This window comes from Cajanus cajan, chromosome 10 (assembly GCF_000230855.2).
Source record: "Cajanus cajan strain Asha chromosome 10, NIPB_CcT2T_4, whole genome shotgun sequence".
Taxonomy (NCBI): domain Eukaryota; kingdom Viridiplantae; phylum Streptophyta; class Magnoliopsida; order Fabales; family Fabaceae; genus Cajanus; species Cajanus cajan.
Genome location: NC_138526.1, coordinates 38,391,190 through 38,535,368, shown reverse-complemented (window position 1 = coordinate 38,535,368; position 144,179 = coordinate 38,391,190). Strand labels below are relative to the sequence as shown.

Sequence of the window (144,179 nt, the reverse complement as noted above, 5' to 3'; positions counted from 1 at the left end):
ATTTTGTAAACTATTAGTAAATGATATGAGTTGCTGTTGTTGCCTGTACGTGTTTTGTAGCCACTTCTTCACTTCCCTCCAAATTTGTGCTCCCCTGAACCAGTTTTTTCCTCTTCCATGATTCCTACAATCAAAGAAAAAGAAAATTAGTTACTAGCTTGCTCCAATGTTGGTATATCCACGCCTATATATATTGTTGTTAAGTTTACTCTAGCCCATATACTAATGTTAGGACATTAATATATATATATATATATATATATATATATATATATATATATATAAAAGGTGACATGACATTATAACAAAACCCCTTTAAAAGAATTTTGTTTGGAAAATGTTCTGAGTGTTTCCAGTGAAAGTGAAACAATTTTGAGGTACATGATGCACTGTGTTTTTGGTGAATGTCTGTGGTAGTGGAAATAAGCCTATTAGAACCCCATGTTAAGAGTAGATTAAATTATGTTGACACACGTATAATAAAAACAGAACCTAGTATATAGAATTAATTGGTGGGCTTATGAGGAATGGAACATTGATCAATTATTGATAACGATAATTTATGAATCTGGGGCCCAATATTTTACAATTGTGGTGGTTGGTATATGAATGAAGATAACTAAACAACACAAAGAGAGCTAATTAAAATGGAGTGAGTGATAGGGATTACGATAACTAAAATAGGTACCTCTCCTGCATAATACTTGAGCTTTTGGTAGTACTGCTTCATGCTTCCAGTGGTGACACACCTGATATAACGAATGTTTGGCCACAATCTATACACAATTCCGCCCCAGTTCGTAGTCTCACAGACTAACCTTACTCTATTTGCCAATTTTGGTTGAGGGCCACCAAGTGTCTTGGTTATAGCTTCCCTTATTGGCACCACTGAGATTTCATCACTTGGCCTTTTTTGAATGTCGTTGTGCTTCTATCTAATGTGCAATGTATTTTTTTATTTCTGTGTTTTATGCCTATGGTCATTGGTCTGGAATTTTCTTTTGTTTCTTTCCTGCCATGACTGAATGGTACCTTGTATATATATGTGCTTTGTGTATAATGGATTTATTTAACTGATTCAAATTTCAAATTCCTTGCATTTCTATACAGCCCTGTGTTCAATGGGAATGTAGTTCACTTTATTTGGTATCCATGGTAGCTGACAATTTGCATATCCCAAGTAGTAGGGGTTGAAGATGTTTAGATGATGTTGGACCAATCCTTTGAACATTTGTATTATTATATTAGCATCCAACTATCAATAACAACTTTCTAGGTTGTTTCAGCTGAGCAGTGAGCTTTCCACTGTTTATGAGAATATAGTTTTACAGACACAGTATGATTTATTTAATTTCTTGAGGTTAGTTTTAGTTGTGAGAAGGAAACTGCCTCTATAATATTGAATAAGATAAACTTGGAGAAATCAGAGGTTTTTGCAAAGTTTTAATTTATATAAAACTTGTAATTAGCATTTTACTAAAAAGTATTTGGGTCTTTGATTGATGTTTTTAAAATCTGGCGCCAATCTCTCCCTTCCTTGTGTCAAATCCCTGGATTAGGAATAGTTCCAAGTACAAAATATTTATATCACTTCAATTTACATAGCTTAGAACATTAACTCTTAAAAGACTTTCTATAAAGTTCATCAATAAACAAAGATAATATGGTATTGTATGATAAAAGACATACAATCAAATGAAAAATAGTGCTGCAACAATAGTAAAAACACAGCTACTGTTTGCTGTACTACAATGAATAGAGCTAGGACATTTCCTTAGTATGTATTTTACCTCTTTTACAACCTCAAGCCTAAAAAGGAAAGAATAACATGAGCTTTCTTGATTTGAAAGAAATGTAGCATAGATTACCTTCATTAAACAATTGTTCTCGTTTCATTTTCATTATTAATTTGATTTTGGTTTTAGGCATGGCGGCATCCCAAGTGGAAACAAGTGCTAAGACAAAATCTGAAAAGGTAAATATAGTGTCGTGTTCTCTCTCGATTCTGTCAATTCTAATAGGCTAACATAATATAATATTTCCTTGTTTTCATATCTTTTGTCTTGTTTGTAGGGTTAGGTTCGGGTAAGACATGCCTTGCATTGGGGCAGGGTGAGTGCACTGAATAATGAGTTGTCGGAACGACAGCTCCATAAATTGGAAACTACCCCATTCAATTTGATGTTGTCTAGGATGGGCACAAAAAACTATCCGTGTCAGCAATTTATTGTTACTGGAGCTTGTGAGCCGGTAAAAATTTCTTTCGAATATATATATATAAATTTTGATTGTGTTGAATTAATTTTTTTTTTTTTTTGCCTTTTTTTACTGTAGTTGGAAACCAGAATGTCGGTCATTTCTAATTCTAGATAGATTGATCAAATTTTCTGTTGAAAAAATCACACTTATACTTGCCAAGTATAGGTGTTGACATAAATCTTCAAGAGAAAAGTAATGGCTCTATTGTACATCATTTGTGTGATGGAAAATTGTCATATGAAAATTTTTTGTCGGTTATAGAAAGAACAAAAAATGATGATGATGTCGACAACTTCTGTCGGCGGTATATTGTTGCTTCCTTTTTAGAGTTTTATTTCCCGAAATCTGGCATATTTTTGGATTTTCACTTAAAATATCTAGATGATTTTAATCATTTAGAAAATTTTAACCGGGCAAAAGTTGTCCATGAAAAACTGGTTTCTTCCCTTAATTATGTATAAAAATACTCACCCATTGCCCTACAAAAATTGATTTGAATGGACGCGTTGCCGTTTTAAATGTATGGACATTCGAGCATTTATGCGCATCCAATAGGCCAGAGACAATGAAATTCCCCCGCGTGTTGCAATGGTTGGAAAAAACCTACTTCACAGACAAGGACTTGAAGTCAAAATTTAATGAATCTTAGGTTTATTGTCTTTTATTATTAAAATTTATTAAAATATACTACGCAGCATTTTTCATTTTTTTTAATGGTAGCTTGTTTTTCTTAGCTTGTTGAAACATTTTGCCCCTTTGCCCATGAGTGGCAAATTAGTGTTGTCTGTGAGGCATTTGCTTCACAGTCTGATCTTGATGGAGAGCTTGGTGACAGTGTATCAACTATCCAAAGCAGAATTGGGGAATTAAATTTGGTGGCTTTTTAAGGTTTTCAGGTGCTTTCATACTTTTTTATTATCCTTTTTTCATATTTAACTTTGTTGCCCTTGGTTGATTTGCTTTGGTATTGTGAACTGTAGCCTGTTGAAAATTTGGAGTAGTAGCAGCACCTAGAGGAAGTAGAGCAGCAGCCGACTGTTATATATCCATGACTTGGAGATCAATCCTTGAAAGCATCTTATCCAAGAATATATCTTAACTCTCAACAAAGACAACAAACAATTGGTGATATAGGTGTATGGGAGAGTGATTCTTGGAGATGAAATTTTTCTTGGTGAGAATGGTTCAAGTGGGAAAGAGAACAATTTAATCACTTCCTTTATCATTTGGAAGACCTTATGCCTTGCAAGGAGACTCAAGATTCTTAAGTTTGGCTAGAAGAGACATCTAACCTATACTCAGTGAGATTGATATTATAGTTAATGATGGAAATTTATCATGCTTTCTGTGAAAGACAAGAGGATTCTTTGATCCATATTTTGTTTGAGTAATATTGTGACACCCTTCTACCTCAACATTAATACACAATAAATGTAAACAAAATATTCTTTTTCTTTTTCTTTTTTTGAGTAAATAAAATCTTTTGTAGTTGACAAATGTCTCAAATATCACAAGGTAGAAGATTCACATTCATAACTCATAAATCATCACTCCAATGTAAAAATTATAAAAGAAAAGAAGTTAAGATTTTCAATACAATTTAGTGAAAAACAAGAAATCAAATATATATACAAATAATAATAAAGGAAATATAAATTAACTCCAGTAAAGGTAGCAGTGCCTCCTGGTTAGGGATTAATTTATAACTTCCAAATCATGTAATAAAAATATAACAAAGATGCACATTTGGGTCTTTTATCAAAAACGTTCAAATTATAATTCTTAACATACATTTTCCTTGGATTATAAACTTTATCTACGTTATCTCTTCGTTAGAAATTACAAAAGAAGAGAAACTAAAGTTATTAAAACATTAACATATTAAACTAAGCTAGCTATGCCCCGATGTCACATTCTATCAGAGCATGCCCAACTGAAGCCTTAAGCCTCATCAACCACATCCTCATGATGCTAATCATCTGCAACATAATTTAAACATATACAAAAACAACACGGGAGTGAGAAACATCTCACTCAGTTTCAGGTGCAGAAATAAAGGTTAGATAGCACCCACACACACACCCAACAAATATAAGTCACATGTAAACAATACACATACATCATTAATATCACATATACACTCATTTATCATGCAATGATATCATGGACTCGACTCATAAATGCATGCATGTGGCGCCATACAGAAGTTTCACATATCATCACTGGTGACCCTAAGGTACACCTGGTTACATCACTGGTGACGCTAAGGTACACCTTGTTAGCATGTTACATCGTTGGTGACCCTAAGGTACACCTTGTTAGCATGTTACATCGTTGGTGACCCTAAGGTACACCTTGTTAGCATGTTACATCGTGGGTGACCATAAGGTACACCTTATTAGCATGTTACATCGTGGGTATGCGGCCTCAGCGGCACACCTGGAGTAATATATGCATATGATGCATGTCATACATTCATAATCTCATTGACTCAACATTTAACTTATTACAAAATTTTATTTAGTACATCATGTCATCATTTTTCATATCCTTATAATCTCAGCTTGTCTCAATAGTTCATTCTTAGGTCTCACGTCATTTGTCCATATTTCACATGGTCATGTCATAAATACTCCTCATAAGGTCCACATAGGTATCCATAGAGAACATTATCATTCATATTAAAACTTATTTATTTTAGCATTAATTCCATATTCATTTATTACTTTCAAGGAACAAAGTAACAAGGAACAAAGTAGAGCAAACAGAAAAGCAGAACAACAGGCAAGGGATTGGGGTTACATAATCATTTATTATTTCCAACAAGGAACAGAGCAGAGCAAATATAAAATAAAACAGAACAACGACAAGGGATTGGGGGTCAATCCGACAAACAAACTATCCAACAATTATCCCCACACCCCCGAGCGAGGTTTCTCACTCCCCCCCTTACCTGGATAAGCGAAGCTGAAACTTGGGCAGGACCTCCTCCTCTGGATTTTCTCTTTCTTTCCCTCTCTTTCTCTTTCTTTCTTTCTCTCTCTTTCTCTCTCTCTCTCTTTCTCTCTCTCTCTTCTCTCTCTTTCTCTCTCTAAGATTTTCACTTCTCACTCAGTTATAAAATTTTCACCCCCCCTGCCCCTATTTATAGGCAACCTGGTGTACCCGAAACGGCCCGTACTGATTTCGGAACGACCCGTTCCAGATCCTTCGAATCTGTGCAAAATTTTCAACTGGAACGGCCCGTTTCCAAAAAGCAGAACGGCCCGTTCTAAAATTAGAACGACCCGTTCTGGGTTTCACGTTTACACTCATTGACCATAGTTGGAACGCCCAGTTTCTAACAAAACTTTTTAGGCATTTTTTAAAATCTCGGAACGGCCCGTTTCCCTTTGGGAACGGCCCGTTCTGGTAAAACAAAAATAGGTCTTTTTACAATTTTGGAATGGCCCATTCCACTTTTGGAACAGCCCGTTCTGATACCTCAAAAACAGTTTGTCTTCATTGTTTGGAACGGCCGTTCCACTTTTTGGAACAGCCCGTTCTGGGCCTAAAACAGAATTTTATATAAAATTTTCATAAATAATTTAAATTATTAAAAACCTTTACAATATTCTATTAAACTCTTTAACTAACTAAAATAACTATAAGAAAAATAATCTTCATAAATATAAAAATAAATAATAATTAACATTATATTAGTAGAAAATTCGGGGTGTTACAAATATTATTTCACGGATTTGGGATTCACTATTTTCAATTCTTGGTATCCCGTTTGTTTCCCCTACATTTGCAAAGGCACATTTGTTTTGCAACATATTATGCCAAGAAAAAATAATACTACAAACATTAGGTGGAGATTTGTTTGATGTTCCGAAATTTGGACTATATGTAATAGAAGAAATGAATGTGTCTTCCAAAACAAGGATGTGAATCTAGAGGAAATTACACAGGAGATTTTTTTACACTGTTGGTCGTGGTTGAAAGTATATGACCTTACCTTTTGTTACTCGTTCAATCAATCGAATGCAAATACAAATACGTGTATTGTGGATGAACAAATCACATAATGGGAAAGATTAGGACAGAGAATGTGCCTGGGTCACTGTTGAATGCCAATAACAATAAAGTTAATCACTTAGATACTGTTAGTGTAAAGTTTTTTTATATTAATAATTAATTATATTTTTTAATTATGTCATGTTACTATAAACACATTTATTTTTAATAATGACATGACACAATTAAAAGATATAATTAGTTATCAGTATAAAATAAATAAATTTACACTATATAAGTGATTAATTCATAACAATATGTTATAACTTTTTTGAGTGAGAGTCAACATTTAATATGATGTATTGGGGTAGCAGGTATCTTTATAATCTTTTGAGTAAATGCAATTACTTAATATTTTCATTAACTTCGGATAAATATAAAATAATTGCAAGGAGAACCCATAGGGGACTGTTTTGTCCGTTACTTATTGCTCAAAAACCTGCTAAAGGGTATGTCATATGTATAGATGTAATATGATTTTATACTTATAAAAAAAATTTGTTGATAAAAAAAAATTCGACTTATATGTAAAAAGTAATTATTTATGTAAAAAAGATTGAAGTTGGTGAACTTTTATTAAGATGTTTATTTGATTTCCAAGGTTATGATAATCAACTGGAACAAATTTGTTTTATGCATATTTTTAAAAAATATGTTATAAAACAAATTTTTGGAAATTATTTTTTAAATATTAAAAATATATTTATAAAAAATATTTTTCGAAATACTATGTTTAATATTCTAAGAAATATTTATCAAAAAAATACTAAATATACTATTTTTGAAAATACTTACTAAAATATATTTATAACATATTTATTTATAGTATTTCTGAATAAATAAAGAAAAAGAATAAAAAGAACTATACTACTAATGGGAGGAATGTCTTTACCAAAAAATAATGGAAGGAAATGTATTTCAAAAACTTCATTGTATTGTATATCTGAAGTAGATTAACAAATTCTCTACGAAAGTATCATATCGTGTCAAGATTTTCGTTCATTGTATTGTTTATTTGAAATAGCTTAACCACTACAAAAGTAGCATATTGTGTCAAGATTCTAATAAACTAAACATTTAAGATTTGTTTGGTAGGAAAAAAAGAGAGTGAGAAATAAAGTTAATATATCATTAACAGCTTTGCTTAAATTGCTTTTTAAGGTTATTTCCAATCAATTTGTTTGTTGATAAGGGTTAGTTTTGTTACGTGCAGGAAAGGTACTGCTGTAAGAGGATAGAAGTTTATATATATATATATATATATATATATATATATATCTTTTTTAATTCTTTTAACTATTTATGTAAATCAGATTTTATTTTTCTTAATTATATTTATGTATTAAATTTTAATATTTTTGAAATAAATTATAGATAAATAAAAATAATTTTATATTATAATATAAATTATTTATTATAAATTTAAAATATAATTTATATGTTTAAAAATATCTATTTATACAAGTTTTATATATAATTTATATATTTGAACATAGTATTTTTTATATTGATTTATTATAAATTTTATTTATATATAAGGTTAAATTACATTTTTAATCCTTTTATTTTTGTCGGTTCATGATTTTTCTTTTTTTATTTTAAAATAGAAATATTTAATTAATTTATTTTAAAAATATGAAATTTTGGTATTACTATCGATGAATTTTTTACAACGAAAATAATTTTAAAAAGAAAAAATCCTCAAATGAACCCCCTCTGTCTTTATTTACATAGATAGACCGCTTTACTGTTTCCTGACAGAATTTGGTCTCGGAGCCGAATTCCGAGCAGGGAATTTACATTTTTTTTTGTTTTTTGTTTTTTAACATATACAAGTTTTGTTTAATATTTAAACATATATATATATATATATATATATATATTTAAATTAAATATTTAAAAAGTATAAAAATGTATTATCTATATGTGTGTCATAAATTTTAATAAATATAATAATTTATAATATTGATAACTTATATTTATAATAAATAACTTAAAAATATATTTAAAAGAAGTAAGTTAGTTTTTAAATTAAATAACTTAAAAATTTTATAAGTTATAATGTTAATTTAAATCTAAATATAAATATAAATGGGATTAAAAATTTAATAATATATATTTAAAATAAATATTATAAAAAGTGTAAAAATTAATCATAAATATATATGTGTATAAAATATTAATAATTAGGATAATTAATAAATGAAAATATTAATAATGTTAATATTAAAATTTTAATATATATATATATATATGTGTGTGTTTTAATTTTTATAATAATATATAATGTTAATAATTTATAATAATTATAATTTATAATTTAATAATTTATAATATTAATAACTTAAATATTACATTGATAAAGAGACAGAGTGCATTAAAAGTAAAAATTCATAACATTAAGATAGAGTGTATTATATAAGGTTTTTAATCTCCGTAATGGTGTCCAGTTTCACAAAGAGGGCGACATTTGTTGTGACTTGGGTTACGTCGTGGAGGTTGTTGCTCAGCAAGATTTGGATTATCATTAAGCACTAGTTGTTGGAATGCAGCTGAAGAACTACCAAGTTCATTAGCGAATTCTGGTCGGTAAAGAGATTGCATATATGACTGTGCTGAAGATGAAATTCTAAAATCTACTCCAAATAAATTTGTAAAAAAGTCCTATGAAGTTCTTGCAAACGAATGTCTTCTATTAATTATGTTTTCTTGTGGTGTGATGTTGTGTGGAGAATTTGATACATATGCTGATAAGTCTCTTCATACGACGACATGGAAGTCGCACCATTTTCAAATGTTGTGGAAGTCCTTCGTTGTTGATGGGTCCTTGGATCTTGTAGTAATCGTGTCACAGATAGAAAATAGATGGAATTGGCCACATACCATTCCATGTATTCTCGTGTGTGAAACAATAGGCCTTGCATTGGATGACCCATTAATGTATGCTCATGTTTATTGTTCCACATGTCGATCCATTGAGCATGTCTTGTAACCCAATTTTCATCTTGTATTCCCCTCATGTCAATTTTGTGTAGGTTATTCAAATTATTGGGTGGAGAAGGGACATCTTGGAAGAGACGAAATTGCAATTTCACTATCCGATTGGTGTCATTCAACAATTGTAAAACAAATGATAGGGGTACATGAAGTCCATAGTTGGACATCTCTATATGCTTGCATGAGTATTAATGTTTGCAAGACTTGATATGGAGCCCATAAAAACTACAAATAATTAAACTTTGTTAGTTAAGATAATATGCTAAACAAAAGAAAATAAGAAACAAATAAAACTTTGTTATGAAGAGTTACCTGATTAGCCTAAATGTGATCAAACCTTGATCTGTATCCGGCAACATCATTATGAGGTACACTTTGAAAGTTTAGTACTCTACCCCCGTTCCATTTGCAGACCAAAGGGATTGTTGGTGGTACTCTAGAAATTGGCGCAATATATGATATGTGATGTCATGCCCAGGATTGTAACAATGATGCACAACCACCCATTGTTCTACTCGTAACATCTGTGACTTTACACATTTCCTTGTATAACATAACTAAACAAGCTGACCCTCAACTACATCGTCTTATAAAATTTGTGGGTATTGTTGATAATATTTTTAAAAAAATATTTTGAAATTATATTAAATAACATCATTTTAGTACAACATCCTTCATATCTGACCTTTTAGCAGTTCCACCCCACAACACTTCACACAACTCCTCGTTGGTCAAAACCTTTCACCAATCAGAACCCTCTATGGGTAACCACCCCACAAACCCCACAAATCAACACAAAACTTTTCAGCGTGCCTTGTCGTCACTTGCGCATTTTTCTGGAAAACTTTCCAGAAGGTCTCTCATTCCTAAATTACTCCATGTCAATTGTGAAGTTCTTAAGGAATAAGCTAGTAAAGAGTAGATGCATAACACCCCGAATTTTTCTACTAATACTACGAATAATTATTATTTATTTTTATATTTATGAAGATTATTTCCTTATAATTATTTTGATTAATTAAATGGGTTTGATTGATTTTTTAAAGGTTTTTATTAATAATCATTTATGAAAATTATTTTGTATAATATTATTAATTATGATATTTTGTTATAATTATTATTTGAAGAAAATTATATATGTTTTAAATTGTATTGATATTTTATTTTAATTTGATATATATATATATATATATATATATATATATTATTTATTTATTTATTAACTATTAATTCTGGATTTCCATAGCTGCGGAACGGGCCGTTCCAGTTTGGCAACGGGTCGTTCCAACTCAAGCATTCATGAGTAAAATTTTAACCCAGAACGGGCCGTTCCAATTTGGGAATGGGCCGTTCCGGATGTGATTTAAAAGAACGAAGTATTGACTCAGAACGGGTCGTTCCACCTTGAAACGGGCCGTTCCGAAAACCCCAGAACGGGCCGTTCTGGTTTTGGAACGGGCCGTTCTTGGAGAGGCTTTTGTACGTGTTCTACGGGCTCAGAACGGGCCGTTCCAGATTCGGAACAGGCTGTTCTGGCCGTGGCCTGATGCCTATAAATAGAGCGTTTTGCACTCTCTAAAACTCATTTTTCATTTTCTAATCTTTTTCCTCCTTTCTCTCTGAAGACGAAGGGGAACCTAGAGAGGGCGACCAACAAGATTCAGCTCCTGCTTATAGAGGTAAGGGGGGAGTGAGAAATCTTGCTCTGGGTGTGGGAATATATGTTGGGTAGTGGGATTGGCCCTCAATCCTGTGTATTGCTGTATTTTTGTATGCTCATGTATGAGGAGTTTCTCCCAATTGTATCTGTTTTGCTTATTATTTTTCTTATATGCAATTAATTATATGATTTGAGATTTCAATGGGTTCCTATGGGAAACCCTATGAGAAATAGGCAAAATATGAATATTTTCTGTTTTGATTTCTGATTGCTCTATTGTATTCCTTGTTAAATGTAATGTGTAAGTATGTGATTAATTTTGAAAATAAATATGTTTTGATATGATTTAGAGTGCTCTATGGGTTCCTGCGGGAAACCCTATGAGAAATAGACAAAATATAAATATTTTCTGTTTTAATTTTTGATTATTCTATTATATTCCTTGTTTGATGATATGTAAAAATATGTATTTAATTTTATAAATAAACGAGTTTTGATACAAATTAAAGTGCTCTGTAGAGGCTTTGTGAATATGATGAGATAATGTGAAATGTGATTGAGATATGAGATATGAAATGTGATAATGAAATATGATGACGAGATGTGATGATGTAAAATGACCATGGGAAATGATAATGTGATATGAGAATGCATAGAGTCTTGATTGACATGCATCATTTGCATAAGTGTTTTAAGGGTACGATATGGAATACACCGCCAGAGAAGGCCCCCTAGTGTAAAAGCTTTGGGGATTAGTCCTTGGGGATAGCTCGGTTTGGAAGTCTCAGTCTCGCCCATTGTGTGCATGGGATGTATCTTGCGCGGCTTAGCTATCCCGACGAGACTCTAGTAGTATATCCTTCTAGTGAGAGTGCGCAGAGGGTGTGACCCGGCATGTACTCCTAGACTACTCTTCGTGTATTGCTAGCGACAATATGCCATGTGATGTTTTACTGGCGCCACATGCATGATAATGTGAAGTCCGTGTCCATGCATGTGCATCCTTATTATTAAATGATGATAAATTACTATTTGTATGACTTGGATGATTGAATAAACTATTGTTGCTGATTGATCTATGAGGAAACTGTATTGTTTGTGTTTGGCTATCCGGTGTGCGTTCCTACACCGTGAGCCAGAGTGAGATGTTTCTCACTCCCTTCTTTTGTGTTGTTTCTCTTGTTTGATATACAGGTGATCATCAGCGTGAGGCTGAAGATGTTGGTGATGAAGCTTAGGCTTCTATGTTGGGTTTTGCTCTGATAGGACATGTGACATCGGGACATAGATATGATTAGTTTAAAATGTTCTTATTAAATTATTTTGAAAAATTCAGTTTTATTTCTTTGTAATTTTACTGGCATGTTATTTGGATTAAGTTTATGAATGTGAACTCTTTACCCTTACGTGGTTGGAAATTTGATTTTTATTGATGAAAAATTCTATTTTTTTATAATTACTGTATATGTATGTTGGGGTTGAGGGTGTCACATTAAGTGGTATCAGAGCTGGTCGATCCAATCAATTGTGTGTGTTATGTGCTTATCATGACTCTGTTGTGTACTCTGACTATGTTTTGTTTGTTGTATACTATGATGATGTTTTGCTTTGATGATGATGATGTTCTTCTTGTGTTGATATTGTTGAGTTTGATATTGTTAAGTTATTTCGTAATTAGAAGAATGATAATCATGATAGTGTTAGCTAATACCATTATGATCGCTCTTCTTCATTCTTATGATTGCTTATTTGTTTGATACTTCTTGCTTATGTAAGAAGTAGTGGTTGAGTGATATCACTTGTGTTGCAAGCATATGTGCGAGTAGTGGTAGACGAGATATTGTGCTAATATTGTAGGAACTATTGAGGCCTTAGATTTGGGTAAGACATTGATTTTTTTTAGTGTATTAAGAGTTTACGATTGGTGGAATTTTTGAAAGCTATAGTTGTAGCAATTGAATCCAAGGATGATGTATGTTGAGAATTGGAGTTTTGGTATTCTTAAGGAGAGATTGAAGTGTTGATGATTTCTAGAGTTTGATGGTTGCATGTTGACCGTTTATGGTTTAGATAGCATGTGAATTTTATTTTCTAAGCCTTTTGTACTGAATATGTGAGTTGTTTTGGTGTAGGATTGTAGTGGAAAACTTGAATATGAAGTTGAGGTGTGAGTTTGGAAGGGTTGAGGTATTTTTGTGGGCTTAGATATATTGATATACTATTGCTGTTTGGTGTAGAGGATATTTTCGCTGCATTTTTGTTGTGCCAGTATGAGTACCATATTGACAGATTTAGATTTTATGGTCTTCACAAAAGTTGTAGCCTTGGACGTTATCTTTCCAATGGAACTGGAATCAGGTAAAAAGGAGGTCTAGAACTCTAGTTATAGCTACTTTGGTGATCAAAGGTCTAGCTGTAAGCGCTGAGTATATCTGCTGCGGTTTTTGTAATTTTTATCTAAGAATATGATCTTTTTAGAATCTTATGTCTTCATAGGAGTTGTAGCTTATTCTCTTAGCTTTCGTTTTAGATATGTTTGAGATTATTTGGATGAGTAGAACTCTCTGTGTGTTATTTTCTTTGATAGTTGTTGAAAGGAGAAGTAGGCTGTAATAATGTTTTCGGGTTAGTAGGCAATGCAAGGATAAGAATTGATTTTGTTAAGATGTTTTGGGGTGTTTTCATGTGGATTGAGAGGTTGTTTAAGGTTGTATGATGCTATGTGGTAAAGGTTGTTCATGTACATACTTATGGATGATATATATGAAGGTTTAAAGTAGGTATTCTAATATGATTTAATATGCATGTATGTTGATATGTGGATAGATGACCTTAGGGATCAATTGATGAATGTCGTGTGGTTAGTGATATTGATCTTAGGGTGTGATATGATCATATTGTAGTTGAGGGTGGAGATAAATCCAAGACGGTTGTATGTTAAGTTATCTAAGTATTACTATTTTATTTTATTTTATCTTATCTTATTTTATTTATTGATTTATTTATTTATTTATTTTGATTGTATGAGATAAGTTTTCTAGTTCCTGTAAATTCCAGTTGAGGTAAACATGGATCTGTCTCAGGTAGAAGTTGTGTTTAAGTGGGGAGATATCTAAGCCAGTTAGTGAGATAAGAGTTTTGTGAGGTTAGCTTATTATTATTGGAGATTTATTGAAGAAATTTCTAAGATAACATTGTCCTTAATTGCATTCACTAGGAGAGGAGTATTGTCATTATGTGGGATAGTAAGTATGAGTGTAGTTTCAACTCTTAAGGCAAGATTGACTAGTGTTAATATTATTGAATTTTAGTAAGCCTTTTGTGGTATATAGTAGTACTTATAAGATGAATTTGGATGCATTGTTGATGCAAGAAGGAAAGGTAGTAGCTTGTGTTTCTAGGCAATTGAAAATTCATGAGAGGAACTACCTTATCTATGAGTTAGTGGTTATGATATTACATTAAGATTTGGAGACACTACCTATATGATTCTAAGCTTGAGGTATTTAGTGATTGTTAGAGTCATAAATATCTTTTGACCAAAGGAGATAGTTGGAATTTCTTAAGGACTAGGATTTTAATCTCAGTTGCTATCTAGGTAAAGGCAATGTGGTGACAGATGCCTTGAGTAGGATGACCCTTCATCTATCGTTTTGATGATTTAAAGGTTAAATTTGATTGAAGAGTTTAGAGATTTAAGCTTGATTTGTGAGCTTACCCTTAAAAGCATTGAATTGAGTATGTCGAAGGTGACTAGTGAATTAATGGATGAGATTAGAGAAGCCTAAGAGTTAGATCCTTTCTTAGTGAACCAAGTGGAGAGGATTGGTAAGGGTATAGATAGCCCTTTTCGAGTGGAAGTTGATGGTGTTTTGTGGTTTCAGGATAGAATCTATGTGCCTAATAATCCAAAATTAAGGAAGATGATCTTAGAAGAAGGCAATAAGAGTACTCTTAGTATTCACTTAGGAGCTATTAAGATGGATTAAGACCTTAGGAGGATGTATCAGAGTGGCGTAGCGGAAGCGTGGTAGTCTAAGATGAAGAGAGGAGTAGAGGAAGTTGTGGACTTGTGTGTAGTATTCCAAAAGTCTAAAGTGGAACATTAGAAAGTCTAAGGTGGAACATTAGAAAGTCTAAGGCAGGAGACATATCCATTTTTATTTGCTTTAGATAATTTCGGGGACGAAATTTTTAAAAGGAGGGGAGAATTGTAACACCCCGAATTTTTTTACTAATATTATGAATAATTATTATTTATTTTTGTATTTATAAAAATTATTTCCTTATAATTATTTTGATTAATTAAATGTGTTTGATTGAATTTTTAAAGGTTTTTAATAATAATCATTTATGAAAATTATTTTGTATAATATTATTAATTATGATATTTTGTTATAATTATTATTTAAAGAAAATCATGTTTTAAATTGTATTGATGTTTTATTTTGATATATATATATATATATATATATATATATATATATATATATATATATATATATATATATATATATATATATATATATCTATAGAGGAGGGTTCAAACGACACCGGTGTAACTTTTACTAAGTGTTACACCGCTCAATAACTTTATATTAAATGTGAATTTTGTAAATCCAACCGTTAGATGGAAAGTTCATATCTCTTAGATCATATATGTCAAATTTTGTTAAAATTGAACAACAACTTGAAGGTAATCAAAGTGTTCATATTTTAGTATATTTTGAAATGTATATATTACGTCAATTTTGTTTTATGAGAATGAAGTATCAAATCATCTTAGATTAATATAAAATTTGATATATATGATCTAAGAGATATGAACTTTCAATCTAACGGTTGGATTTACAAAATTCACATTTAATATAAAGTTATTAAGCGGTGTAACACTTAGTAAAAGTTACACCGGTGTCGTTTGAACCCTCCTCATATATATATATATATATATATATATATATATATATATATATGTTATTTATTTATTTATTAATTAGCAAACTTGGATTTTCATAGTTCTGGAACGGGCCGTTCCCAACCTAGCATGTGTGGGTAAAATTTTAACCCAGAACGGGCCGTTCCACTTTGGGAACGGGTCGTTCTGGATGTCGTTTTTAAGAACATGTTATTAACTCAGAACGGGCCGTTCCACCTTGGAACGAGCTGTTCCACCTTGGAACGGGCCGTTCCGAAAACCCCAGAACGGGCTGTTCTGGTTTTGGAACGGGCCGTTCTGGGAGAGGCTTTTGTACATATTCTATGTGCCCAGAACGGGCCGTTTCGGATTCGGAACGGGCCGTTCTGGCCGCGGCCTGATGCCTATAAATAAAGCGTTTTGCACTCTCTAAAACTCATTTTTTCATTTTCTTATCTTTTTCCTCCTTTCTCTCTGAAGACGAAGGGGAACCTAGAGGGGGTGACCAACAAGATTCAGCTCTACTTATCGAGGTAAGGGGGGAGTGAGAAACCTCGCTCTGGGTGTGAGATTGTATGCTGGGTAGTGGGATTGGCCCCCAATCCTGTGTTTGTTGTATGTCATATTTGTCTTGTATGTTCTAATTACTTAATTAATATGCGTGTATGAATAAAAACTTGTTTAGACTATAATTGTGGAATTTGGTACTTCTATGGGTTCCTACGGGAAACCCTAAGGGAGTGCATTGATGCTTGTATGAGTAAATTAATTGTGATAATAATTATATACGTGAATTGTCTTATTTTAAATGTTTATTGCATAAATTGGAACGCTCTATGGGTTCTTGAGAGAACCCTATGTGCAGCAGGCAAAATAGGAATGTTTTCTGTTTTGTTATCTGATTGCTCTATTGTATTTCTTGTTGAATGTAATGTATAAATATGTGTTTAATTTATTAAATAAACAAGTTTTGATATGAATTAGAGTGCTCTATGGGTTTCTACGGGAAACCCTATGAGAAAACAGGCAAAATATAAATGTTTTCTGTTTTACCTTCTGAGTTTTCTGTTGTATTTCTTGATATTTGCTGACCGTAAATATGTGTCTAATTTATTAAATAAACAAGTTTTGATATGAATTAGAGTGCTCTGTGGGTTCCTGTAGGAACCCTATGAGAAACAGACATATTTCTAATAGTTTCTGTTTTAGCTTCTGGTTATTCTGTTGTATTCATTGTTGTATGAGATGTATGAATATATGTTTACTTTTGCAAATAGATGAGTTTTGATATGAATAAAAGTGCTCTGTGAAAATTGTGAATATAATGTGATAATGCGAATGTGATGATGAAATGTAATGATGAGATGTGATGATGAAATATAATGAGGAGATGTGATGATGAGATATGTTGAGACATGATAATGTGATATGGGAATGAGACATGAAAATGTGATATGTGTTAATGCATAGAGTCTTGTTTGACATGCATCATTTGCATAAATGTTTTAAGGGTACGATATGGAATACACCGCCAGAGAAGGCCCCCTAGTGTAAAAGCTTTGGGGATTAGTCCTTGGGGATAGTTCGGTTTGGAAGTCCTAGTCTCGCCCATTGTGTGCATGGGATGTATCTTGCGCGGCTTAGCTATCCCGACGAGACTCTGGTAGTATATCCTTCTAGTGAGAGTGCGCAGAGGGTGTGACCCGGCATGTACTCCTAGACTACTCTTTGTGTATTGCTAGCGGAAATATGCCATGTGATGTTTTACTGGCGCCACATGCATGATAATGTGAAGCCCGTGTCCATGCATGTGCATCCTTATTATTAAATGATGATAAATTACTATTTGTATGACTTGGATGATTGAATAAACTATTGTTGTTGATTGATCTATGAGGAAACTGTATTGTTTGTGTTTGGCTATCCGGTGTGCGTTCCTACACCGTGAGCCAGAGTGAGATGTTTCTCACTCCCTTCTTTTGTGTTGTTTCTCTTGTTTGATATACAGGTGATCATCAGCGTGAGGTTGAGGATGTTGGTGATGAAGCTTAGGCTTCTATGTTGGGTTTTGCTCTGATAGGACATGTGACATCGGGACATAGATAGGATTAGTTTAAAATGTTCTTATTAAATTATTTTGGAAAACTCAGTTTTATTTCTTTGTAATTTTACTGGCATGTTATTTGGATTAAGTTTATGAATGTGAACTCTTTACCCTTACGTGGTTGGAAATTTGATTTTTATTGATGAAAAATTCTATTTTTTTATAATTACTGTATATGTATGTTGGGGTAGAGGGTGTCACAATCAGCGTGAGGCTGAGGATGTTGGTGATGAAGCTTAGGCTTCTATGTTGGGTTTTGCTCTGATAGGACATGTGACATCGGGACATAGATATGATTAGTTTAAGATGTTCTTATTAAATTATTTTGAAAAATTCAGTTTTATTTCTTTGTAATGTTACTGGCATGTTATTTGGATTAAGTTTATGAATGTGAACTCTTTACCCTTACGTGGTTGGAAATTTTATTTTTATTGATTTTTTTTATAACTACTGTATATGTATGTTGGGGTAGAGGGTGTAACAGTATAAATAGTACAAATTAATTCATTTAACTCATCTTCAACTATACAATCTCATACTTGTACAATCTTTGGATCCTCTCATTCTAGTATATTTCAATAATTACAATATAATATAATACTATAATTTTTATCTAAATTAAAAAATATTAATATTTTAGTTTGTGTGTATTTCACAAGTTACATTTTTATTATATATAATTAAAATTTACAATAAATTATATATAAAAATAAATATTATAGTTAAATCAATATATCATATTTAAAATTTGTATAAACATATATTAAATGAAAAATAGTAACTAATCAAAGAATAATTAATTTCTATATATAAAGCACAAATGTCTTTCTTGTGCCATAACGTTTTTAAAGACTTTTTTTTTAACTAGAAGAATTTTATATATTTTTAAATTTTTTTTATCTAATTTAGTTTTATTTATCATTATTACTTGTAAATTAATTTTTCATTTTTAACATAAATTATTAATAAAAACTAATTACCCACGGATTTATCCGTCAGTAATTACCCACAGATAATTTCATGGGTAATTTACCCACCGATACATCCATGAGTAATTCCGTGGGTAATTATCTAATTTAAATTTTATTTATCACAAACACTTATAAATTAATTTTATTATTTTTAACATAAATTATTAATAAAAAATAATTACCCACAGATACTTCTGTGAGTAATTATCTAATTTAATTTTTATTTATCATAATTATTTATAAATTAATTTTATGATTTTTAACAAATTATTAATAAAAAATAATTATTCACGGATATATCAATCGGTAATTACTCACGGATACATCCGTGGATAATTATATAATTTAATTTTTATTTATTATAATTACTTATAAATTAATTTTATTATTTTTAAAATAAATTATTAATAAAAAATAATTATCCACGACTACATCCGTCGATAATAACATTGGTAATTTCATGAGTATTGTTAATAATATTTTTAAAAAATCATTTTAAATTATATTAAATAATAATCTTATTTTATTAAAAAAAATATAGTTTAAAATTGGTAAAATTATTATAAATGTTAAGAAATTATCTTTTAATTTTAGACTATCATGCATCAATATCATCTCACTAATTATATATTTCTCAATTTAAATAAAATTAACTATATAATATTAAAATATATTAATAGTAAATTATTATTTTATACTATCATTTATTTATAAATTATATATATAATAGTTGGTATGGTAAATTAATTATTATTTTATACTATCATTTTATTATTTTATAAATTATTATTTAAGAATTTAATTTGTTCATCTTTTATCATTAAATTTTTTGAAGTTACCGACGAATTTTTTTTCATTTTCTACTAACAATGTTTTAGACCGATAATCCGTGGGAAATATCTTTCTGAAATATCATAATTTTCCCATGGAAAAAATTCGTGGGTAACATCCATATGAAATTTTAGACGGAAAAAAAACTGTGGATAATATCCGTCGGAATCATTTATGTTTCAGACGGACACATATCCATCAGAAAAATCTGTTGGTAATGTCATTTTTTAGATGGATATTTATCCGTGAAAAAAAGTCCATCGGTAATAAGTATTTTTTTTTAGTGTAACAAAGGTTAAAATTCTATACTTTTAAAATTAGATGATTAAATATTTTATTTTAAAATAGAATATCAAAATTACGAATTAAAAAAAACCAAAAATATATAATTTAACCTATATATAATAAATATTTAACTAGTTGATCACAAAAATTAAAATTTTAAATTTGAAAAGGGCTAATCGAAAGATTGTATGGTTTTATTTGAATTTTTTTAAGGTTAAATCTATAGCCGTTTATATTTTTATTAAGTTTCAAATTAAATTTATATAGTTAAAATATTTTTTAAAAGTCTTTTTAATTTTAAAATGATCATTATAAAATATTTACATACTAATACTATTATAACTCTATTAAATTAAATATAAAAACTCAACGATGAGAATTGAACCGTTATCCTTGAAGTGAACCCTCACTCTATAATTGAGACACACACACACACACATATATATATATATATATATATATATATATATATATATATATATATATTTTTTTTTTAACTTAACATAATTTAAACTTTTTTAATGGGTTATTTGATAATAAACATTTAAATATTTTTTTAAATATTATATTATAAGTTAAAATTAAGTATTATAATAAACGACTAAACAATTATGAACTTCTACGAAATTTTATTTGCACAATTCAATTAATAAGATTAATAAATAGAATAGTTGAATTGAAATTTTTCGTTATAAAAAATTTATTGAAAGTACATGTCTTTATAAATTGAATTGGATTGATTTTATAGAGAAAAATTATTTGATCCAATCACTTCTGTTTTTTTTTATTTATCATTCAAAAATTTAAATTCATGATCCATTCCAATCAAAAGGAATTTGGATTAAATTGATTTTTATTTTAGTATTGTTTTTAATTTTTAGAAAAATTATTAAATAAATCATAATATATATATATATAATCTATTTATTTCATTTTGTTCTAAATGAACAAATACTGATGTTATACGAAGCTTTAATTTTAGAATAGTCATTCATTGGATGCAATTAAATTTAGTGGTCCTAATTGTAATTAATTGCGAATTAAATCGTTCCTATTAATATCATTTATTATAAAAATTAAGCCCATCCTAATTTTGATAATCACAATAATATTAAATATTATATTATTATCCTTTTTTTTAAAGTAGTCACTTTAAAATATTTTTCACAAACAATAATAATTAAAAGTATTAATGGTTTAAAATATGTAGTTAAATTTAAAATGAATATATTTGTTTAAATATATTTTTAATTTCTATAAAATAATCAATTTTTAATTTTGTTCCTTGCAAAAAAAATTCTTTTATTTTTCATTCATTAAAATTTGAAGTAAATACTTTTGGTCTTTTAAAAATGAGCGAATAATCACTATAGTTTGCTCTTAATAATTATTTTAAAATAAATAAATAATATTTATTTTAAAAATATTCTTTTAAGAATGAGAATCATATTATAGTAAGGGTTAATAAATTTATATTTTAAGAGATTAAAGTCAAATTATTTTTTATATATAAATTAGATTGAACCAATGCCGGTCATTAATGGATACTTAAATTTGACAATAGCACTTGATCAGATCCAACCAATTTGAGATCAATTATATTCAATAAAATTAATTATATTAATGGAATATATAATTGTTAACCTAATTAGATTTCATATTAATTATATTAATATTATACTATTCATGTATATAAGACCTTTTTCATTTTTTTTTCTTATATCTTTGATAAGAACTCTGTTTTAATTATTAGTTGCATGAATTATGTTTTTTTAAAATATTTTTATTTAATTAACAATTCTTTTAGATAAAAGGTAATAAATACTTGAAAATAACTAGGTAAAATGTGACACCCTTACTACCCCAACACATATATAATATAATTTAATTAAGAAGAATAAACTTTCAAAGGGTTCGTAAAAGGGTTCACATAAAACTTCAAAATTGTTCTTTCTTCAATATAAGAAAATGACTGAAAATTAAAACTTGAAAGGTAAAATTTAAGAGTTTACAATTTTAAAATCATTTATTACAATACCAAATCCATATAAATATTCTGTCCTAGAAATTCTCTGCCCTGATGTCACACTATCAGAGCATTCCCATAATTTAACTGTTGGCATTCTAGATGTCACTCGTAGTCGGATCTTCTTCACCTAAAATATCCACAGTTTATACGGTGAGAAAAGAAAATATCTATATGCAAGGTACATACAACACATCACAATATAATCTCATCATAATTCATTATTTGATAAAATATATATAGATACATATATATATATATATATATATATATATATATATATATATCAATCATTCATCATCTTCACATCTCAATTCACATTTAACATATCTCATTTCACATACATATCTCAATCCATCATAATCCACACCAATTATACAATTTACAACATCATTTCCATATCCATAATTCATGTCAATCTTACAATTAACAATATCATATCCACATTCATAATTCACACCAATCTTACAATTAACATTATGCTAAGACCTCGCCACATCTGACACAAGTGATACGGGTTAATTGCCTCCCACACCAAACCAGGGTCACGCCCTCCCTGTAGCATCACTTACCCAGGGGCCGTGCCATCCCTAGTCATTAAGGAGTACGCTCGTCCCTGAAGCATCACCTACCCAGGGTTCGTATCATCCCTGATCATCCGGGAGTACGCTCGTCCCTGAAGCATCAACTACCCAGGGTTCGTATCATCCCTGATCATCCAGGAGTACGCTCGTCCCTGAAGCATCAACTACCAGGGTTCGTGTCATCCTTGATCCTCTAGTGTGAGGAACCACAATCACATTACAATCCACACAATCTCTTGCAATTAACCCTATGTCAGGGCTGCCATAATTGACATAAGTGGTGTGTGTTAACTGTCTTACTCATCTCACACCATGCTAGGGTCACGCCCTCCCTATAGCACCACTTACCCAGGGGCCGTGTCATCCCTAGTCATTAGTGTGAGGAAACACATCGCAATCACATTCTTAATCATGTCCATACAAAATCTCATCTCATATCACGATTTCGTATCACATACACAATTTCATATCACATAATCAACAGATAAGTCTAACAAAATAAGCGTTTACACATCCCTCATGCAATTCACCATGAATACTCCTTATAACAATAATATCACAATAATATAAAACTCAATTAATTCCCTAGTTTAATACAATATTAAATCAACAGAATTACCAATTTAATATAACATTCATAAATGTAATAATAATCAATGGAATTATCAACATAAACAATAAAACCCCTAATTATTCCAAAACCTAGCTCACATGCACTTTTCTACAGTTTCGTTCTCCCTCTCAGATCATCATTCTTACAAATTAAATATGTATTTCTAATCCTCAACACATACAGAATCTAATGGGATCATTAATTCCTCAAACAGAAATAATCTAATTTTTCCCAAAACCTAACTTACAAGCACTTTTCTATAATTTCGTTCTCTCTTTCAGAGCATCATTTTTACAAACAAATCATATATTCGTAGTCCTAAATATATACAGAATCACATAAGATAATTAATTCTCCAAACAGAAATAATTATAAAATTACTCATAACCCTAAGGGTTCTTCCTCTACCCAATTCCCTCATGTAACTCTACATATAAATAATTTCCCTTTTCCCCCGTACCTGGATAAACAGCAGTTGAAACTACAACAGGGATCTCTTGATCTCCTCCTCTAAGTGCCCCATGGTCTTCAGAGAAAAGAAGAGGGGAAGAAGAAAGAATAGAAGAGAATAGGAAGAGAGAATGAGAGATGTGAGAAAATGAGAGGTAAGGCCTCCTATTTATAAGAATCTGCCTCAGCTAACCCGGAACGGCCCATTCCAAAAGTGGAACGGCCGTTCTGGACCCTCCAGAACCAAGCAAAAATCTCAACTGGAACGGCCCGTTCCAAAACCGGAACGGCCCATTCTCAATCCCAGCAGAACGGCCCGTTCTACTTTCAGAACTGTCCGTTCTCCAAACCAGAACGGCCCGTTCTCAACTACATTTTTTAGGCAATTTCTTTATTCCAAAACGACCCATTTCACCTTCGAAACGGCCCGTTCTGGGTAATGAATTGGGCCCACAGCCCTGTGAAAATTGGGCTGTTACATAAAAACTTAAACCACTAAGATTAGCCTAGTGGTTGGATGGGAAGAGGTTAGCATAATTAGAAGAATGAAAACTTAGGTTCAATCCTTAAGTGAGAAATAATAAAGTGGAAAGAAAGAAAATTAATTTTAAAAAAGTAGTTTAAATTATTAATAAATTTAATACTTTTAACTAAATTAAATAATATTTATATATTAATAAATTTACTAAATTGCAGTCAACAATGCATACAATTTCATATTAATGTTATAATTTACAATTTAAAAGTAATTATGTATTTCAATAATTAAATATAATATATGTTAACACTATACAGTCATACTTCTTTAATTATGGAGAAAATATTAAACAAGGTTAAAATATTTGTTTTTGTTCCTATAATTTTACTTACTATATCTTTTAATTCATATAGTTTAAAATATACATTTTTAGTCCCTATAGTTATCTTTTTTAATCCTTATAGTTTAAAATAGATTTTTTTTATTTCCTATATTTTTAGTTTTGTATTTCTTTTAGTTTTCATCATTAATTTTTTTTAATGTTGCTTGTTTTGTGTTGACATTATAGAGATCTTCAATTTTATGAGGGTAAAAAAATTATGTCTTAAGAGTGTCATAAGTAGGGATGAGAATAAGCTAGGTCAGGACAAACTTTGAATATATAGGTTAAATTTTTTCTATAAAATTAAAGCTTAAGTTTGACCTATTATCTATCATAATTTTTTTTTATAGGTTTGACCTAGTCTCTTAACTTATTTAAAAGTATATTTAAATTAATAATGTTAATTAGGTCAGTAAACTTAATTTTTAAAAAATGAAAAAATTTAATTTTAAAATATAGTTTACACAATATTATTAAAATTAAAATTTTAAAAAAATATAGAAGAAAAATTGAATCATTTTCTGTTAAAGAGACAATTCATGTGTAGATATATATATTGATGTACATTCATATACAAGTTGTAAACTTATAAATCTATAGTGAAAAGAATTATTGTATAAAAGAATATTTTAAATATTGATAATGAGGAGGGATCCTTTTATCCTAGGAGTAAGTCTACCTACTTACTCCGTTCAATAACTCATGTTCTACATCAAATTTCAACGATTCAACCGTTCAATTTAAAGTTCTTAATGCATAGATCAAATCTGCAGATTTTTAGAAAATTTGAAAATCATTTGATACTTCATTTCATTAATTCAAATTGACGAATAATCATAAAATTATTTTATATATTGATTTGAATTAATGAAACGAAGTATAAAATGATTTTCAAATTTTCTAAAAATTTACAGATTTAATCTATGCATTAAGAACATTAAATTGAATGGTTGGATCGTTAAAATTTGATATAGAACATGAGTTATTGAAAGTCTAGGTAGACTTACTCCATAGAGTAAAAGGATCCCTCCTCTCTATATATATATATATATATATATATATATATATATATATATATATATATATATATATATATATATATATATATATATATATATATATATATTACATCCTAGAGTCATGTATTGTTGACAGAATTTTAAATGACATATTTGATATATTTAAATTCCATCTATCCCAATAGATATTATTATTTCTCCCTCTATCTAAAGTTCTATTACACCACATACTTTAGTTTTATGATATTACTCTTAGTTTTTTTTTAATCATATATGAATATATGAATTTGATTTCTTTTCATTTTACCATCATATATCCAAGAGTAAGTCAAGTCTTGATAAACTTACTCCACTAAATAACTTAAATTCTACATTAAATTTTAATAATTCAACTGTTAAATTAAAAGTTTTTACTATATAAATAAAGTCTGCAAATTTTAAAATATTTTAAAATAATATAATATTTCTTTATATAGATTCAAATCAACATATAAAATATTGTTATGAATACCCATCAATTTTAATTAACAAAACGAAGTATAAATAATTTTTAATTTTTTTAAAATTTGTGGACTTTATTTATAAATTAATGAACATAAGAAACCAATCCAGACAATTTGAGTAAAGAATTGGTAATTTGTAAGATTTTTGTTGTTGTTGGTGTTATATTTAAGCCTGTCTTACCCTAATCAAAAGTGATTCTCCATTTATAATTTATGCATAAATATATATACATGAAATGATTAATTTACTTATGTTATATGGATTTTTATGCATATGAGCTAATGTAGAGACGCATTTAAATGTTTAGTAATAAAATAATTAGTATGATAACTAGAAATTAAAGAAGACGGTGAGTTTTATCTGTTGGGATAAATTTCTTAAGCCAAATAGAAATTTTTCATTAATCAATATTAAGAACCGTTGTCTCAGATTATAGAGTTAATGTTAATAACACGTACCTGTATCCATTGACGTTAATTAAAAGGTTGCAGCGGAATAGTTTTTTGGTACAATGATCTTCCTCAGCTAAATCACTGGATTCCTTAACAGGACTTGATGTTACTCTTCTAATGGGGAGACAGAGAGACGTGTGTTTCTGATTTAGCATATTGGGGATCATGACCATCTTTACGATTTTAAACCTATTAAGGTTCCCATTAACCCTTAACGAGCCAAATCTGGTTTTCATTTATTTGGGTCCATATCAGTTTTTCCTGTTGGTAGTCTAAAGGCTCATTAAAATTAGATCACTTTTATTGAACTCAACTAAATGTAAATAACTAATATAAATACTACAAATAATATATGTAGACCACATAATTATTAGAAAAAAAAATTCTAACATCTCATCTTGGTTTGACTTTTATGTATTAAACACTTTCATAAAATAATTGTTTGATAAGGAACCCATAAAATGAGTTAAGGATACATCTTAACTCTCAACAAAGACAACAAAAATTGGTGATATAGGTGTATGGGAGCAGGCACTAATGCACGAAGAAGAGAGTAGGGCACATGACTACCATTTTACACACACATATTTTTTTTATCCCAAAAAAATATTTTAAAAATAAAAATTATATTTTAATTAAAGAAACATATATATTTAAATTATCATATTATAAAATATAAATTTAAAAGATTTGTTCATTTATTTGATATTTATCAAATTTTCGAAGGAGATTAGTTCTCTTATATAATAAAAAATACTCTTTAATAACGAATTAATTTTTTTTAAAAGTTTAATTTTTGATAAAATAAAATTTGTAATATATATATTTACCTTTTGTGCTTTTTATTTATGTATACATTGACTAAAAAATCAAAATAGTAAAAATTGTAAGATTCTATACGTTAATTAAAAAAATCAAAATGGAAAAGATTGAAAAATTTATATTCTATTTAAAATTTTTATTATAAAATATGTTTGAAATAAATTATTATCTAAAATATTATATTAGATATTAAAAACATGTTTATATTATAAATAAATTAAACTTGATTTTTATACAATTTAACATATTTATTTTTATGTTTTTATTAGTATTAAATTATTATAAAGTATATTTTTAGGATTGTAGTTCTAACCAAATATTTAAAAAATTTCTATGATAGATAAATAAGTCATACTTAAGATATGTATTTTAAAAAAAAGTTAGGATCAAACTTACTAAATTATAATATAATATAGTCTGACTTAATTTATTTTCATCCTTAATCGTAAGCATAGATATAAAAGTTTGTAAAAAATAATTATGATATATATTTATATTTTTAAAAATTATATGTAAAAATTTTAATATTATAAATATATAAATAATTATTGTCCCTATTATCTAAAATTTCTAAATCCGTCACTATATGAGAGGGTGATTCTTGGAGATGAAATTTTTCTTGGTGGAGAGAATGGTTCGAGTAGGAAAGAGATCAATTTAATCACTTCCTCAATCATTTAGAAGACCTCATGCCTTGCAAGGAGACTCAAGGTTCTTGAGTTTAGATAGAAGAGCCATCTGGCCAGGGACGGAGCCAGGATTTCAATACTGGGGGGCCGAGAATAAATAATATATAATTTATAATAAATGAAAATTAAAGTATCAAAAGCATATAAAAAAAAATATAAAAAAAAATTAAAATTGTTGGGGGGGGCCGTGGCACCCGTAGGTCCCCCCTTGACTCCGTCCTTGCATCTGGCCTATACTAAGTGAGATTGGCATACACGGCATTACATGTTCAATTATTAAAGTTGCAATTGCCATCGAAATTGACTTTCTTCTTATGGAGGGTTATCTGGATACGTTAGCAACCAGGGAAAATTTGAAAAGGAAAAAATTATGGTTAATGATGAAAATTTATCATGCCCTTTTTGTGAATAAGACAAGGAGTTTTGAGTCATGTTTTGTTTGTGTGTAATATTATTGCAGGGATTTGGTATTCACTGTTTTCAATGCTTAGTACATAGATTACTTCCCGTACATTTGCAAAGACACATATTTTGCAACACATTATATATGCCAAGAAGAAATAATACTGTAATTATTAATTAGGTAGAGATTTGTTTGGTGTTCCACAATGTGGACTATATGGAATACAAAAAATAAATATGTCTTCCAAAACAAAGATGTGAGTCTAGAGAAAATTACACAGGAGATGCTTTTTCATTATTGGCGTGGCTGAAAGTATATGACTCTACCTTTTGTTACTGTTTAGTCAATGGAATGCAAATACAACTTCGTATATTGTGAACAAACAAATCACATAGTGGGAAAGATGTTGGAGAAAGGTGATATGCCTAAATAAATTTTGAATGCCAAGAACAATATGTGATAACTTTTTTGGATCAGAGTCAACATTTAATATGATATATTGGAGTAACGGGATATTTGTTGTAATCTTTTAAATAAATGAGGTTACATATATAATATTTTCATTAACTTGATATAAATATAAAATAACTATGGGAAGGACCCATATATAGAAAAAAGTTTACTAGTTACTTATTGCTCAATAACCTACTAAACGATATGTCATATACTTTGGTATAATATGATTTTATACTTATAAAAGAACATTTTGCTGATTAAAAAAAATACGACTTATATGTAAAAAGTAATTATTTAAGTAAAAAAGATTGAAAGATGTTTAGCTCACGCGCACGCGCGCACAAACACACACATATATATATATATATATATATATATATATATATATATATATATATATATATATATATATATATATATACTAACTCTTATATATAAGACACGAATAACAATTATCAAATCAAAGAACCTTAAGAAAATATGTTTTAATGATAATAAACTCAGACATTTTTGATAAAGAATTGTTTTTAAGATCATACAATTAAGATGATTCTTTATGATGATATGTCTTTTGATAAGTCTTCTAGACGGAACACTTCGTCTATCTAAGATGAATGTATTAAATATTACATACACTACAAGAAATTCATTAAATAGAAACTGATTTAGAGACTAAATTTATATAGTCACTTTAGCAACTTATTTAAATACTATTTTAGAGATCAATTATAGTTGGTCTCTAATTCAATCTCTATTGTCATTAATATTTTTAATGTAATCAGAGACCAAATTTTTAGTAACTAATAGTTTAAAAAATATTATTTATTTAATTAGATATAACTTTTTTAGTCTCTAATTAAAATCTAATCTGAAACAAAATTATTGGTCACTATTAAAACACTTTAGAAACCAATATTTTAGTCTTATGATGCACTACAATTAGAGACTAAATTTTCTAGTTTCTAATTTAAATATTACTAGAAATTGATTTTTTGGGCACTATTGACTCAATTTAGATACCATTTTTTAGTATCTAATTGGTTTTTTTATTAGAAACCAATATATCAGTCTCTAATAAAAATATAATAAAAAATTAATATTTCAGTCTATTAAATTATTTTAGGCACAAAAATATTGTCTTTAATTAAAATACACTAGTAAATAATAATTAATTTTTTAGTCATTATTAACTCATTTTAATTTTTTTAGTATCTAATTGTGTTATATTCACTACAAAAAAATAGGTAATTAGTAGAGATTTTTTTCTGACGGTTTCAAAAAATCATCAAAATATTATAATTCTGGAAATTATTTTAATCGCCACAAAAATAATTATATTTTTAGCGGTTTAAAAACCGCTACAATCTTTAAATACCTATTCCCCTTCCAACTAACTTAATTACAATATTTATTATTATTATTATTATTTTTAAATGAATACAAATCTAAACGCATGCTTCTCTTTTCTCTCAAACTTATTTCTCTTGCAGCAAAATGAAGCGGTTTCAACACTTTTCCTTTTCGATTTCTCGATGCTGATTTTTTTTTCTCCTTGAACAGAGACTTTCTCCGATGCGAACGTTTAGGGAGAAGGACAAAAAAAGATCGTAAACGAGGCGCAATCACCGTCAGAGGTGCGTGCACGTGGTGTTCTTGGTTTGTGGATTTAATTTTGTGATTTTTGCATGAACTATGCTAACGATCGAAAGAGAGTGAAATTGGGAAACATACCTTTGTTTTTGTGTTGAGAAGGTGAAAACAGAGGAAACGGAGGCGGCGTCAGAATCGGAATCGGAATCAGAATTGGAATCTGTTGGAGGCGAATGCCAAGTTCTGCAGAGTCTAGGTTCAGCTTGTTCACAAACTCATACTACACACACAAAATCAGATAGTTAGTTAAGCTTTATGGAATTTTCTACACATAATTTCTCATTATGTTTTTTCTTTTTTAATTTATGTGAATTTCACATTGCAAATTGTACTTATTTTTTATTATTGTTGCATTTTTGAGAAAGAAAATGGCTCATAGTGTTTTGTTATTGCTCTATAATAGAAAAATATGTATATGATTTCAACTGAAATAGGGTGGGAAATTAGAATTAAAGTTCCTCCAAGCTTCACTATATATAGATCAATTTGATTTTGTCCCAAAATTTCGTTTGATTGCATTGTGGAGAGAAAAATATATAAAAAGTGGGAAGCCATAAATAGTTATGGTGTTATTGAAAAAAAAGAAAAAACTAATTGTTAAGAGTTTCTTCAAACAGTGAACCTGTGCTTTCTCCCTGCTTTAGATCCAAAGTACTTCTGCGTGGAGGAGTGTCTTGGAGTTATAAATCAAAATCCATTCTTGACCGTCTACTATAACTATTTTTGACGAAATAAAAAAAAACTATGTCTCAAGTTATATTAAATAAATATTACTTGAATTCTTAACTGAGTTTGTACTAAAGTAATAAGTATGGTCAGCAAATATTTGTTCTCTATAAAATTGCTTCAATTTTCTGTTGAATTTGAAAATTTTGTTCGGTTCAGGGACATACAAAGGGTCATATGGCGCTGCTTCATGTAAATACTTCTGCACGAATCTTACTTCGTTGAATTTGAGCTATGCTGATGTCGATGCGCTTCAGCTGAAATCAATTATTCGACACTGTCATAAGCTGCAAATATTGTGGGTATGTATTGTGCCATTATGTGTTTTGATTGCATTCTTGTGGATTTGAATTTAGATTTGGGGCTGATGTCTAGGGTTACATTTTTGTGTCTCTGTATGTGTGTTTAATGTCAATATTGAATATATAATATTTTCTCATATTTTGATTGAAGGATGTGGTTTTGCTAAATACTCTCAGAGAGATATGGCTCTAGAAGCTATTAATGGACTTAATGAACCTATACAATGAGAGTAAGAATTTTTTTTTGTATTTTTGATGATCCTGATTTTTTACTCCAACAATTTCTTCTTTCTTGTCACTTATATACTTATATACTGCATTAACTACTCCAAATCAACAAGTTCCTCTCTTTGTGCAGCAACAACCACTTCAGCCTCTTCAGCAATCTCCTCATTAGCTCAGATGTTGTCCCAACAGACACAGACTTTGCAAAAGCTTTCATTCATCTCAACAGTCCTTTTCCCAGCTTCAACAACAATTGTAGATGATGGAACCTTCTAGTCAAGCATTGACATTACAACAAAATGCAGAAACTACTAAAAAGCAGGTATGTTTTGTTAAACTCTGCCAATATTATATTTTAATTTGAATTCTGTTAGCTGTTCCACATCTCTCCTAGTACAAGGTGTCACAAGTTGACTACTATTCTTGCTTAATTTGCTTTGATTAGACTGATCTATGAAGTTTGGTTCAAATCAGTTGTACAATGAAAATAAACTATGCTGAGAAAATATATTGCTTACTCACTATTCTGAAGAAACGCTTTGGAAAAAAATTAAAGTGGAATCTTCTTTTGGCTAACTTTTGACATTTTAACGTTATAGACCCACATAGTTCTCCTATAATAGCTAGTATTTGATAAAATCAATAGAGAATTCACACATGTAATTCTTTCGTAATCTAAATGCTAATAAGCTTTCACGTAAAGTTTTTATCTTGGTTAAATATAAATTTAATCTCTCATAATAAGTTTATTTTTAGTTTTTGAAATTTAAAATTAATATTTTTAATAATTTTACAAATATTTATTTTAGTCTCTTTGACCCACCTGCAACAACAAATTAGACAAGTTATGCATATGTGAAGTTTTCACTAATATAGACTCTTATAATACTAATAAGTGACTTTTTTTGCATGACAAATTTAGTAGATGGTAAATCGCAATTATGGTCATTCTTTAAATTAAAACTCCAAATGATATGTCCTTATTTTGAAGAAATGTACCTCTCAACCTCTGGATATATATAAAAAAGGAAGAGATGATAAAATAGGAATGAAAACTAGAGTCATTACTTGCTTTTCTTTTTATAGGTGATAAACTACAATTTCGGGATTTTGTTATTGGTACAGGCGCACAACAATAAAGTAGAGTCAACAAGTCCAATGATGATGTAACTGTCTCTTCCTTAAACATTGTCAGTAACACTCCTTACAAAATTTGGGCAGGTGATGTATTTCTAAGCTATTACTATTACTATTTTGCTTAGTTTTACCTTTTATTTTTTTTAATGGATCTGAATATACTTGAGATGCAGAGTGCTTTGGCTGATGCAAGAGACCATGTTTGGGAGATGACTGAAAAGGAAATCAACATCTTCCTCTAGAAGACATTATATTCTGCAATAAATTCTTGTTATAAACTAGAACAATTTTTTATTTTAATTTTGCATATATTTATTGTTGAAAGTGTTCTAAATTTTTGTGTTTTTCTTAAGTTGTTCTTATCTTTGGGAGAAAGAAAGACAGAAAGACATCCGGTTGATTGATGTTCACTGGAAGTGTTAAAAGATAATTTGTTACTATATTAAAACTAAGTATTATCAAATGAATTTTTATAGAAAGTAATTGAAAGTGATTGTTTGAGTATTATAAATACAAACAATTAAGATTGTATGTTTGGAGGATATTATGTGCAATTTTAAAAATAAAAAAATTTAATTATTTAATTTTCATGTTAGTATATAGCAAATGTTGATTTTTTTGCATAATAGTTTAACATAGAATAAACATGTGAAGTAAATAAATAATTATTATGTTTTAGTAGAAAAATAATTAAAGTTAGGTATGTGATGAATTTGAATAAAGAAGATAATAAATATGAAAGAAATACTTTCTTTTTGTATTATATCAGTCACTTTGAGTCATAGAAAAATGGGTCAATAATTCAATTAGTTTAAAATTTGGTCACTAAAATGGTCACTTTAAAATTGGTTATTATAACAGTCACTAAATTGATTATTACAAAATAAGTTGCTAAGTTTGTCGTTATAAAATAGGTTACTAAATTAGTTGTTATCAAAATTGGGATCTAATTTGGTTACTATAATATTGGTAATTAAAACAGTCAATATAAAATTAGTCGATGAGATGGTCATTAAAAATTGGTCAATAAGTTAGTCATTGTAAAATAAGTTACTAAGTTGGTCATTATAAAATTAGTCACAAAATCGGTTATAAAAAAATTGGTCATTAAATTAGTTTTTAAATCGGACTCTAGATTGGTAGCTAAAATTAGCAACCAGTGGTTTAGCTACTTTCTACAATTAGTATCTAATTCAGTCACTTATTGATTTAGTAACTGATTTTGTTAATTTGGAGACTGAAAATTTAGTCTCTAAAGACAAGTTTTCTTGTAGTGATATATTATGTTTAATGACCATATCATTTGTTTTTATGATATTACTTAATAGATTGAAAGAATAAAACATCTTTTGTACTTGGACGTCATAAAGGAATGAAGATTTATTTTTTGTCAGAGAAATGAAACAAATATCTCAAAGTGTGTGAAATCATCTATAAAATTATTTGTGACTAACATACGCAACAATTTCTCCTATTTTACACCAAAAAATGATAAATAGTCTCTTTAATCAAATAAGTGACCATTTGATAAAATGTGTTTAATGTACTAACGAACACCTTGCTCTACAAGAGGGAAGATGAAGAAAGATGAAGCAAGTCAATAAGTGAAACTCAAAAATTTGTAACAAATATCTTCATCAAATCACATATATAAGGGGGTTTGAAAAACTCAGAAAGAATAATAATAGGAGAACAACTTCGTTTTATTCATCCCTTTCGTATATATTTCTATACTTGTTGTATTATATCTTGTGAAAAAGGTGAATCTTTTGTTATCTTTATCAAACTTTAACTATGTGTTTTAACTTAAGCCTAAAAAGACTTTGTTGTTCAAAGAATGTTTGGATAGTTTGTTTGAAAGAACTTTGTTGTTCAAAGAATATATAGTCGAGCTATAAAAGAATACTTGTATTCTTATAAAAGATAGTAAAATTTGATTAAATTGATCAAAAATTGGACATAATTTTGGTGGTTGACTTAAACTAATATAAAAATACTTTGTGTTCTTTGTTTTGTTTCTTCTACACTTCTTAAAGCTTATGCTATTACTTCAGCCTCCTTTTAGTGTGTTTATTTTCTCTACAACTATCTTATATACGAACGTTTTTAATGATTTTTCTTCTATGAAAGAGTTTTTAGGAATTTCTTGAACTTTATATCTAATTTAAGTTTTTATTTATTATAATTATTTATGAATTAAATTTTAATATTTTAAAATGAATTATTAATAAATAAAAATAATCTTATGCTACTATATAAATCAACACCATATATATAAAACACAAATAGTTATATTGCATGAAAGTATTTTTAAAACTTTTCTTCGAGGAAAATGTTTTTAAGGATTCTTTTATTTTTCATATTCAATTTGATTTTTATTTGATATAATTATTTATAAATTAAATTTTAATATTTTAAAATTAATTATCAATAAATAAAAATAATATTATGCTACAATATAAATTATTTATCATAAATCTAAAATATAATTTATATATTTAAATATAATATTTATTTATATATATAATTTATTTTAAATTTTATTTATATATAATAAATATTTAACTTCTGTATTACTCCAAATGTTATCACAAGTTGATATAAATGGTTTAGAGTTTGGTTTGAGCTTATTCTCCATCATGTAAATTTGACACTCCTTTTTACCATTAAATTTTATTTTGAGTGGCATGCGTATACTAAAAGAAATTCCTTGGTTCTATAAGTGAAATTTCTCTTATAAGTTTTTGTTAATCTTCAGTTTCCCAAGTAAAGTTTCATGTCAATTGAACGATATTAAACTTCGATTAATCATTAAATGAATATTGATGTTTAATCTAAAAATCTTCAATATATCATTGACTATTTGTATAGTAATTATGTCAATATCATCTTTTATCTATCGGTTTATATTTATAAAAAAAAAAAAAAACCTCTAAATTTATGTATATATAATTATTATTTTTTAGACTAACATTATATATTACCTACCAACTTTATAAAATAAAAATAAAAACACTTATTTTTTCGTTCTATTATGACTTAAGCACGTGGGGAAAAAAAGTGGCCAAGTAAAGTTAGATTATTTCAACTTTTTTATCGTATTCATCTTTTTGTTTTTTTTAATTCGTAACAGTCTTCATTCTTATTACTGATGGCGACCCTAATGGCTCCTATCCAGGCAATCACTGCACTTTGTATTTCGACTATGTTTAGTTGTATCTTATAACTTTGGTTAACTGATCTTGAACAACGTGATATTTGTATATTTGACAAGTTTTTTTTTAGTTTCGTTGAGTATAAATTAGCAAAAAATCACAGTTAAATCAAAAGCAAAAAAAAAAAAACTGTTGTTATTTTTTTATAATTTTTAAAAAAATTAAGTTAAATTAAATCAAATTTTCTGACTATAATAATAAAGAAAAGATGAATAGTACTATAATATTCATTAGAGATGTTGCCAAACGTGTCAAACAAAATAGATATTTAGTTGTTATTTTTATAAATAAAATATATATTTAGCGCCTGTTATGTAGAAACAAAAAATGGACAGAACGGAAGAATAAAGAAAGAAATAAAGTAATAAACAGAAGTGTAGCATAATTTAGAAATTAGACAAGTGGAGCTGAGACAGGTGTTACTGTTGACATACGAACATGAAAATGGTAGAGAAGAATTTGGAATTTTTTTCTGAAATAATATTTTTTTTAAAAAAAATTACAAGAATGATCACTGTGCAGGATTATTTACCAAGATAGAACCATTTACTGTTCAAGCTCAGAATTCGGTTCCCCGGGAACCGAATTCTGAGCATCAAAATGTAATTTTTTTTGTTTTTTCAACTCAGAATTCGGTTCCCGGGGAACCGAATTATGAGTTGGTTTTAAATTTTTTTTTTTTTTTCGTGTATGGAGCAAATGTGGGCTGATCTGGGAAGCGGAACGGCTCGTTCCAAAAGCAGAACGGGCCGTTCTGCTTAAAAAAACAGAGTGCAAATTCTGAGCTTGAACAGTAAATGGTTCTATCTTGGTAAATAATCCTGCACAGTGATCATTCTTGTAATTTTTTTAAAAAAAAATATTATTCCAGTAAAAAATTCAAGAATTTGAGTGTTGTAATAATACTGCTTTTCTGTGTTCAAAGTTCTCATGAAGTTGAAGATGGAATCAGCAGATCTCAATTTCCACAAGGCTTCCTCTTTGGAACAAGCACTTCCTCGTACCAGGTACATGTTTACTTTTCACTGCTCTCAAATATGTTCAACTAGTTTTACTTTTTTCCCTCAAAATATATAAATGTTGTTGGAGTCACAGACTTCTTTCCCCTCTTGAAATGTTTGAAACATAGTTTCTGATGAGGGAATTTTCTGAAACAACAGATTGAAGGAGCAGCTTTTGAAGATGGCAAGGGTTTAAGTAACTGGGATGTTTTTAGTCATACACCAGGTAAATGCACACTAATCTATCTTGATTTATTGTGGAGCATACAATTATAGAAAAGAAAAAGAAAAAATAAGTTATACATTGACTTAGTAAAATCGTTTTAAATTGTTGTCCAATCAGAAACCATAAAGTTACAACATAAAGTATAGTGAACTTGTTGACTTTTAAAGTAAATAACTAAAATGTCACACCAAAGATGAATTGTAATTAGTAGACAGGGTAAAAGTATTTTACACTCGTAGGGCGTAGTCATTAAACTCTTAAATAATGATGGACATGAATAATCACTATGAATTTTGGTAAATTTTCAGGAAATATTGAAAATGATGAGAATGGTGATATTGTAGATGATCATTACCATCGCTATTTGGTAAATATCACCTTCATAATTTTTTTATATACTCTGACTTAATAGCATCATTGACTCACTTCTGACTTAATGGTTTTCTTTGAAATCTGACAGGAAGACATAGAGTTGATGTCATCTCTTGGGGTAAATGTATATCGATTTTCTATTTCTTGGACAAGGATTCTACCTAGTAAGTATTACAAATTTAAGTAATAGTTCCCATAATCATATCTTTCAAATTTTCGGCTTAATTGATCTTCATGAACCCTCACAGGAGGCATATATGGGGACATTAATCCAAGTGGGATAAAGTTCTACAACAAGATTATAGACAATCTGCTGCTTAGAGGTGTAGCAACAATGTCAATTTCCTCTTGGTTCTTTATATTCCATAATGCTGCTTTGTATTGACTTTACATTGATAATATTCAGTGGTATGTGTCACGGCTCAAGACATGAGAAATAACTCTCCTAAAAGTAAAAACTAAAATTGTTAAGCCAAACCTCAAATGGTTTAATATTATATAAGGAATGGAATGCCGACAACACATTTAGTTACATTCTCTTTCTAATACACTATCCCGTTTGTTGAAGTTCATGTGGGTCTCACTAGTTTGGAAATGAGACCCATCAAATGAAGAGAATGAGACACATCATATGGGATATGCGACGTACATATTAAATAAAGAGTGAGTTGAAAAAAGAGTGTTCAAGAGCATGTCATTAGCATTTTTTTTATCTGTATATAACAGCATGACATTGTCCTAAGATGTACCTAATTCTGAACATGGTGTACCAGGGATTGAGCCATTTGTGACAATTCATCATCATGACTTGCCACAAGAACTAGAAGAAAGATATGATGGTTGGATTAGTCCCTTAATACAGTAAATCTTTCGCTCTCATTTTTTTTTATTAAATATATAATGCTAAAGAATTTGGGATTTTATCAATTCTTCAATGAGTTGTCCTGTAAGCTGATGAATTCTCCTGCATAATCATAGTCCATAGTCTAAGCTAAGAGAACAGTGAAACTTTTATAACTGTATACTTTCTTTGTTTTGTAGGAGAGATTTTGTTCATTTTGCTGAAATTTGTTTTAAGAGTTTTGGAGACAGGGTTAAGTACTGGACTACCATCAATGAGCCAAGTCTGGTTGCAAAGTTTGCCTATATGAAAGGAATATATCCCCCTGGTCACTGTTCCCCACCTTTTGGAAATTGTTATACTGGTAACTCGGATGTTGAATCTCTAATTGTCGTGCACAATATGTTACTGTCACATGCCAAGGCTGTTGACTTATACCGCAAGCACTTTCAGGTAACAAAAGATGTCCTAAACTAGCTTTTGTTGTCACATTTTCTAGGTTAGGGTAAAGACGATGGGAGTTTAATTAGAAAACTACTCATGCTCATCCAGGCAAAGCAAGGTGGAACCATTGGCATTGTGGCACAATCCCTCATGTATGAACCACTTAGAGATGAAGAATGTGATAGACAAGCTGCGAGTAGGGGCTTGGCTTTTATTGTAGCCTGGTAAGTTGTTAAGAACTACCATTTAATACCTGCAACAAAATCAAAGGAAAAATGAGAGGTTTTGCTTATGGCAATCATGCCTTCACATACTATTTTGTATATTATTATTATTATTAATGAAAAGAAGTAGCAGCACATGATCCTTTTATTCTTTGAAAAACTTTTCCTTCTCTTTTTGTGACAAGAAGGGTCTTAGATCCCCTGGTTTTTGGTGAGTATCCATCTGAGATGCTCTCTATCCTTGGGAGTCAGTTACCAGTGTTCTCTCTTGAGGAGAAGAGTCTCATAAAAGGAAGCCTAGACTTCATTGGCATCAATCACTATGGAACTGTCTATGCCAAGGACTGTTCCCTCTCTTCTTGTCCTCTTGGAGTAGATCATCCACTAAGTGGTTTTCTAGAAACAACTGGAACAAGAGATGGCATTCCGATTGGTGATCTGGTACCCTTATATCTTCCACTTGCTTTTTTTCATTATGTTGTTGACTCATATGTTTGATAAAGGAGTAAGTATGAATCATAATCTATGATAAAATTTGTTGTTTTAAGCAGACAGGAATGTCAGGGTTCTTTGTGGTTCCAAGGGGCATGGAGAAGCTTGTAGAATACATTAAGATAAGATACCATAATAATATACCCATGTATATTACAGAAAATGGTGCGTAAACATTGATTCCATTATGATGAATCGTTTTTCTGTTTTTAATTCTGGTACTCAAACCATTATAAAAATGTCATTTTTTTTTTACTTTATTTCTCATTTTCAAATGTTTGTATAGGAAATAAAACGACATTGAAATAGAAACAGAGAAAAGGTGTAGTACTTTTTATGATTATTATTTTTGAAAATATGAATGAAAACAGGAAAGTTGTTTCCAAAATCTCAATTTCTCCCATTTCGTTTTAACATGGCGTTGTTGATTGATCAATATTGATCACTTCATCTAGAATTAAGATTTAAAGAACAGTGACAATGGAAGCTCGCTTTTTGTTATGTATGTTTAGATTTTGACTCTTGAGGAATGAGTTAACAATTTTGGTTTGCTGCATAAAAACTGTTGCAGGATATTCATCACCACCCAAACCTGATGAGACAATGGATGATCTACTACAAGATTTCAAACGAATAGATTATCATAAAGCCTACCTTGCAGCTCTGCTAAGAGCCATAAGGTGAGTGATGAGGAATAACATATCATTAACATCTTCGTTTTTTTAAGGTTGTTTCGAATTACTTTGTTTGTTGATAAGGGGTAATTTTATTATGTGCAGAAAAGGTGCGGATGTTAGAGGATATATGATATGGTCATTGATGGACAACTTTGAATGGGCAAGTGGCTATGACATAAGATTTGGGCTCTATTATGTGGACAGACACACTCTTGAACGAATTCCAAAACTTTCTGTTCAATGGTTTTCTAGTTTCCTCAACAACACTGGTCACACCAACAAAAAAGAAGACTTAAGGGAGCCATATGTTAGAAGTAAAATTGTGATACAGAATGCTGGTTTTAATGCTATATGAACTAGATGAAATGTACGGGTACTAGTGTGTGAGCCAACGGCTAAATTAAGAAACTTTGTAGTATCTTTGGTTGAGAATATGAACCCGCAACCAAAGTCTAAGGTCTCAAATTCACCAACTTAAACGAACCTGTTGGGATAAATTTCTTAAGCTAAATAGAAATTTTTCATTAATCAAAATTAAGAACCGTTGTCTCAGATTACAGAGTTGTCTCAGATTACAGAGTTAATGATAATAACACGTACCTGTATCCATTGACGTTGATCAAAAGGTTGCAGCGGAATAGTCTTTTGGTGCAATGATCTTCCTCAGCCAAATCACTGGATTCCTTGATGGGACTTGATGTTACTCTTCTGATGGGGAGACAGAGAGACGTGTGTTTCTGATTTGGCATATTGGGGACCATGACCATCTTTATGATTTTAAACCTATTAGGGTTCCCATTAACCCCTAACGGGCCAAATCTAGTTTCTACTTATTTGGGCCCATATCAATTTTTTCTTGTTGGCAGTCTAAAGGCTCACTAAAATTAGATCACTTTTATTGAGCCCAACTAAATGTAAATAACTAATATAAATACTACAAATAATATATGTAGCCCACAATATTTATTAGAAATAAAATTTCTAACAATCTCCCACTTGGGCTTCATATTCATTTAAGTATTAATATCACAAAATTCTTTAGGCGCGCAACCGTATGCTATTTACTTTTAGATTCCCCTTAAACAATCTGGTCCATCTCATACAACAACAGGGAACCACTGCAGCTTTCATCATTATCTAATGTGACTAAACCACAATGATCACCACAATTGTATGCACTCAATGACATAGATCAAATATGGATAAGTGGCATGGAAATTACATGCAACGTGATCTTAATCATGTCTATTTCCAACTGGTCCAAACTTTATTCTTTATAGAGATCCATTCAAAACGCAACATATATATATATTGCACAAAAACAAGCTCAGAATAAAATTATGAACATCAACTTTATTTCTGTAGAAAATCCAAATAATACAAATATCTGGAAAAATTAAAAAATAAAGAAGACACAAAACATAAATGAGACTCCCACTAAACTAAGGTACTATAAGGAATTACACCAATATGAGCAGTGTGCTCATGAAAGACTTTAGGCACCAAACCTTTAGTAAGTGGATCAGCTAGCATAAAATTAGTCCCTATATGTTCTATAGAAATTTGTTTATTCTGAACTCTTTCCTTAACATCCAAAAACTTTATATCAATGAATTTTGACTTGGTTGTACTCCTATTATTATTGGAATAAAGAACTGCAGAGTTATTATCACAATAGATTTTCAATGGCCTTTCAATGCCATTAACCACACGTAAATTAGTGATAAAATTTCGCAGCCATATCCCATGGTTGGATGCCTCAAAACAAGCAATGAACTCCGTAGCCATGGTTGATGAAGCTATAATAGTCAGTTTAACAGACTTCCAAGAGATAGCTCCTCTAGCCAACATAAAGATGTATCCAGATGTGGAGCGTTTACTGTCTTGACATCCAGCAAAATCAGAGTCTGAGTATCCAATGATCTCTAAACTGTCAGACTTCTGATAAGTGAGCATATATCCTTTTGTTCTCTTCAAATAGTGCATTACACGCTTTACTGCTTTCCAATGCTGCATCCCAGGATTACTTAAGTATCTGTCCAAAACTCTCACTATAAATGCAATATCGGGACGAGTACAAACTTGAGCATACATTAGACTTCCCACAGCTGAAGCATAGGGAATCTTTTGCATCTCATTTCTTTCAAGGTCATTATTAGGGCACTGTTTGAGGCTAAATTTGTCTCCCTTGGCTATAGGGGTATCTCCTGGTTTACTATCTTTCATGCTGAATTTATCTAAAACTTTATCGATATAGTTCTCTTGTGATAACCTTATGATACCATGAGAACGATCTCTTAGTATCTTAATACTTAATACAAAAGAGGCTTCACCAAGATCTTTCATTTCAAAATTCTTTGTTAAAAATCTCTTGGTTTCGTGCAATAAGCCTATATCGCTACTGGCAAGCAGTATATCATCGACATATAACACCAAGAATATATATTTACTCCCACTAAACTTATGATAAACACAATCATCAACTATATTTGCCTCAAAACCAGATAAGGTAATAACTTGATGGAACTTGTGATACCATTGACGGGAAGCTTGTTTGAGACCATAGATGGATTTTTTTAGTTTGCATACCATGGACTTTGAGTCACCAGACACAAAATTTTCTGGTTGCATTATATAAATCGTTTCTTCAATGTCACCATTTAGAAACGCAGTTTTAACATCCATCTGATGGAGCTCTAAATCATAATGAGCTACGAGTGCCATTATTATTCTAAAAGAATCCTTTGAAGAAACCGGAGAAAAGGTTTCTTTGTAATCAATGCCTTCCTTTTGAGTGAAACCTTTAGCAACTAAACGAGCCTTATATCTCTCAATATTACCTTTTGAATCCCTCTTGGTTTTAAATATCCATTTACAACCAATAGGTTTCACACCTTCAGGTAATTCAACGAGATCCCAAACATCGTTGTCTTGCATAGATTTCATCTCATCCTTCATGGCATCAATCCACTTTTGAGAGCTAGAACTTTGCATAGCTTGACAGAAGTTGATTGGATCATCCTCTGTTAAACCAATGTCATCCTCATGTTCTTGAAGAAACACAATGTAATCATCTGGAATTGCACTTTTGCTTTCTCTAGTGGATCTCCTTAACGGCACTTCTTGAGATTGTTGAGCTTGCTCTATAGGTATTTGAGGGAGAACTTCAATATTGTCTTATGTAGGGACAATGTTAGGAATAACTCCATGATTGTCACCTATTATTGGGGTAGGTACTGGAATAGTAATAGGCACGAGGACTTGATCACTGTCAATGACAGGTTTTTCCTCAAAGACAACATTTCTTATGTTCTCTTCCTTCCCAAACTCAACATCCTCAAGGAATCTCGCATTCCCCGTCTCAAAGAATGATCTAGTAGTGGGATTGTAAAATTTATAGCCCCGAGAGCGTTCAGGATAACCAACAAAATAACAGCTAACAGTCCTTGACTCCAGCTTACTTTCATGTGGCCTATAAGGACGCGCTTCAGCCGGACAACCCCAAATGTGTAAATGTTTTAGACTTGGCCTTTTACCCTTCCATAGCTCATAAGGAGTTTTGTTAACTGCTTTACTTGGTACCCTATTTAGGATGTAGACTGCAGTCTTAAGCGCTTCTTCCCACAATGACTCTGGTAAGGAAGAATGACTAATCATACTTCTCACTATATCCTTAAGAGTCCTGTTTCTACGTTCTGCAACACCGTTCATGCTTGGTTTCCCAGGCATAGTATACTGAGGAACGATGCCACATTCCCTTAGGAAAAGCGCAAAAGGCCCTGGACGTTGTTCACCTGATCCATCATATCTACCGTAATATTCACCACCACGATCAGATTTGACGGCCTTAATTTTCATTCCAAGTTGAAGCTCAACTTCAGCTTTAAAAGATTTGAAAACATCTAGGGATTGGGACTTCTCATGAATTAAAAATAGGTAGTCGTACCTTGAATAATCATCTATGAACGTAATGAAATATTGTTGTCCATTCCAAGATGCCGTAGGGAATGGTCCACAAATATCTGTGTGAATTAATTCCAAAACGTCCTTAGCCCTTTCGGCACCTAATTTTCTAGAATTTGTTTGTTTACCCTTAATACATTCAATGCAAACCTCAAAGTCTGACAAGTTAAAGGGTTCAAGAATCTCATCCGACACAAGCCTCTGAATTCTCTGTTTAGAGATATGGCCTAAACGCTTATGCCATAAGGTGGCTGAGTTCTCATTTATTTTACGCTTCGTACCACGAGAATCAATGCTAAAATTTTCTTTATTGGAACTAACTACATCTAGTAAGTATAAATTATCAATTAAAGAACCAGAATCAACAACATTTGAATTTTGATAGAGGCTAAATTTATTATTTCCAAATGAACAAGAAAAACCAAATTTGTCCAAACTAGAAACAGAAATTAAATTCCGCCTAAAAGACGGTACAACAAAAGTCTCAAATAAATCCAAATGAAATCTAGTTTTTAACTGTAATCTAAATGTTCCAATAGCCTCCACTGTGACCTTGTTGCCATCACCCACATATATAAATCTTTCATTATCACTTGGCGGTCGGCTCCAAAGGCAACCCTGCATGGATACACTAATGTGAGTAGTAGCACCAGAATCTACCCACCAAGTATCACGTGGTACAAAAGCTAAATTAACTTTAGAACAAACAAAAGAGAGAAAATTACCTTTCTTTACACGCCAAGAGGCGTACTTGGGACACTCTTTCTTCATGTGCCCAGGCTTCTTGCAAAAGAAGCAAGTAGGTGTGTTCTCATCCTTTTTGACTTTCTTTAGTTGAGAAGTCCTTTCTACAACATCCTTATTATTCTTTCTCTTCCTATTCTGAGAGCTTGACGCTAAATGAGCATTTTCAGTCTTTTCTCTTTGTTGCCTTTCCTCCTCTTGCACACAGTGAGAAATCAATTCATTCAAGGTCCATTTATCTTTCTGAGTATTATAACTCACCTTGAATTGTCCAAAGTGTGTAGGAAGAGAAATCAAAACTAGATGCACGAGCAAGTCATCAGACAACTCTAACTTTAGTGCTTTTAGTTTTGACGCGAGATTAGACATTTCCATAATGTACTCCCTTATGTTTCCTTTACCTTTGTATCTCATAGAGATAAGTTTAGCAAGCAAACTGCTTGCATCATCTTTCTCATTACTGGAGAAATACTGCTCAACGACATCAAGGAAACCTTTAGCATTGTGGCTCTCAGAAATAGAGCCCCGAAAAACTTCTGGAACAGATCGCTTCATGATCATCAAACACATTCGGTTTGAGCGTTCCCACTTTTCAACCTTATCCTCATCCGGGTTTTCCAGATTTGGAGTGGGTTTCTCAGCCCGAAGTGCAAGATCAAGATCCATGCAGCCAAGAATTATCTCAACTACTTCCTTCTAGGCCTTAAAGTTTGTCCCATTAAGTATAGGTATACAATTAATTTGAGCAGATAAGTTAACAGCACTAGCAACAGCAACTGTAATAGAACATAAAAAAAATTTAATTTAATTACATGCTCACAGTAAAATAAAATAAACAAAACATGCAGATTATTTACATAATAGACCCATTACAAGATACCGAGCACAACATTAATTCTTTGTCTTTGGACATACAAATTAACTTGTTAGTGGTACTTTCAATGCAACGATCAAATATTGACAATTAATTCTGTCAAATAATAGCCTTTCTTTGGACCGACTATTATTCACATGATTGTAACTTTATAATTGTCACATATTTATCATCACATGCATGTTATTATTTGGCCAAATTGTGTCTTCCTTTAGGATGAACACAAATCGCATAAATAATCTCATACTAACATCTATTGTAATTTTTTTTAATCAAATTAATATCTATAATAGGGATTGCTTTGACAATATATTACATCAATTTATTTAATTAAAAAATTATCAGACAAATTAATTAATAAAGAGGGTCTATAATCTGTCAACATTCGCACTCAAATTTGATATATAAAAAAAATATCAATTTAAATTTGAACATAATATCAATCAAATTTCAAGAAAATAATTCTTACGCGAATGCCATTAAAAAATCGTATATTAATCATATAATATAACAACAATGATTTTGACAAAAAAACAAAAAAATCTCACTTCTGGTGGTACTCAAAGGATCAAACACAATATTATTTTTCCACTTCCGGTGAGAAAAATATTCTTTTATTTCATTGTTGCACAATTAACTCACTTCTGGTGAGAAAATGTTTCTTTATTGCATTGTTGCACAATTAACTCACTTCTGGTGAGAAAATATTCCTTTATTGCATTTTTTGCACAATTAACTCACTTCTGGTGAGAAAAATTTTCTTTATTGCATTGTTGCATAATTAACTCACTTCTGGTGAGAAAATATTCCTTTATTGCATTTTTGCACAATTAACTCACTTCCGGTGAGAAAATTAAAAATTCAAAAAATTTCTACATTTGACAATGTCTTTAGGATCATTGCAAAATTATTACATATACAAATTTATAACATTCACAGAAAATTATACAATTTCACAAAAATTCTCTTTAATAAAAATTCAATTTTTAATCGATCTCTTTATCCGTATAATCAATTAAACCAAATTGAAGCAAAAAAAATGACCAACGCATTCAAATACACGTATTATCAATGAAGAGAGAAAAAAATTTGTAACAATACACTTTAGAACCCCATAACCTAATAACAACGGCGGCTCTGATACCACTTGTTGGGATAAATTTCTTAAGCCAAATAGAAATTTTTCATTAATCAAAATTAAGAACCGTTGTCTCAAATTACAGAGTTAATGATAATAACACGTACCTGTATCCATTGACGTTGATCAAAAGGTTGCAGCGGAATAGTCTTTTGGTGCAATGATCTTCCTCAGCCAAATCACTGGATTCCTTGATGGGACTTGATGTTACTCTTCTGATGGGGAGACAGAGAGACGTGTGTTTCTGATTTGGCATATTGGAGACCATGACCATCTTTATGATTTTAAACCTATTAGGGTTCTCATTAACCCCTAACGAGCCAAATCTAGTTTTCACTTATTTGGACCCATATCAATTTTTTCTTGTTGGCAGTCTAAAGGCTCACTAAAATTAGATCACTTTTATTGAGCCCAACTAAATGTAAATAACTAATATAAATACTACAAATAATATATGTAGCCCACAATATTTATTAGAAATAAAATTTCTAACAGAACCAACTCAATTTGTAAGTTTGAATTCAATAATAATATTCTTTTTTATGAGCTTTTGAGTGCGTCTGGATGAACATGGTTATAGTTTATTTGGACTTATTTTTGTTATATAAACATATAGTTTACGAAAAAATAAGTTTTTATTTCTAAAAAGTTGAAATCTTTATCTATAGTCTTTTATTATTATGTAATGTTGTTAACTAGCAATTGTTATGTGTACAAGTTTAACATATTTACTATTAGAGATAAGTGAATAGTAACTTTTGTATTTTGATTTAAATTATTTGGAATTATTGAAAAGTGTTTTTCTAGTTCAGTCTTTAACACTAGTGTGACAAGTTCTGATCTTCTACTCTCGTTTACATCATCATGCTCTTTGAGATTGTCATCATCTCCTTCATCATCACCTCTTTCATCTACCTCTTCGACTTCTTTGAAATTGACTTTGTCTAGCTCTTCATTTTGAACACCTCTATTGAAGCTTGCCACCTCGATTACGTTGTTTCAAACCCTTCTTGAACCCTCGATTGGTCCCTGTTGTCAACGGTGTCATGTCGTCCTATGTGCTAGAGTCATGATTGAGGGATTGTCGATGGGGCAATTGTTGGAGACCTTTGACTACAAGGCAATTCTAGAGCAATGTTGCAAAATGTGATGGGTTGTTTTGTATTTTATAAAAATATATTTTTATTATATGAGCATAATCTAATTTTATTCACAAGTTTTTTATATATACAAATCAAATGTTGATATTTATTTTATTCTAAAAATAAAAAATAAATCTTAAAATAATTAAAACAAATTAAATATAAATATTTAAGATAAATAAGAGATTATTATCAAAATTAATTTATTCTCCTAAAAATATTTAAACATATTTTCAACAAAATGTGAGTAAGGTACATGCAAATTCAGGTGGGGATGGGAGGTTGTTGATGATGGATGTGTTTGAGTACGATGGAGGTCGTAGAAAGAGGCATAACAACTTGAAAAATTCGACAAAAAAAATTTCATGAAGGGTCAAAAGTTGGAGACATTTCTATTGAAGATCCACAGTCTTTATGATTCGATAATTCTAAATCTATCCAAAAAATATAAATAAAAGAAAAATAGCATAAGATACACCACCTAATCCATTATTGTCCAACAACAAATGGTGCGCACATAAAGGAAATTAAAGAAAAATAAGAAGAAAGAACGATTAGGTTATGTGTCTGGTTAGATGTAGATGGGGGAGATAAATAGGAACAATAAGGATGTGTGAATAAAAAAGCTATTCAATAATATTGTATAAAATCAATATAAAAATTTAAATGATAAATCTTAACTATACATTTAATTATTTATATATCTAATGGTACTTTTTTCTGTTTTTGCCGATGAATCATGAAAATCACTCTTTATTTTGTTGGTTCACTCATGAACTACATGAAACACATGTTTTTCTCATATATTTAACAAAAAGTCAAGATCTTGAGTGACATTAATTATTATCTATAATACAATATTAACATATGTTACCTCATCAATTTTTAAATTTTAAAATAAATATTATTTATTTATCTTCAAATAAATGTTAGAGACGAAAAATAGTAATTTTAGATTTTAAAAAACTAAAATTAAAAAACAATAATTAAAATTAAGTTTTACTAATTTTATAGAGAATAAAATAAGTGACATTACATTTTTATAAAAATTCCTATAGTTTCATAAACTTAATATTTTAATTCTTATAACAATAAATGACATAAATTAAAAGAAAATAAAAATGATATATAAACATTTTATTTTTAATTATAAAACTAAAAGATAAAGTGAGTAAAATTATATGAATCAAATGAGTATTTAAATCATAATTTTAATTTATGAAGAAAAAAGGTGTTTTATATTCTAATTATTTTTTTCCTTCTATAAGTATTTATGGGGGAGAAATTTTTTTGAATACTAGCGAGACTTCGTGAGATTGTATCTTAATCTTCTTCTTAGTGTGATTAACGCTTCACTCACTCTGTTCAAAAAATTCGTTGATCTTGATTAGTTTTTAAATTAAAAAATTATAATTTTTTATCTTTTATAATTTTTATAACTAAATTTCAAAAATTATTCAAATCATCATAAATTATTGTTTTTGTAATAGTTTGAAACTGTCATAATTAATTTCAAAGACTTAATACAAAAAAATGTATAAAAAAAGGACTTAATTATATTTTTTTTTAAATTTAAAGACCAAATTAAAAATTTTAAATAAGTTGAGAAACTTACTGGTATATTAAACTTAAAAATGAAAGAAACATGTGTTATACGAAAAATATAAATGAAAATATATTTAACACTAGTATTTTTAATAAAAATATTTTAAGTACTTTTCAATTAATGCTTTTAATTTTCTCTTAAGCATTTTTTTCTTTAATGTCGCTTAGTTCTACGTACCTTTCACACACACACACACAAAAAAAAAAAAAAAAAAAAAACTCAGTTCTACATACCATGAGTCATATGACCCTACCATTTGGAATGGAGTTATCCATTATTTATTTAATGGGTTAAAATCTTGTCTCTATGAATATTTTTTTTTTTTTAAGTTTCCTAAAACGTCAACTTTTTCTTTAAATTTTATCGTTGTTATTAATTTTGTTAATTTAATTTAAAAGTGATGTTCAATTAGTACCATTGTTTTTTAATATTTAAGTTAAGATACATGACAAGTCTAATTATTAAGTTTAACTGTTAAATTATGAAATAAAATAAAATTTAGCATTTTTTTTAAAAAGAAGAGAGGATAAAATTAACATTTTAATAATAATAAACTAAAAAAAAAAATAGATATGTATGAATAAGATGTTTAACCATAATTTAATATCTCCCACTGGCCATCTTTCTAATTCGGTCCCATTCCATACTCAGCAATGATACTGTCCTCCGAAATGCCATCGCCTTCCCAAATATTAAAATATTAATATTTTTTAATAATTTTATTATAAAATAATTATTTAATTTAATATTTTATAATTTAAATTAATATTTTAATCATTTGAAATGATTTTTTAAACGTCCTTTTAGATAATCTATCATTTTTCTTCTATATTACTATTTTTTGGATTTTATTTTTAAGATTTTCGAAACGTCCTTTTGAACAATTTATTATTTTTTTTTCATATTACTATTTTTTTGGATTTTATTTTTAAAATTAAGTTCTCCATTTTTGTAACAACTATACTAGTCGACCAGGATAACTATTGACAGAAAACATTGCATATATGTATATACGAGTAATAATAGAACCACCGGTCCATATACAAAGTAAACCATAAATATATATAGTAATCCAAATGTGAGACCCCCCCGTACGGACTTTTTCTCCAACTCACCTTCTCTCTAAACTTCCACTTTCATACTTCACTACTCTCGCTTCTCCTTTCTCTCATTTGAACTTGTGGTTTTGGTGGCTGAAAGTGCTGATTGAAGGTTGAAATTCTTGTTGAACCGTGCTGTGCGGAGCCTCTTCCTTCATCTTCTTCTCCAACTCTCTTCCTCTTCGTTCCGTTTCTCTTCCCGGAAGCTCGGATTCTTCACCCGATGTAAGGGAAGTTAGTTTTTTGGTGGTGTTTTGGTTGAAGTGAGTTTGAGAACTCAAGTAGTTGGTTTTGATTTTCAAATTTCTGGTTGTTGGGTGTGGAATTGGAGTTTTTGGGGACTTTGGGGAGTTTGGGGAAATTCTTGATTTCCTATGATTTTGTGGATGCATGTATGAAAAAATGTCGTTTTCGAACTCTTGGATGGAAATGTGATACTTTGGCTGGATTGCATGTACTTGAAAGTGATTTTTACAGGTGTTTGGGGAAATTTTTGAACTGGGTAGGGTTGCAGATGAGCTTCGCGCTGAGCGCTGTTCATCGCGCTGAGCGCGTGACCGCCAGGGGACCTCATTTAGTCAAGCTCGCTGAGCGCCTTGATGAGTGCGCTGGGCGCGCTTGAGAATGTGGGTCTCTGGTTGGCCCTTGCTGGGCGCGACTTGGACTGCGCTAAGCGCGATACCCATTGTAACTTGTTGTTGGGCTCCAGAGGCTACGCTAAGCGCGGCCCTTGTCGCGCTGGGCGTGAGACTCCTTGGGAGTCTCAGCCTCGTGGGCGCTAGGCGCAATTCCGAATTGCGCTGGGCGCGAGACCAAGGGGTGGTCTCTGCCTACCCCGCGCTGAGCGCTGGGTTAGGTACGCCGGGCGTGGGAGACTCCTTGAAGTCTTTGCCTGGCCTGCGTTGGGCGCAATGGATATTGCGCCAAGCGCGGGAGAGCCTTGTGATCTCTGGTTGAGTCCCGCTGAGCGCGAGCATGCTTGCGCTGGGCGTGCTGGCCCCCTAGTGCTCTCTGGTTGTACCGTGCTGGGCGTAACCATGAGTGCGCCGGGCGCGGAGATGAGAAATCTTTATATGTTGGTTGATGTTGTTTTATACTTAGTTGAGTTGAAATAGATGAATATAATGTGATGACTAATGGATGATGTTGGTTGATTGATGTTGAGTTGTACCGCTGTGTTGTGTTGCAAGTTGATATGTTGAGTAGCAAAAGTTGGGTTGTATTGAATGTTGATATGGATTGTTGTAGGCCGAAATGGCTGAGTTGTTGTAGGCCTAAATGGTTGAGTTGTTGTAGGCCTTAATGGCTGAGTTGTTGTAGGCCAAAGCGGCTGAGTTGTTGTAGGAGATCTCCGAGGTGATATGCGTGACGACGCATTTATATCCAATTGCTGGTTGGTTGTATAAATTGATGGATAATAGAATGTTGTTGTATTGGCGGTTGAAGTTGTTCTAATTACTTGAATTTTGTTATACGTTGTTTCTTTCTATACTAGCTTACCCTTTTCTGTTTCCTTGTGGTTGGACTGCTATGATCGTACTATGTACGGGAGCAAAACAGGAATAGGTGTTTGGTTCGTGGTGAATAGGCAGCTGGTAGGCGGAGCTGGCTATGTTTGATTGGTGTTTTGTTGTAGTGGCTACTAGGTGTAGCGGTTGGCGTTGTATCTTGTTTGGTATTGTTGTTTTGGCACTCTAACCCTAGTCGGAGTAGGACTTTGTATATATTTATATTCTAGAACCTATATTTATATACTTGTTCTTTCTGCCTAGTGTTTCCGGTGTTCAGTGGTGTGTGTAGGACCTGACGGGTCGTTACACCAAAACAATAGTAATGTCCTAGTGTCAATCAAGCACTACCAATTAAATACATCCCATGTCACCAGAACTTTAACATCTCCGTAACGGTCACAGAAGCTCCAACTTAACCCTGACTTGCTCTCATATATAGTATGATCATCGCAGTTCATTCACACAAAAACAGAAGGGTAAGTTAGAGTTCAATAAATAATCATACAAGTATAAGAATAAATTTATATGCTACTCAATCATCAAATCAACAATCATACACATAGAGTCACGTCATACATTCTATCATACAACAATCATGCAATAAATGCAACTCATGACAAACATCAATGCATATCAATCATCTAATGTGTCGTCACGCATTTACCTAGAAGATTTCCCTAACAATAGAGCAATATAAGTCACATCTCATCCTAGCAAAATTACCCTAATCATTTTTATGTCTGAAGCGTCCTGTTGAGTCAACAACAAACCGGGATATCAATCCCCCCAAGTATTTACTTGAATAGTGGCACTTACACATTTGGAAGTCTAGTTCCACTGTCTGGAATAGTACAACTGAGTATATGCTTACCACGACCTTGACATGAATTACTAAGTCATTATGGATTTTGCCCACTGCCTATCCGTTAGGAACCACCCAACTTCCCCAGTACTTGGTTAAGAGAATAACCCTTGACCTCATACCCCGCTCCAATACTAGTTAAGGACTTAGAGAAGACACATCCAAACCAGTGGTCTATCCAAGCACCACTCTCACCCAAAACTAGTGGTCTATCCAAGCACCATTCTCAAGAGACTCTATGTGAGCTCTCCTAGTTCAAAAACATTTCTCCTGCTCCTTAAGTCCTAGGCTAGACACATATCATAAGGCATCACATGCAAACAATGCATTACACATCATATATGGTCAATCCACCATCATGATCAATATCATCCTCATATATACATACATACATACATATTCAATCATGTTTAAAAATTCATATATACCATTTCCAAGCATACATATGAATCCATCAACATTCTACATCATATATCATACATATATGAACCAATTATTAAACATCAAAACATGCAAAAGCATCACAACCCAGCCACAACAATAAAATACAATTCATGCTCGGTGTAGCTCAGCTCGTGCTTGCCTAAGCTCAACCTGAGAGCTCTAAGGATCTCTCACGCCTGACATTAAGGTACCATGCCTATTGTAAGTCTAGTAGAGACTTCCCTAAGAAATCACGCCTGACGCAACTCACTTTGCGTGCCTAGCATCACAAAATTAGAGACTTCTCTAGAGCATTCATGCCTGACACAACCAGCCATGTGTCTGGCGCCAATATAAAAAAAATCCATTTAAGCCACTGTTTGATATTGCGCTCGACGCCACCCCTTTTGCACCCAATGCCATTCATCTAAAGGCTCCAATTTCAATTCACGCTCGACATGACTAACCTTACGCTCGGCATGGACATGAAAAGGGATGTCCTTGATGAATGCACGATCGCTGCCATGAAGGCACTCTTAACGTAAATTCATATGGTGGCACTCCAACTTTGGAAATTTTACAAAAATCTGCAAATCTAGGAGAACCAACCGCATGCAATCCACGCAAAACAACAAACAGATTATAGAGAATCCAAACACAACCTTGAAATTAACATGCACCCACCCGATGTCTCAAAATCACCAAAATTCAAAGAAAATAACCGGTAGACCCCAAAAATGCTAAACACCTTGATTCAACAAATTCATCTACAAATCATGCATCAATTGAGTTTCTAAACTCACATGCAACCAATCTAACCACATTCTAGCTCCCCCTAACTTGAGATTGGCTCAAAACCAGGCAAGAAAAAGGAAGAAGGAAGAGAATTCCAAACGATCGACCTGTAGACTTTGATCTGCCAAAACCAAGCTTCCTAGCATGAATTCTAAGAAAATACAGAAGAGATTAGTGATGCAGAAGAGAAGAGGAATCAAACACAAAATTTTGAAAGAGAAAATAGCTCATAGACTCAAAGTCCTTCTCTCTAAAACTTTTCTGAAATTTTCTTAAGAATAAGTTTATGAGGCTCTATTATCAAAGAAAATCTTATATACTCTTTCCTCTAACTTCTACTAAACCCTAAACAATCAACTTATAACATACAATGTTACAATTTTTAGAACAAATTTTGTTTCTAGTTGTCAGACTTAATGTCTTGTGCTATTTTAAAATAAAATAAAAATTTAATTGATAGCATTTTATATAATATTTTATTATATTTACAATAATTATATTTATTTTTAAATATATTGTAAAATATATTTTAACTTAACTTTATATTTATTTTATTTTACTTTAATCATACAATGTCAAGATTATATAATATGATAATTAATTAGTTTGAACCGTTTTTGTCCGTAATTTACAGGGTTAAATTTGAATTAGAACAAATGATTCTAACAAATTTTTTAGACGGTAATGATAAATATAAATTCATTCTACAGTCACTGATAAACATATAGGCATTATAAGAAGTATGGAAAAAAAAGGGTTTAATTTCTTCAAGTTTTTCATTTCTAACATGTTTAGTTAGATGGCATCTATGTTTTTCCACGTGAATTTCCAAGCCTCTAAAAATCAAAATCTCTCTCTCACTATTAGGTAGCTGAAAAATCTTAAACTTGTACGGGTAGGGACGTTCAGCCACCCTCTTATCGGCCGCCGAATGGCCGAACCAAGTGGCCGATTGCCAATCGGTCACCTGGATCGGCTTATCTTTATTAATTATCTTTAATAAATGATTAAGGGTTAATTAGCTGGTTAAGAAGTATTACCTAATACGGTAAGTATGTTACAGGGCCCATAAGGTCCAGGGCCCACGATTGTCAATATAAATATCTTAGGTCAAAAGGTAACGTCACTGTTCATTAATTACTCTAGATTTCCGTGCTTGTGCTGACTTGAGCATCGGAGTGCCTTTTACAGGTACAAACCCGTCTACTCACGTTGGATCGGAATACTCGTTCAGAACACTCGTTCGGCCTTCAGAATACAAGAAGATCATTGGTGTATCCTTATACAGGTATATTTGGCGCCCACCGCGGGGCCGAACGAAGCTAATTGGAAGTTTAACTAAGAAGAACAATGTCGGTAACTCGGAGAACAAACACTCAGGATCGTCCCAATGAAGAGCATGTTGAAGTCGTTGATGAAACCGATCTTTCTGAAACGGTGCGATTGTTGAAGCAAGAAATGGAGTTGATGAAGCAGCAAAGAGAGAGAGATGCAAGGGAGCTTTCGGCCTTGAGAGCTGAGAATGAGGTGTTGAAAAGTCAAGATACTTCTTGGAAACCTACTCATGCCACCAACACACAAACTCAAGGGTCGTATCAATCTTACGCGATACATACTTCGGTTCCCCATGCTTCGGCAGCAGTCCCTGAGAAGTTCCCTTCGGCTTTACCAACTGTGGGTCGTCCTGCAGATATGATGATTGTTGGATCGCATCGACACCCTTTTACTCCCTTCATTATGCAACTCCCCCTAATGGATAATTGGAAAGCTTTACCTATTGATAAATACGATGGTACGACAGATCCTGATGAGCATTTGGATGTTTTTCTGACGCAGGTAACTCTGAGCACAATGGATGATGCTGCGTTGTGTAGGATCTTTCCTACATCTCTCAAAGGCAGAGCCCTCAGTTGGTTCACTCATCTTCCACCCAATTCAATCGACTCGTTCAACACATTGTCTTCACAATTCGCTATTCAATTTGCAACAAGTCGTCCTCATAATCTAACGTCATTATCTTTGGTTGGTATTAGGCAGGACAAGAAGGAATCTTTGCGGGCATTTATGGATCGGTTTAACAAGGCTACTTTGGAAATTCGAGATCTTAACCCCGCTGTAGCATTGCATCACCTCACAACAGCCTTAAAACCGGGGCCGTTTGTCAATAGTATTTGTAAAAAGCCTCCTTTGGACATGAGTGATTTAAGGAGAAGGGCTGATAAGTATATGCAGATGGAAGAGTTGGCGGAATATCGTAATCAGGCCCGAGCTGAGTCGTCGAGCAAGGTAGAAAAGCAAGCAGAACAGTCATACAGGGGGAGAGGAAAGGAGATATCTCTTCGGGATCGGCCTAGTCGGGGTCCGAAGTACAATCAATATACTCCCCTCAACACTAGCCTTTCGGAGGTACTTGAACAAGCTTTAGCTTCAGAAGTATTGACAATTCCAAAAAGAGCAGCTACACCACCACGTGCGGATACTAGTAAATCTTGTCGGTATCATCGCAATCGTGGACATTCTACCGATGAATGTGCAGCCCTTAGAGATAGAATTGAAGATTTGATTAAGCAAGGCAAGTTGCATAATTTTGTGGATCGGACAGGGTCGTCGCAAACTCTCTCATATCAACCCAGGTATCAAGATCGGCGCAAACAAGACCGTTCCGATAGAGCCCCTCGTGAAAGAAGCGAGTCACGAGAAAGAAGTAGGTCGCGAGAAAGAAAGGATACCTCGACACCATCACATAGGAGGGTGATCAATACTATTGCAGGAGGGTTTGCTGGTGGAGGCTCAACTTCATCGGCTCAAAAGAGGCATCTTAGAGCAATTCGATCGGTTAACGTTGTTCATAAACAGTCTTCACGGAGGTTACCAACAATAACCTTCACCGATGCTGATTTCAAGGGTATTGATCCAGAGCAAGATGACCCGATGGTTATTAGCGTGGAAATTCACAATTGCATTGTCAATAAAACATTGGTTGATTAGGGTAGTTCGGCAGACATATTATATTGGAATACTTTCAAGCAGTTGGGCATTTCGGAAAAAGAATTGCTCCCTTATGATGCCCCGTTGGTCGGTTTTGCAGGAGAAAGGGTCAGTACCCGAGGTTATATTAAACTCTTTACACGTTTTTGTTTTGACGAACAACAGAGTAGAGAGGTTCAAGTGAAGTTTATCGTGGTGGAAGCTAGCACTTCATATAATATCCTCCTTGGCAGGCCGTCCTTGAATGCATTAGGGGCTATCGTTTCAACACCACATTTAGCGATGAAGTTTCCATCTGATCAAGGGAAAATAATTACGATTCATGCCGATCAAAAGGCTGCTAAGGAGTGTTATTATGCTAGCTTACGGATCGCGCCGTTGGAAGAGAAAAAATCAAAATCAAAAAGGGTTCATGCTGTTAACACTTCGGCACTCGGGGAGGAACCTGTTTGGGATCTTGATCCAAGAATGAACAATGAGGAACAGGTGGAGCAAGTAGAATCTAAAGAACAATTTCAGATCGGTGTACATCCTATTCAGGTTACATACATCAGTGCCGATATGACCGAGGAGAGTCGTTCTGCCCTATGCAAGGTTATATTGAAAAATAAAGATCTTTTTGCGTGGATCCCTTCGGATATGCCTGGTGTGGATCCTGAGGTCATGTGTCATAAATTATCAGTTTGTACTGAAGCAAGACCAATTGCACAACGAAAACGAAAAATGGGAACGAAAAGGAAGTTTGCAGTGGAAACGGAGGTTGCCAAATTGCTCGATGCTGGTTTCATTCGGGAGGTTCATTATACCACTTGGTTGGCGAATATGGTGATGGTGAAAAAGTCAAATGGGAAATGGAGAATGTGTACTGATTATACTAGCCTCAACAAGGCATGCCCTAAGGATGCCTACCCGCTCCCGAATATAGACCGGTTAGTTGATGGTGCATCGGATCATGGAGTTTTATCTTTCCTTGATGCTTACTCGGGGTATAACCAAATTCCCATGCATCCCCGTGACGAGGAAAAGACGGCCTTCATAACCGATTCGGCCAATTACTACTATCAGGTAATGCCGTTTGGGTTGAAAAATGCAGGGGCAACGTATCAAAGATTGATGAAAAAGGTTTTTCAACGCCAAATAGGCAAGAATATGGAGGTGTACGTGGATGATATGGTCGTAAAATCCAGAAACATTGATCGGCATGTAACGGATCTTTTGGAAGTGTTCCAACAGTTGCCCAAGTATGATATGAGGCTCAATTCGGAGAAGTGCGTGTTTGGGGTGTCCGGGGGCAAATCCCTTGGCTTCATGCTTTCGGCGAGGGGTATTGAAGCTAATCCTGACAAATGTATGGCAATCGTCAACATGATAAGCCCTCAGAACCTTAAACAAGTTCAACAGCTAGCAGGTCGGCTTACAGCGTTGTCACGATTCCTTCCGTGTTTGGCTGAAATAACGAAACCTATTGTGGGATTGTTAAGAAAAGCGAAAAAATTTGAATGGTCTGTTGAATGTGAAGAGGCTTTTCGGACTTTAAAGGAGCGTCTCGGTTCGCCGCCTATACTCTCTAAGCCTGATCCAGAAGTACCAATTGTGGTCTATTTGTGTGTATCAAAAGATACAATAAGTACAGTTTTAATTCAAGAAAAGGAAGGACAACAACCCATTTACTTCATCAGTCGCATGCTACAAGAGGCTGAGACAAGGTACCAGCTCTTGGAAAAAGTGGCACTAGGACTAGTCCACACCGCTCGGCGCCTCCGGCAGTATTTTCAGAGTCACCAAATCGTCTTTCGAACTGATTGCCCGATAGCTAAAGTGTTACGTAAACCTGAGTTGGCAGGAAGGATGATGGCTTGGTCTATTGAGTTATCGGAGTTCGACATTGGTTTTCAGCCTAGAGGACCGATCAGGTCCCAGTACTTGGTGGATTTTATCAATGAGTTGCAGCCGAGGGGTTGTTTTGTGAATGATTTGTGGATGATACACGTGGATGGTTCCTCAAACAATCAGGGTAGTGGAGCTGGTATAATTTTGGAAGGACCAACAGGATTGATTCTAGAGCAATCATTACGGTTTGCGTTTAAAGCTTCAAATAATCAAGCCGAGTATGAAGCGTTGTTGGCAGGTTTAAGGCTTGCACGAGAGATCGGAGTTAGCTGATTGGAATGCTGGACCGATTCAAAAGTTGTAGCCGAGCAGGTGAATGATAATTTTCAAGTAAAAGATGCAAACTTGTTAAAATATTATCATTTGTTTCAAAAAATGCGTGATATGTTTGAAGAAGTTCAAGTAAAGCACACACCAAGAGAACACAATGAGAGGGCGGATCAGTTGGCTCGGTTGGCAAGCAGTACCAGAAAACCTGGACAGTTGAGAACCACGCTTCACTTGGATCTTGAAGCACCGAGTGTGGTAGCTGCCGAATGTTTGGTAGTGGAGGAGTCTGCTCGAACATGGATCACTGAGATAGTGGAGCATCTTGAACATAGTAAATGCCGTCTGATCCAACGGCTGCTAAAAAGCTCCGAACGCAGGCTGCCAGATATATTGTGGTTGGAGGAGAGCTATATAGAAGAGGATTCTCGGTTCCGTTGCTGAAATGTGTTGATAAAGAGCAAGCTAATTATATATTGAGAGAGATGCATGAAGGGATATGCGGTTTCCACTCGGGAGGACGAACTTTAGCCACTAAGGTGCTTCGGGCAGGATACTATTGGCCTACTCTCAGGGAAGATTGTGTAAAGTTCGTAAAGCATTGTGTATCATGCCAACGGCATGGTAACCTTATTCACGCTTCAGCTGAAGAACTTCATGGTATTAGTTCACCCTGGCCGTTTACAATGTGGGGTATGGATATTCTTGGACCCTTCCCGATTGCCAAGGGTCAGTGCAAATTTTTGCTAGTTGCTGTAGATTATTTCACGAAATGGGTCGAGGCCGAGCCACTTGCCAATATCACAGCTGCCAATGTTCAAAAGTTTTTATGGAAAAACATCATTACTCGCTTCGGCATTCCATATGCACTTGTAACTGATAATGGTTTGCGATTCACCGATCAAAAACTTAATCGGTTCATTCAGGATCTCGGCATCAAGCACAGGTTTACATAGGTAGAACACCCGCAAGCTAATGGGCAAGCCGAAGCAGCAAACAAAGTAATACTTGGTGAATTGAAGAAAATATTGGGAGACGCTAAGGGAGCTTGGGCGGAAGAGTTATTAGAGGTTTTATGGGCTTATCGGTGCACGCCTCAGTCCACGACTAAAGAAACACCTTTTCGGCTAACATATGGCACTGATGCCATGATACCTGTTGAGGTAGGAGAACCATCTTTTCGGCGACAATATTTTGATGAAAATACCAATGATATATCTCTCCGAGCTGAGGTTGACATGGTCGATGAAGTACGTGTCAGAACAGAGATTATAGCTGAAGCTTGCAAATAGAGGATGGCTCGTAGGTTTAATTCCAACCTTATTAAAAGAAGTTTCAAGGAGGGCGACTTAGTGTGGAGAGTGCAAGGATCGGCAAGGCGTAATTCGAAAGAAGGCAAGTTGGCTGCTAATTGGGATGGCCCATTTCGGGTCCGACATAGTTTGGAAAACGGTGCATACAAATTGGAAGAACTCTCAGGCAAGGTTATTCCCAGAACTTGGAACGCTTCTCATTTGAAGACATATTATAGCTAGTATACATTGTAAAAAGACCTTGTGTAAACAGAGGGTGTACTCTTTTCCTTGATCGGTCTTTTCTCCCCTTGTAAAAAAGTGAAAAGGGGTTTTGGCCGACAAGGTTTTTAACGAGGCACCCATTAATGAAATTACTTCAGTTCTTCCATTCTATTGTGTTAGTTTGTCAATTCTTAACAGCTGCTTAAATCTCGCAACAGGCTTCCCTCCCGAGTTGTTCAACTCGGCTAAGGACGTGCCTTAAAAATATCGCAACAGGCTTCCCTCCCGAGTTGATCAACTCGGCTAAGGATGTGCCTTAAAAATCTCGCAACAGGCTTCCCTCCCGAGTTGTTCAACTCGGCTAAGGACGTGCCTTAAAAATCTCGCAACAGGCTTCCGTCCCGAGTTGTTCAACTTGGCTAAGGACGTGCCTTAAAAAGTCTTACAAAAGAGTACAAATCCGAAGCAAACCTGTTCGGATTTGTCACAAAAGAGTACAAATCCGAAGCAAACCTGTTCGGATTTGTCAAAAAAGAGTACAAATCCGAAACAAGTCTGTTCGGTTTTGTCAAAAAAGAGTACAAATCCGAAGCAAACCTGTTCGGATTTGTCAAAAAAAGAGTACAAATCCGAAGCAAACCTGTTTGGATTTGTCAAAGAAGAGCACAAATCCGAAACAAGTCTGTTCGATTTTGTCCGAAGCAAACCTGTTCGGTTTTATAAAAAAAGAATACAAATCCGAAACAAGTCTGTTCGGTTTTGTCAAAAAAGAGTACAAATCCGAAGCAAACTTGTTCGGTTTTATCAAAAGAGAGTACAAATCCGAAGCAAACCTGTTCGGTTTTATCAAAAGAGAGTACAAATCCGAAGCAAACCTGTTCGGTTTTATCAAAAAAGAGTACAAATCCGAAGCAAACCTCTTCGGTTTTATCAAAAAAGCGTACAAATCCGAAGCAAGTCTGTTCAGTTTTGCCTAAGAAGAGAACATGTCCAATACAAATCTCTTTGGTTTTAACAACAAAATATAAATTTGAGGCAAAGTCGTACGGTTTTGTTTAAAAAGGAGTACATTCGAGGCAAAGTCGTTCGGCTTTGTTTAAAAAGTGTAACTTTGAGATAAAAATTTCAAGTATGAATGGTTTATTGTTAATTATAGACAAATACTTGAAAATTAATCGAGTAAGGCAAATTTTTGAAGAGAAATATCATTTCATTCAAAAGAAGGAGGCTCTATTGGCCTCCAAATTACAGAAGTTCAAAAATTGCATTAAAGAAAAACCTAAATGCTACTCTTCAGGAGTGTGGGTTGAGTCAGCCTGGATGACGGTTTCGGGATTTCCCTCGGTCTCATTATCAGGCCCAGGGTTCTCTTCGTCCATCGTGTTCTCTTCAGAGGTTTCAGTATCATCCTCTGCTTGGAGGGCAACACTTGGGTCGGCATCGTCAGACTCACCTTCCTCAGGCATATCAGCAAAAGACATGAGGGACCCTTGATAGAAATCTTGAGTCATGTCAAACTCAAAACCTTCTTCAAATTGGCCGAAGTGCTTAGCCTGCCAAACGGCCTGTTTGAACCCCGCTTCATGTTGAGAAATTATCTTCTCTTTAGCTTGCTCTTTGAGGGCATTATACGCAGCCTCAGCTTCTTCCACTCGGCGATGTCCTTCATTAGTCATTTTTTGAAGATCCAAGCACAGAGTATCATTGTCTCGCCGAACGGCATCTAACTCGGCAGCTAGATCCTTATTTTTAGCAGTCACCTCTTCATTGACCGAAATTGCTTCGGCTGCAGTCTTCTCGGCTTCCTCGAGACTTTGCTTCAAATTCATGACCTCGCCGAGAGGCTCCATGGCAAGGTGATGAGCTAAAGCCAATGAGCGAGTTTGCACCTCGCAGAATAACCTCCATTTGGCTCTCACATCTAAGCTGGCCAAAAATTCTTGCCCGAATGGAGAAACAATATCAGGCCGAATCACCAATTCTGCCGGAGCATCTTCACTGAGAAAGGCCCGAGACATCAGTTGAGGAGGCACCACAATAATGGTACGATTGGGGGATGACTCAGGCATTGACTTGGCTTTCTTTGATTGCTCTGGTTGATCATCAGAGCTCTTCCTTTTGGTGTGCTCTCGGTTGGTTTCTTTCCCTTTTTTGCCTTTCTTCTTTTTGCGTTCTGGAGGAGGGGGCAGACGGCTATCAGTGTTGGGACGGGGGGAGGATGCAACAGCCAAAGTGCCTATTTCCCCCGATTGCCGAGCCTCCTTCACTCTTGCAGCAAGAAGATGGCGAATATTAAAGTCATCAGCACCACTCTTAACCATGATTCCTGCAAAAAAGGTTAAGTAAACATCAATAGGAATTAAGATGGTAAAGGAGATAGGATAGACAGCATTCCTATCAGGTCGGCCCACCAACGAGGAGACACTATTAAATTGATAAGAGATCTAGTTGGCAAACGCCGAGGAAGGCGCATTAATAATTTTAAATCTGTTCGTTCTTCGGCTGTCAGCATCTTTTTCGGTACTACGTCGTAGGGCCGAGGGGTACGGGTCCAGTATAAAGGGAATAGACTCTTCCCATCCTTATCAAAGAAGAAGCGTCGCCCGTTCGGCCGTATGGTCACTCGGAAGAATCCGGCCTTGAAATTCTTGTATGATGAAGTAAAACTATCCAACAATAGCCGATCACTTACTCGGCTTAGGGAGTGCCATTTTGCCAAAATAGTCGGCCGGGACGAATAGAAGTATAGAAAGAGAAGTGGAGAAGGCTTAATATGGAGACATTTACACAAGTATTTGAAGCCCTGTAATTGCGCCCAGCTGTTAGGATGCAATTGAGTAGGGGCCACGTTCAACACTCTCAGCACTCCTATAGTAAACTCATCAAATGGCAATTTAACTTTGAGATCCCGAAGAAGACAGTCATATATGTAAAATGATTCCATCTTCCCACCACTTTGATCAAGGCAGACCATGTCAGGATTTGGAAAGGCATTATTTCGGCATGACCGAATCCCAATCGGGTAGGGATTTTCGTGGGTGTCAAAGTTCAGACAGTTAGTGTAGTCCAGAAGATTAGTGATCATTTGTGTATCCTGATACCGAGAATAATAGGAAGTGACTTCCCCGTTCACCCACTCGTATCCAGGCACATCAGAGGGACCGTATCGTTGACGAGTTGCTACCCGTTTTGTTTTTTCTTCGACTTCTTCACTTCCACTAGTAGAGGTTTCTTCTGAAAAATCGTCACCTTCATCTGGCCTTTCGGCATCAATAGGGGACTAAGACAATTTGGAGTGACTTGATGTACTGGACGAGGACCCCTCGGAGGACGATGACCGAGAGCTGTCAGCCGAAGAACTTGAAGAAGTATCAACCATGGTAATAGAAACTTACCAATTTCTTCACAAAAGCACAATGGATAATCGGATCGGCCTCTAAGCACTCGGACTAGCACAAGTCGGATTAGAATAATACGTGAGAATGGCCCTACCATCTAACCTATTTATAGAATTGAAGAGAAGCAGGAAAATTTTAAGTGTTGAAAAATTGTAACCGTTGGATTTCCGAGATCCAACGGTTATAAACGCACGCCTCTTCATCTTACCCTAACCGCCATCTCCAATTTACCCTTAAAGAAAGTTCCGCCTTTCTTCAAGGCTGGGGGGCAGTGTACGGGTAGGGGCGTTCAACCACCCTCTTATCGGCCGCCGAATGGCTAAACCAGGTGGCCGATTGCCAATCGGTCACCTGGATCGGCTTATCTTTATTAATTATCTTTAATAAATGATTAAGGGTTAATTAGCTGGTTAAGAAGTATTACCTAATACGGTAAGTATGTTACAAGGCCCATAAGGTCCAGGGCCCACGATTGTCAGTATAAATATCTCAGGTCAAAAGGTAACGTCACTGTTCATTAATTACTCTAGATTTCCGTGCTTGTGCTGACTTGAGCATCGGAGTGCCTTTTGCAGGTACAAACCCGTCTACTCACGTTGGATCGGAATACTCGTTCAGAACACTCGTTCGGCCTTCAGAATACAAGAAGATCATTGGTGTATCCTTATACAAGTACAAAACTTAAATGATTAAAGCTTGAATTTGAACTCCATTTAATGATCAAGTCTCAAGTTAAACATGCCTTGAATAGTTGCAAAGGATTCATTATATAGAACTACTAAGCATATATCTACTTATTGAGGAATTGAGGTATTTGATATGGAATTAAAACTTAGCTGTTACCTAATTTATAAGAAAAGACTCGATTATTATTAATATTTTCTTTTTTAACTTATTACTGTATTTGTTAAGAGTTAATACTTTAAAATATAAAAGATGTTAAAGACATTAGTTAAGGAATTAAAAGTAAAAAAAAAATATTTAAAAATTTATTTACACATTCTTTGATACTACTTTATTTAGTTTCAATAAAAAAGAATTTACATATTAAGTTTTTAACCAATGCCCTAAGTATATTGGTTAGCAAAACCATTAAAATATCTCTACAAAATTTGATCTTTAGGTTGATTATAAGATATATTCTTGATCATTTTATTGTTTATTGTTATATCAATTATTTTGTGATTAATTATTATTTTAATATGTACATTTCACATGTTAAGTATTTATTATATATAATTAAATTTTATTATAAATTATATATACAAATAAAAAATATATTTAAATATATAAATTATATTTAAAATTTGTATAAATAAACATTTTTAAAGATATATTATATTTTTAATTTAAGATAAATAATTTATATTATAACATAAATTATTTTAATTAATGATAATATATTTTTAAATATTAAATTTAATTCATGAATATTATGATAAATAAAAAAATTGAATTAAATAAAAAAATTAAAAAAAAATCTAAAACTCCTTTCATAAAAATATTAGACATAAAATATTCTTACATATAATAGTAGTTCATATTTAACATATAAACAATAATTGATTACCTATAACAATATATAAAAGGAATATTACTATTTATTTACATTTTCTTAAGTCTCATTTATCTTTCAATTAATTTATCTATATTTATATAAAATATCTTATTTTAACCTTATTTGTGATTCTAACGAGAACCTCTCTTTTAATAACTGTGCATTCCCTTTTTTTATAATAATCACCATTAAATAATTAATTTCTTTCATTAAATAAAATTATTATTATCTTATTTAAAAATTTGTTTATTTTATATTTTAAAAGAAATATTCACAGAATGTCACTTTTCTTCTGGTACGAGTAAAGCTCCTAATACCTATTTTGTTGATGACACGCTATCATATAAGAATACGTAGTTTTAAATTTATTTCTAATATATTTATAATGTTTATTTAATTATTCAGTTTTAGATTTTAAAAAACACATCAAACATTTTTGTTTACTTATGTTATTTTAATTTCTTTCTACCCAAATAATAATTTTTTTTTTCTATTTAAGCACACGGTACTTCTGCCAATCATATCTCAAGTGCTGAACTATCAGAAATATCATCTCAACTGCCAATCAAAAAGATAATGTTAGAAAAGCATCTGCATCTTGTAGTCATACTACTACTTTGCTGCTTTCATTTTCATGTCCAAAGTTCTCTTGAAATTGAAGATGAAATCAGCATATCTCAATTCCCCAAAAGTTTCATTTTCGGAGCAAGCACTTCCTCATACCAGGTACATGTTTACTTTTGCTTTCCCTAATTCCCTGCTTCCAAAAATGTTGCAGTTACTGTAAAGTCTAAACTTTGACATTTCCTGAAATGTATAAAGTTTGTTGGGGAGTTACTTGCACAGGTTGTTTTTGTTTTTCCTTTCTTTTTTTGGTTCTGAAATATTTAAAATTGTTGTTTTTATAATGGTATTTTTCTTTTTCTCTTTTTCTCAAAAAAAAAAAAGAAAAGATTGAGGGGGCAACTCTTGAAGATGGCAAGGGTTTAAGCAACTGGGATGTTTTTAGTCATATACCAGGTAAATGGTGTCGGTTGATTCCATTTCAGTCTATCTTGATATATGATATTCCTTGTTGTGCTTACAGTTATAGAATGATAATGATGGACATGAATGGCCATTGATCACTATGCAATTTGATCAATTTTCAGGAAATATAAACAATGATGAGAATGGTGATGTAGCTGATGATCATTATCATCGCTATTTGGTACATGACAACTTCATATTTGTTTTAGAGTCATTTTGGATATAAATTTAAAAGTACTTTTGAAAAGCTTTTTATTGAGTAAAAACCTCTAAAAAATTCTAATAAACATGCATCTAAACAGATTCTAATACTTTTACTCTAGTACCTTTGCCTTTCTTAAACCTTAATAATTGCCCTTCGTACTTGGCAGGAAGACATCAAGTTGATTTCCTCTCTTGGAATAAATGTATATAGATTTTCTATTTCATGGGCGAGGATTCTACCTAGTAAGTAATAATAATACACTTAACTAGTTCCCATAGTCTCATCTTTTAGATCTTCTATTCAATTTGATCTTCATGAGCTGTAACAGGAGGAATATATGGTGACATAAATCCAAGTGGGGTTACGTTCTACAACAAGATCATAGACAATCTGCTGCTTAGAGGTAAATTAACATTCTCCATATGGTTCTTTATATTCCATAGGAATGCTACTTAGTTTTGACTTCAGATTGATACTATAGTCTTGGTATGTTTCAAGATAAAAGTACTAACTCTCCTAAAGATAAAAATTATAGCTGTTTCTCAGAACTTATTAAATGGTTTAATACTTATATTTATAATGGCATGACTTTGTTCTAAGCTGTACCAAGATCTGAACATGATCTGCTTAATCCAGGGATTGAGCCATTTGTGACAATTCACCATCATGATTTGCCAAGAGAACTGGAAGAAAGATATGGTGGTTGGCTTAGTCCCCTAATACAGTAAATACACTGTTCTTATTTTTTAGTGCTATGATATAAACGCTAGTGAATTTTGAAATTTGCCACTTATTATATGAATTGTCCAGTAAGCTGATGAATTCTCCAGCATAATCATAGATAGTCCAAAAAATTAAGCCAAGAGAACAATGAAACATTTATAACTGTATATTTTCTTTGTTGTAGGAGAGATTTTGTTCATTTTGCTGAAACTTGTTTTAAGAGCTTTGGAGACAGGGTTAAGTACTGGGTCACCATCAACGAGCCCAATCTGTATGCAGACATGGCTTTTATAAGGGGAACATATCCCCCAGGTCACTGTTCGCCACCTTTTGGAAATTGTCATGCTGGTAACTCTGATGTTGAGCCTCTCATTGCCATGCACAACATGTTATTGTCACATGCCAAGGCTGTTCAATTGTACCGCAAGCACTTTCAGGTATTTTTTGTCACATTTTCTAGCTTAGGGGAGAAAGGATTAAAGGCCAAAATGAGTGTCTAATTTGCAAACGACTCATACTAATCCAGGCAAAGCAAGGTGGAATCATTGGCATTGTTGCTCATACCTTCATGTATGAACCTCTTAGAGATGAAGAACGTGATAGAGAAGCTGTGAAAAGAGCCTTGGCTTTTGTTGTAGCCTGGTAAGTTGTGCTAACAAATACCACTTAAACTACACAAACAAGGACAAACCTCATGTACAATGCCATATGTACTATTTATACCGTTCTTTAGTTATAATTAGAGTTTTACCTTGGTAATATATATGTGAATGTATATTACTGAGGTCTATATTAAATATAAATATATATTATTAAGATAAAATTTTAATTTTAATTAAAGAACGGTACTAATAAAACATATGGTAGTGTACCTAAGTTTTGTCTCACAAACTATTATGTATTTTATTAATTAATGAAAAGAATCGGCAGCACCTGATCCTTTCATTTTTTATTTTTTATTTTTGTTATTTTAAAGGTGCTTAGATCCCTTGGTTTTTGGTGATTACCCTGCTGAGATGCGTTCTATCCTTGGGAGTGAGTTGCCAAGATTCTCTCTTAAGGAGAAGAGTCTCATTAAAGGAAGCCTAGACTTCATTGGCATCAATAACTATGGAACTCTCTATGCCAAGGACTGCTCCCTCTCTTCTTGTCCCCTCGGAACAGATCGTCCAATAAGAGGTTTTGTGGAAACAACTGGAACAAGAGATGGAATTCCAATTGGTGATCAGGTATATCCTTATGTACTCCACTTGCTCTAATCATTATGTTATTTTCTTTACTCAAATGTTTGACAAAAGAATATATATTGAACATAATGTGCGAGTGATATAATTTGTTTTGTTATAAGCAGACAGGAGCGGAAAGGTTCTTTGTGGTTCCAAGGGGCATGGAGAAGATTGTAGACTACATTATGATAAGATACCATAACATGCCTATGTATATTACAGAAAATGGTGTGTGAATAGTGAATACTAAAAACATTAGATGATCACATTTTCACCCATTTGTTATTTTCCTGGGTTGTTGCTTGATCAACTGAGTAATATAACCTCAAACACTTTACCCTGCATTAAGGGACAAGAAACATCAACTACTGAAGATTTCTTTTTTGTGAAGGTATTAGTAAGTTAGCTAGCTAATAACTTGTTGATGGCTAAACATATTTGTTTCAGGATATTCTCCACCACTCAAACCGAATGTGACAATACATGATTTACTACAAGATTTCAAACGAATAGAATTTCATAAAGCCTACCTTGCAGCTCTACTTAGAGCCATAAGGTGAGTGATGAGGACTAATGTATGAATACCATCCTTGTTTTAGGGTCATTTGAATTACTTTGTTTGATGACAAACAAGGGTTGATTTTGTTATGTGCAGGAAAGGTGCAGATGTAAGAGGATATATGATATGGTCATTGATGGACAATTTTGAATGGGCAAGTGGTTATGACATAAGATTTGGGCTCTATTATGTGGACAGACACACTCTTGAACGCATTCCCAAACTTTCTGTTCAATGGTTTTCTAGTTTCCTCAACAACACTATCCGCACCAACATAACAGAAGACTTAAGGGAGCAATATGTTAGAAGCAAAGTTGTGATACAGAAGGCTGGTAGTAGTAATGTTATATGAACTGGATGAAATGTACGGATACTAGTGTGTGAGTACGACTTCCATGTTATGCAACTACACATGGAAGACTTGAATTCGAAACCTCTAATTAAGTTAGAACATGTATCAATGGACTTATTTATCATAAACTTTTATTTTAAAACACTTGTTATATTTTTGACCAATATGCTTGAAATATCTTATTTCCTTGGAAATTAATCACTAAGTTAATAAAAACAAGCAATTTTTTAATTTAAAATAAGATTAATAAGACACTTAATAAATGAAAGGTTGTACTAAGAGTGTAAACTTTCTTCATTAGTTATATTATAGGGGTTATTAATTTCCTCAATATTGAACTCATGAATTGACCCTTCATTTGGTGCATGCGTATACAAATTCTCATGCAATTATTTGCTTAAAACTCCTAAGAGTGAACTGGAGAGGGATTCATGGCACCAATTGCAAGTACGAAAGGATTTTTCTAAATGCATATTTTGCTTATACAATTTGGTGTCTTTTTCTTGGCTAGTAGTATTTCTTCTGTTGCGAGAAGAAGATGATAATGGTATAAAGATGATACTTACAAGGATGCTTGCCTAAAAATCCAGTGGTCATGCATTTAAGATTAAATACAGTTATTTGAGATGTATAATGAACAGCTGGAATAGCTCAGTTGGTTAGAGCGTGTGGCTGTTAACCACAAGGTCGGAGGTTCAAGCCCTCCTTCTAGCGTGCATTTTTTAAATTTTAGAATAAAATTGAATTAGAATATATTAACAATATAAAATGCTTCAATATTATTATTCAATTATTGATAGTTATACATGATACTTTTGTTAACATTAAAATATATATTAAACCTGACTTAATTTTTTTAACAATAATAATGTATGGAAATTAAGAATTTAGAAATGGTATGTAAATTCTTTTCCCTTAATTTTGAATAAAAGTTTTCGAATTGTTCGGTGACAATTTTTTTTTTAATTGAATGTGTAAAACTGTATTAACTCTAACACTTAATTTACTTTATAGTTTATTGTGATTTTAGTGTATTGTAATTTAAGGACAAAATTTTATTTAATTTTAAAACATAATTTAATTAAAATATACTAACAACATACAATTTTATCAAAGTAATACTTTAAAAATCGTGTTCAATATGATTTTTGATCGGTTAAGAAGTGGAAAAATCTTTGCATTAATAATTAAGAATTAAGAAAAAGGTATGTAAAGTTTCCCCCTTAATTTAGGATAAAACTCATAAAACTCTTTCATTCATGACAATTTTCTTTTTGAAGTATATAAAACTGTGTAAGCAAATAATTTAATCTACAATTTATTCAAAGTAATATAATTTAAGGAAAAACGTATTTTATTTATTTTAAAATATAATTTAATAAAAATATATTCAAATTCTGAAGCATCTATATTGGTGGAAGGATTATCTTTTTGCTGGAATTTTGGTTACAAACAAGTGATGTGCGAAACAGATTGTATTGGTACGATATCTGTGATTGAACGCGCTATTTGGAAGATGAATTTTATTCATAAACATAAAGATATAATCAATAATATCAAAGATTTGGTGGAGAGAGATTGACGAGTTATATTTACTGTGATCCCGAGAAAGATTAATCAAATAACTCATATTTTTGCAAGTTGAAGAACTAGACTAGGGACTCAATATGTAACATGGAAGAGTCTTCCAAATTTTATGTTAATTTTATGTTTCAAGTGTACGAAAAAGATCTCTGTTCCCTACACTAATTTCATTTGTTTCTTATTTTTTTGTGTTTTATTTTTTCCACAACACCAAAAAAAAATATAATTCTGAAGCATCTAATTAAATTCCATAACATTTACCTAATACTACCCATATAATAATTAAAAAAATTACATTTTTATTTCAATTTCTTAATTGGGCTCCCAGGCCTATTCACCAACTTAACATTGGGCCTCTGTTCAATCACCGTCGCAAACAACAAAATCACAGTCTCCACCGTTCCTCTCAACGGAGCCAAAACCCTAATCCTAACTATACTTGGCGGTTTCGCTCTTTCGTTCTTAACAAACCAATTCGAACCTCTCTCTCTCTCTCTCTCTACAATGGCGAAGAAGAAGGAGAAGAAGGTGAACGTCTCTGGAAAACCGAAGCACTCTCTGGACGTAAACCGCAGCAATGAGGCGAAGAATGAGTCGCGCTCCGCCGCCACCGTGCGCCGCCTCAAGATGTACAAAACCAGGCCCGTCCGCGACCGTAAGGGAAAAGTCCTCTCCAACGAGTATCAGTCCAAGGACCTTCCGAGCACGCGAATCCAACCCGATCGAAGATGGTTCGGTGAGTACAATTTCGCTACAAAAATTATTCAATTAAGTAAGAATAATAATAGTGATCACGTTTCTTATACTTTAACATGCATGCGAATTTCGTGATCCTCAGGGAACACTCGTGTTGTGAATCAGAAGCAGCTCGAGTTCTTCCGAGAAGAGCTGCAGAGTCGCATGTCAAGTAATTACAATGTGATTCTCAAGGAGAAGAAGCTGCCGCTGTCGCTGCTCAATGATCACCAGAAGGTTTTTTTTTTTTATTATCCATTGAATTTTTGTTTGTTAAGTTGTGTAATTGGTGAATGAGTTGTGCGTTTTTTAAAATATAAATATAAATATACTAAATGGTTTATGGATTGTGAATGTAGCAAGCTAGGGTTCATTTGCTTGATAGAGAGCCTTTCCAAGATGCATTTGGACCTAAGACTAAGAGAAAGCGCCCTAGCCTCTTGGCAGCTGACTATGAGTCCTTACTGAAGAAAGCTGATGGTTCTCAAGGTGAAAATAATGATTTCTCTGTGAATTTAGATGTTTGGTGGGTGACAGGGTTGTGTTGTTATCTTGATGATCTTATTAGGCCTGTTGTTTTGTGTGTTTTTTAAGGAAAAAAAAATGTTTTTAAGTGAAAAATTCGTAATAATTAGATAAGTTTTTCGCCAAAAAATGGCAAATCTCAAGAACTGAAAAATGTTTATTCAGGCCTTATTTGTTTACTGTTTTTGAAAAATGTTTTCTATTTTTAAAAATTTGCCCCTTGAGCACATTTGCAAGTTTACCGCCAGAGTACATTTCTATTTCCTTAAAGTTTGTCCTCTGAGCTGCACTTAAGCAGATCACTTGAAGAAAACAGAAGGATATGAGAATGTTATTTTCTTTCTTTAAGTTAGAAATAATAGCATAAAGTTTATATTATAATGTTGATTTTTTTTATTTTTTATTTTTTTATCTAAAGGCACCCCTTAGTCTGTTAATTGTTTTTTGTTGGTGCGCTTAGTTGAAGCTGAATAATAGTTTTTTTTTTTGTGTGTGGTAATGTTTGTTTTATGTGATTGGTAGTTTCTTTTTTCGATCTAATGATGTTTTACATAATCTGATTATAGTCATTACTTTTTTCTACATTACTTTGCAGATGCTTTTGAACAGAAGTACAGTTCAAGTGTATCTACAGAATCTAATGATGGAGATGGATTTAGGGATTTAGTGCGGCATACCATGTTTGAAAAGGGTCAAAGTAAACGCATATGGGGTGAGCTTTACAAAGTGATAGATTCTTCGGATGTTGTTGTCCAGGTAGGGTCTCATTTTTTCCCTGAGATTTTGTTAAGATTTTCACATATGTCTATTCTGAAGTGGGGTGCACTGTGTGTTTTTAATTGATATGATTTTTTGCCAAATATTCTTAAAAAATGGGCTTTATGATGGACATTACTGCTTTTACATTACCCTGTCAGTGTATTTAATTTGTAGACATTATTATTTTCAATTTCATATGGTTGTTTTATGCTTGTTCTGGAGAGTCTATTGTAGGTCAGATTTCCTTTGTCTGGACTCATTGAAGTTGTCCCACAGATCTTTTTTCTCTTCCCGACAGTTTCAATACTCTGTGTATCCTATTGCAGGTTCTAGATGCAAGGGATCCACAAGGCACAAGGTGTTACCATTTAGAGAAGCATTTGAAGGAAAATTGTAAGCATAAACATATGGTGCTTTTATTGAACAAGGTACTACATCATTATTTGTTCTTGGCATTGCTCTAAAATGTTGCTAAATGCCCTAAATTGCTATCATGTGACATAAAGCAGTATTAATTTTATTTCCCCCTTTCAGTGTGATCTAGTTCCTGCTTGGGCAACAAAAGGATGGCTTAGAGTTTTGTCAAAGGAATTTCCAACTCTAGCATTCCATGCAAACATTAACAAGTCCTTTGGAAAAGTATTCTTGATGCACTTTATCTTTATTTAATTTGTTTACTTTATCTGCCAATTTTGTTACTTTACAAAAAAAAATATAACTGCAATTTTAGATACACGTCTTTCTTTCCTCTTCTTTAGCTACTTTGCATCTGCTATTTTCTTATTTGTCATTATTTTGCTTAGGGTTCTCTTCTATCAGTTCTGAGGCAGTTTTCTCGATTGAAACGTGATAAGCAAGCAATATCTGTTGGATTTGTTGGATATCCAAATGTCGGGAAGTCATCAGTGATAAACACATTGCGTACAAAGAATGTAATAGTTCTTTTTCCTTTACTGCTTCTGATTGTTTGCTTAATCTGTAATTTATGAGTTTGTGAGGATATATTAATGCAAGCATAGAAGCCCAAATCTTTTTCCACATCCTTATTGGCATTAGCATTTTAAATTATTGTTGTGGATTTTAACAATTGACTGACATGTGTCTAATAATATGCCAAAGGTCTGCAAGGTTGCTCCAATTCCCGGGGAAACAAAAGTATGGCAATATATTACTCTTACAAAGAGGATCTTTCTGATTGATTGTCCAGGTGTTGTCTACCAGAACAAAGATTCTGAAACAGATGTCGTGTTGAAGGGTGTGGTAGGTTACCTCCTGTTTTCTCTAATTTTTAGTGATCATGTTCTTTAATCAAGTATGTTCTGTTCCGACTTTTTTTAATGTTAATTTAATAGAACACAATGGAATCTTTTAATCTCTGCCAGCAACTTCACCTAGTGGGGAAAAGATTTCATTGTTGTAATTTGCTAGTAGTGCTTTTCTTTTTTGCTTTGCAAGTAAAAAAGAACAAGCAGCTTTTTAGGGATATGGTTTTATCCAATTAGCCTGGCTGTCTCCTGAGAGGTCATCTATTTTGTTGGGTTGTTGTATGTTATTCATTGTGATTTGTTGGTCTTGTGTCCAGAAAGAACTATTCTTATATTTTGAAAGTCTGAATGACTTATATTTTGAGTGCTATATCTGGGTATAGAGGTGTCTTATATTTTATGTATTGTTGTATATTATTCATTGTAAAATTTGTAATTATGTTTACTGCTTTCTTATGTTAATAAAAGCTCACGTGGAATTAGTTTTGCATATTAGTAGATAGATATATTATTATTGTTATTTAATACAGTCAGGCTAATAATTGTGTTACTTTCAGGTACGTGTAACTAATTTGAAAGATGCTGCAGACCATATAGGCGAGGTTTTGAAACGAGTGAAGAAAGAGCATTTGGAGAGGGCATACAAAATAAAAGAGTGGTTTGTCTTCTGAACTTAATAGTGTAGATCTGTGTTCACTATTAAGTGTGTCCTCCTTTTGTATTCTTGCGTTTGCTTAAAACAACTCAAGTTTGCCTATCAACCTTCATCTCTGATAAGGTGCTATTGTAGTTGACAGAGAATAACATTTTCATGCCATATCATACAATCAACCGACAATGAAACTTTAGACTACAGAAAATATAGGCAAACAAAAATTGACTAGTATATCAGGCAGCAAGTTCTCACCTAGTTATCTTTCTGGGCTGGCATCTTTTAAGATTTTTTCTCTCTTTTGCCTATGTTAGTTTCTGGTGATGGATTCTGCACAGTAAGGCAATGATGACATGATGTGTGACCATTACATGCTGTTGATACTTATTTACCTTGATTTGCTTATCTGTTTGTATGTCATCATAGTTTATGTGCAAAATTTGGTTTTCAGCAATATTTTTTCTTGTTACCAGGGATGATGAAAATGACTTCTTACTGCAACTTTGCAAATCCAGCGGCAAACTTCTGAAGGTAAACTTCTTGAGTTGATCTGAATCCTTAGTAGTTGATCAGCACTAATGTATACTGGCTCCCCTCAATTTGGCCAAGACTCGATATGCTTTCTGTATGCATATTCTTCCGTGTATGAGATGAGATGACTATCGAGTGTCAAAATCAATAATGAACTGAAGCAACACCAGTTTCATGTTGTCATCCTTTGCTTCCATTATATTCAAGACAGGATTTTATGGCATTATTTTGTTTTGTTTATCTTGAAGCCTTTTGCTCTGGTAGGATAGGATACGTACTTCTTTGTGATTGTTACTTTTGCTGGTTGTTTCAGGGTGGTGAGCCTGACCTAATGACTGCAGCAAAGATGATACTTCATGACTGGCAGAGGGGTAAAATTCCCTTTTTTGTTCCTCCTCCAAGGCAGGTTGACTTGTCTGAGGAACCTAATGTTAATGGTGTTAACTTAGATGATTCAGTTGACGGCAATGAGGCATCTGCTGCTATTAAGGCTATTGCAGATGTTCTTTCATCGCAGCAGCAAATAAGTGTACCTGTTCAAAAGGATTTATATAGTGAGAATGAGTTGAAGGGGGAAGCTATTGACCAACTTCAAAACACTGACGAAGAAGATATTCTGACCCCTGACAGCAACACATCTGAACAGGATCCAGCTACTGAGATTCCATCTGAGTAGCTTCTTTCTGCTAAGGCAACCAGTGAGCCATAACTTAGGTCGAGGTTATAGCTGTTGGGGAAGTTTTATGTAAATTACCAGTTCATTTTATTTCCATCCTCTAAAAAGCTTTGAAGAAAACAAGCTCCTTTACCCTCCACATCATTTATGCGCGAGGTCAGTTTGGCAGTTTCATGTTGGGACTTCATCTACCTCACAAATATGCTTGTCAAATGCATCAATTTTGCTATGGGGAATGCTGTTTTTTTTCATCTAAATCATGTTTAAATGGAAGGCCATTGACTGGCTGATCTTTGGACTCTTGAGATAGAGGGAAGATACACTGCTATGGAGACCATAAGAACATGCAGGATTTTTGGGTTTGCTGAGCTCTAGTTTTATTTTTTCTTTTTTTTTGGATCAAAGCATTAGTTTTAGCGATATAGATTTTGCACTATAATGTGGAAATTTTGTATTATTTGCCAACCATTCTGATACTAAGTTGTAAACGTGGATACATGCAATATTTTCTTATTTAATGCCATTCCTGTTCATGGGTGCGGATATTTAATTTAGATATTTAAATGTTGAAATGATATTTTGTGGGTTTCTCACTAAGTAGTAAGCACCCTCGCTTTCGGGGATCTGGTGTATATTGCATATTTGGTGATTTTTTTTCCATGTTCAGTTATATTTAGGAAAGCAGGACGAAACTAGTGACGGCACAAATGTCACCCTTTCTACTTCGTTTGCCATTGGTTTCGTGCGATGAGTAGGGTTCTCTCTTACGAAACCCTGAGCCACGAAATTTGTGTCTTTGTCCCAAATAAATACGCTGTCCCTGCATGCACCTAAAATTGCGAAAATCCCATGTTCTTTGCCCAAGAGTTGGCCTGGCCTGATGTTATACTTGGTTCAAATTTGGTGGTCTAGTGACTAGACATTTGGTAACAGGCTTTTGATGTGATTTATGTAGTAGGTGGTAGAAGCTAAAAATGCATAGCTGCAGGTAAGATTGCAATAATTTAGTAAGTAGGCCAAAGCTTCAAACAACCTGGTTACAACTATATAGACACATTTGTGTAAACTCATGTATAAACACTTTTAGAAAATACGAAGGGAGAAAGAAAATATGATGGAAAACTGAATTTTGTTTTAGTTAAAATTTGTTTAAGTATAAACTACTATGTACAAGTTCTCACTTTTAGATTTTCCAAAATTTTATGTCTAGTTTAGGTAGGGTTTTTGTATTAACTTCTCTAAATTTTTTTATTTACAACTCATTTTTAACTTAGAAGAAGAGGTTTATTTTATTTTCTCTCTTATTTTTCTCTTCCAAAAATATTTATGAAAATATTTGTTTAAATTAATTTTTATGTGTAAATTAATTTTAACTTAATTTATATTATTTAGACGAATCACAAAAACATAAATGATGAATCTTGGAAGCTGTCCATTTATATTCAAAAGAACTAAGGAAATTCTTAGAAGTAAAAACATCGATTATTAGTCTTTCTCTGTTAAAAATGAATAAATAAATTGTCACCACTTGCAACAAATTTGAGACGTGTTGTCAACTTTTATTACAGGCATATTTTGATAAATATCTTTAAAAGTATTTTTTAATAAAAAAATAAAATAAATTGAAATAATTTTTTATAAGTTAAAGTTAATCTATACGCGAGTTAAAAAAAAAATAAGATCTTTAAAAACTAATAAAAAGGGATTTTAAAAAATAATTTATGTATAAATTATTTTTAAAAATTTTAAAAAAAGTATTTTGTTTTGTCTTCTTATTTTGTTCTCTTGTAAGTATTTTTTGTTTTTTTTGGAAATTATCTCGCACACATGTCCTATGTTAGGTCAATAACCACCATAGTATACCACTGTTTAAGCAGTGAAGGGACATGATCTAGTTATCTTATATAAAGAAGGACACTTTTGCCACCTCTTTCTTCTTTTTATGGGTCTCTCATACTGTGGTCGGCGCTACGGGATAGGTTTGAATTTTGACCTAAAAGGTCTCTAGGGCTGTGACACTTTGCTTTTGCCTTTAACATTAACATCAAGTCCAAAGTTGTTGCAGTGTTTATTTCCTTCAAAAGACGAATACCAATCGCATAGGTGGACTTTAAGCAAACCATGTTTGTCCTATAATTATAACCTCTGCTTTACTAAGATTCCTTTTTGTTGACTTTTTTTATTATTACTCTAGTGCCACAGTTTAGATTCCTAAAATAATATTATTTTATCTATTTGATACTGTTCCATAAATTAACATCACAATTTCACAAAAAAACAAAAGTTGATACCATAGGCTTCCGTAATGTTTATGGTAAACGAAAGACGTGAAATAAAGGAAAAATATAAAATTTGAAGTTGTTGTTTACCTATTGAATAAGTTGAGCATTATTTTGGATGATTAGTAGATGGTATATATATATAAAGTAACTGCCAACTTTTTTTTAATCAGAGAAGTTTTAGCAAGTCATATGTTTAAAAGAATTTTTTTATTTTCATATTTTTTTATAAATATGATTTACGTAATATTTTAAAATTGACAATATATCATTTAATCATATCTATAATAGTCGGTGTAGACATATTTGAAGGCTTTCTCACTCACAAAGGTCTTTGTAAGTTTGTGTAATTTGTGACATTAGATGTGTGAAAAATGTAAATATAAAGAAAGAAAAAGAAGAAAGGAGGAAGGGGGTGCAAAGGAAAAAAGATAAAAAAAAATTCAATTCAATTCAATAATACTATAATATAAAATAACACAAAAGTAAAAATAAAAAGATATAAAATCAATATATAAAAGATTAAATTGTTTTCACAAAGAAGTAAAAATATCTTAAAGGCTTAATAAGTCTATTATCTAACAAGATGATTGATTAATTAATTATCAAACACAAATCTTAGCCAACTTTTGGTGAGTCCCTCAAAGCTTATGAGTTTTATGCTGTGACTTGTTATAACATTGACAATGCTTAATATATATGGTTCATTTTTCTTTCTTTCTATTTTTGCATTAATTATCAAAATTAAACTCATTAATTTTATTTAGAATTTAAGTTTGATACGTTGTTAGTATAACTTTTTTTTTAACATAATCAATTAATTAAAAAAAAAATATAATTTCAAAACAATTATTTAAAAGTTAAAAAATTTTCAATTATATATCAATATGCGATTCTAAATATATTTCAATTAAATCGTCTTATTTATATTTAAAATCTTAGATCACATTGAAAGTATATGTGCCAAAGATTATGTCACTAAAAACATTCATGTTGATGCATATAGCTAGATTCACATGAGTGGAAAAAAAATCCTAATTCAACTTTTGAAGTTTGAAGTGATATGTGGCACCGACATATTGGAATATGGATTGAGTTAAGATTTGGACGAAACCTAACACTCTCTAAACATAACCAAGTTGTGGCATGGTGGGACGTAATCACTGACTTGACATCTCTAACAAATCTCCAACAACTAAAGTTTTTTTCATGTGTAATGTCTTAACAGTGTTTATATATTGGAAAATGCTGCATAATTTAAAAAATATTAATGTTTTTTCTTTATACGAGTTAGGATTATATATAATAGGCTTTTAAATGAAAGTAATTTCTATCAAATTTACTTAGTACTGAGTTATTTCCAAGGTTTTTACTCGCTATAAAGTGATTTTTATACAATTTTTCAGTTAGATTTAGATTTTTACTTCCATAACTTATGTTAACCTTTAATATAAACATTTATTTTATAAATTACTAAAATTCTAATTTCTAATTAAAAATAATATAAAATATTAGTATTTTCTAAAAACACTCCCATTAAAAAAAAATACTAGCTAGTACTCTATAAAAGACTAAACTCTACTCATTATAAGTAACCATTGTAATTCAAACACAGAAAATATTTAAGGAACTACATCGTTGTACACCTACCAGTACTCATCATTCATTGATTACAAATTAAAATTCATTTTGACCATAACATTTTTCTCATATAACCCCAATAATAATGATAATAGTAATGAAGTATAAAAAATGTTTCGTTGATGCAGCAACGACAAGCGCGGTAGACACATAATGGAGCGAGAAAAAAGATAGTACTATAAGTAATAGGGAAACACGTGCATGCTGCATGAACATTACTTTTTTATTTCTTTATCATTGCGTAATAATCATACTTTAGTGTCAAGTGCGAGTTGTCACGCACTATGGCCCAGTGAAGAGATACTCAACAGTGTGCATTGCATTGGCATTACCATTGCAGCTGGAAAAGACGCGCTTTGCCCCCTCCAGTTTATATGGGAATCATAAAAATGCATGTAGTTTTTGGTGAACTCATTCAATGTATTAGGAACAAACAACTAGTTTGTTAGTTAGAGAGAGAGAGAGAGAAAGAACAAGAGAGAGAGAGAGAGAGGGATCTTCAGATTTAACTTTTCTGGGTTCATTTGTTAGTTACAGTGTGACAACTTCCATTCTATGAGTTTCCTAGATTCCTGACAGGGGTCTAAGGTTGTGGGTACTTGATGTTAGGAAAAAAGTTGTGGCCTTTACTCTCACTTGGGAATGTCTGAATCTGCTTGGCACTGTCGTTGAAGTTGAAAGAAGGAAAATGGGCTTTTATAAGAGTGAGTAAAGTAAGTGTCTTTGGGAATGTGAGGTTGATTTGAAAATGGGGTTGGTCTGAATAGTTCACTAGAGCTTTCAGGAAGGAAAAGGAAGAGCCTTGTTTTTTGTTTGCCTTTTTTTTTCTTTGGAGAAAGTGAGAGGAAACAGGTCAAGGGGTTTTCTTTTCACCATAAAAAATAGCTGTGGCTTTTTTTTTTTTTTTTTCTTTCTTCTGGAAGAGTCTTTGATAGCTATGGAAGATTTTGGGGGCTTTGCCAAAGTTTTCTTTGTTATCAAGTGATCTTGGTTTGTTTCTTATATGGAGAGATTGGTGATTAGACCTTCCATTTGGATCCTATTTCTTTGTTTTGTTGAATCTTTGTAAATTAGGACTCAGGATTACTAATTGTTATTGTTTGTTGATAAATGATACTGCTATTAGGATTCTATTTATAGGATTCAGTATTATTATCCCACTGATTTATAGGCTGATTAAGTGCTGTATATGAGTTTGGTTTGTGTAACTTCCGAAGTAGATCTTCAATGAGACCATGTCTTGAATCCATTGAAGAAGTTGGCCTTTGCTTTTTTAAGGCATAGTCATATTTAAGGTTTGGTCTGTGATTTGGGTATTTCAAAATGGAAGAGAATGTACAAGAAACACGGTCGTTGGCCTTGACTCCTACATGGTCTGTTGCTACTGTGTTGACTGTCTTTGTTGCTGTATCTCTACTTGTGGAGCGCTCCATTCACCGTTTAAGCAATGTAAGTATTGCTAGACTAGAATCTTTATTGAGCTTTGTTTGTTCTTGGTGTTGATTTCTGTAGTGCAGTGAAAACTTGCATGGTAGAAGTTGGAAGTTTGTTCAATTGTTTGCAAACTTATGATCGAGACTTGACATGCTATTAGACTTGGGACCTGTTTGGATAAACTTATCCATAAGAATTTATAGGAGAAGAAAATAAGCAAGCAAAATGAAATAAACTTCTCCATAAAGTTAAAATTAACTTGACACACAATTTAAACATATTTTGGAAAAACTAATAGGAGATAGCTTTTACAAATTAGTTTAAGTATAAACTAATTTTAATTTTTGAAGAAATTTATTTCATTTTTCCTTATTTTCATCTCTTGTAAGAAAATTTTATTCAAACATACCCTTGTTAATGATTTGAGTGAGGGAAAGGCAGAGGTGAAAAAATGAAAAGAGAAGAATAGAATATTTTGCTGGGATACAAATAAGGTCTCATATGGATAAAATAAGAGAAGAAATAACAACTTATTAAGCACACACATTCTACAATGATTTAGAGACCTTTTGAGGGAAGAATTATTGGAATACAAACAAGGTCCCATAACAAGGTTATAACCCTCCTCTTGATATAAAATATTCCAAAAAGTGATTATGTGATATATAAAGACAATTCCATTGTATTAAAGGTTAGGTCCCTTCTTTGAGGGAAGGATTATTAGATACAAACAAGGTCCCACATCGATAAAATAAGAGAAGAAATAATAACTTGATAACCAAAAGTAAAACCGGCTTAGGCCGAAACACAGTGAAATAACCTTATAAAAATAACAAAGTTATAATCCTTATAAAATATCCTTCGAGACAATTACCATAAAATAACCTTAACATATTTTGCCTAACAACTACTTAGATGAGGTAAGAAGCTTCATTTGTGGTTTTAATGCATTTCTATAACAAATTTATATGGATATGCATTAATTAGCATGGGAAGAATTTTCCTTCTCTTTCCAAATACAATTACACCAGCATGTATAGATTTTTGTTTTTCATTTTCTTGTTCAAACTTTAAAGCTTCGTTTTGTCTTAATAATATGTTTGTCTTACTTGTGAGTTGTGATCCAACCATCAAATTGTTAAGTGTTATAGAATAAGCCGTTCTTTGTGGTTGCCTTTGGCAATCTGATGTGTGATTGTGTTTTTCTGTGGCTGCAGTGGCTACGTAAAACTAATCGAAAACCATTGCTTGCTGCTTTAGAGAAGATGAAAGAAGGTATTGTGCATTAAATTATACTGGAAATCCTTTAACATATAAACTAGAATTATTTTTTTATCTGTTAATCCTTGCTGTTTCCTACATTTAATGTAATGTGTCTTGTTTTACTGATCAATTCTCATTATTTTGCAATTCTATCTGCAGAGTTGATGTTACTCGGATTTATATCACTCTTATTAACAGCTACCTCACGCATGATAGCCAATATTTGCATTCCTTCAAAGTTCTACAATAGTGCTTTTGCCCCATGCACTAGATCTGAGATTGATGAACAGATGGAAGAGAATGGCTCTGAAGAGCGTAAATTGTTGATGGCTTCTGTTTATCCACACTTATTTAGGAGGGTGTTGAATGGAATAAATAGAAGCTCCTGCAAAGAGGCATGAACAATATACCTTACATGTATAAAATTTAACTATCACTGACTTTTACTTCTCTAAATTAATGTAGGTTAATTTGTATTTTGTTATCTTGCTCAGGGTTATGAACCATTTGTTTCATATGAAGGTCTAGAGCAGTTGCACCGGTTCATTTTTGTCATGGCGGTAACGCATATATCTTACAGTTGCCTAACAATGTTGTTGGCCATTGTGAAGGTGAGTTCTTTTTTTCTACTCTCCACCATTAGCATATAACTTTTAATATTCTTGAAAAAGGAAAGTTCATCTATAACAACCTTAAAGCTTAGTAAGATTTATAAGTCATTATATTTTTATATAGTTTTTTAAAATCTACAAGACTTGTTTATGCCAAAACACTTAAAGCTTAGTAAGATTTATAAGAAAATATTATAGTATGGAGATTGAACCTATGAGAAGTAATTAATCAATGAAAATTATTCATACATATTTCTATTTGGAGTTATATTTTAATTTATTAAATTCCGTTCTGTTCAATATTTTAAATTTATATTGCATCAAGAATGATAGTATGAAACAATATCATCGAGATACTTTTAAGCTTTATATATTTAGTTGGCTCTGTGTGGTAAGGTAAAACATTCAGGTGTTATCATTTTGGATTCTGTTTGACATAATAACACTAGTAGTTTAAACCAGATTCACAGTTGGAGAGTGTGGGAAGATGAGGCTCACATGGATCGGCATAATTCATTAACTGGTAAGCACAATACTTCTGAATGTTCCTTTGAACAAAAGCTATTTTCTATTTGTATTGTGTTATCCTGTTTGGTCCTTTCAAATGTTGTTTTCACTTCTATGATTGACTACACAAACACCGAAGCTCCTCAATCAGATTTTTTATATAATATTGCATCTCTTCTCTCAGTTATCTAGTTGTTGTAGCTAATATAATCTATGCTATATAATTTAAATCCAAAAGCAATTTCTGTGTCTGATCTCTCTTCCTCCCCCTCCCCTAATTCACTTTATTGATCCTGTTGAACAATTATGTTGATTGCTGGCTTGGTAACCACTAAGTTCAGTCAAATAAACAAGCATTTTGGATGACCAATATTTCCCAAAATTGAACCATTCGGTGATTTATGATGGATGGAAATTCTGAGATATAAATGTACCTTTATAGCATCTCGAGCTTTTATGACAGGTGGTCCTTGATGTGGTATTAAATCTTATGATCATATCCTTGCCATAATATTTAATTTTAATTTTTTTCTTATGCATTATCCACACTCCAAGCTCAAGAGCTTGTGTGAGTAGACATAAAATATATGGTCATGCACTGCATATTTAAATCATATTTAGTAGTTGATTCGTCAATTCTTTTGTTGCAACAGAAATTACAAAAGAGTTGACTATGCGAAGGCAATCGACCTTTGTCAAGTCTCATGCATCAAATCCATTGGTCAAAAATGGTTCCCTCATTTGGGTGGTAATTAAATATCTCCACTTGTTTTCTTGTTTCCATTTGGTTTCATTTCATCTTTTTTTTTTTTTAATATGGCCATCTTTAGATTCGTAAATTTATTTGATGAATAAGATACGAAGAGTGTTTGAAATTAAAATATACAGAAAAGAGTTTACCATCTTTGCTTAATGCTTGGTTAAGTTGGCTAGATTTGTTACCTTTTGATCAATTTGCTTTCCTAAACAAGTTATGCAAGAGGAGTTTGTTACAATGGTCAATTAAGTGGGCTAAATCATTACGAAGTTCTTCTCTCAAGGAAGCAAGTATGTTGAGTAAAATAAGATCAAAGTTTCAATAATTATTTTTTAAAATTGGTAAAAAATATGAGAATTCAATTTGTGGTTCTCCAAAGTCCAAATGCTAAATGCTAATAGTTCATGGGGGCTAATTGGATAGATCTCTTATATCTATCAGCATCTTTATGAGACCAAACTTTATATGAATCTTTTATTGTTACCTTATACTCTATACTCCTTAATTTATATACCATTTTTATTTTAACCCTTTAGTTCCATGTTAACAAGTATATATTTGTAAGAAATATTGATTTTACAAACCCAAGTTTCATGTTGAACCATTTACTCAGTATAATTGTATATCTATCTAATTTTAATTTTATTTAAGTTGTAGACATGCTTTTTCCGACAATTTGGACGTTCTGTGGTTCGTGCTGATTACCTTACGCTTCGCAAAGGCTTCATCATGGTATGCAATAAAGTTATAATGTGGTTCTTATCTCACAGTTTAACATGTTTTCCCAAAAGTTATAATGTTATATTGCTACTATGTTATTTAAACTCTTATCCTGCCATATGATAAGATGCAGAAATTAACTACTTCCTACAAACTTCTATATTTTCTTAAGAGAGCCTAGTTCTAAGTGTTGTATAAAATTATGTGCAACACTAAGTTCCTAGTGGAAACTGAAAATGCCTATATTAAAAAATAGTTACTTCATGCATTTGTTTAATATTTATTAGTTTTCTGCCATCTGATTTTAAGTTTATAATTGCATAAAGTGTAATTTGAAACAACAACCCCAATGGTATTTGTCTGTCAAGTTTCTTGAAATTATGTAGTATCTGTGCACTACTATTTCGTGAATGTGAGAGCTACTTGACTTGGTTTGCTTTCATTGTTCATGGCAGAATCACAACCTTTCATTAAAATATGATTTTCACAGCTACATGGTTCGATCTATGGAAGAGGAATTCCAAAGGATAGTTGGTGTGAGGTTAGTAACAATCGAGATTCAACAGTCAGTTTCATGATTCTCTTTTGGACACCGATTTCAGTTCATCCAGTATTATAAGATCTCTAATGCACTTGCACAATGCATGCCATGGTCTTAAATTTCCAAGGTGACTGTTTTAATAAATTTTTCGGAAAAAAAAATCTATTCATTTATATTTAGTGTTTAAAGAGGTAGTTTAAATTTTCTTTTCCACATACATTGCAAAAAATCAATATAACAAGGAAAGAATATAATGTCTTAATTTAAACATCTTAGTCTTATTCTTGTTACATTTTTATTGCTTGTTTTTCACAAACTGAATCTCATGAAGAAGTTGAAAGCTGATTTGATTATGTCTGTAAATTCTCTTGCAGTGGCCCACTCTGGGGATTTGTTGTTGCCTTCATGCTTTTTAACATTAAAGGTATAGCCTATTATAAGCAATCTAGGTGAAAATTAGCTTATCATTTTTTTCCTACTTGAAACTGATGGGATACAAACCAAGTTCCATATTGTTAGAACAAAAGGAGAAATAAGAATTTATAAAACATACACATATGTTGAAAAGCCCCACATTGCCCCAATTCTCTGGGTGTGGTTTATATATATGTTGGACAACTTCACTTAATGTCAATTGGTTTTAAAATGAAATTTAACATGACATTAGGCAAGTTTATATATATGTTGGACAATTTCACTTAATGTCAATTGGTTTTAAGATGAAATCTAATAACATATTCCATTGGTAATGTCTTTTGGGTGACCAAAAACAAAACCAAGAGGGTGTAAGTCCAAAGTGGATAATATCATACCAATGTGGAGATATTTGTAAATACCCTCTAAACAATATAAATACACAACAATATAAAATACTCCTTTTGATAAATATATCCCTCTAAACAAATACAAATACCAAATAACCCATCTGAAACACTGGTCAGATCATTCTTGGTTGAAACTTACAATAAGTTTTTTTATTTATTGGTTTATGGCAGGATCTAATCTTTATTTCTGGATAGCTATCATTCCTGTATCTGTAAGTTACCTTTCTATTTCCGTCATTTCTTTTTAGTTATCCTAATTGGTCAATGAATGCCAGTGTGGTGGATAAACTGAACTTTGAACTTCTGTTCTGAAACATTTAGATGTTGTGAATGACATGTGGTAGGCTCTTTGTTATGTAGTTGGTTGGTTTTTCTATGAAAATTGAATAGAACAAAATGCTTGCTGGTGAATCTGCATAAAATAGGGCCTTGTTCGCTGAAATGTAATATAATTTTTTAGGAAAATGGCACTTGTGCAACAAATTGAACAACATTTTTTTATGCCATCTTCTCCATCACATTATTTGTTATATTTATTAATGATTGAGAGAAAGAGACAAAAATGATATTGTACAAATTATTGTATGAATTGGTGTATGTGTATTATTACTCCAATCTTTATACGCTGAATAAATTAGTTGAATGCATCATTGAAGACATTCAACAATACTATCATTACATGTTTCATGCATAGCTTGTGCTCTTGGTGGGAACAAAGCTACAGCATGTTATTGCAACCTTGGCATTGGAGAATGCTGGAATTACAGGGTTCTTCTCAGAAGCAAAGTTGAGGCCTCGTGATGAACTTTTCTGGTTTAACAAGCCTGAACTATTGCTGTCCTTGATCCATTTCATTCTCTTCCAGGTTGGCCATGGTTCGTCTACATCTTATGCAATAATTTCTTACTGAAATTTGTTATTTTCTTATTAACTTCTGATTCTTTCTTCGTTTTGGCAGAATGCATTTGAGCTGGCTTCGTTCTTTTGGTTTTGGGTACTTCCTTATCCATGTTACAACATAGAATTAGACCATGGAGTAATAGCAATCGTATTTTTTAAGTTTCAACTGAATCTAGAATTGTAAAAAGTAGTTATATTGCTTAGAAATAAATCATCCAAAAATGTAAGCAAGATTCAGTTTTAGGGAATTAAAATAAAATTAGATGCAACTATATGTTCGTGTTACTGAATCGATATCTCCATTGAGCACAGTAATGAACCACACACAAAAGATGTAAGATTTACACACTGCAACTTTGAATTTTTGCCTTTGACTAAACTAGTAAAATGTTTTTTTGACTACAGTGGCAGTTCGGATATAATTCCTGCTTTATTAGGAATCACCTTCTCCTTTATTTAAGGCTAATCTTGGGGTATGGAGAAATCTTTTTCCTTTTTCAGGATTTTACATCATATAATACTTGTGTAAACTAAGTCAATAAAGAATTGACATGTCACTGTTTCAAAGATAAAATATCTATTTGGCATGGATATTATTCGACTAATTAATGTAAAATGTCAGAATTGAATATTTATTGGCTTAGTTTACACAAATCAATAAATCAACCATGCGCCTCTTATATCTTGTATTCACCTCTGTAGGTTTGCAGGACAGTTTCTTTGCAGCTACAGCACCTTGCCACTCTATGCACTTGTTACACAGGTAATCACCGGATATAAAAAAGGGAAATATGTCTTAATATGGGTTTTTTTACTCCCTTCTCACTTTTTGAATTTAAAAACTATTTTCTAGAATAATTCCAAACTAATCAAAAATCAATTTCTTATCTAAAATTTATTGCGTTTTGAAATTTGTTTAAAACAAGTATTTTAAAAACCAAAAAACAGAAGCAATTGAGAGATGTTATCTCATCATCTTTTGTTTTCACTTTTCATCATATTTACTCTCTTAATTACACTATTTGTCAAGTGTCTTGTGTTGGATTTCATCTTAAAATTAATTGGCATTAAGTAAAGTTGTTATTAGATGCACACCAAAAATTGAGGCAAGCTATGTAAGAGTTTCCAACACCTCCTTCCACATATGCCTACCTACAATAGGCAATTTACCAAGATGGGCTATAGCCTATAGGCTCTCATCATGTTATGTTAGATTTCATCTTAAACCCAATAAACATCAAGTAAAATTACTCAACAAATATATAAGTTGTACCCCAAAAACTGAGGCAAGTTGTGTGGGACTATCCTCTATCAGTTGTTTGAACAACCTTGTTTAGTCATATTTTGAAAGCTAAAAACAAATTTCAAAAATAGAAATCGAACAAACTCTATATGACATGTTTTTAGATTTGGAAGTCTCAAATTGATAAATGGGATGCCTTACTCCTGACCCTGAGCTTCATTTAGACAATACTAGTTCCAAGTACTAACTTGTTTGTTCACTGCACAATAGAGCTGTTATAAATGATTTTCATTTAGAAATAATAAGTAATCTGTCTTATGTTGCTTGAGAAATGGCTTTGTTGCATTGAGAAAATCATTTTAGTTAAGGGCTTGCTTCCACTTTAATGTTCCATGCAACAACAGCTTAATTTCATGTTTATTTCAGATGGGAACAAACTATAAGGCAGCACTAATCCCTCAGAGGATAAGAGAAACAATTCATGGATGGGGTAAGGCAGCTAGGAGGAAGAGGAGACATGGTATGTTCACTGATGACTCCACCATTCATACAGACACAAGCACTGTGTTGTCTATCGAAGAAGATGATCAATTAATTGATACCCCTGGAGACCCTGTCACTGGCCCTGAAGTAGAATTGCAACCAGTAACAACTGTTACATCTTCCCCTTCTCCCATTGCTAATGAAACTTCAAGTAGGGCTGTTACACCCCTCCTAAGACCCTCTGCCTCAATATCTTCAGTGCAATGCAGTTCCAAAACGGAAGCAATTCCCAGATGCTCCTCTATGCCAAGTGGAAGATAAATTATCAGCTATGGAGGAAAAATGAAACATGTTAGTCTGTCTGGATAAATTTTTCATAAACACTTATAGAAGAATAAAATAAAAAGAAAAGTAAATGAATTAACTTTTTTATAAGTTAAAATTAGCTTATGCATAAATTAAAAATAAGTTTTTTAAAAAATTAATATGAAAAAATTTCTACGAATCAGCTTATGGAGAAGTTTCATATTTTTTTTTCTTTATATATTCTTCTTCTATAAGTATTAATAGAAAAATTTATTGAAACAGGTTCTAAATGGTACATTGATAAAGATGACTTTTATATGATTATCAAAGATGTATACAATGACTACTTTTAGTTCCCTTAGAAGAAAGATGTACAAGGTAATATTGCTTTTGAACATTACTAATTTATGTGGGACAACTATAGAATGGGGTGACTTTTGTATCTCTTGATGTCAAGCAGTAACAGTGGAGTATGGATCAAGTATATTGTAATTTTCTCTTTTGGATTTGAAACAGTGTAAATTAAAATTGATTATACAATACATCAAAGAAATTGGATGTGAACGCTTGCAGAACTCCAACGTTATGGTGCTGTGCTTTGATATCGTTACGAATCTTACGATATTATTTTTATTATTATTCTCTCTAAAACTCATACACATGCATGCAACAGAAGAGAAGGCCAAGAAATTATGCATTTTAAGATGGATTGTGCAATTTTGCAAATTTGAACACCTTTTAGTAGGAAGACACATCCAATGACATTTGCTAAGGGACAAAACAAAACAAAGTTAACTCAATATTAAAATATTAATTTAATTAATGAGAAAAATGAAATTTAGGAGAGAGAAAAATATTTAAAGGAGGTAGTTTTGTCATTTTGTGAGTGTCTGAAAGTTCCAACGCGTCTCTGCTTCGTAAATAATCACTCTTTCATTTGTATTTCTCTCTCTCTCTCTCTCTGTCTCTCTCTTGTTTTTCTTTTATAAGATCTCGGATCCTTCATTTCCCTTGTTTGATTGCTGAGAAAGTAAAGGAAAAAAGGAAAATATAAGTAAGAAAAAAAAGTTAACGAATCTTTTGATTCTTGACACAGTCTTGTACATTTTCAATTTTTGTTGAGTTTACTTGAAGCCTAAGTCTCGAGTATAGTCACTTTTATTTTTATTTTTTTTTGCATTAAACAGAATTTTCATGGAAACATTTCTCATTGTGTGCTGTTCTTGACACTATCTTTTTTTTTTTTTTTTTTTGGGTAACATTCTGTTGTGCTGTGAAGGATATTTGAAAATGGATGGAAAATCATCTTACTTTGAAGAGTGGGACCTGAGAGGGTTATTTGAATTGTTTGGTTCTGAATTTTGCTTGGAGGACATAGCAAATGCCTATTGTGAGGCCAAAAAAGACGTTGATTTGGCCGCTCAAATTCTTCTTGCGTCAAAGGGTGCAACGAGTGTTCCTGTTCCAAAGTCTTCTCATGATGAAGTGAAATCAGAATTTCATGGTGCGTCTGCGTCACTGGGTTCTGTTTCTGGAGTTGTTGGAAGAGACTATGTTCAACCCAAGACTTGGACTAAGGCTAATAGGGAAGTGAGCAAACCCTTGAAGTTAGATGCAAGGGAAATGCCTGAATCAGTGGTATGGGGTGAAAACTCTTCGCCAACTACGGCAGCTGCAAAGGGGACTGTGAGTGATGGGGTTGTTGACTTCCTCTATAAGATGCTTGGAGATGGCTTTGAACTTGATAAGAATAAGATACATGTGGTTCTTGGTAAATTCTTGCACCTTTTTGAGGAGTTGAGTGTATATAAAATTGTAATTGCTATTAGATTTGTAGTGATCTCAAGGTTTTACATTGTGGTTGTGGTTGTGGCAATTCTCAAGTTGCATTTCTTAATGATTCATGTGTGAGCTACAATGTTAATTTCCATTTAGGTCTTGCTCTTGTGACATTGACTGCCGTACGTTTGTTTTAGACTTCTCCATACTAGATTTTCAAAATCCTGTAATCCATTATGCATTATGCTAATACTAAGGGTTTGTTTGTTTCTAATATTTGAGGGGGGAAATTTTCTATTCATTGTTTATATTTTGTTTGACAATGTGCTTGATAAGATTATCCTTTGCACTTGCAGGCCATTGTGGATATGATGTACAGAAGGTACAGTTACATTTATTTATGCCAATTTCTCATTTGCCATTTTGGAAATTTAGGCCAATTTTCTTTGAGAAAATATTTTTTGTTTTCACATTTAATTACAAAATTGGCTTCTTGTTTTCAATTTGCTTCCTTATTTTAAAGTGATGTATATAAAATAGCATAAAAAACTTTTTATTGTTTACACTATTTCCTGTACAAACTTTTGAAAACAAAAAATAAAAAAGTGGCATTTTTGTAATTATGAGTGAAAAAGAAAATGAAAATGATTTTATTACTTTTGGGCCTAGTTGGTAGAATAAGTAATACATTTGTAATGATGGCAACATTTTAAAGAGTGTAAGCTTAAAAGAAAGTGCATGTGAAGTGATGCGGTTGAATATAGTTTTAACAATTAACATTCAACCAAATAAGATACAAATACGCTAAAAAACTTTCAATTAATCTTGGTTACATTGATAAAATAGAATGTACAATGGGTATAATTTCTACACTGGTTGGTAACATGTGTCCAAAGGTATGTATAATCTCGGGGCTGACTGGTCTGAATAAAGCAAGTACCGATGCTCTGAAATGTAAGGTTAATATACAATGCAGTGCAAGTGAGTCAATGATAAATTTGTAAATGAAATTTTAAAAGAGTATGTGAATGTGAAACCATGGAGAGATATAGCTAGCTATTACATTGCAATTGATAGTCATTAGTTATACAAAAATTATTTCGTCAAGCAATAGCTATTAGATATAGAAGTTGGTCCATATTCTATGATCTATTTTAGTTGGTCAGCAGAAGAATCAAATATCATTATCAACATATAAGAATTTACATCACTTCTTCCTAAAATCCTCTCTATATATTTGACAAACTTATTTAAAAATATATCAATCATGAAAAAGAATTGATCTGAAGTTTTCATGCAGACAATGGAGGAGCTGGTTGATGAGTCAGCTTCTACTTTGGAGAAATACGATGATCCTGATCTGGCTGGTGAAAATGTAAGGTTTCTTCTAACAAATCTAAAATATAAGTTCATATTAGGTGCAAAATATTTAATAATTGAATGATTTTTGTAACTTGTCATGTAGTGTGGTTATAGAAAATTGCTTAGATTTTTTACAGTAAGGAAGCAAAACCATCGCATATAGTCTTATAATCAAAAATAGGAAGAAAAAAAAGGATATGATAAGGCTGTTGATTGATTTAATTTTTAAAATAATTTTTTATTTCTCATATATTTTAAAGAGAGACCAAATTTATTTCAGTACCAGGGGTGGACCTAGCAATTTTATGTTGGGTTGGCCAAATTACTTTTGTTCTTCGGAGAGGACCAAACACCCGATTATATGTAGTTTTTCAGAAATTAGAAAAAACAATGGGGCCATGGTAATCGCTAGGCCTGCTTGGCCCCTGTCCCAGATGTAACCGGTTATAATTTGTTTTGAATGTAGAATGTCAGATTTAATGATATTAAGAACAAAGCCTCAATAAGGTGCATTTTTTTGTGCATGGGTTTTCCTTAGTGAAGGAAACAGGATTGAGGAATTTCAAAACTGGCTTTTGATGCTGAACTATAGGACTAGATTGCAACTTTTAAAGCTGTATATCTGGTACAAGAAACCACTAATTTATGCTTGGTTAATCTGTTTTAATAATGTTTCTAATTCTCTTTGAAACCAATTGTACTTCTTTATTTGGAACATAAGCCTTTCAGTAAGAGCACATTCACCTTATTGATGATTTTGTGCAATTTGAACTCTTATATATAATATAAACATTCATTCTAGCTTCCTAATGCAGTTTTCTTGTCATTATTTTTTCTTGCGACAGTCTAGAGATCAGCATCCAGATGTAAACTGCACACCCAGGTGTATTATCGTCGTTGTGTTGCTTGCTACTTCCATCTTCTTTAACTGCATTCTATTTTTATCCTTTTCATTTTCAGAGGATAAATATATACTTTATGTGGTTGCTATCGACAGTGAGGAATTATTCAATTCAACAGATTCATCCAAAAGAGACAAGGATAGAGCTGGTCTCCAGAAAGAAATTTTAGAATCATTATTTAGTTTTACTCAAATATCTGAAGAACTACCAAAAAAAAGGCTTCCAGCGAGAGCAAGACCATACCGTGGACCTTATGTGAGACCTACAAAAAATACAACAACAACAATAACTGAACAGCCGGTTGATGTAGAATCACAAATCAAGGACGGTATGTGAAACACATGCTATACCAAAATTGAGGATAAAAGTAATTGTATCAAGATTATTTCTGAAGAAGTTGATGGGAGTATAGCGACAACCTGGTAGATATAGTTATGTAGTTCATGCTCATTCTTCGGCTTTTTTAGGATAGGATCCAGAAAAGTTTTCACTAGCAAATTCCTTGGCTCTCCATAGCTGTCATTATCCAGAGATGCAAAATGAGCCCAGGCCTGCTAAAATATAGAAAGCAGGCTTTTTGGCTTTGTCTGGTAGGGCCTGAAGCCCAAACTGGGCTGGCTCGAATCAGGCTAGGTAACCCATTTTGCCACCTCTATCATTGTCTAATGAGACAGTTTTCAAACAATTTTTTTGGAGTATTTTCAAATAATGATGATGATGATAATAATAATAATAATAGATTTTTCTCTAGTATCGAAAATAATAATAAATTTTCACTAGTTTGTCTTTTTTCTAGCTATGCCTACCATTTTTCTTGAAATCCAATCAACATGAGAATTTCATTTTTGTTTTATATATTTAACTGATAGATTTTCATGGATTGAACCTTCAATTTTATGATTTGGGCTAATTTTTTTTCTTTCCTATGGGCAGTGTAAGCTTGTGCCTGTCACATTGCCGTAATCCAGGGAACAGTTCTTGTTGTGCAAGAATCCTTTCCTGAACCAGCCCAATAAATGAATACATGAATTGTCAAAATAATTTATTGTTGCCTTCCTTGCTTCTCATAAACCACACTTTGTTTATTTAGTTGATTCTACTTTCTGAACTGATTAAATGTATTTATGTCTGTTATTTATCCACTTTGGCATGCACACAATTTTGTTTATAGAGAGTGATGATGAGAATAGCTATAAGACACTACGTGGGGCAGTGAGGGAACATTGGATTACCATGAAAGAATACTACAGGGCTGTAAGATTCCTACCCTTTTTTCATTGATGTTTCTGGACAACAAACGTTTTTATAAAGGTGAACTTGTGGTTGAAAGTAGTACTGTAGTAGTATTAATTTTCTCAGCTTCCTTGCAGGCTGTTGATGCATTTGTTAAATGTGATTATGCCCGGGCAGATAGACTTGTAGAAGAGGTACAGATGAGTGGTGTAATTTGTTTTGTATCTTTTTTCACTTTTCCATGTATACTTATAGTTGATCATTAAACTTTTCTGTTTTTGGACTTTCTTTTGCTTATTTTGAATTTTCAAACATCTTCCTGTTATTGATTTAATTCAAATTTTCAATATTCATTCAGTTTTTAGTACACTGCTTGGAGGGTCATATAGTGCAATTAGATATAGAAGAACAAATATCCCTAGGATGAAAGATTGGACTTTTATTTGTCCTCAAGATGTTTAGTTGATTGTGTTTTTGAATAATTGTGAACTTAAGGAAATTTGGTTTCATATGCCATTGAAGCTTTAATCCGTTGGCCTATATTTCAGGATAGATGCACTTTAGTAATTAGTAAGGCATTTTAATAATGTTATTAGATTGCTTACTATTTTCTTTATTGCACAGGGAAACTTTTATAATAGAAAGGCTCGAGAAGCAGATGAAAAATCTGCTCAAAAGCTTTTTGCAATCAAGTTAGTTTCAAAATATAGCAGTTTCTTTCTACCTTCACCTTTTTAAGCAATGTGTATCCTTCATTGTCTCATTGGAAGGTATTACTTGAATTTGACTGCAGTGAATCCAACGATGAAGAAATACCTCTTGATTTGCACGAACATGAGCCAAATCAAGCCCTTCATCTTCTCAAATTTCATTTAACTACTATCTCTGGCATTCATTGTAGGCAGCAATTTTCGTTACGTTATTAGATTATGGAAAGAATTGCATGTCGCGCCTTGATTTGACACATGATTTCCTACTTTTACATTTCCAGCAATCAAGTACCTCCGAGTCATAGTTGGGACAGAAGATGAAGATAGAAAAGGGACTAGGAAAAAATTGGTAAGGCACACATTTGATATTAGCTTAACAAATTCGTGTGACGGTGTGGGGGAATAATATGTTAATTTACATGTTACATGATTTTAAACATGTGTTATGCTTAGGATAAATCACATTTGCCTTTCTTGATATATGCTTAAATTATCATCATTTTTCAATATAGAAAATTACACTATCATCACTTGAGTGATTAAATGAAGTACACTTTATTCTGTATTAATGTAACAACCTTTTTAGTTACGATGATAGCCTGTAGATGAACCAATTAAGGATATTTTCCCTTTATCTGCAACTTTTAAGGTCAAGAAATAGTTAAGTTTTGATCATATATAATTATTAACATTAGAACTTGGATAATTTTATAGTCAACCCTCTCATGAGAACATGATACCCTCATCCTACACACACAATAGCACGAGAGAAATTAATTTTAATTATACAAAAATTATATAGATTGTCATGATTTGCTCTACTCATTCACACAAAACATGAAATATAAGAAGGTTACATTTTGGAATTTGTACTTGTTGCTACCTAAATTTGTAAGTGTTCTATAGCCTTCATCCTCCAACCCTAATGGTGGGGACACATCCAAAGAGACTATGATGTTAAAGTTAGAGGGGGTTTAGGATGTAGAATATGAGTTAGGATTAGAGTAATATCTGATACTCCTTTAATAGATGTTTAATTCTTATTATTAAGCCTAAGATTTGGATATTCAAATAAGAAAATATATTATCAATTAATGATATGATATTGTCTAATTAATGAAGAGATCCTTTTACCAATTAGGAAAAGATAAGATATTGATTTATGGTGATCCCAGATCTTCTTTGGAGATGATTGGCAGGAGGATAATTTTTTAACCATTGAAAAGTAATCGCCTAAGGTTTTGCCTCATGGTGATGGCCTAGAGGGTTTCCCTAACTTATAGCTTATTGGTTTGTAATTCCTTGAGGCGAAGAGCTCGAAAGCTCATGATTGATTAGCTTGTAATTGAATAGTGTAGGGGTCTGTAATTGATTAGCGCATAATTGTTTAGCAGGAGGAGCTCGAAAGCTCGTATTTGAATAACTTGTAATTGTTTAATGCTTAAGAACACAGAAGCTCATAAATTGATTAGCTTGTTGTTGAGAGTAATGGTGAATGGAGAGAACATATTCCTTGTGTATTGCAAAGCAAAAGATAGGTTTATATACAAAGTAGTGGGCCTAGGCCCATAAGATAAAACTATATCTAACACTCCCCCTCAAGCTGGTGTATATAGATCATATGCACCAAGCTTGTTACAAATATAATCAATCCTAGGACCCCGTAATGATTTGGTGAAGACATCTGTCAACTGATCAGTAGAGTTAACAAACTGAGTAGTAATGTCCCTAGATAAAATCTTCTCACGAATGAAGTGACAATCTATTTCAATGTGTTTGGTCCTCTCGTGAAATACTGGATTTGAGGCAATATGAAGGGCATCTTGGTTATCACATATGAGATTCATCTGTGTAACTTCGCCAAATCTCAGTTCTTTAAGCAACTGTTTGAGCCAAATAAGCTCACACGTAGCAGAGGCCATAGCACGATATTCTGCTTCTGCACTAGATCTTGCCATTACATTCTGCTTCTTACTTTTCTAGAAAATCAAGTTATCACCGATAAAGACACAATAACCTGAGGTGGATCTCCTGCCAGAGGGAGAGCCTGCCCAATCTGCATCTGAGTATCCCACAACTTGGGTATGATTGTTGTAGCCATATAATAAACCTTTTCCTGGAGCACCTTTGATATACTTCAGAATGCGGATGACTGCATTCCAATGTCCTGCACATGGAGAATTGAGAAATTGACTCACCACACTAACCGCAAAAGAGATGTCAGGACGAGTTACCGTGAGATAATTCAATTTCCCAACCAATCTTCTGTACCTCTCAGGATCTGAGAAAGGCTCCCCCTGACTTGGTAGAAGTTTAGCATTAGGATCCATAGGTGTATCAACGGGCTTGGAATTCATTAGCCCAGTTTCCTCTAAAATATCCAATGCATACTTTCTTTGAGATATTACAATTCCATTTGTAGATTGCGCTACCTCAATCCCCAAGAAATATCTAAGTTTACCAAGGTCTTTTGTCTGAAAGTGATGACAAAGATGTTGTTTTATCTGAGAAATGCCATGATGATCACTACCGGTAAGAACAATATCATCAACATACACTATCAAGTAGATGCACCCAGCAGTGGAATGTCGATAAAAGACCGAATGATCAGCTTCGCTTCGAGTCATACCAAACTGTTGTACTACAGTACTGAATCTACCAAACCATGCCCTTAGAGACTGCTTAAGACCATAAAGTGATTTGCGGAGACAACATACCAAACCGGAAGACTCCCCCTGAGCAACAAACCCAGGAGGTTGCTCCATATAAATTTCCTCAAGCAAATCCCCATGAAGAAAGGCATTTTTAACATCCAGTTGATAGAGAGGCCAACAGCGAAGAGCAGCCATGACTAAGAATAATCTGACAGAGGTCATCTTGGCAACGAGGGAGAAAGTGTCACCATAGTCTAATCCAAAAATTTGAGTATAACCTTTGGCGACCAAACGAGCTTTGAGTCGATCAATGGTGCCATCACGACCAACCTTGACTGTAAAGATCCATCGACATCCAACCACAGACTTCCCAGGAGGCAAAGAAACAAGATCCCAAGTACCATTATTCTGAAGAGCACACAGTTCATCAAGCATGACTTGTCTCCAACCAGGGTGGGCCAAGGCATCTCCTACATTTTTAGGAATAGACATAGAGGAAAGAGAAGAGAGACAAGTATATAGGGATGGGGATAACCGGTGATAACTCAGAGTAATATAATGAGGAGAATGATTACGAGTAGAACGATTACCTTTCCTGAGGGCAATAGGGAGGTCAGACTCAAGTGGTGGGACCGGATGAGACGGAGGTTGTGGCACCGAAGTAGAGTCGGGTGGGGGTCCAATGGGAAGGTTGGAGCGTTGTCAACGATGATAAATTTGAAGTGGAGGCGGAGGTGGTGGGTCGGGTGACACAGCAGACACAGGAGGAGTATCAAAGACAAGAGGGAAGGGTGAAGGGGCAAGGATAGGTGTAGGAGAAGAGGAAATAGATGAAAAGTAGAGAGAAGACTCAAGAAAGGTGACATCAGCTGAAATCAAGTAGCGACGAAGGGAGGGTGAGAAACATTTATACCCCTTTTGAGACCTAGTATACCCTAAAAAGACACATTTGTGAGACCGAGCGGAGAGTTTGTCAAGACCAGGACTGTGATTATGGACAAAACATGTAGATCCAAAGACGTGAGGGGGTAGGGGGTGGAGAGGTTGAGTGGGAAATAAAATAGAGTGAGGTATTTGATTGTTGAAGACAGAAGATGGCATTTGATTGATGAGATAGCATGCAGTGAGAACAGCATCACCCCAAAAAGGTTGAGGAACGTGACCATGAAGTAAGAGGGTGCGAGTGGTCTCAATTAGGTGTCTATTTTTGCGCTCAGCCACCCCATTTTGTTGAGGGGTATATGCACAAGAAGTCTGATAAAGAATGCCATGGGAAGCCATGAAGGCTTTAAAGGAGTGAGAGAGGTATTCACGAGCATTATCACTACGAAAAGTACGAATAGAAACACCAAATTGATTCTGAATTTCATTATAAAAAGATTGAAATATGGAAAATAATTTGGAACGAGATTTCATTAAAAATAGCCAAGTACACCGAGAGTAATCATCAATAAAAATTACAAAATACTGAAATCCTAAAGTGGACGTGACCCGACTCGGCCCCCAAATATCCGAGTGAACTAAAGCAAAAGGAGACAACGCTCGGTTGGGGACACTTGGAGAAAATGAACTACGACTATGTTTGCCTAACTGACACGACTCACACGACAAATGAGACAACTTAGACAGACGTGGTACAAGGTGTTGAAGCTTGGCAAGGCTAGGATGACCTAATTGAGCATGGATGAGGGAAGGGGAATCTGCCACCAAACCAACAGGAGCAGAGGTGTGTAGGTGATAAAGGCCATGAGACTCACATCTGGTGCCAATCATCCGTCCCGAACTCCGTCTTGTAAGAAAACAGAATCTTTAGTAAAAGAGATAAGACAATCAAGAGAGCGAGTAAGACGACTAAGGGATAATAAATTAAAGGGAGACTCTGGGACATAAAGAATATTGTCAATGGAGAGAGAAGGAGAAAGATGGACAGTACCAACACCATGAGATGTGGCGCGAGAACCATTAGCCATAGTGATAGAGGGTAAATAAGAAGAGGTAGAAAGAGAGGAGAAAAAAGATCGATTACCAGAAATATGATCGGTAGCACCAGAATCTAGGACCCAAGGGCCATGAGAGGTGGAGTGAGTGAGACCAGCAAACAAAGGGCCTGTGTGCGCAACAGAAGCAGTGGAATTGGAAGTTTGACGTTCCTCATACCATTTAAGGAAGTCATTGAAGAGAGCTGGAGGCCCAGAGCCAGAACTATCAGAGGGGGTAGCACCAGATGCAATAGAGACAGGAGAGGCAGTGTGGGCAACAATAGCAGCAGGGCGAGGGGGACGACCATGTAAGACGTAGCAACGGTCAATTGTGTGGCCTAGTTTGTGACAGTGATCACACTTGGGATGACCTTTGCCCGGTTTGCGAGAGCGCGGATGATCATCACGTTGAGAAACCAAAGCAGAGGAGTCTCAGTGGGAGCTGAAGAAGGTATGTCAGGGGAAAACTTGCAAGGCACACGCAACAGAGTGAACCAAGCTGAGTTCAAGGTAGGCACGGTCGGAGATCCCAAAATCTGATCACGAATGGAAGAGTACTCATCAGGAAGCCCATACAATGCCATCAACATAAAGAAAGTTTGGCGTTGTTCTAGTTCCTTGGCAGGAGTGGTAGCAGGAGGCAAAAGTTCATTGAAGTCATGTAGGAGGCCATGAACTTTGCCCAAATACTCAGCCATGGAGCCCTCAAGGCGTCGTGGGGAATTGATATTCTGGAGATTTTGACACACACCATAGAGACGTTGAGTATCATTGGTGTATAACACTCGGGCTTGTTCCCATACATCAACACATGTCTCATGGGCACGAAAAATTTGCTTTAGGGAGGGATGAATGGTCGACTTAAGGACACTACAAATTTGAGCGTCAATTTTCAACCAACGAGGACGATCCTTCTCATCAACGGAAGCAGTTGTCTGGGTAAGGTGAGCAACATAATCCTGTCCCTTAAGCCAAAGCTTGATATCCGAAGCCCAAGTATCATAATTGGTTCCATCTAACTTATCAATGGAAAGAGGAACATTGGCATAATTAGTGAAAATAGAGGATTCAGGCCGATCAGCGGAAGAGGAAGCCATAGGTGCTATAACAGGAGAGAGAAACAGCAACAGGAGAGAGAAAAATGGTCCGAGAAGGAAGAGATCCGTGCCAAACGAGGTCCGATCACAAAACAAATAGTAGATCGGGGTAGAGGATGTCGGGGCGAGTCTGGCGCCGGTGATCGCTGCCGGAAAAGTCGCCGGACGCGCCGCCACGCACGGCGGCCGACGGAGAGGAGAGAGAAATCGCGCCCAGCACGAAATCAACGCGTGGGGGCGCGTGCCACCTCCGTTTGGCGCGCGACCGGTGGCGTTGGGTTCGCCGGAGGGAGGCGAACTGGGTGGGGGGTTCGCCGACCGGAAAGTTGGCGGCGACGGCGGCGACAGCGAAGAAAAACCCTAAAAAGAAGGGAAAAAAATTGCCGGAAAGAGACACGACAAGGTGGGTAGCCAAAAAACGGAATGAGACACGTTTTCCGGGCACTGATGAACAGTGGGTCCACCGGAAAGTCAAGGATAGGCTCTAGATACCATGTTGAGAGTAATGGTGAATGGAGAGAACATATTCCTTGTGTATTGCAAAGCAAAATATAGGTTTATATACAAAGTAGTGGGCCTAGGCCCATAAGATAAAACTATATCTAACACTTGTAATTGTTTAATGCTTAAGAGCTTGGAAACTCATATTTTGATTAGCTCGTAATCTTTTAACACTCAAAAGGAACTTGACTTGCCCCTCAGCAACGGGAAAATGTCCAAGAAAGTACATCCCCCACATGGAAAAGGGACAAGGGGAATGGATGTTGTGTAGCTCTTTTTTTGAGTGTTAAGTTGAAGTTTGAACTCTTGGCATGCGTATCATTTTTTAATGAAAGACAAGCAATCTGCTCTGATAGTGAGCTACTAGTAACACACTCAAAGCACTCTTGTTGTTATTAACCTATTTCTTGAGTGAATGCCACAAATGCCTTGGTGGATCTCCCTCATGATGTAGTCATCTTGTTCCTTGATGAGGTCCATGAGTAAGGGGAAAGTGTTCCCTTTTTTGAAGAGTTTGCGTGTCACAATGACATAATGACATGATTTAAGTTTGACATGGCTAGATTCAGTGAGGTCAGAGGGGAGGTCATCCTTTGTCAAATAGTTTTAGATGGACATCATCCATTCTCGATTGCCATAACTAGTTATACAGATATTGTTGAAGTTAGGCGATTTGATGATTTCTTGGATGATTGTCCTTTGGTGACCCGACTTTTAGTGCTTTTCAATTTGGCAAGTAGGTTGGCTCAACTATTCTACTCTTGCAAAATGTGTTCAATGTGGAATTCATTAAAGCCAACAATGATTTGGCTAATTAATAAGTAATGGCGTTGGGTGGGCTCCTTGGCTTGGTATGTGTTGAGTACTTGACCGATGACCAACTAAGAGTTGTTGCAACATTATAATCTTTTGACACCTACCTCGTGAGTGAGTCAAAGGATGTCCAAAAGTGTTTTGTATTATAATAGAGGCTTTGAACTAGAACCTAAGCGATTGTTCGAGCATAATTTTCAAGATGATTCCTATTGCATCTCCCTTCTTGTTGGATGAGCCAATGACATGTAGATTTCACCAGTCATGTTTTACTTGTGGTTCAAGGGTGAGTTCCACCATGAAATCGTCAAGGCACTAGGACTTCGTGGGGCCTCATTTTTCGTATTTCAAATCGTACTTTAACAACTCCACTTATCAAGTGATCATCCACCCAATGAGCTCCAACTTCCTTATAATCTGTTTTATATGGTAGTCAATTTTAACTACAATTTGGTGGCCTTGTAAGTCAAGGCAAAGTTGACGAGCGATGGTGACCAAGGCAATAATATTGATATATAAGTTCGACTACATGGAGTGTTTAGTTGATAGAGTATGAGTTTTTTCATTTTTTCATTCTCTTGTACTGGGAAGCGTCGACAACCTCGTTGGTTGTAGTAAGGTGCAGAAAGAGATGGGGGGTGGTCGCAAATTTTTTGAAGTGCTAAGAGGCCTCTTCACAAGGTTCACTCTAGTTGAATTGGGTTGGCTTCTTCTAAATAATGAAGAAATGCTTGGCTTTTTTGGCCATGTTAGGTATCAAGCAGGCGAGTGATGTTAATCGCCTAGTGAATTTTTGTACTTCTTTTATTGTTTTGGGGCTCCTTATGTTGATGAATGTTTCACATTTATCAAGGTTAGCCTTGATACCCCTATAACTGAGCATGAAGCCTAAGAACTTTCCCCCTGAACTTCGAATATGCATTTTTTAGGGTTGAGGTGCATATTGTGTTTTTTTGACCTAAGTTAGGCTTCAACCATGTTAGCAACGTGGTCATTGAGCTACTCAAATTTTACTATCATTTCATCAACATAGACTTCTACACTATGACCTTTTTGTTCTTGAAAAACTTTGTCCATTAGCCTTTGGTAGGTTGCTCCTACATTCTTGAGGCCAAATGTAGCAGAAACTAGTGTCATTTATGATTAAGGTTGTCTTTTCTTCAGCTGGGGAGTACATCATGATTTGATCATACTCAGAGTAGGGATCCAAGGAGCTTAATAGTTTGTACCCAGATGCCTTATTGACAAGATGGTCTATGTTGGGCAAAGGGTATGTATCTTTGGGATAAGCTTTGTTGAAGTTGGTGTAGACGATGCACATTCTCCATTTTCTTGTAGACATTTTGACCATGACGACGTTGGCAAGCCAAGTAGTGTATGTGATCTCATAGATGAGGCAGACAAACTTAAACTTGTGCATTTCTACTCTTACTACTTTGTGCCTTTTGTCCCCTAACTTGCATCTTCACTGGGCAATTGACCTAACTTTCCTACAAATGGATAGGTTACATATGAAGTTAGGATCGATTTCTAACGTGTCGGCACCACTCCATGCAAACAGATCACTGTTGGCAATGAGTAGTTGATTGATATTAGATTGGACTTTGATCGACAGATGAATTGCCTATCTTTGTAATCTGGTTAGGTTTGGGGTTGATTTAGAGGTTCTCGAGCTCGTCTGTTGGGGTTGGGCGAGTGTCACCATGCTTGAACAGAAGATCTAAGTCAAATTCCAAAAGAAAGAGGTCGCTTTCCTTGGGATGATCTTTAGGCTCTTAGCATAACATTTTCTTGTTATTCTTTTATCTTCTCTCATTGTGACTATTTTCTCGTTGCTCTCTAGGAACTTCATCACCAAGTGCAATGTTGAGACATTTACCAGCAAGTATTTTACTGATAGGAATCTGGTGTTTCTTACACTAGCAAATTTGGTTAGGAGTTCAAAATAGTTCCTTGTATTGATGCACTTTCTTGTGAACCCAAGAAGTGACTCATTATATTTTTTGATCTCGTCATGGGGGACTTGTAATTAGAGGAAGGTATTCCAATATAGGATGTCATTTGAGCTGTCCTAATTAACTAGGTTTTTTGTACCTCCCAATTGGTGATCTTGGTTGAGATTACCATGAGATCATCATCATTGGGGTCCATGCCTTCAAAATCATCTTTCATGAAGTTGATTGGAGGTAGGAATCTTGGCGAGTTGTGGCTCACGACGTTGACACAGTTGGTGGCCTTTATATGTTGCTTTCGAGATGACTTGGTGGAGCCCATGTCAGTGAAGCCACTAACATAGTGTGCATGATCCCCCTGACTTTGTTAGTGTTTATTGGAGTATATCTTTACTCCTTTGCGTTGTATTATCATTTATTCTTGTATTAGTTTGTTACCTATTTGTTTTTCCTTCTGTTTTTCTGTTTTGATTACCTGTTCAACAGGTCAATGTATCTATAGCTTCCTTTGAAGCTATAAATAGTCAAGGTGTAATACTTTTGATTAGTTAGTGAAATTACAATTTCTTTCTCTACAAAACTGCTTCCGCCTCTACTATCTTCTTCTCACTCTATTCTCTCGTCACATTTCATTGTTGATTAATATGGTATCATAGAGCTCATCGATCCTCCCCATCTTTATCTCTTCCAACCCTCCTCCCTTCTTTCTCTGCCCCCCCCCCCCCTTTTTTTTTCCTTTCGCTGTTGATCTCTCCCCATGGCTGACGAAGCACCATCGTCTGACTCAACTGCACCACCACACTTTCAAGCTGCCCCAGTAAAACCCTCCTCGTCTCCCTCCCTCACCTTTGCCCATACTATTTCTGAGAAACTTGACACCAAGAATTACCTTCTTTGGTGTCAACAAGTGGAACCTGTCATCAAAGGCCATCGCCTTCATCACTTTCTGGTCAATCCTCAAATTCCTCCGAAATTTCTCACGGTTTCAGACAGAGATGCCAATCGTGTCTCTGAAGAGTATTTGGCTTGGGAACAACAAGACCAATTACTTCTTTCCTGGTTGCAATCTTCCATGTCCAAGGACATGCTCACCCGCGTCATCGGTTGCAAGTCCTCATTCCAGATTTGGGACAAGATCCATGCCTACTTCCATGCCCACACCAACGCCAGAGCAAGACAACTTCGCAGTGATCTTCGCAGCACCACCCTTGACAACCGCACCATCTCTGATTATCTCCTTCGCATCCAATCCCTGGTTGACTCTCTCACAGCCATTGGTGATTCTGTCTCCTCTAAAGAACATTTGGACATTGTTCTTGAAGGCCTACCAGAGGAATACGAGTCCACTGTCTCCCTAATAAGCAGTCGCTTTGATGTTCTGTCCATTGAAGAGGTTGAAACTCTCCTTCTTGCCCATGAATCCCGCCTTGAAAAATTCAAGAAGAAGAATCTTGTCTCTGTCAATCTTCTTGAATCCTCTTCGAGCACTAACACCCCTGATCTACAACCCCAAGCCAACCTTACCCATCAAGATTCTCAATTTTCCTCCTTCCGCGGCGGACGACAGGGTGCACGTAGTGGGCGCGGTGGCCGCTCCAACCATCGCTTTGGCCGTGGCCGTGGCAGGTTTTCTGGCACACAATGTCAGGTCTGTCATCGTTATGGTCACATTGCCTCCACTTGCTATTATCGGTTTGATAGCAACTTCGTTCCCACCATACCCCTTGATAACCCCTTTCCCACCAACACCTCCACTACTCATCCCGCTTTTGGCTATAACCCCTCCCTCTTTCAATCTCAATCTGCACCTCGCCCTGCTAATTTCTCTAATGGCGTTCTGGGGCCTCGACCACCCAATCCTAACCCATCTCATGCATACCTTATCTCTCCTGGGAACCTTCATGTTTCTCCTTCAGCTTTGGCCATGTCTTCTTCCTCCCCTGGCAACAATATATGGTATCCTGACTCTGGCGCCTCCAATCATGTCACTAACGTCTCTCACAATATACAACAATACACCCCTTTTGAAGGACCCGACCAGATTGTCATTGGAAATGGCCAAGGCCTTCCCATAAAATCCTCAGGTGTTACTCATTTCTCCTCTCCTCTCAAACCTCACATTTCTCTTAGTCTTCATAATCTTCTCTATGTTCCTACTATCACCAAAAACCTGATTAGTGTGAGTCAATTCTGTAAGGATAACTCTGTATTCTTTGAATTTCACTCAACCTTTTGTTTGGTTAAATCACAGGACACCCATGAAACTCTTCTCCTTGGAGTTGTCGGTCCTGATGGCTTATATCAGTTTCCATCTTTGCTTCTGCCAAGACAACCTCCTGCTGTTCTACCCTCTGCTCATACAGTTTCTTCTAATTCTGTTTCCTATGCCACTTTGCATTCTAGATTGGGGCATGCCCATAATGATGTAATCAAAACTGTATTCAAATTGTGTAACTTTCCCATCATAAATAAAAGTGTTTCAGATTTTTGCACTTCATGTTGTCTTGGCAAATCGCACAAATTACCCTCTCAGTTATCTAAAACTGTTTATCATACTCCCTTTGAATTAATCTACAGTGATCTATGGGGCCCTGCCCCTGTTTTGTCTGATAATGGTTACCAATATTATGTTACGTTTGTTGATGCCCATACTCGGTTCACTTGGATCTTTTTACTCAAGAGCAAAGCTCACACGCTTGATGTTTTTAAACAATTTCACGCCATGGTTCAGAATCAATTTCAATTACCCATTAAGGCAATCCAAACAGATTGGGGTGGTGAATTCCGCTCTTTCACATCTTACCTAGCTCAACATGGTATTCATCATCGCATCATTTGTCCCCACACTCACCACCAAAATGGTGTTGTGGAACGCAAACATCGTCACATTGTTGAATTAGGTCTTACCTTGCTGGCCCAAGCTCAACTTCCTATGTCTTTTTGGGATTATGCCTTCCTAACAAGTGTCTATCTCATCAATAGACTGCCCTCTTCTTCAATTCAGCAGGATGTCCCTTTTCGGAAACTGTTTCATCAGCTTCCTGACTACAACTTCCTTCGTGTCTTTGGTTGTTCGTGTTTTCCTCACCTTCGGCCCTACAATAAAACCAAACTTCAATTTCGCTCTCAAGAATGCATATTCTTGGGTTACTCCACTTCTCACAAGGGTTACAAGTGCCTTGCTCCATCCGGTAGAGTCTTCATTTCCAAAGATGTCATCTTCTGCGAGACTCGCTTTCCATACCCAACCTTGTTCCCAACATCCACTCCCAGTTCATCCTCATCATCCATTTCTGTACCTATTGTTATCACAAATCCTCAGGCTCCTGTCACCTTCCCCTCTCCGTCTCCAGCCTCACCAACTATTTCTCCTGACTCTTCCTCCTCTCGGCCTAGTCACACTTCTCCTAGGCCCAGTGCCTTATCCTCGCCCTCCTTACCCACTCGTGCTGAGGCTCCACCTGTCAATCTTCATCCCATGACCACTCGGGCTAAAGCGGGTATTGTCAAACCTCGACTGCAACCCACCCTTTTACTCACACATTTTGAACCCAAGAACACCAAACAAGCCCTGGCCAGTGACACCTGGCTTGCTGCCATGAAGCAGGAATATGATGCATTAATGGCTAATGGCACCTGGACCTTAGTACCTCTTCCCTCCCACAGAACATCCATTGGTTGTAAGTGGGTTTTTCGCATCAAAGAGAATCCTGATGGAACTATTCACAAACACAAAGCTCGCCTCGTTGCCAAAGGTTTTCATCAACAATTTGGGTTTGACTATACTGAGACCTTCTCTCCGGTTGTAAAGCCTGTTACCATCCGCCTTATTCTTACCCTTGCTCTCACCCATCACTGGTCCATTCAGCAGCTGGATGTCAACAATGCCTTCCTTAATGGCCACCTTGATGAAGAAGTTTACATGTCCCAGCCTCCTGGTTTTGAGTCATCTGACAAATCGCTGGTCTGCAAACTTCACAAGGCCATTTATGGTCTTAAACAAGCTCCGCGTGCTTGGTTTGAAAAACTAAAGGCCACTCTGCTTCACCTCAACTTTCAGATCAGCAAGTGTGATCCCTCTCTCTTTGTTTATTCCCATGCTGATAACATCATCTATATTCTTGTTTATGTTGATGATATCATCATCACTGGCAATAATACTACCTTCCTCAGTAATATTGTCTCTCAGCTCAATTCCGCCTTCTCCCTTAAGGACCTTGGTCGATTGGATTACTTTCTTGGCATTGAAGTCAAAACCAATTCTGATGGCTCACTCACCCTCACTCAAAGCAAATATGTTCGTGATCTTCTGCACTGACATGGAAAACTCCAAACCTATCTCTTCACCCATGGTCTCTGGATGCAAACTTTCAAAGTCTAGTTCTGACAAATTTCTAGATGTGTCTTTATACAGATCTGTGGTTGGTGCCTTACAGTATGCAACAATAACTCGGCCTGAAATTAGTTTTTCGGTCAACAAGGTGTGTCAGTTCATGTCTAATCCCTTGGAGCAACATTGGTCTGCTGTCAAACGCATTCTTCGCTACTTAAAGGGAACCATCTCCTTGGGCCTCCATCTCCAACCCGCTCCTCCTAACTCTCCCTTGTCCATTCATGCCTACTGTGATGCTGATTGGGCCTCTGACCCTGATGATCGTCGCTCCACCTCTGGTGCCGCCATCTTCATTGGACCCAATCTCATCTCTTGGTGGTCCAAGAAACAAACTGTTGTTGCCCGCTCCAGCACTGAAGCTGAATACTGCAGCCTTGCTCTTGCCACTGCTGAAGTTTTGTGGATTCAAACCTTACTCACTGAATTACATGTCTCTCATCATTCGCCTATCATCTACTGTGATAACATGAGCACTGTTGCTCTTGCGCATAATCCTGTCCTCCATGCTCGCACCAAACATATGGAACTGGATCTCTTCTTCGTTCGGGAAAAAGTAGCTGCCAATCTTCTTCGTGTGGTTCATGTTCCGGCCATTGATCAGTATGTTGATGTTCTCACCAAGTCCCTATCTCCTTCTCGGTTTTGTGAGCTTCGGTCCAAGCTCAAGTTGGCTGATTCGTTGTCTCACCCTACTTGACCTTGCGGGGGCCTATTGGAGTATATCTTTACTCCTTTGCGTTGTATTATCATTTATTCTTGTATTAGTTTGTTACCTATTTGTTTTTCCTTCTGTTTTTCTGTTTTGATTACCTGTTCAACAGGTCAATGTATCTATAGCTTCCTTTGAAGCTATAAATAGTCAAGGTGTAATACTTTTGATTAGTTAGTGAAATTACAATTTCTTTCTCTACAAAACTGCTTCCGCCTCTACTCTCTTCTTCTCACTCTATTCTCTCGTCACATTTCATTGTTGATTAATAGTGTTGAGGGCCTTAGCATTTAGTTGATCACCTAAGGGATCTCAATCTTGTTGTCTTTCACGCTTGCCCTTGTTATCTTTATTTCCTCAACCATAAGGGCAGTCGTCCCTACAATTTCTTGCTAGATGAACTACTTAAGTTGGCCAACTTGTACGAGCTCCTCAATCTTGTACTAAACCCTAAACCCTAATACCTCAATCTTGTCCTAGAAAGCCCAACATTCTTTCGTGGTGAGGCCCATGTTTCTATGATAGCAATAGTGTTTGTTGCAATGTGCCCCCTCATGTACTCATCCTTTCTCAAGAAGGGCTAATGTTTGTGTGCTTTAAACCTCATCAAAGACATTATTTTCAAGAATAGTGAGAAAGGTGTATGAGTTATATCGTGGTGCTTTTGGGGGTCGACTTCTTTTAAATTTGTTGTCATTATGGGGGCATAGCTGATCAGACTTAGAGGATTCGTCTATGGCTTAAGTGCTTGAGATTGGTAAGGCTTGATATGCTCCTCGAGGCAAGTTTGGTGTACTAAAGGAGTGTGGTTCCTTCCAATGAGGTAGGGAACATTTTACAAAGGATTGCATCATCGTGTATGTACAAGTGCATATGCATTGCTCATCTAAGCAAGTCGAGTTGTCATATGCCTTCATGTAAAAACACTTCCATCAAGGTGGACCTCAATGATCTCATCCGCGAAGGGATTTTGTGCAAGGGGCAATTTTTTTTGGTGGAATGGGATTGGGATGGCATGTATTCCTCTACAGTGGAGGCTTACATTCCCACTCAAATGTTGGCATTTTCTATCCCTAAGGTTTAGAGCTCCTACTTGGGTGAGCTTGATCGGCCTTGCACTAGGCTCTTAGAGTTTCATTATTTTGGCATAAGGTCATTAGGACTTCTTTGGTTCGCTTTTGCATGGCCTTCATTCGTTGTAGAAGCTTCATGGTGGACAACGCAATGTGGGGAGGCTCAAGGTTGCTGGTCGTCATAGAGGTTATGTTCATCTTCATGGTTTGGTTTCAGATGAAAACCATGTGTGGTTGAAGGATTATTTCACTTCAACCCCACAATGACTCAATGAGTGATGTTGCTACTTGAATCTGCAAGTGCTCCAACGAGAGAAATGATAACCTTTGCCTTCCAATTGCAAAGAAACTCAAATACTTAAGTTAGATTGGATTAGGAGGTAGTTAAGGTTAGAGTGATAACTTTTATATTTTTTCATAGATGCTTAATTCTTATTATTAAGCCTAAGATTTGGATATTCAAATAATGGAATATCTTATCAAATAATAATACGATATTGCATAATTAATGGAGAGATTCTTTTAGCAATCATAGAAAGATAAGATAGTTTAAGAAACAACCGCGTAGGTTTCACCTCCTTGTTCAATAACTCTCAAAACTTGAAATACTTGTATAATGTTTTTTATTTAATTGTACCGAATCTTAAGATATAACTTTCAATGTAGTTTTTGTTGGGGGTTACCACACATATACACATGTCTCCACATTGGTGAGATATTATCCGCTTTGGGCCCAAACCTTCACGATTTTGCTTTTGGACATCACTCAAAAGGACAATTGTGTGTATATAAACTCATGTTCATCCTCTTGTTTGAACGATGTGGGACTTTGCTTGCATCCCAACAATCCCCGCTCCATCATGACCTCCCCTCCATGTTACTAGGAAGCCTCTCTTCCCCATGGACCCACCGTTAGGAAGACTTTCAACACAAGGAATCCCAAACTTGGATCTATCTGCCACCTATCATACTCGTCAAGCCGATCACCTAATCAGATCATCGGCTCTGATACCACTTGTTGAGCAACATGAGGGTTACCACACATTTACACATGTCTCCACATTAGTGAGATATTATCTGCTTTGGGCCCAAGTCCTCACGATTTTGCTTTTGGACATCACCCAAAAAGCCTCTCAACCAATGGAGACAACTGTGTGTATATAAACACCTGTTCATCCTCTTGTTTGAACGATGTGGGACTTTGCTTGCATCCCAACAATCCCCGCTCCATCATGACCTCCCTTCCCTGTTACTAGGAAGCCTTTCTTCCCCATGGACCTACCGTTAGGAAGACTTTCGACACAAGCCTCTCTTCTCCATGGACCCATCATTAGGAAGACTTTCGACACAAGAGATCCCAAACTTGGATCCACCTGCCACCTATCATACTCGTCGAGCCGGTCACCTAATCAGACCATCGATTCTGATACCACTTGTTGAGCACCAGGGGGGTTACCAAACATTTACACATGTCTCGACATTGGTGAGATATTGTCCGCTTTGGGCCCAAGCCCTCACGATTTTGCTTTTGGACATCACCCAAAAGGTCTCTCAACCAATGGAGACAACTGTGTATATATAAACTCATGTTCATCCTCTTGTTTGAACGATGTGGGACTTTGTTTGCATCCCAATAATCCCCACCACACACTTACACATGTCTCCACATTGGTGAGATATTGTCCGCTTTGGGCCCAAGCCCTCACGATTTTGCTTTTGAACATCACCCAAAAGGCCTCTCAACCAATGGAGATAACTGTGTGTATATAAACCCATGTTCATTCTCTTGTTTGAACGATGTGGGATTTTGCTTACATCCCAGCAATTTCCACCACACATTTACAATGTCTCAACTGGTGAGATATTGTCCGCTTTGGGTCCAAGCTCTCACGATTTTGCTTTTGGACATCACCCAAAAAGCCTCTCAACCAATGGAGACAATTGTGTGTATATAAACACCTGTTCATCCTCTTGTTTGAACGATGTGGGACTTTGCTTGCATCCCAACAATCCCCGCTCCATCATGACCTCCCTTCCCTGTTACTAGGAAGCCTCTCTTCCCCATGGACCTACCGTTAGGAAGACTTTCGACACAAGCCTCTCTTCCCCATGGACCTACCGTTAGGAAGACTTTCGACACAAGCCTCTCTTCCCCATGGACCTACCGTTAGGAAGACTTTCGACACAAGCCTCTCTTCTCCATGGACCCATCGTTAGGAAGACTTTCGACACAAGGGATCCCAAACTTGGATCCACCTGCCACCTATCATACTCGTCGAGCCGGTCACCTAATCAGACCATCGATTCTGATACCACTTGTTGAGCACTAGGGGGGTTACCAGACATTTACACATGTCTCGACATTGGTGAGATATTGTCCGCTTTGGGCCCAAGCCCTCACGATTTTGCTTTTGGACATCACCCAAAAAGTCTCTCAACCAATGGAGACAACTGTGTATATATAAACTCATGTTCATCCTCTTGTTTGAATGATGTGGGACTTTGTTTGCATCCCAACAATCCCCACCACACACTTACACATGTCTCCACATTGGTGAGATATTGTCCGCTTTGGGCTCAAGTCCTCACGATTTTGCTTTTGAACATCACCTAAAAGGCCTCTCAACCAATGGAGATAATTGTGTGTATATAAACTCATGTTCATCCTCTTGTTTGAACGATGTGGGATTTTGCTTACATCCCAGCAATTTCCACCACACATTTACAATGTCTCAACTGGTGAGATATTGTCCGCTTTGGGTCCAAGCTCTCACGATTTTGCTTTTGGACATCACCCAAAAAGCCTCTCAACCAATGGAGACAATTGTGTGTATATAAACACCTGTTCATCCTCTTGTTTGAACGATGTGGGACTTTGCTTGCATCCCAACAATCCCCGCTCCATCATGACCTCCCTTCCCTGTTACTAGGAAGCCTCTCTTCCCCATGGACCTACCGTTAGGAAGACTTTCGACACAAGCCTCTCTTCCCCATGGACTTACCGTTAGGAAGACTTTCGACACAAGCCTCTCTTCCCCATGGACCTACCGTTAGGAAGACTTTCGACACAAGCCTCTCTTCTCCATGGACCCATCGTTAGGAAGACTTTCGACACAAGGGATCCCAAACTTGGATCCACCTGCCACCTATCATACTCGTCGAGCCGGTCACCTAATCAGACCATCGATTCTGATACCACTTGTTGAGCACTAGGGGGGTTACCAGACATTTACACATGTCTCGACATTGGTGAGATATTGTCCGCTTTGGGCCCAAGCCCTCACGATTTTGCTTTTGGACATCACCCAAAAAGTCTCTCAACCAATGGAGACAACTGTGTATATATAAACTCATGTTCATCCTCTTGTTTGAATGATGTGGGACTTTGTTTGCATCCCAACAATCCCCACCACACACTTACACATGTCTCCACATTGGTGAGATATTGTCCGCTTTGGGCTCAAGTCCTCACGATTTTGCTTTTGGACATCACCTAAAAGGCCTCTCAACCAATGGAGATAATTGTGTGTATATAAACTCATGTTCATCCTCTTGTTTGAACGATGTGGGATTTTGCTTACATCCCAGCAATCTCCACCACACATTTACAATGTCTCTACATTGGTGAGATATTGTCCGCTTTGCGCCCAAGCTCTCACGATTTTGCTTTTGGACATCACCCAAAAGGCCTCTTAACCAATGGAGACAACTGTATATAAACTCATGTTCATCCTCTTGTTTGAACGATGTGAGACTTTGCTTGCATCCCAACAGTTTTAAGTATACTTTTTTAATAATATTAATAAATATATAATTTTATTTACTTATAAAAATAATTTATTAAATTTATCAATATATTCTTAAAAAAATCTGTTGGTATTTTGTGATATTAACATAAAAAAATTCGTTAATAGTTTACTCTTTTTTTTTTGTAATCGTGATTGTATTTCTTGTAATATTTGATAATTCATAAAACATGTCCATAAGGTTTTATATTCAGACAATATGAAATGACATATCTAACTCACATGTAAAATGCATTGGAATTTTTTATAATGAATTTTGTCTTGGGTGCATTTATATATTGATATAAGATTAAGGATATTTGTATGTTCTGTTGCAGATTATTAAACTGCTGAACAAGAATTCCATTAATTGGACAGAGGAAGACAGTGGCCGGACCTTACGCATCCAAGTGGATGTCATTGATAGGAAAAGCCTGCCCTTGGCCCAAAAAACCTGAATATTTGTGTGTCTATTGTCTTTTAGAAAAAAAAAAACATACCTATATCAGATAGATTTTCTAAAGATATATGCAATATCAATTCTTTTTTGCTAAATATGTAAGATTAAAATTTCCCTTTCTATGTCATTTTTTTAGCTTCTGTTTTCTTAAAATGTGCTTACGGGGCATTATTTAGCTATATTGCAGATCAAAATTTTCTATTACAATATTGTTTTTATATACAATTGAAAGTTATTGTTAGTCTACATAACCAAAACACGATTTGAAAGGATTTTTTTTTAGATAAATGAGGAGTCAGTAGAGTTTTTTTCATTGGTGAAACTTATTAAATACTAATTTTAATAAATTTTAACTAACAATAAAATTTAAAAGAATGTCGGGGAATCCTTACCCGTTGCTGTAAAACAATTGAAAAATAGATCAACAAGTTTCGCTCATTTCTTTTAAGATTACATGTTACCTTAATTCTTTTGAAATAATATTTTATATATATATACATATATATATATATATATATATATATATATGTGTGTGTGTGTGTGACATACAGAAAATAATTCTTTAAACACATTTGTAGTGTGTTTGGATGGGAAATTTAGATGGAGTAATTCATTTATTTGAAAAATTTCAAATTCTTTGAGGTGAAATACCTTGTTTGGATGGAGAATTTATAAGGAATTTGAAATTCAAGCATTTGTGAAATTACTTGAAATAGTAGAATTTCAAATTCTCCCAAAAAAGTAAGAATTTGAAATTTCTCATATTTTTTTTTTCTTATTTCACTTATATATTTTATCTTATCTCTTATCTCTTCATATTTTTAATTATTAAATATTCAAAAATATTTTTAAGATTATTAAATATTATAATATTAATTTTTTAAAATTATTAAATATTTAAAAATTTGCTAATATTTATTTTTATAAAATTTAATTTAAAAATTCTCAGTATAAATATATTTTTAAAATCAATTTTACTATGGTGGAATCAAATTATCATATCCAACCTAATAATTTAAAATTTGATAAATTTGAATTGACTTATCCAAACAAAATATTTTAAGAATGATAGAAATTGAAATCAAAGTAATTCAAATACCAAGAATTTAAAATTCCTTGAATTTGTAAAATTCTTCATCCAAACACACCATTGAGGTTTTCTATATCTATTCTTACTGTTATAAAGAGGAAAGCTGCATGCAGTTTTTTATTTCCTTCTCTAACTACCATTATTTTATTCACTTGATAATTTATAAAGTATAAAACTGTAAATAAATTATTTAAGATAAAATAATAAATACAATTTTTTTATTGCAATTCGTTTAACACAATTTTATGTTTCTAATTATAAGATTGTAATTGATTGAAACTTATGATCATTTATTTCTTGTCTTTATAAAATGCGCATTGACAAACAAATAGTGTAAACAATGATAAAATTTGAAGTAATAAAAATAATTCTGTTATGAATAATAATTAGTGGCTTAATTAGTGGATGCCAATATTCATAACCTTGCGGGACAGGCTACCTGCTTTGTGGAAGGTTCAAGGAGGGCTTGAGTTGCTGGACGTGTCAAATGGTTACTTCATGGTGAAGTTTGATTTGGAGGCGGATAGAGAACGAGTCATGCACGGGGGCCCTTGGATGCTCTTTGATCATTATCTGATTGTTCGACCATGGTCCCTGAAGTTCGTTGCGTCAGCAACGAAGGTCGACAGCACTCTCGTCTGGGTTAGGCTTCCAGGGCTCGGAGTGATGTTCTACGATGAGAGTGTGCTCTTAACGATTGCTTCGGCCATAGGGAAACCAGTCAAGGTGGATCTGAATACCCTGAATATGACACGGGATAGGTTTGCACGGGTCTGTGTCGAGATTAATTTAAATGTGCCAGTTGTCGGAAAGTTTTTCCTCAACGGTGTTTGGTATAACGTTGAATACAAGGGTTTACACTTGCTGTGCTCGGCGTGCGGCTGCTATGGGCATGTTCTGCGAAATTGTAATCACGCAAACAGGACTGAGTTATTGGCACACGGTGAGGGGGAGAAGGAGGCGACGGAGCAGCCGTCAGGGGACCCACCGCATAATGCAGAATCTGTTGCTCCAACAGAAGAGAAATCTGTCCCGCAAGTTAGGGGGGAAATCCCGCTAAATCCGCATGGGGAATGGTTGGTAGTGAAAGGAGGAATCGGAGACAAAATCCTGGGAAACCGTTGAGTAAGGGTCGATATTCCTATCATAATGGGAATGCAGAAATCCAGGCGCAAGATCATGCCATCCCAAGTTACTCTACGAAGGCAGTCCAAACAGAGAAGGAACCACGTACGGGATTTAAACATTCACGTGTGGTGAGATTGCAATCACGTGAACAGGACCATGCATCAGGGTCTAAAGCCTTTGATGGGGGCCACAGGTTGAATCAGAATTTGAATGGCATGGGGTCCACGCATGAGAGTAAGAAACGTAGCAGGGGGGAGGTAGTTTCTGCCCGTCCACGGGCCACTAGTATTGCACCAGCATTGGGCTCGCATATGGCCCACAGTCCGCACGTTAGCCTCCCTCTCAATGATCTCGCATACGGCCCACAATTGGTGCAGGAGGGACTAACGGGGAGTTCAACTACGAGTATGGAACCATGTGCGCTTCAGCCAGGTTGCATGACCAACGCACTACACGTTTCCAAGGACGGTGTTCATGAGATCCTGGGTACGGAGGATGTTATGCAATATGAAGAAGAGGAGGTCATGGTAGCTTGAGTACCTGTCGTATCTAGTCGTCTTTAATGTCTACGAATTTTAATATTTTGAGTTGGAACATCAGAGGGGCTGTTAATGCCAAAGGTAAAAGGAGGGTTGCGGAGTTAGTAAGGCTCCACCACCCATCTATTTTTATTATTTTGGAAACCCACTGCCAGTTTTCTTCGGTGGAATCGTTCTGGTTAAAGATGGACTATAGGTTGTGCTACAGCATGGAGGCGACGGGGCATTCTGGAGGTATTTGGGTTTTGATGGCGATGTCATGCTCTGCTAAGATTTTTGACTTTGCTTCCCACCCTCAGGCCATCTCGTTTACGGTTGTTGAAGGAAGCAAGAGCTGGGTGTGTACTGCCGTTTATGCTAGTCCTCGGGTGGAACTTAGACAGCGGGTTTGGGCTCATCTTCGGGAGTTGGGGGGACGAATTACGTTGCCATGGCTGGTGCTTGGAGATTTCAATGAAATTATGTTGTCAACGGAGTGTAGGGGTGGTCGCTTCTCGACAGCACGGGCTTCACAATTTCTGGAAGTTCTGAATGATTGTAATCTTCTTGACATGGGGGCTAAGGGTCTCCGCTTCACGTGGTATAGAAATCAACGTGGGGTTTGTAGACACCCAATTTCGTCCGGGGGGGCACACAAACAAAGAAATGGACCTCCATTATGAAGGAAAGGAGCTTCCGAAGCAGGCAAATAACAAGACAGGACATCAGAAGGCCTAAAGGCTAAATATGGTGTTTTTAGTAGCCCGGAACGGGCTGTTCCAAAATCGGAACGGCCCGTTACAAAGTTAGAACGGGCCGTTCCAAAATCAAAACGGGCCGTTTTGAACCCCGTAACGGGCCGTTCTAATATCAGAACGGGTCGTTCCAATATAACTAAAAACACCTAAAGAGGCTTGTGTGGAACGGGCCGTTCCAATAACAGAACGGGCCGTTCCAAACAAGGCAAATTTGGAACGGGCCGTTCTGGAAAGGTTAAGTTCGTGTTATTTTCTACTCTGGAACGGGCCGTTCCATTTTCAGAACGGGCCGTTCCATAGTACGAAATTTACACATAATAATTGGGCCAGAACGGGCCATTTCGAAACCGGAACAGGCCGTTCTGGCCCACTGCTGATCCCTATAAATTGAAGCCTTGGGCACAGTTTTGAGGGGGGCCAGAGAAATTTCGAATAAGACTCCTTTGAGCACGAAAATTCTCTATCTCTCTCCCTTCTATTATATTTTTTGAGATTTGTGTCGCATCTCTATATTCTCTCTCCCTCCTATTGTATTTCTTGAGATTTGTGAGGCATACTGTAGTGTGAAAGGTCGCCACAAAGCACCTTTTCCATATTTGAAGATTCAATTAAGCTTGTTCAAGAGGTATTTCAGCTAATCTTCTTCTCTTCCTTTTATTTCTTATCTTTATCTCTTTTTTTGTTATAATAAACGTCATAATGTAGATATTTTAGGGTTAATCGCTTAATTTATATTTTAAGCATGATTTATATTTTAAGCATGTAAATAAATATTAATAAAGGGGATTCAATATTTAATTTATTAATTCTTATAATGTTAACTTCATCATAGGGTACCAATTGAGGGCGTTGTAGGGGTGCTTAATACCTTCCCTACACGTAACCGACCCCCGAACCCAATTCTGGTTATCAAGGCCATAGTTGGATCTTTAAAAAACCTTTTCTTTTTCCAATGTTTTGAGTAAAATATTGGTGGCGACTCCATAAACCTATTTTCAAAAACCATTAATTAAGGATTAGTCTGGTGTCTGGGCATTCCTTAATTAATGAGACTTTTAAAAGGATGTCTAAACCATACGTCGCAAGATCGGAAATTTTTGGGTTGCGACAGGGTTGTGCTGGCAAAGCGGCTAGACTGTGCAGTGTGCAATGTTGCGTGGCAAGCAATGTTTCCAGAAGCATATGTTGAGAATCTGTGCAGGGTATACTGTGATCATTGCCCTCTTTTACTGCGGCGTGAAGGCTCAAGAGACAAGGCTCAAGATCGACCCTTTCAGTTCGAAGCTGCATGGGCCACCCATAAAGGTTTTGAGCGAATTGTTAGGGAGGCGTGGGGCCGTAGCACGCCGACCCTTGCTAATGGGTTACAGGCTGTTCGTGTTGATGCCATCAAGTTTAACAAGGAAGTGTTTGGGAATATCATTACTAGAAAGAAGGCTCTCCAACGACGTCTCAGAGGGGTACAACTACAACTCGAGATAGGGGAATCAGAAAGCCTGTCACGCTTAGAAAAGACCATACAAGCGGAGCTGGATGAAACTTGTCTTCAGGAGGAGTACCTATGGTTTCATAAATCTAGAGAAAAGTGGGTGAGGTTTGGGGACCGTAATACGTCCTTCTTCCATGCTCAAACACTCGCGCGAAGACGGAGAAACAAAATTCAGGGGTTGTTTCTACCAGATGGGTCTTGGCATACGGATCCTATGGTAATGAAAAATGAGACAGTCCGATTCGATAAGGAGCTTTTCTCGAGTAATAACGAACAAGGGCCTTTTTACATGCATGCTGGGGTGCCACCTGGCCTGGGAGTTGAGGCCCAATCTGCCTTAACTGCCCCAGTCACGAAGGAGGAGGTTCGCCGGGCAGTGATGAGAATGAAGTCGTTCAAGGCTCCAAGGTCGGATGGGTTTCAATCGTTCTTTTTCAAGCAGTATTGGCCTATTGTAGGGGAGGAGTTATGGCGTATAGTGAAGGATGCCTTTCGGTTGGGGTTCTCAGACATATCCCTCTTGGAGACACAAATGGTGTTAATTCCGAAGGTGGACCATCCGGTTAGCCTCAAAGAATTTCGTCCTATAAGCTTGTGTAACGTTGCCTGAAAGGTTATCTCTAAAGTGATTGTGGCTCGACTCAGGCCCTTCCTGCAGGACGTCATTGGCCCATTCCAGGGCAGCTTTATCCCCGGGAGGGGGACTCGCGACCATAGTATTATTGCTCAAGAAGCCGTCCATTTTGTACGGAAGGACGGTTCAGGTGTGGGTTCCTTGGCCTTAAAAATTGACCTTGAAAAGGCATATGACAGGGTCAAGTGGGATTTCTTGGAATCTACGCTGGTGCAATTTGGCTTCCCAACAGTCACTACTCAGCTCATCATGTGGGGGTTGAAGAATTCGTCAAGGAATGGAAGCACATTACCGTCCTTTGTTCCGTCACGTGGCCTTCGACAGGGGGACCCATTATCTCCGTATCTATTTGTTTTCTGCATGGAGCGCCTAGCTCTCAGGATCTCTGAGTTGCTCCAGATGGGTCATTGGAAATCGATTCAGTTATCCCCTGGGGGACTACCGCTTTCACATCTTCTCTTTGCTGACGATATTTTATTGTTTTGCCAAGCTACAGAGGACCAGGCTCGGTTGGTGGCGTCGACCTTGGAGGAGTTTTCGTGGTCATCAGGCTTGAGAGTTAATTTGACTAAGTCTAAGTTTGTGAGCTCTAGAAGGGTTTCACATAGGAGGATCGATGCTTTGGAGGGCTTGCTCGGGATTGGCCACACGGCTCAGATCGGGAAGTATTTGGGGGTTCCCATGACTCATGGTCAGCCAAGGTGCGCAGATTTTTATGATGTGATGGATAAGATCCAGGGTAGACTTGCGGCTTGGAAGTCTAAGCTCCTTAATAAGGCAGGTAAGCTGTGCCTGGTGAAGTCTACCATCTCCTCTATTCCAGTTTATAGCATGCAAACATTGTGGCTTCCTCAGGCAGTGTGCAATAGAATTGATCAGGCTTGTCGTCGTATGCTCTGGTCAAAATCTGACAATACACGGTTTTGGTCCCCAGTGAGTTGGGCTGTTGTTACTCAACCCAAGGAGCTCGGTGGTCTTGGGGTTAGGGAGGCGCGAAGGGTTAATGTATCACTCCTTGGGAAGTTAGTTTGGGATCTGCTGACAGCTCCACAGAAGCCTTGGGTTCAAATCCTCAACAGCCTATACCTACATGGAAACTCTATCTTGTGTGCCCAAAACAGGCGGGGTGCTTCTCCAATCTGGTCAAGTCTGGTTAAGGCCCTTCCTTCTCTTCGTGAGGGTTTCGAGCCTCAGCTAGGGTCGGGTGCCTCATCCCTTTGGTACACGGACTGGTCAGGTACTGGGCTTTGGTGCGGGAGAGTCTCGTTCATTCACATTGCGGACATCAACAAAACGGTTGCCGACTGCTGGGTTAGTGGAGTTTGGAACTTTACTAACTTGCATACTGTTCTCCCGACGGAGCTGTTAAGTTCGGTCCAACGGCTGACTGTCGTCAATTCCTCTTTGGGGCTGGATCACTTTGTTTGGAGGGGTGATAACTCAGGTTGTTACACAGCGGCCGCTGGATATCGTTTTCTGACCCGGGTCTTGTCAACAAAGGGGGATGTAGTTTGGAAGAAGGTCTGGAAGTTAATGATTATAGAGAAGGTTAAGTTCCTTCTGTGGCAATGCCTTCATTCAGCCCTTCCAACTAACCAGGTTCGGGCTGATAGGAGGCTCACTGAGTCCGGTGCATGTTCGCATTGCTCTTGCCCTCATGAAACTATCTTACATGCACTCCGTGATTGCCCGTACTCGCGAGAGGTGCTGATGGCTGGCGGGATCAGAACGGGGTGGTCCTTCTCGAAAAGAGATTGTTTTCAGCGGCTAAAGGGGATTATTTTGCACACGGATGTTATTAATCTATCCATCACCTTGTGGTGGGTTTGGAGGTTTAGAAATAACATGTTGTTCAACGGCGAGCTTTGGACGATTTCGGCGGTCCGTCGGAAGGTGACACTGTCTACGGTGGAGAACAGTGTGTATAATGATAAGCGGCGCTTGTGGATGGAGCAACCTCTATGGAGACCTCCGGAGCATCCGTGGGCCAAACTCAACACGAACGGGAGTTGGTTGAGTGACATTTCTACTATGGGGATGGGTGGAGTAATTCGAGATTGGGCAGGTAGGTGGCGGGGTGGATTCTCGCGTGGAGCGTTAACTGGGGATGCGTTACGTGCCAAGCTGTTGGCTTTGGAGGATGACTTATCGCTTTGTTGGGAAGGTGGGTTTCGGAAGGTGAGTTGCGAATGTGATTGCCTGGAAGCTGTTACGTTGTTTCAAGATCGGTCAACGGATAGGGACTACCTGCACAAGCATTATGATGTTATTCGCCGTATTAAGTGCATGCTAGCCCGGGACTGGGTAGTTTACGTCAATCATATCCCTCGAGAAATAAATTCAGTAGCCCATACGCTTGCCAATTGGGGGGTACGGAACATGAGTTCCAATGTATTTTGGAGGAGTCCTCCTGATTTTATCCTGTTACCGTTAGGAAGAGACTCTGTGTATTGATTTGTCTGCTGTTTTAGTTTTCATTCTTTACCAAAAAAAAAATCATTACCATTTATATTTTCATTATGTATTATTCCCTTTATTGTGTAATTGTTCAGTTACCACATGTACTTATAAATAGGTTACTCCTCTCCCTAAGATAATACACCAGTCAGATTCTTTTTTCTATCTCATACTGTCTTATTTCTTCTCTCTAATTTTTCTTCCTTTTATAACACGTTATCAGCACGATAGTCTTTTACCTATTGGTGTTACAACTACAAGAGAAAGCTGTGAAGAATCTTCTTCAAGAATATCATATTTATCAAGACAAATATTTTAAGAATGGATATTGACCATAGCATCAATAATGAAGATATGTGTCTCGCTGATAGTGCAACGACTCACACGATTCTCAAGAATAATAAATTCTTTTCAAATTTAGTGATGCAAGAAATCAAAGTTAGTACCTATCTAGTACTACAAATATAATTGAAGGCTCCGGAAGAGCTAATACATTGTTACCGGGAGGAATGAAGTTGCATATTAAAAATGCATTATATTCTTCTAAGTCTTATAGAAACTTATTAAGTTTCAAGGATATTCGTTTAAATGGGTTTTATATTGAAACAAACAATGAAGGGAATGTAGAATATCTTTATATCACGAAAATCCACTTGAATAAAAAAGAAGTATTGGAAAAATTACATGCTTTCTCTTATGGACTGTATTGCACGTATGTTAATACAGTTGAAACAAATATTATTGTAAACCAGAAGTTTACAAATCAAAATAAATTTGAGGTTTGACATGATCGATTGGGTCACCCTGGGACTATCATGATGCAAAAAATAATTGAAAATTCATGCGGACATTTATTGAAGAGCCGGGAGATTCTTCAATCAAATATTTTTTCATGTACCGCTTGTTCCCAAGGAAAGTTAATAATTAGACCATCACCAGCAAAAATTGGGAATGAATCTATCTTATTTTTAGAACGAATACAAGGTGATATTTGTGGACCAATACACCCCCCATGTGGACCATTTCGATATTTTATGGTTTTAATTGATGCATCAACAAGATAGTCACATGTTTGTCTATTATCAACTCGTAACCAGGCGTTTGCGAGATTATTAGCTCAACTAATTAGATTAAGAGCTCATTTTCCTGATTATCCAATTAAGAAAATTCGTTTGGATAATGCTGGTGAATTCACATCTCATTCTTTTAATGAGTATTGTATATCCATTGGAATTGATATTGAACATCCAGTAGCACATGTTCATACACAAAATGGACTTGCAGAATCATTTATCAAACGTTTAAAACTAATTGCAAGACCATTAATCATGAGATCAAAACTTCCAATGTCAACTTGGGGGCATGCAATCTTACATGCCGCAATATTAATTCGCATCAGGCCAACAAGTTATCACAAATTCTCTCCTTTACAGTTGGTTTTTGGTGAGCAACCTAATATTTCTCATTTGAGAATCTTTGGGTGTGTTGTATATGTTCCGATTGCCCCCCCTCAAAGAACCAAAATGGGTCCTCAAAGAAGGTTGGGAATATATGTTGGGTATGAATCCCCATCTATAATAAAATATCTTGAACCGTTAACAGGCGATTTATTTACGGCTAGGTTTGCTGATTTCCATTTTAATGAGTTGATTTTTCCAACATTAGGGGGAGAACAAAAACAGTTGGAAAAAGATATTAGTTGGAATGAATTATCACTATCTCATCTTGATCCTCGTACAAAACAATGTGAACTAGAAGTTCAAAAGTAACTCATTTGCAAAATCTAGCCAACCAATTACCAAATGTATTCACAGATCCAAAAAGGGTGACTAAGTCATATGTACCAGCGACTAATGCCCCAATAAGAATCAAAGTCCCTGTTGGACAATTTAATACTACAAACGAGTCACAAATACGCCTGAAGCGTGGTAGACCAATTGGTTTCAAGGATAAGAATCCTCGAATAAAAAAGGGAGTTAAAGAGCAAAATGACCAAATTGAGGATGTAAAAACTCAAAAAGATTCCTCTGACATAACTCATATCCCAGTTCCAGAAGAAACTCAGGTACCTAAAATTATTGAAAATGAAGAGATCTCAATAAATTATGTCATGAATGGAATACGATGGAATCGAAACAATGTCAGTATTGATGATGTGTTCGCATATAATATAGCGCTAAAAGAAATAAATGATATTGAGGATCAAGAATGAAAGTCCATCAATGATTGTCGACAAAGAAATGATTGGCCAAAATGGAAAGATGCAATTGAGGCAGAATTAGACTCGCTTGCTAAACGAAAAGTTTTTGGACCAGTACTATGTACACCAAAAGGTGTAAAACCAATTGGATACAAATGAATTTTTGTGCAAAAACGAAATGAACATGGTGAAATTGTGAGATACAAAGCAAGACTAGTTGCTCAAGGTTTTTCACAAAGACCCGGTATTGATTTTGAAGAGACATATTCACCTGTAGTGGATGCAAACACTTTTCGATATTTAATTAGTTTGGTTGTACATGAAAAACTTAATTTACATCTAATGGATGTAGTTACAGCATATTTATATGGCTCTCTTGATGCTGACATTTATATGAAACTCCCAGAAGGATTTAATTTGCCTGACGATGCAATTTCTAAAGAAGATTATTCGATCAAATTGAATAAGTCCCTATATGGGCTAAAACAATCAGGTCGTATGTGGTATAATCGACTAAGTGAATACTTGTTACAAGAAGGATATAAAAATGATCCAATTTGTCCGTGTATATTTATAAAAAGATCTAAAAATGGATTTGCCATAATTGTAGTTTATGTAGATGACATAAACATTATTGGAACTCCTGAAGAGCTTTCAAAAGCAATAGATTGCTTAAAGAAAGAATTTGAAATGAAGGATCTAGGAAGGACAAAGTTTTGTCTAGGACTACAAGTTGAATACTTAGAAAATGGAATTCTTGTGCATCAAGAAGCTTATATAACTAAGGTGCTTAAAAGGTTTTATATGGACAAATCACATCCATTGTGCACCCCCATGGTTGTAAGATCTTTAGATGTTAACAAAGATCCATTTAGACCCCAAGAAAAGGATGAAGAAATACTTGGTCCTGAAGTACCATATCTTAGTGCTATAGGAGCATTAATGTACCTTGCTAATTATACACGACCTGATATAGCATTTGCTGTTAATTTGTTAGCAAGATATAGTTCTTCACCTACACGAAGACATTGGAATGGAGTTAAACAAATCCTTCGTTATCTTAGAGGTACAATGGATATGGGGTTATTATATTCAAATGTTCCTAAACCAGAACTAAATGGTTATGCAGATGCAGGTTATTTGTCAGATCCTCATAATGATAAATCACAAACAGGATATTTGTTTACAAATGGTGGTACAGCCATCTCATGGCGATCTGTAAAACAAACCATATCAGCCACTTCATCTAATCATGCTGAAATTTTAGCATTACATGAGGCAAGTCGTGAATGTGTTTGGCTAAGATCTGTGATTCAACACATACGAAAAACTTGTGGTTTATCTTCTGGCAAAATGACATCGACAGTTATATATGAAGATAATGCTGCATGTATTGCACAATTGAAAGATGGATACATAAAGGGAGATAGAACAAAACATATTCTACCAAAATTCTTTTTTACTCATGATCTTCAAAAGAATGGTGATATAAATGTTCAACAAGTCAGCTCAAGTGACAACCTAGCAGATCTCTTTACAAAGTCACTTCCAAGAAAAGTTTTTGAACAATTGATACACAATATTGGACTCCGTCGTCTTAAAAATTGTATGCATGAGGGGGAGAAATAAATATTTATGAATGATGTACTCTTTTTCCTTCACTAGGTTTTTATCCCACAAGGTTTTTCCTAGTAAGGTTTTTAACGAGGCACGTTCTAAATATTGGACATCCAAGGGGGAGTGTTATGAATAATAATTAGTGGCTTAATTAGTGGATGCCAATATTCATTATCAATCATTACCATTTATATTTCCGTTATGTATTATTTCCTTTATTGTGTAATTGTTCAGTTATCACATGTACTTATAAATAGGTTACTCCTCTCCCTAAGATAATACACCAGTCAGATTCTTTTCTCTATCTCATACTGTCTTATTTCTTCTCTCTACTTTTTCTTCCTTTTATAACAAATCCATAATTATAAAGGAAACAAGTACTAGGCAAATATTCACGAAAAAACAAAAGTGTCAAGCAAAATTCAATGAAGTAATACCTAAAGAGTGACTGGATTAACAGAAATCCTCTGACTATAAAACTAAATTAATTTTGTAAGAAAGATTATTGTGTTGCAAGATATGAAATATAATGATTCACCACAAGATGCGGATTTGAGAAAAATTATAATTACACAAGAACAATAATTGAATTTGTTCTGTTTGTGCCCATAACATGATATCCTACCATAACCCATTTTGTCAAAAGTGAAACTTCTTAACCACGGGGAACCTTGTTGGAAACATTGTAACATATATACAAGGGGGGAAAAACAGAACTAAGGTGGCAAAATTAAGCACCTTGACAAAATTTTAAATCCTGAAGTTCTACTAAAATTCATCAGAGAAAATAAACAAGGAAATATCTCATTGGGGTCCTTGTGTAAGTCTCTGCAACTCATTTTGGTCTCCAAGAGTTTCAATGAGAAGAGGTGGAGCATATTGTGCTGTCCCATGCTCTTCAGAGTCTTGGCAGAATGAGAGAATGATGGTGTCGATTGACATCTCTACAACAGCAAAGAAAAGGGTTGCAACAATATATCCAAGAGCCCAGCAAACCTGCATTTGATAAAATCCATTATAAGGGTTTGTAAATGTTTACAATCTAACATTAAAAGGAGAATAAATATAAACATATTTTTTTGCAGCCCTTCATCCTTTTAGCTAGCATGTTATCCATTATGGTCATGTTTACTGCATGAAATCAATCTTTTACTCGGTGGTGCAGATTGCAGAGCCACAGGCTTAACTCTTCATGATGAAAGAAATCAACTTATATACATAGAACTACGTAGTAACACACAGGCTAATTTAGGCCCAAAATGATTTTGAATCAAGTTGTTTATTTCAATTCTAATTAGAGAACAGTATCAACAACACATAGAATTGTATTAAAGTTTTATCTTATTTCAATATGGATAAAACTTGGATACAATACTATAAATATTGTTAGTTCTGTTTTCCAATCTAAAATGGAATTTCACCTAGGTAATATGTGTCATGTTGGCATTTAATGAAATCTTTTATTACTCAAATTACTAAGGTAAAACTCTAATTCTAATTGAAGAACAGCATCAATGGCAACAATGCCTATTGTACTATATCTAAGTTTTATCCTTTGAATATTTTCGAACTGAAACCTATGGACATGCTAAAATATTTTGACTAACTATCCATCTAAATGAGAGTCTAGACAATTTATCAATTAAAAATTGAATTACCATCTTTCATGCTTTGGTTAAACCATAATCGATCTTCAAGCTCTACTCTTTTAAGAAGATGATATAAACTTACCACAACAGGCAATAGCGGAGATGAGATCTTGTGTGCAGATTTGTACTTGTGTGCGTCCAACATGAGGAAAGCAAAAATAGCGCTTGAGAGGCTGACACATAGTTTTCCAAGGAACAAAATAACATCTCCAATCACATTGACACGTCCAATCCGTAGGATATTATTCATGATCAATTCTGTTGCAATGGCAGAAGCTCTAAAGAAACTTTTACCCGTTATAGCAATCTGCAGGTGCTAGGCAGATACTTGAGAAGTTAAACATAGAAAGACAAATTGAATTAACTGAAAAGGACGACAAACTGAATAGATTAAAAAAGTATGTGAACGTTAATATACAGAGTGAAATATAGAATGGCTTGTTGGAAAAACAAAATTCTAACATAATACTTCTACCCGAAAACTTCAAAGCAAAACCATTATTCTAGCAAAATTATACTGTTAGTGTTTAACATGTCAACATTAAAAGAAATTGTTTTGTCCCCTAATTTTAATTAAACTCAACATAAACACAGATCCATAGGAAACTCAGCCTTTCCCATACTTTCTGATTACAATCACAAGGCAAACAGTATACATTAAAATTCACTTTTCCATCTATTGGTATTCTTAATGTATCCTTATTTGTTAAATAATAAATGCACAAAACACATATCTATCGACATGATACATGCATAAATGGCTTATGGAAGATTAACAAAATTACCATGATGTAAGCATTTCGGTTCACTGATTTGATGGTCCACGCAATACACCTTTGAAAATATTGAGAAGATTGGTAAGCAGCCTTGCCAATCCAGTTGTCAGGCACGTGACTAAAAACTTTTAGTCTCCGGCGAATAGATTCTAGCAGAAAACGGATCGACTCTACAAACGATACGGTCAGAGAGCCAAGAGCCACAGAACCAAGATGGTAACGCATAAGCCTCTTCATGGAGGAAATGACTGAAAGAAAAGGAATTTCAGGCTGCATTGAGAAAGATGGATTACATTTAGCAACATATATAAAAGATAACTCTGCAACTATCAAAAGAAAAATGATTAATTCATATTCAAATTCAAATCAGTTGAACAAACGAGAACCTGCAGTTTGTCATTTAATCTGAATTTGATTTTTGTTATTAAGTTGAAAATCTAAACTCTAAACTCCCTAATAATTTTTTCTAGTTCCGTCCCAAACAAGCCACTCTGCGCCGCTAATGCAGCATTATTTAAAACCTGGATCTGCATATAATGTTCCTTCACTGCATCCTCCAAATTATACAACAACAATAGCCTAATCTCACTAGGTGAGGTCCTCTACATGGATTACATGATGTTGTTGGGTATTTGGACTCATGTTAAAAACCAAATTCTCAGTAATATTATTAACCATGAGATCCCTTCTAATAATTTCCTCCAATGTCCTTTTTGGTCTCCCTTTACCCTTTTTCACATGGCTAAAAACCATAAAATGGTGCATACTCAAAATTATGGCAAGAAGAAAATCATCTGAATTGTATTATTCGTTTTATTTGTGAACATGGCATTTGACTTACAGATGCTTCACCATGGGTCCAATAATAAGAGGCAACAGATCCAGCAATCACTGTTGATGAGCAAGCTATAAAAAATTGCGTAGCCCAATAACAGCCAAATAGGTGAAAAAGGATGGCAGCTCCAATATGCGGTGTGTAATGAATGCTATATCCACAACACTGATCACAAATAACCTTTTTCTCCAAGAGGTCATATGCACAGCAGTTAGAGTTGCACTTATTCTGAACAACCTGGCCAGAGCTGAACAAATGTAGAGCAGCAGAAATCCAGAACATATAGAACACTGCAAGAATACCATATGGTATGATTGGAAAAATAATAAGTGCTTGAACTTCTCCTATCACTTTTGCAGCAACCTGTAAGCAATATTTGCATTAAAATTAATTGAATTGATTGCGGGAGGAAAAGAATGCGGCATCATCATTCCACAATTACATATAATTCTAGCATTGCTATGTTGTACCATACAATGTGCCAATGGACTAGATATGAGTAAGAATTTTGTGAAAGATAAGTTATGCATAAATTAGTGACAACTGGATGTGAAAACTAAAGTATTGCATGGCAGGGTTATACTAGGTCACAGAAGTTATAAATTAGGTGTCCCATAAGGAAAAGTCTCGGAAGATGAGCCTCTGAGTAAATAATATTTAGGTTAAAAATACACATAATTGCTATCAGATATCAATCAATGAAACAAAACAACAAACTCAATCATAGTTTCAAAACTGAATATAATAAGGTTATGCTTGCCTTAAGGACAGAAGATGCCATAAGGATGCGCCGGACAACAGCAATTGATGTAAGAATGGCAACAAGCATGATAAAGGTCATAAGGACAGTGACAACACGTAGATGAGTCAGCTCCTGAAAATGAATTTACATGATAAATCATCAATGCAGAGAGAAAGAGAGATCATACACTAAATATATAGAACTCAATTGCAATGATACTTACCCTCCCAAATACATGAATGTAAGGATCATGCTCACCAACAATGGGGGAAATAGCATCATTTCCTATCCATCCAACTGAAAGTCAGGAAGACAACATTAGACATTGTTTGATTGATGTTTGCCCAAAATCTAGAGAAAAAAAAAAAGGAGAAATAAAAATATTTGGCTAGATAATTCAAAAGTTATAATGTATCAAGTTATACACATTCTTTCATCCAATATTGAATATTTAACAAGTCAGTCATATACCACACAAACAAAAACTTCTTTTTTTCATTGTTTTCAATGACAGAAACCAAGGAAAATGGTGATCTAAAAAATGAATAGGTCATGGGGCAGACAAGGAAGTAAACATTAAATATATAGGGGAAAGAAAGGAAAAATGAATATAATAAAAAAGGAATATTCATATGTTGGCCGTTTCCTAGTGCTATTTCCTTAACAGACAGACATTTGGAACTCAAAATAGCCCAGCAGAGATCCTAACCTTTTAGATAGAAAAACATTGTGACTGATACTATTAGAACATTGAACAAAACCACTGTAATCCAAGGCATGGCAGCAACTAAATGCCGAATCAGCAGCAGCCAAATCACAGACAGAAACAGAGGTAAAATCCCTCCACAAACAATCAGCACAGGCCATGCCTTTCCTATGTCAGCCATGTATCTCTGCAAATAAAAGTATTTGTCAAACTTTAAATTTCTGCAACAAATACATATATAATAATGCCTAAAGGAAGACAAAATGAAAGAGCAAAGCAAAGTTTCAAACAAGTGTAATTAGAAAGAGTGAAAATGTCCAAAGGGTGAAGAAAGAATGGGCGAAAATAAGGTATCAAGATTCATAGCACAATAAGCATCCATAAATTATACTTGTTATTAACTTCTGTTCATTGCATTTTTACCTTTACCAACTCTAAAGTGTCAACAAATAAAACGTTAAAACACTATCAGCAGAGAGGATAGGGTGTGATATGAAAGGTGGTAAAACCAAGGAAATAAAAATTTACATAAGTGTGCTGTTTTTGCTATCCTATTAGTACCAACATATCCTTTCAGCCTTCTCATACCTCCAGGATACTTCCTTGCCCCCACAAACTTACTTTTAATTTTTTATTTCATGTTACAATTTAAAACTAAGATGCTGATATGAGATTATAGTTTCCCTGGAAAAACCAGTCGCAACATCACTTTAAAAAAAAAAGGTAGAAAGTTGAAAAGGTTAACCTTTAAGACAGCTGAGTGAGAATTGATATACTCGTGAATGGCCTTATCAAGAACAATGTCTTCATTGATGGTAACTCCACCCATCTGCTTCCAATGCTTTAATGATACATTTGATGCTCTGGCAATGAATTCGCAACTCCAGTAAACTAGACAAAAAGTATGCTTTATGAAACAGTATTTTATAAAATTCATCATAAGCAGGATATGGACAGTTCCCTAACACCTATCCACTCCTCCTGCCCCCAAAATAATGCCTTCCTTACAAAGGAGCATAATTCACAACCAGGGTAAAAAGTCAAATTAATGCATCCACAAAACACAACCATTCGTAGGCGTATAACAACACGTGACATTTATGAATGCGTAAGTTTTCTCACCATTTACACTAGGAAATATGACAGGATAACAAGGGCCCTGAAGCTGAAGAGAGGAGTTTCTCATTTCTGGCGTAAGGAACTCAAAATAATCATAGTTCATATCAATCCAATCATTCATTGAAACGCGAATATCTCCTTCAGGATAATCACACACCCAAGTAAGTGAATCTTCAGAAGGTACAGGGCAGTCCAGCAAGCATATACTGCGGGCATTGGCCAGTTTGAATTGGCTATCCTTCAATCCACTTTGATAAACCTGATTAGGATTTAACCAGTATCTGAGCTCCAATTCTTTAAGATCTTTAACTGCATGCTTGTCCCCACACACATTTCCTTTGTAGTCCAGCCCATAAGTCAGCCTAGTAAGCCATAAAACCAGCAATAACTACTTACATGACCATAACAACACAAGCAAGAATAAAACTATAGTTTTGAAGATACAATACAATCAAGTTCTTCATCTTACTTTCAATTCCTCAGCAACCAACAAATAACAAGCTTAGTACATTGGAGGAAAACGTACAACAAAGAAGATCTAAGGCCTGTTTGAGTAAACTTCTCCAAAAACACTTCTAGGAGAAAAAAATAGAAAAGAAAAAATGAAATAAGTTTCTTCTTAAGCTGAAATTACGTATACATAAGGTTAGGTTCTTCAAAATCTTAGTTTTAAGATAGTTTCAGCTTATTTCAATTTTCGTTCTTATTTTTCTTTATTAGAAGTGTTTTCGGAGAAACTTATCCACACAAGCCCCTAATAAACATAGGATGCTAAATTGTCAAAAGTTAAACATCCTTGTCAAAATTCCTAAAGAAACAAAATTAAAAACACTATGCACGTATCCCTTTGAGAAATAACATGTCACGCCTTAAATTTTCACTTGAAAGCTATAACTTGCCAACTTCAGAAACTCCATTAAGACAATACACCATCGGAAAAAGCTGCAAACTTTAAGATCCTCACCTCAATGGGTTTCCTCGGTTGAATGCAAAGCTGGAGTTGACGATCATGGCAACCCAGAAGGCTATAAAGATGACAAGAAGGGGTATGTCTCTGCATTTTCTGTTGTGCCTGATGATGCCACCCAAATGGGTGGTTCCATCACTTGAAGGGTACCTCCCTATAACTGCACCCAAAGGACCCCTCATTTTGAAGCCTTGAATGTATCTTTGTTGCCACTTACCAAGACACAAGCTTGGATGGCTCAGCTCAACATTTGAGAGAGAGATGCAGACACAAGAACAAGAAGGGACAGAAGTGGAGTAGAAGGTAGGACACTGTTGAAGCTTCTGCAATGAGCAAAGGGTTTTGGACTTTAGAGTGTTGATAATGATTATTAATGATTAAATTTTTTCATTATTTATTCCATCATAAGACAAAGATATTCTGGAAAGTGTTTGTTAAAGGGGAAAAAAGAGACACAAGTCCTCCTTGTCTTCTTATGCCTCACTTCATAAACATATCAGATGTGTCGGGTCCAAGCAAAATTATGGCCCGGGTTGTGAACCTGAGACTGACATAACTCAAAATTAAATTCAATTCTGGCACATTAATATTAATATTAATAATTGAATTTTTTAAAGTATACTGTCAGGAATTTAATTTTTAATTATAAGTATGAAAAATATTGGTTGAAAAAGATAAAATTCTGTTTGATTTGATTTGAAGGGTGAAAAAAAAGGCAAACACAGAAGACCAACAAATATAATAAAAGTATAAAAGACAGAGAATTAGATTTGAAAGATGAAATGAAGGGATTGATTGCATTGCGCCGTTTTGGCGACAAGGATAGACAGCGATTCAAGTTGGAATTAATAAAAGCTTTCGAGTTTGTATAAGAAAAAAATATGATTAAAAAATTTATTAAAAATAATTTACCAAATTTTTTTTTTTTTGGAGATAGTATGAATATTAAAAAATAAAAATAAATTGGAAGTAAAAAATTAATAATTGTGGTCCTTTCGATCTAATTTTGTACCTTCCTTCTTTACTTGCTCAGTCTAGTGGACTGCATAGTGATATGTTATTCAATTTTTTATATAAAATATTTCTTATACTAATTAATATTTATAAAATATAAATTTAATTAAATTTTCTAATTTCAATAAAAATTTAATAGAATAAGAGTCTCATTAATATTAAAAATAATTTTAAAAATAATAAAAAATTTAGGATAATGTAATTTTATCAAATAAATTAACTAACTTCTTTAATTTTACCTTTTTATTTATAATTATGTTATTAGTGTAAATTCGTCAATGATAATTTATGACTAATTTTTGTTAAAAATTTGAGATATTATTTTTATGGAAATTTTTTCTTTCAACCATGTTATTTTCATTTACAATGTAAAACTTAAATAACTTTTAAGAAAATTGACTCTAATACCTCTTATGTCAGTGATCTGTTCAATAAAATTAGGTAATTGAGTTTGATCAAATGTATGCAAGAGAATATTAAATAACATTATGGCTAAAATGCCCTTTTGTTTGCTTCACAATTTTAATTCGTGATGTTTGTTTCTCAATTTTTAAATTTTTTATTTTAATCTCTTAATTTTATAAAATATGTAATTGTGGTTTAACAATTAAATATTTTTTCATTGATCATCAAAATCATAATATTGATTATGACCAAACATTAAGTAAATAATATGATAATTAATATTTAAATTAAATTTTATATTTGTTCCTTGTTTTTAATATATTTTCACTTATTTTTATCATTTTTATGAAATATTATAAGATGTTGTTCAAATGGCATGGAGGAAAATTGTAAATGATGGTATTAATCTCAATGAATAATTATTAGCACACATAAATTAAATATTTTTCTTTCAACATAATTTATTTTATAAATAAAATTAAGATTAAAATCCTAAACAAATTAATTAATAGATACAAATTATTATACTTGTAATGTGTTAACACATTATAAATCTCACAAATATGTATGAAAAGTTAGTAAAAAATGCAAAAGATGTATAATATCTTTTTGCACACAAATCAGTTGATTTAAAATGAAAATTCAAACACGCTATAAATAATTTAAGTCAGATACTATTTTATGTTTTTTTTTATTAAATTGGGTTAGGTTAACTTAATTATGAGTCAGAAATTTATTAAATCAACGTATTGTTTGCAAGTAGTCAAACAAATTAGCCTATATGTTTGATAATTGAAAAGGCATTTCCCAGATACAAAGAGATACTTATGCTCACTTATGTTCAACTTCTTGCAAAACAAGACTCAAAGACGTTATTAGTCTTTGAGTTCTAGCTTTCTCTTAAATATAAATTTTTAAGCTTAATTTTTTATCAATAAAAATCTTGTATTTTCTATTTTTTAAATCAAAATTTAAGTTTATAATTTTTTTTTAAATTCATAAGAATTACAAACATCAATTACCTATAACGAGATTTGAATATAAGAACTTGTCTATATTATTAAATTTCTTACCATCATATCAATCTTAAATGTTTATATAAGTTTCTATTTGTGTTTTATTAGTCTCGTTTCATATTTAAAGTTTTTAATTTAAAAGAATATCACCAAAATAAGTAGTGACAATAATTTAAATCATTAAAAGCTTATTAAAGAAAACTGGACCAATGTCTTAAATCCATAGCTGACCAAGCCAAGTTAGGTGAGCTAAATTTCAAGCAAATTAGTTGAGTTTGCTCTATTAAACCGAAAATTTTCAACTTATTTAATACTATATAAGTGTTTAATGGATTATTCTTTAGAATCAACTTATTTATATTGCTTTCTTTCATAGAGGAAGTGAATCAATTGAGTCCACTAATATTTTTGAATCCTTAATATGTACCATTGTATTAAATACTTGATCGAATCTTTTAAGCAAAGTTATGGAAAAAAAATTGAAAAAAAATATTTTACTAAAAAGACAGTTAAATTTCACAATAAATATTAATCATTAATAAAATTAGTGATATTTCACGCTAATAACATATAAAAAAATACATTAAAATAAAATAATAATGAAAGCAAGATATACAATGAGAATGGTGTCATAACTAAAAGATAATAGGGCCAACTATAAAAATTAAAATCATCTAATAAATATATAAAGATTAAATTTATATAAATATTTATAATTATATTTTCAAAATATTAGTTATATAAATGATTTAACAAAATGATTTACCGAGAAAACAAATTAAATATTATTTTTTTTACTAATGTTGGTTCGAGGGAAATTAAAATTGGTAGTTTTAAATAAGATTTTTAATTTAAATTTTGTGTATAAAAAAACATAATTGAGAAAGAGTTCATTCTAAAAGTAATTGATTAGATAACAGATTAATCGTAGATAAAACTAATATATGTTTTTTATCAATAACATATTTAAAAAAAAATATAAAAAAAATATATATATATATATATATATATATCACTTTCATTATGTCACAATAAAATATGGCCAAATCACACAATTGAAATACTTGAAAAATTAAAAATTGATAGCTGCTTAACTGTAATTCTTCAAGAATTAAAATTACTTAAATAAAATTTAAGATATTAAAATTGCACCACTATAATACTTAATAAATCATAAATACATCAAATCCTAACCATAAACACTTTCACAGTAAAAATTAACAAAATAAGAATAATTAGTCATATATATATATATATATATATATATATATATATATATATATATATATATATATATATATATATATATATATATATATATTAAGAGATCAAATGAGTTAAAGAGTAACTTTTATTTAAGTTAATTTACTAATGTCTCATGATATATATTAAATTTTAACAATTTAATCATTAAATTAAAAGTTTCTAATACATGAATTAAGTCGGCAAATATTCTTTAAAAAATTAATTGATATTTTTTTATTAATTCAAATTAGTGAATAATTAAAAAAATATTTTATACATTGATTTGAATATATAAAATGAAGTAGAATATGATTTTTAATTTTTTTAAAATTAAAAATTATTAATACATAAATCAAGTTTACAAATTTTAATTTTTTTAAAAAAACTATTTGATATTTTATTTTCTTAATTCAAATCAATAAATAATTATAAAAATATTTTATATATTGATTTGAATCTATATAACAAAGTATTATAAGATTTTTACATTTTTAAAAATTTATAGATTTAATTTATATATTTTTTAATATAATAATAAAATAATTAATTAATTAATTAATCTTAAAATTATTTGATTGTTTATATATATATATATATATATATATATATATATATATATGGGTGTGTATATGTCCTGTAAATGATTCAGGTTGTTCTTATTTTATTTTATTTTTTATAAAAATTCTGGTTGATATTTATTATATTAGTTACCAACAAAATCTTATATCAGTATTATGAAACATGTATATTATATATTATTAGGAGGAATTCACTTATTTTATGATAAATTTATTTTATTTAATAATTTATATTTTATATAAAATTTTAAGATTTAATTGTTGAACTAAAAAATTTTCATGTATAAATTAAGTTTGTAAATTTTTTAAAAAAGTTTAAAAACTATTTAATATTTTATTTAATTAATTTAAATTAATAAATAATTATAAAAATATTTTATATGTTAATTTCAATTTATAAAATGAAATATTAAATATTTTAAATTTTTAAAAATTTTATAAAATTTATTTATATATTAAAATTTTTTATTTTAATATTTTAATTCAAATATTAAATTATTAAATTTTAATATAAAATAACTTAATAAATGCAATAATCTTAAATAATAGGATAAATAAATTCCTACTGGTATATTATTATTATTATTACATTGGACATTCCACAACACAACCATAGTGGTTTGTATAAAAAGAAAAGAAAAGACAACCATAGTGAAGACTGGAGACAAGTTTTCCGTGTTTCAATATTATTACGGCCAATACAACCAAGGAACTTGCGCGTATGGGGTCCTACGTGTCGCAGATTCTGATAGATGTTTATTTAGTCAAAAAGTAAGAGATATCATTAAATTTTTCAAAATACATTTAATCATAGGAATAATAGAAATTTTTTTCATATTAAACAACATATTAAATCAATTATGTTTTGTTTTTATTTTGCCTCTTAGCTTATATGAATCGTAGAGTGATTTGTATTTTAATTTGTGTAAACATATTTATTATATATGATTAAAGTTTTATAATTAATTATATATAAATAATATTATACTTAAATATATAAATTATATTTAAAATTTATTAAAAATAGATATTTGCAAACATATAAATTTATTGTAGTTTTATCATAAATAATTTATATTGTAATATTTTTTTATTTATTCATAATTTATTTAAAAATATTAATATTTAGTAATATAATCAATATGTTCCTCTAATATTAATTTCCAGCTCATGTACAAAACTAATGCTTTTTAAAAAAAATTAAAAGTTGATTACTAAAGTCAATTTCTCCACACTTATAAATACATTTTTTAATCTTTTCATGTCATGAGTATTCTCTAACCCATTAGGTTAAATACTATTTTCACTTTATGGGACTATGACAATCGTTGACCGGATGGATTTTCACATATAATAGGGTTTTTGGTCTAACTAAATATGTTGTTATTATAATATGTGAGTGTAGAGTGTTTAACTTGTACACCAACTCATTGTGTTATTTTCCCATGCAACTATGAATATATATTTAAAAATATAATAGTTTCAAGAAAAAATTGATACCAATATTTGTTAGTTTAATTAGTTCTCAAGTTTTTAAGTTTTTAATTTTTGAATTTGAGTCTTGAATTTGATAAAAAAAAAATTAAAAGGGATAATCATAATGCAATCAAGATTTTGAAAAAGGTTAATTTTTGACGAAAAAAGAACAAAATTGACCATTTATTCATTTATGTAAATACCTACCATATTATAAAAAAAATCAGTATAAGAAAATTAGCTATTGTTAAAATAATAATATAATAATGTATTATGGTGTTATTTGTTGTATGCTCATGTATGTGAAATTTTTCCTAATTATATATGTTTCTTCCGTTGCTTTTCCTATATTTAAATATAAATGTATAATTTTAAGATCTCTATGGGTTCTTATGGGAAACCCTAAGAGAATGCATTTGTAATTGTAACAGGCAAAATATGAATGTTTTCTGTTTTGCTTTTTGATTGTTATGTTGTGGTCCTTAATGTTTTCGGAGTGTAAATATGTGTTTAATTTTGCAAATAGATGAGTTTTAATATGAATAAGGTGTTATGTGAAAATTGTGAATATGATGTGATAATGTGATAAATGTGATAATGTGATATGACAATGAGATGTGTTAATGTAATATGACAATGAGATGTGTTAATGTGATATGACAATGAGATGTGTTAATGTGATATGCTAATGAGACATGAAAATGATATAGAAAAGCATGGAGTCTTGATTGACATGCATCATGTGCATAAATGTTTTTAAGGGTACGATATGGAATACACCGTCAGAGAAGGCCCCCTAGTGTAAAAGCTTTGGAGTGTATCTTGCGCGGCTTAGCTATCCCGACGAGATTCTGGTAGTATGTCCTTCTAGTGAGAGTGCGCAGAGGGTGTGACCCGACATGTACTCCTAGAATACTCTTCGTGTATTGCTAGCGGCAATATGCCATGTGATATGTTACTGGCGCCACATGCATGATAATATATAGTCCGTGTCCATACTTATGCATTTTTAATGTTATATGATAAAGTGATGGTTTATGTCTTGGATGAGTGAGATGTGATGTTATTATTAATTTATCTACGTTATACCTGTTTTGTATGTGTTTGATTATCCGGTGTATATTTCTACACTGTGAGCCAGAGTGAGATATTTCTCACTCCCTTTTCTTGTGTTATTTTTCTTTGACTGTTATACAGGTGATCACCAGCGTGAGGCTGAGGATGTTGGTGATGAAGCTTAGGCTTCTATGTTGGGCTTTGCTTTGATAGGACATGTGACATCGGGGCATAGATAGGATTAGTTTAAGATGTTCTTATTAAATTATTTTGAAAAACTCAGTTTTATTTCTTTGTAATTTTACCGGCATGTTATTTGGATTAAGTTTATGAATGTGAGCTCTTTACCCTTACGTGGTTGGAAATTTGGTTTTTAATGATGAAAAATTTTATTTTTTTATAATTACTATATATGTATGTTAGGGTAGAGGATGTCAGTGTCACAGAGGAAGAGAGGAAGAGAGGGAGAGGGAAAGAGATAGAGAGTGAAAGAGAAATAGAAGGGGAGAGAGAGGCAGGGGGAGTGAGAGTGAGAGAGAGAGAGGAAGAAAGAAAAATAAAAGGAAACAGAAAAAGAGAGATTTTTTATTTTAAAAAGGATACTGTGATTTTTTTTATATAGATAAACTTTCTCCTTAACTTATAAAAGTTAGATTTCCATCCTCATGTGAATGTTTTTGTAAAAAAAAGAGATAAAAATAATTTTTAGAAAATTATATTCCTATAATTTTTTTTTTAAATAACTAACAAACATGAAAAATAAAAAAAGTTTGATTTTAAATTCTCAAAAAAGTAAAAACATTATTCATATCAAATGTCCCTAAGTTTATTAAACCTATTAAATATACATAGTAAATAGCATTGGATAAATATTGATTACTCCCACTATTTTCAAATAATAGTCATTTAAGGTTTAGGTTCTATCCAACCAATGAAATCAATGACTATTTTCATTTTGTCTCAAATATATTTTTTGTCTATGCAAAATGAACATCTTTTAATTTTTGTTCTTATAATTTTTTTCTTTGTTATTTATCCTTTTAAAATTTGAAATCATTTATTTAGTCTTTAAAAAGTGATTTTTTTATGTTAATCCCTATAAAATATTTTTCTTTAATTTTTATCTCTCTAAAATTTAAAATCACTATTTTTTATTCTTAATGTTTATTTTAAAGTAGATAATAATATTTGTTTCAATAATTTATAATTTTTTTTAAAGATATTGCATACTATCATAATATCAAATACAATTGTAAGTATCCTTAACCCAACCATATGATAAACATAAAAATTAGTTAAATTTGATTACTAAAGACTAAAAATAATAATTTTAATTTTAAAAAAATAAAAAATTACATGAACCAAAATAAAAAATAACTCATTATACAATAATTAAAAATATTTAATTTAATTTAAATTTTTTTTTTATAAATTTGCAATTCTTTTCTCATTACTCCCTTGTCAGTTGAGTATTTTCACCATCTTGCTAGTTACTACTTCAAACTCTTTTTCTATAATAAAGCATTCATTGTCTGTAAATTGATTTCACTCTCTTTCTACATTAAATTTTTTTTTTTTTTTGAGTATCAATTTCTTTCACCCTCTTTCAACATTAAAGTTATTTTGCACTATCAATTTCTTCAACTCTCTTTTATCATTAAAGTACTTTTAGACTATTAATTTCTTCTATTCTCTTTTAATAATAAAGTACTTTTGACCCAATTCACCATTGATATTTTTAATTACCTTTTTTTTTTCCCCTTCTATTTGTTTAAACTCAATAAGAAATATTTTTAAATAATTTTAAAAAAGCTATTTTTTTTAAAGCTGTAGAAGAGAATTATTTAAAAAAAAGTAGAAAAATTTTTATTTAAAAAAATAGACAGACAAACACATAAATAATAATGATAATAATAATAATAATAATAATAATAAATACTTATTTTATTTATATAAAAAATTTTATGACAAAAAAGTTTTTTTTTTTAAAATCATCATCCAATTTTATGATAGATGTGCAAAATTATTAATAAAGTAATGATATATTTGAAAAAGAAATATTGAACAAATTTTAAGCTTTACAAATAACAAATAAAAAGGAAAAAAATATTTATTAAAAATATAATACTTAAATAGGAATAGAGAGAGTATATTAAATTAGTATTTGAAATATAAGTTACGAAAAAAATAAATAAATAAAAATTGAAAATATATTCTAAATACATTAATTTCATTAAGCTATTAAATATATGTGATTAAAATAAGTAAATACTCTTTTTTATTCTCTATTATAAGTAAGAAAAATACATTATTTTTAGTTTTTAAATATAAGCAAATTTTGACTAATTCTACCTTATTTAAGGATATTTTTCCTAAAATATCACTCTTTCTTTTTTTGACAATATAATAATGATAATTTTAAAAAAATATTATAAAATTAGTAAAATTTAATGTAGATAATTAATTTTTTTAATATACATAAAATATATTTTTTTCTTATAATAAAGAACAGAAAAAATAAATATTTATTAATATATCTATATATTTTTCTAATCTTTCCGACTCATGTACATTAATGAATGCATAAAAAAAAATTAAATGCTCATAATTAAATTCTATTTTTCTATACTTCTCTATACAACATTAGATACATAGTTAATAAATAAAAAAATATTAAAAAATAAAATACAATTTCAAAACTAAAT

The 144,179-nt window shown here is 33.6% G+C and overlaps 8 protein-coding genes, 2 long non-coding RNA genes and 1 other non-coding gene across 17 annotated transcripts in view; 10 read left to right on the top strand and 1 right to left on the bottom strand.

Moving 5' to 3' along the window:
- Positions 1 to 3,889, top strand: part of LOC114915053 (uncharacterized) — a 6,523-nt gene extending 2,634 nt beyond the window's left edge. The window contains exons 3-5 of the long non-coding RNA XR_014430362.1: positions 1,926 to 1,975; positions 2,074 to 2,250; positions 2,994 to 3,889. This is a non-coding gene — a long non-coding RNA (uncharacterized LOC114915053). The remainder of the gene's footprint in view (positions 1 to 1,925; positions 1,976 to 2,073; positions 2,251 to 2,993) is intronic.
- Positions 3,890 to 30,380: 26,491 nt separating this feature from the next.
- On the top strand, positions 30,381 to 33,510 carry LOC145952665 (uncharacterized). Of its 4 annotated transcripts, none has more exons than XR_014430172.1 (7): positions 30,381 to 30,593; positions 30,712 to 30,854; positions 31,495 to 31,637; positions 31,789 to 31,867; positions 31,996 to 32,184; positions 32,949 to 33,083; positions 33,173 to 33,510. It is a non-coding gene; the product is annotated as an uncharacterized LOC145952665 (long non-coding RNA). The 4 variants fall into 4 exon arrangements; XR_014430170.1 differs by having other exon boundaries at positions 30,386 to 30,593; positions 30,712 to 30,805; positions 33,173 to 33,505; XR_014430173.1 differs by having other exon boundaries at positions 30,387 to 30,593; positions 30,712 to 30,805; positions 32,988 to 33,079; positions 33,173 to 33,506.
- Positions 33,511 to 37,011: 3,501 nt separating this feature from the next.
- Positions 37,012 to 41,116, top strand: LOC109819341 (beta-glucosidase 18). The gene is made up of 13 exons (XM_083064846.1): positions 37,012 to 37,025; positions 37,140 to 37,221; positions 37,375 to 37,441; positions 37,750 to 37,808; positions 37,902 to 37,977; positions 38,062 to 38,136; positions 38,587 to 38,674; positions 38,855 to 39,107; positions 39,207 to 39,322; positions 39,511 to 39,763; positions 39,874 to 39,979; positions 40,386 to 40,494; positions 40,594 to 41,116. Exons 1-13 carry the CDS (start codon positions 37,012 to 37,014, stop codon positions 40,844 to 40,846), a joined length of 1,551 nt encoding a protein of 516 aa, XP_082920972.1. The 3' UTR covers positions 40,847 to 41,116.
- A 14,883-nt stretch (positions 41,117 to 55,999) lies between these two features.
- LOC109796482 (uncharacterized) lies at positions 56,000 to 57,637 on the top strand. Its single transcript, XM_020356152.2, has one exon. The coding sequence runs from the start codon at positions 56,000 to 56,002 to the stop codon at positions 57,635 to 57,637; it is 1,638 nt and encodes a 545-aa protein (XP_020211741.2).
- A 5,993-nt stretch (positions 57,638 to 63,630) lies between these two features.
- On the top strand, positions 63,631 to 70,525 carry LOC109819342 (beta-glucosidase 18). Its single transcript, XM_083064845.1, has 13 exons — positions 63,631 to 63,648; positions 66,939 to 66,993; positions 67,216 to 67,287; positions 67,419 to 67,477; positions 67,668 to 67,743; positions 67,830 to 67,904; positions 68,138 to 68,225; positions 68,409 to 68,661; positions 68,751 to 68,866; positions 69,201 to 69,453; positions 69,576 to 69,678; positions 69,898 to 70,006; positions 70,106 to 70,525. The coding sequence occupies exons 1-13, from the start codon at positions 63,631 to 63,633 to the stop codon at positions 70,359 to 70,361; spliced, it is 1,533 nt and encodes a 510-aa protein (XP_082920971.1). The 3' UTR covers positions 70,362 to 70,525.
- Positions 70,526 to 71,001: 476 nt separating this feature from the next.
- Positions 71,002 to 71,075, top strand: TRNAN-GUU (transfer RNA asparagine (anticodon GUU)). The gene has a single exon. It is a non-coding gene; the product is annotated as a tRNA-Asn (tRNA).
- Positions 71,076 to 72,309: 1,234 nt separating this feature from the next.
- ATNUG2 (GTP-binding family protein) lies at positions 72,310 to 77,642 on the top strand. The gene is made up of 11 exons (XM_020385059.3): positions 72,310 to 72,681; positions 72,784 to 72,917; positions 73,040 to 73,169; positions 73,801 to 73,961; positions 74,291 to 74,392; positions 74,499 to 74,603; positions 74,768 to 74,896; positions 75,084 to 75,224; positions 75,787 to 75,887; positions 76,355 to 76,412; positions 76,726 to 77,642. The coding sequence occupies exons 1-11, from the start codon at positions 72,450 to 72,452 to the stop codon at positions 77,086 to 77,088; spliced, it is 1,656 nt and encodes a 551-aa protein (XP_020240648.1). The 5' UTR covers positions 72,310 to 72,449; the 3' UTR covers positions 77,089 to 77,642.
- Positions 77,643 to 81,288: 3,646 nt separating this feature from the next.
- On the top strand, positions 81,289 to 91,161 carry LOC109819351 (MLO-like protein 11). Of its 2 annotated transcripts, XM_020385058.3 has the most exons (16): positions 81,289 to 82,457; positions 83,660 to 83,717; positions 83,865 to 84,100; positions 84,200 to 84,316; positions 84,779 to 84,839; positions 85,477 to 85,571; positions 86,238 to 86,312; positions 86,756 to 86,841; positions 87,216 to 87,265; positions 87,837 to 87,877; positions 88,360 to 88,530; positions 88,624 to 88,659; positions 88,971 to 89,038; positions 89,268 to 89,328; positions 90,235 to 90,642; positions 90,880 to 91,161. In XM_020385058.3, exons 1-15 carry the CDS (start codon positions 82,332 to 82,334, stop codon positions 90,610 to 90,612), a joined length of 1,659 nt encoding a protein of 552 aa, XP_020240647.1. In that variant the 5' UTR covers positions 81,289 to 82,331; the 3' UTR covers positions 90,613 to 90,642; positions 90,880 to 91,161. The 2 variants fall into 2 exon arrangements, with proteins under 2 accessions (XP_020240647.1, XP_029124893.1); XM_029269060.2 differs by having other exon boundaries at positions 90,235 to 91,161.
- A 145-nt stretch (positions 91,162 to 91,306) lies between these two features.
- On the top strand, positions 91,307 to 116,094 carry SDE5 (silencing defective 5). Of its 2 annotated transcripts, none has more exons than XM_083065993.1 (12): positions 91,307 to 91,536; positions 91,877 to 92,368; positions 92,733 to 92,758; positions 93,677 to 93,751; positions 94,584 to 94,621; positions 94,736 to 94,968; positions 95,812 to 95,894; positions 96,011 to 96,067; positions 96,498 to 96,565; positions 96,667 to 96,770; positions 96,865 to 96,932; positions 115,878 to 116,094. In XM_083065993.1, the coding sequence occupies exons 2-12, from the start codon at positions 91,888 to 91,890 to the stop codon at positions 115,995 to 115,997; spliced, it is 1,353 nt and encodes a 450-aa protein (XP_082922119.1). In that variant the 5' UTR covers positions 91,307 to 91,536; positions 91,877 to 91,887; the 3' UTR covers positions 115,998 to 116,094. The 2 variants fall into 2 exon arrangements, with proteins under 2 accessions (XP_082922119.1, XP_082922120.1); XM_083065994.1 differs by having other exon boundaries at positions 91,535 to 91,651.
- Positions 116,095 to 118,779: 2,685 nt separating this feature from the next.
- Positions 118,780 to 126,285, top strand: LOC109819343 (uncharacterized). The gene is made up of 5 exons (XM_083064844.1): positions 118,780 to 119,336; positions 120,605 to 121,544; positions 121,596 to 123,794; positions 125,171 to 125,694; positions 125,829 to 126,285. Exons 1-5 carry the CDS (start codon positions 118,780 to 118,782, stop codon positions 126,283 to 126,285), a joined length of 4,677 nt encoding a protein of 1,558 aa, XP_082920970.1.
- A 2,107-nt stretch (positions 126,286 to 128,392) lies between these two features.
- LOC109819349 (choline transporter protein 1) lies at positions 128,393 to 135,128 on the bottom strand. Of its 2 annotated transcripts, none has more exons than XM_083065633.1 (10): positions 134,682 to 135,128; positions 133,721 to 134,079; positions 133,344 to 133,489; positions 132,602 to 132,785; positions 132,116 to 132,189; positions 131,911 to 132,024; positions 131,157 to 131,513; positions 130,325 to 130,585; positions 129,622 to 129,855; positions 128,393 to 128,886 (listed from the first exon to the last, which is right to left on the bottom strand). In XM_083065633.1, the coding sequence occupies exons 1-10, from the start codon at positions 134,864 to 134,866 to the stop codon at positions 128,695 to 128,697; spliced, it is 2,106 nt and encodes a 701-aa protein (XP_082921759.1). In that variant the 5' UTR covers positions 134,867 to 135,128; the 3' UTR covers positions 128,393 to 128,694. The 2 variants fall into 2 exon arrangements, with proteins under 2 accessions (XP_082921759.1, XP_020240645.1); XM_020385056.3 differs by having other exon boundaries at positions 129,622 to 129,846; positions 134,682 to 135,123.
- Between the last annotated feature and the right edge of the window lie 9,051 nt (positions 135,129 to 144,179).

Coding starts and splice junctions, on each gene's coding strand:
- LOC109819341 (XM_083064846.1), top strand. Junction 37,442..37,749: donor TGTTTTTAGTCATACACCAG/GTAAATGCACAC, acceptor GTAAATTTTCAG/GAAATATTGAAAATGATGAG. Junction 38,137..38,586: donor AGACAATCTGCTGCTTAGAG/GTGTAGCAACAA, acceptor ATGGTGTACCAG/GGATTGAGCCATTTGTGACA.
- LOC109796482 (XM_020356152.2), top strand. CDS start 56,000: ATGTCGGTAACTCGGAGAACAAACACTCAGGATCGTCCCAATGAAGAG.
- LOC109819342 (XM_083064845.1), top strand. Junction 67,288..67,418: donor TGTTTTTAGTCATATACCAG/GTAAATGGTGTC, acceptor ATCAATTTTCAG/GAAATATAAACAATGATGAG. Junction 69,679..69,897: donor TATGTATATTACAGAAAATG/GTGTGTGAATAG, acceptor TATTTGTTTCAG/GATATTCTCCACCACTCAAA.
- ATNUG2 (XM_020385059.3), top strand. CDS start 72,450: ATGGCGAAGAAGAAGGAGAAGAAGGTGAACGTCTCTGGAAAACCGAAG. Junction 72,682..72,783: donor ACCCGATCGAAGATGGTTCG/GTGAGTACAATT, acceptor CGTGATCCTCAG/GGAACACTCGTGTTGTGAAT. Junction 73,962..74,290: donor CTTCGGATGTTGTTGTCCAG/GTAGGGTCTCAT, acceptor ATCCTATTGCAG/GTTCTAGATGCAAGGGATCC.
- LOC109819351 (XM_020385058.3), top strand. CDS start 82,332: ATGGAAGAGAATGTACAAGAAACACGGTCGTTGGCCTTGACTCCTACA. Junction 82,458..83,659: donor CCATTCACCGTTTAAGCAAT/GTAAGTATTGCT, acceptor CTGTGGCTGCAG/TGGCTACGTAAAACTAATCG. Junction 88,660..88,970: donor CTTCGTTCTTTTGGTTTTGG/GTACTTCCTTAT, acceptor TTTTGACTACAG/TGGCAGTTCGGATATAATTC.
- SDE5 (XM_083065993.1), top strand. CDS start 91,888: ATGGATGGAAAATCATCTTACTTTGAAGAGTGGGACCTGAGAGGGTTA. Junction 92,759..93,676: donor GTGGATATGATGTACAGAAG/GTACAGTTACAT, acceptor GTTTTCATGCAG/ACAATGGAGGAGCTGGTTGA. Junction 95,895..96,010: donor TGAAAGAATACTACAGGGCT/GTAAGATTCCTA, acceptor GCTTCCTTGCAG/GCTGTTGATGCATTTGTTAA.
- LOC109819343 (XM_083064844.1), top strand. CDS start 118,780: ATGTCTACGAATTTTAATATTTTGAGTTGGAACATCAGAGGGGCTGTT. Junction 121,545..121,595: donor TTCCGAAGGTGGACCATCCG/GTTAGCCTCAAA, acceptor GTTGCCTGAAAG/GTTATCTCTAAAGTGATTGT. Junction 125,695..125,828: donor GGCGATTTATTTACGGCTAG/GTTTGCTGATTT, acceptor AATGTGAACTAG/AAGTTCAAAAGTAACTCATT.
- LOC109819349 (XM_083065633.1), bottom strand. CDS start 134,866: ATGAGGGGTCCTTTGGGTGCAGTTATAGGGAGGTACCCTTCAAGTGAT. Junction 132,190..132,601: donor AATGTTTTTCTATCTAAAAG/GTTAGGATCTCT, acceptor CCTGACTTTCAG/TTGGATGGATAGGAAATGAT. Junction 130,586..131,156: donor GGACCCATGGTGAAGCATCT/GTAAGTCAAATG, acceptor TTCTCAATGCAG/CCTGAAATTCCTTTTCTTTC.